The sequence below is a fragment of the Phyllostomus hastatus genome, unplaced genomic scaffold, assembly GCF_019186645.2.
Source record: "Phyllostomus hastatus isolate PE091 unplaced genomic scaffold, TTU_PhHast_1.1 phas_contig_86, whole genome shotgun sequence".
Lineage (NCBI taxonomy): Eukaryota > Metazoa > Chordata > Mammalia > Chiroptera > Phyllostomidae > Phyllostomus > Phyllostomus hastatus.
The window spans coordinates 29,676,618-29,820,796 of NW_025333977.1; the positions used below are offsets into that span (position 1 = coordinate 29,676,618).

The following is a 144,179-nucleotide window of genomic DNA, read 5'->3' on the forward strand; positions in this document are numbered from 1 at the left end:
ACACACAGAGCGAGGGATTAATTTATTAATTTATTATAACAAAGCACTGGCTCAGGTAATTTTGGAGGCTAAAGTCTCATAATCTATATCATCTGCAAGCTGGAGATGTAGCTAGAGAGTTAATGTGGTTCAGTCCAAGTCGAAAGGCCTAAGAACCAGGGGAGCCTATGATGGAAGACTCAGTCTAAGGGCAGGAGAAGACCGATGCCCTAAGTGGTCAGAACAAAGACAAATCCTTTCTCTGCCTTATTGTTCTACTCAAGCCCTTAGTGCCCATCCAAAATGGGGAGTACAATCTGATTTATTCAGTCTACTAATTCATATGCTAATCTCATCCAGAAACATCCTCAGACACACCCAGCAATAATGTTTAGTCAAATGCCTAGGCATCACATGATCCAGTCAAGTTGACACATAAAATTAACCATCACAAAGAGTTTTAGTCATTATTATGGGGGTCTTATTTCTTCTAAGACCTTTGAAGAAAAGTTGTAACATTGACAACTGGTGATGCTGTAAAACAGAGTCATTTAAATTGTTGTAGTCTAGGCCAGGAGTCAACAAATTTTTTCTGTAAAAGTCCAGATAGTAATATTTTAGGCTTTGCAGGTCATAATGTCTCTGTCACAACTACTCAATTCTGCCTTTGTGGCACAAAAACAGCCATAGACAATAGAAAAATTGTGGCTGTACCCCAATTATCCTTTATTCATGGATGCTGAAACTTGAATTTTACATAATTCACCTCTCACAAGAAATTATTTATCTTCGTATTTATTTTTCAACCATTTAAAAATGTAAAATCCATCCTTAGCTCACTGACCATGCAAAAACAGGTTGCAGTCAACTAATCCTTGTTCTAGGCTGATAATTCTGAAACTGTGGTCTTTGATACAATGGGAGCAGCAAAGTTCCCTACTGCCAGTATCTGATTCAGAATTGTGAGTTTCTTCCTTGGTTGTACGGGCTGGAAAAATGACATGAAATGCTGTAGACTTACTGTTATGTATATGTGAGTGTACTTTCTAATAACCCACTAAAAGATCTGTTAAGCATTACTTAATATAAAAACTAAAACTGATCCAATACTAGAATTTTTCCTCTCTTAGCCTTTTCAGCTTTTAAAAAGATTACATGTTGTACCTTCAAATTACTTCACAGACTTGATATACCATCATAACCATAACACAATGTACTATTATTCCATACCATTTTCCCTAATTGTAATTAATGCATTTAAGTCTGTCACTCTCACTCGATTATAAACTCTGTAAGGTCAGTGGTCATGCCTGATTTTTCACCGCTATATACCCAGCCCACAGCATATCTGGAACGTTGTAGGTGTTCAGTGTGTATTTGTGAGCTGAATAAATAAATTGCTTCTGGTTGTTAGTTGTTTCAATTCTTATTTTTAATCATAAAGACTGTTTTATTTTAGCATAAATATTATCAATCCAGTTTTTTGATGACAGTGTGATTACCCTACTACCTTTTTTTAAATAACAAAAATTTTATTTTCTCATAGTTCTGGAGATAGTAAGTTCAAGGTCACATGTCAGCATGTTGGTTCATTCTGATGCCTCTCTCCTAGGCTTTCAGATGGCTGCCTTGTGATCTCACACAGACTTTTCTCTGTGTACAGGTATCCCTGGTGTCCCATTATGTCTGATTGTTTTTATAAGGATACCAGTCAGACTGAATTAGGAGCCACCCTACCAGACTTGTATTAAATTAATTGAGTTTAATCAATGTTACCATCTAAGAAAATTTGTTTTCTTATTTTCTGTTTTTTACAAGTTTGATTTTTTACTATATAGCAAGATATTTCTTTTAATAAACATATAGAATGGAATGTTTTTCTCATTTCTTTATTATCTTCATGTAGACCTAATTCACACATCCAGATCTGAATTGGAAATTTATTATCTTTAATCCTATATTAACACTAATCAGCTTTGGACTTTCTTACTGGCTTCAGTTTATCTTGAAATAAGAATTCTGCATTTTGTTCAGCTGCTGTAAAGGTTTCTGCTTCATGCATGTATTATTTATTTAAACCACTACACTAACAATGAATAGTCTTCATTCTATTTTTATGTATTTATTGTATTCTTAGCACTATACATCTTCTCATCAGCCAAAAAATCAAAACATTTCTTATTTCTTTTCTGATCCAAGATTCTCTGATTTCTCTTTCCAAATAATAAAAGGAAAAGAAAAACTGTATGGATATTCTTTATTTGCACATTATAGTAAACCACCACCACTATTTATAATGATATTATGCTTGTCTTGCAGCATTTGGGGTATATAATTTTGCACTGACAGGTCTTTAAGACAGGCATGAAATGTGGTTCTAACATGAGTCAATCACACTTCTATCATTAAAACAGTTATATGAAATTCACTCCTGGGATGGGGGGGTAGAAGATAGAGGGGAAGGTAAAAAGGGATGCTTTTATTATTACCTCCAAGTTCTTATTCCACTGGAAAATGGTCACAGTTAAGAGCCATTGTATTTGTAAAAAACGTGCTTTGGTGATGATAGCAACATAGCACTTTCAGTTGACGTTCTCTGGTTATCAACATTTAATTTCTAGAAATTCTTGCTTCTTCTCAACTACAGGCTTGACTTTCAAAAAATTTCTGTGAAGCCTCACCTCAACTCCACTTGGCAGTACTAGCTGTTTCTAAAGCAAAATGAGAAGGAAGAAGTCCTCCCAAACTAAAATAATGCTTCCAAGTCCTTAGCCCTCTGGGTGTTTTGTCTTTACAAACATACAGGTACAAGATGGAGCTCCAGGGTAATGGTATGGCTCTCCTTGTCTTAAAATCCAGGCCTAATGTGAGCCTTGAAAAAGACTTCCTTAGAAATGTCAGGACCACTGATCTGTACTTAAGAGCTTCAAATATAGTTTCGGTTTAATTAACTTTAGTATTTCTAGCATTTAATCAAGAAAGATCCAACTCTAGGGACTTTTATTTTAAACTATTTCACTAAGGTCAGCAGTAAGGTAATTTAGGTAAAAACAAAATTTAAAGAAAACAAGAAAAAAAATGTTAATTACTTTAGGGAAATGTGTAAATTTCCTCTTCATTGAATGCTCAATGGTTATTTGTTCTAATTGCTCTTTAGTGAGTATTTATTGTGCACATTTGCAAGCTCGAGCCACTCTTTAGAACTGCTGATTCAAGATAAGAGGAAATCTGCAAAACCACCAATAAGTTCACTACATATAAAATGTCATGAAGTCTCTTATGTTCTTAACTAGTTTGGCAAACTTTTAACCTGTGAGTTTCACACAGACTGGCTCAATTTGCAGAGTTAAGAGGTGACTAAATTGTTTCTGACACTGTAACAAGTGTATTCAAGTCCTTGAATAGGTAGGTTATCTTATTAAACTGTGATGTCTAGTTATCTTTAAAAAACTTAAGAAAAGGAAGCTTTTTGCTTTTTTAATAAGTGTGGAAGTGTTTATAAAGGAGTGCTTGTATTAAAACTCTCAGCTTTTTTTTTTTTTGAAAAAGAACATTCTAGTACAGCCAAAAAAAAAAATCTGCCCAAGTTTTGCATTCCATCTTTGGACTAATGTATGCAAGATAACCTCTCTCAGAGAGCCCCTCCTTCTCTTCTCCACCCATCTAGATCCAATCTGTTCTTCAAATTCCAGCTAAACTCTTTCCCTTCCATATTCTGAGAAGCTTCCAAATGCTTCAGCGGTATAGATTCCCTTTTTCTCCAAAGCATCTTTATCTCTGCTGTTTATTATATCTCTTGTTTCTTGGTTGCTTGGTTTTTTATTGAATAGCCCTCTATAATCAGAGTATAAACTTCAGGAGGGTTAGGAAAGTGCTTTCTTTCCTTTTACACTCAGTAGGAAAGGGGTGTTATAAGGAGCTAGTCAGTCATAGGGTGCTATGAGAGTACCAACACAGACTGGGGGAGTCAGGAAACACTGCCCAGAGGTGATACCCCAAGGCAACATTCTGCCATTCCTTGTCCTCCACTTAACCAAATGATCCATGAAAGGCTCTGGTTCTCTTTGCTTTCCTTCTTCCTATACTTACCTTCTTTTGAAAGCACTTCTAACATACTCGACACTTTTGGTTCTGCATTACTGATAAGACTTCCTTCATTTCTTTCTTGTTAGGACAGAAAATGCTGAGCCAGAAACAAGTCTGCTAAAGGTTTAATGGGTACTCCAATGTATTTTTATTTTTTCTGATACTTCTGTATTACGTATGCTGTAGTGCTACTGCATATAAATTGGTTCCAGGTCACTGGTTGGCAAACCTGTACTACATTTCCGGAGCAGCATTTCAATTGCAGACTTTACTGTCTGTTGAGCAAGTACATTATTTGTGTCAGAACAGAACATAAATAAATAATAATGCAGCAAACCTTCCACCATGGGATTTTTGTGTTCGGCAAGTAGGTACTACAGCAGTATTATACCCACTTTATGAGTTGGATGGCTCAGGATGGAAAAACTATATGCATCTAAAAAGCATGGCAATTAACTTCTAGTAATTTTTTCCCCTAAATTAGAAAAGAGGCTTCTAATTTTAACAGATATTTACCCGTGTTCATAGTAGCATTATTTACAAAAGTCAAAATTGGATACAATCCAATGAATGGATAAACAAAATGTGACATTTGCATACAATGGGATATTATTCAGCCTTAACAAAGAAGGGAAATTCTGACACATGTTACAATATGGATGAACTTTGAAGATACTATAGTAAGTGAAATAAGCCAGTCACAAAAGTACAAATATTGTATGAGTCCATTTATATGAGACACCTAGAATATCAAATTCACAGAGACAAAAAGAAGAATATTTGTTGTCAGGACCTGGAGGAAGAGAAGAACAGGGAGTTAGTGTTTAATAAGTACTGAGTTTCAGTTGGGGAAGATGAAAAGTTCTGAAGATGGATGGTGGTGGTGGTTATACAACATGTATATGTAACTAATACCACAGAACTATACACTTAAAATGGTTAAAAGAGTAAATTTTATGTTATGCATATTTTACCACAATAAAAGGAGAAGATTTCTTGACCAATCTCAATGATATTTCTTTTTTCCTCAAAAGTAACAAAAAGATGAGAGACTAAAAATAGGATCCTATCCATCTCTTCACTTGGCTAACTACAGCCTAGCTGTTCCACTGATGAGTCATGCAAATAAGATTGACCCCTGACTGTTTTCTACTTAAGGTGTTAAGAAAAAGAAAAAAAAAAGTAAGTTGCCTAGAGGAATTACATATTTTAATACCATTTTAAAGCTTTTCTTTAAATCACTATGACCTTCACATACCTGGTAGATTTTCATTTGCTCTGCCTCTAAATATTTCTCATACATTCTGATATCTGAAACATACAACTGTATTCTGAAATAGAAAACAGAAATTAATACGCACACATAACTTAAGAAACATGTTTTCTTAAATTCACTAAGCCAGCATTGTTCACAATATGATCTTACAGCATCCTGCATCTCAACAACTAGTGAACCTATTAAAATTCTTTCCTAGTTCTGCTAAATCAACATCTTTGGGGCTGGTGACTTGCAACCTGCAATTTAAGTTAGCTCCTCTGTTACATTTAAACACACTAAAGTTTGAGAATCAGTAAACTAAAGCAAAAGTAAATGACACCAGTATCAGGAATACCTCTCCTAAGAAAAGCATGAATATACGATCAGATGGGAATCTGATCAGAGGAAAGAACATGAGACTGGGTACACCAAAATCAAAATTATAACATATCTTTGCTATGCTTATCCCCTGTACTTGCTGATCCTTTACTAAGATAGACAACATTGGAATAATGTCACAGATTTTAATAACGAAATGACAAGCAAAAGCTTTCAGGAGAAGATACACTGAAGGGAACAATTTGTCTTTATTAAGTGTTTTGTAGAACTTGAAGGAGAAACATAGTGTGTCATTTGTCAATAGGAGGAATGGGAATAGGGTACAGTCTCTTGGTATTCTTATCTTTGACCAGCCTGTCCAAACTCAGACATAACTTTGTATTACGTAGAGTTTATGTTTTATTTGAATTGCCTGGGTAACTTCTATACAGAGCCACCCAAACATCTCTGTGCTTTGCTTCCTTGTAGTTTTCTGTCTTTCATCTTTGCGAATTGTGGAATGTCTTCCTATGGCCAAAATACCATATAGAAGGTGTCAGAGCAATTAAAAGAAAGCAAAAGGTGATTTTGTCTCTCTATGAATGACCATATTTTGCTTTGTATAATGCACACCCACATTTTTGACCCAAATTTTCAGGAAAAAAAATCTTTTATTTTAATTTTTTAATTCAATTTTTATGTATTTATATTTAGATATCTGTTTTTTGTATTATCAAGGAATCTTAGCATTTTTCATTAAATACTTTTGGTTTTTATTGTTCAGTTATTTATTTTTGAACATTCTGATGTCATTACTGCTTTCTAGAGTTACATGTTTAATGCACAAGCATAAATAAGAGAATTAAAAACATTTATGCAGATACAAAATTAGTACTACCTGTGTATAATGCACATCCTTATTTTTCCCTCAAAAGTTTGGGGAAAAAAGTGTGCATTATACACAGCAAAATATGGTACTTTTCTATCCAAAAAGATAAAAGAAAAGCAAGGATGCTACTTAAAATCCAAAACAACAAAATATTAACTAGTCTAAAATATTGCCAGTTATACAAAAGCCTTAGTGTTCACACAGCCTTTTTCAAAGCCCCAGTATGGGAACTGCCGGTCAAGATGGTGACATAGGCAGACATGGCTTGCCTCTACACACAACCACATCAAAATTACAAAATATAAAACAACCATCACTCAGAACTGTCAGAAATTGAGTTGAATGAAAGTCTGATAACTATGGAATTAAAGAAACCACATCCATCCAGACTGGTAGGAGGGGACCAGCGTGTTCCACATCTGGTCCCACACCCATGTGTGGTGGATGAAAATTCAAGAGGGATATCTCAGGAGCAAGGAGTCCCAGCCACATACCAGGCTTCCCAGCCCAGCATTCCATATCCAGGAAGATAAGGCCCTACGACTACTGGCTGCAAAAACTAACAGGGAATGAGTTGGTAGAAGAAACTTCCAGACACCCAAGCGGTTCCTCTTAAAGAACCCACACGTGGACTCACCTACACAGACTCACTCCCTCTGAGCTCCAGCACCAGGATAACAGCTTAAAGAGCACCAGTGGCATTTTTAAAAGGAGAAACTGAAGTGTCTGACATCAAGGTAAGCAAGGCCATTGTCCCTTTTCTAATTCTACCCCACAGAGCCAGCAAGCTGGTGTCATATATGAGACTCCTTCAACCTGGCTAAAACTATTTGATCTGCTTAGAGATTCCCAGAGACTCTGCCCCACTCAACTTATTGGTCTACCCAAACTGCATTTCCAATTGAATGGCTGGTCTTGGCTCAAGCTTTGCAAATTCCTCAATCCTTTCAAAAAAGCAATGGCTGGCCTCAGTGAGTCCCAGACCCAGCACTAGCAGCAGCCAGTCTAGATTCACAGCTTGACTTCACCTGTGAAACTCCAAGCCCAGAACAAGTAGCAGCCATTTCAGATTGCTTTATGGCTCAGGCAAGGTAGCTCCAGCAAAACACAGGCGAGGGCTTACCTTGGCCTACACCACCTGGGAACCCCAGGGCCAATGACCCAGTGGACAGCTACAGACCACATCAGAGCACCACCGCCACACCCCTGCACAGCTGATACTACACGGAGGGCAGAGGTTGGTGGTCAGTGGTCACAGCCAATCCTTGAAGCTGACTGGCCTTAGTAAATCTCTCCCATTAATCTGCCAATAGCAGCCAACCCTCAAATACAAGAGGAGGGTATACTTAGACCACATGAAGGGCATACCTCCAGTACCCAGTTTGGATGATAGGGGAAGCTTTGCCATTGGACCCTACAGAACACCTACTATATTAGGTCACACAACCAAGACATGGAGTCAAAGTTGCTTTACCTAATACATAGAAACAAACACAGGGAGGCTGCCAAAATAAGGAGGCAAAAAAACATGGCCCTAATGAAAGAACAGATCAAAACTCCAGAAAAAGGGCTAAATGAAATGGAGATAAGAAATCTATCAGATGCTGAGTTCAAAACACTGGTTACAAGGATGATCAAGGAACTTAGTGAGGACCTCAACAGCATTAAAGAGATCCAGTCAGAAACATAGGATACACTAATTGAAATAAAGAACAATCTACAGGGAAACAATAATAGAGTGGATGAAGCCAAGAATCAAATCAATGATTTGGAACATAAGGAAGTGAAAAACAACCAATCAGAACAACAAGAAGAAAAAGAGAATCCAAAAAAATGAGGATAGTATAAGCAGCCTTGGGATAACTTCAAGAGGTTCAACATTCACATCATAGGGGTGCCAGAAGAAGAAAAGAGCAAGAAATTAGAAATTTATTTGAAAAAATAATGAAAGAAACATAATTTGGTGAAGGAAATAGACATGCAAGTCCAAGAAGCACAGAGAGTCACAAATAAGATGGGTACAAATGTTACAGGGTGCAGCCAAGAGGGGGGGACCCCAAATGGGCATTTGAAATGGGGTCCAGAACTTAAGGTGTCCAGGAGATTTTAAGATGTCTCCACACCCCCCCCCCGCCGCCCACAGTGTGGGTTGGGGGAAGGGACAAATGGAGCAGGGCCATTGAGAGCTGCTTTGCAAAGCAACAGCCTTGCAGCTACCCTCTGGTGTGGTCATTTAACATATCTATAGCCTTGGCTGGTTGCATGGATATGTTAAATAGCTGTGATCATCTCTGAGCCAGGGGAATGGAAGTAACTTCCCCCACCAACACGTGACTGGGGGCAGATATCCCAAGCTACAGCGCCTGCGTGGGAGCTCAGAGAAGATTGGCTCCAGGACATGGGGCCACACCTGCCCAGACTCATGATGGCAGCCCAGTAAAGCTGGAAGGATATGAATCCTGGCATGTGAAGCCGAGTGTGGGAGGAGTTGGAAATGGGGCTGCAGAGGAAGATTGGCCGCGGGGATTTAAAACCCAGACTTGGTGGCCATTTAGGAGAGAGAACCATGCTGCTTTAGGAAGGAGAACCATGTGCAGCCCTGAGGAGGTGAGCCATGCACAGCCCTGAGGAGGTGAACCATGTGCAGCCCTGAGAGGGAGAGAACCATGTGGCTGTGGAGGAGCACAGCCATTGTAGAGAGAGCCACACAGCTTTAGCAGAGTGAAGACTGCCGCATCCCGGAGGGGGAGAACCACGCGGCTTTGGCAGAGTGAGGACTCTCCCTTCCCGCAGCCCTGAGGAGAGAACCATGTGGCTTTAACAGAATGGGGAGGACCTCGGCCATTGAGAGGGAGAACCATGCTGCTTTAGGAAAGAGAACCACGCGGCTTTGGCAGAGTGGAGACTCCCGTGGCCCTGGGAGAGAGGACCACGTGCCTGTGACAGAGTGGAGACTCCCGCAGCTTTAGAAGGGGAACCACCACCTAGTTTTAGCAGATATCCCGGCGACTCAGCTGAGGGTGCTGGGAACCCAGGGAGGTCTCCCAGTCGAGATGGAGTATTAACTGGGAAGAACCAGAGGACTGCCTGAGCCATGGACTTCTATTTCCTTTCCTGAGATACGGTACTCTGGACTGGGCAAAGGGGGAAGGAAGGCAGGACTGTGTCTGTTTGTGGGTGTTTTAAGGGACCTTAGGATTTTTGATGAAGACATTAGGTCACTACTTGAAGTCTGTATAGCATTAAATAAACATTTCCTTTCCTTTTCACGAATCTCTGGCATTGAGAGACGTCTTTCCTAGGGCGGCGGACATAACGGACCCGGGGCCTTCTTTCAATAATCGTATACCATCCCAGGCCCCCCTTGTTTGTTCTGTAACACAAAGAGGCCCACTCCAAGACACATCATAATTAAAATGCCAAAGGTTAAAGATAGAGAATCTTAAAAGCAGCAGGAGAAAAAGAGCTAGTTCCCATGAAGGACAGTTACCATAAGTCTGTGAGTTGATTTCTCAAAAGAAACTTTGCAGGCTGGAAGGGACTGGCAAGAAATATTCAAAGTCATGAAAAGCAGGGACCTACAGCCAAGATTGCTCTACCCAGCAAAGCTATCATTTAGAATCCAAGGGAAGATAAAGAGCTTCTCAAACATGAAAAAAACTAAAGGAATTCATCATCACCAAACCATTATTATGTGAAAGGTTAAAGGGACTTATTTAAAAATAAGCATATCAAAACTATGAACAATAAAATGGCAAAAGAAAAAAGAGACAAATCTGTCAACAATTTAATCTAAAAACAAATTAAGCCAACAAAAAGAACAGAGAGAGAATCATGGATACAGAGCATTTTGATGGTTGCCAGATGGCAGGAGGGTGTGGGAGCATGGGTGAGAAGGTGAGGGGATTATGAAATACAAATTGGTAGTTACAGAATAGGCAGGTGATGAAAAGTACAGTATAGGAAATGCAGTAGCCAAAGAACTTACATAAATGACCCATATACATAAACAATGGTATGGGGATTTCCTGAGGGAGTGGAGGTGGGGAGTACTGGGTGGAGGGGGGCCAAGGGAGAAAATCAAGACAACTGCAATAGCATAATCAATAAAATGTAAATTTAAAAAAACAAAGTCTCAATATGTATTTTACAAAGAGAATTTCAGAACATTGTGACTACAATATATTTCATAGTCAATGGGGTTTGAGTAAGTCTCACTTCTCAACTCTTCTAATGTCCATACTGTGCTTTCATTGTCTTTTCTGCCTGTATGTCTACATTTAACTCTTTGTTTCAAAAGAAAGAATGCTGTCTGTGAGTTTATAAGAAACATTCCTCATTTTTAATCATAGATTCATTCATAAAATAAAAATGTTTCCTGTTAGCCTTTTTAAATTTTTTAAAAGATTTTATTCATTTATTTTTAGACAGAGGGGAAAGGAGAGAGAAAGAGAGGGAAACATCAATGTGTGGTTGCCTCTTGCACACCCTCTACTGGGAACCTAGACTGCAACCCACACATGTGCCCTGACTGGGAATCAAACCGGCAACACTTTGGTTCACAGGCTGGTGTTCAATCCACTGAGCAACACCAGTCAGGCAGCCAGGGCTATTAGCCTTTTTTTTTTTTTAAGTAATGTGAATAAGTCTTGGAGAAATTATCTATGAAAAGGCCATGATCAATCCCCATCCCATCCTTTGGTATTTCATATCCATGTCATAGTCCCAAGTACTCTGGGTTCATAAAGAAGCCTTTGTTTGAGCATTATGTGAGGACATCCATCTCTGGCAACAGAGAGACAAAATGGAAACAGTGGACATTAAGAATCTTAAGGTCTTCCTAAATGAAAGGATGAGAGAAAGAGTCCAGGTTAATTAAGAGGTTTCCAGCTGGGTAATAAAGAGAATCACAACCCCTCCAGCAGAAATAGAAAAGAGAAGAACTGCTGTTGAAAGTAAAATAATGTGTTTCACTTTGATATGGGATTTTTAAACTAATGACAGGATGTTCAAATAGAAACCTCTGACATATAACTGCAGATACAATAGTGCAGCTAGCAAGAGGGGGCAAGCCTGGAGATGCTGATTTATTCATTTTCTGTTATTCAGTGGTTATGTTACTATAATGGATGAAATATCTGAAAGGAAAGAGTGAAAAAAGCATGTAACAGGACTTTTAAAGTGTGACCAGGAAGAGAAGCCAGTGAAAGGGACAGGGGAACAGTAATCAGAGAAACTGGATAAGAACTAGAGTGGCTCAAAGGTACAGAAACCAAGAGAGACAGACAACCAAGAAAGTCGGGATTTCAGATACATGAAGCATACAAAAAAAATAGTGAATATGGGGACCAAAAAATTAGGTTTAGAAATTAGAAGGCAAATAATATATTTTAGGAGAGCAAGATTTTAGGATAATGAGGAAATATGAAAGATGGGTGGTACCAACACTGTCCAAGAGGAATAGAATGTGTACCACATATGTAATTTCAAATTTTCTTGTAGACACACTAAAGAAGATAAATATGAAATTAATTTTAAAAACATACTGTTTAACCCAAATTTTTAATTTGTAATTAATATAAAAATTGAGAATTTTACCTTCTTTTTATCTTTTGTCATCTTCAAAATTTAGTCTGTATTTTATACTTAGAGCACATCTCATTTTGGTTGGTACATTTCAAGTGCTTAATAGCCATATATGAATAGTGACTTCCTTATTGGACAACTCAGAGTCAGAGAATATAAACATGAAACATGATGAAGACAGGAATTATGGGGGGCTCTGCCTGCAGGGCCCTCCACTCCCATCCCGTCGGCCACCATGGATGAGAATAAATCTACCAAGATATGATCTGCATGGGGAGGAAAGGTGGTCAGTCTCTCAAAGGAGAAGAAAGGGCCAAGAGCCTTTTCCTCAATGGGTTTTTATTGGGTTCGTTTGCACAAGAATACAAGTAAAGCTCATTAATCATTGTCAGGCAGTAAGGATCAAACAATAGATAACAAAGAACTCTGAGGGCCTATTTTGAGTCAGGATCAGATAGCTAAAGAACTATAAAACTTTGAGGAACAAACTCACTTCTTGCTTGGAGCCTTGCCATTTCAATGAGAGCAGTCTAAACAAAGCAGTTTTCACAGGATTTTACATATTCTTTCTTAGGCCTGATCACCCAGGGAACCTGCCCTTTCCAGCACAGGGCTGCACCACCCTCTGTCATTGTTTCAGGCTTAAGTCTGGCAGGGGAAGTAAGGCAGCCAAGAGATTAGGAGACTTCTTGCAGACAGAATGAGGACTCAGGCTTTGTCAAAGCCGAGGGGAGAAGGTCCATCACCCCCTTTTGCTGTACCCCCTAAAGTCCTTCCTTGGGGGCCTCCCACATAATTGTGCCTGTCTTATGTCATTCCCCTCTTGGGGAATCTTACTCATCATTGGCTAACCGACCAAGCATTGGGGGGCCAGTTATGGATGAAGTAAAAGGAGCAGAAGTGGTGCTCCCACCAGGAAGATAAGCTTTTGTCTCCTTAGTGGCTTTCGATGCAGGAGCACTCCCTCAGCCTTAGCCTTGGTGGGGGTTACAGTGTCTGAAACCAGGCAGGGCAGTTCCCAACAAGAAATGAGTCATGAAAGCCTACAACCAACACTGCAAGCAGGAATAAGCTAGCCTAATGGATTATCTGAACCTCAGATGAGAAGTGGAATAACAGCAGCACAAAAAGGCTCTAAAAATGACATTGGAGAACATGGAGCAGACATCTGTGGCACTTCAATGTACTAGGAGAAGAATGAGAAATGAAGATGAGGCCACAGTAACAGGGTTAAAGGGGAGGTTGTCCTATCTGTAAAGAGTCATGTTTTAGTTACATTGAAAGAAATATTTGATTATGAGTAAGAACAGTGGGGACAATAAATGAAGACCAACCAAATTAAAACAAGCAAAGGCCATATATTCAGAGCTTGCTGTAGCAAAGGCGTTAGCTACTGTTACAGGGTGCAGCCAAGAGGGGGGACCCCAAATGGGCATTTGAAATGGGGTCCAGAACTTAAGGTGTCCAGGAGATTTTAAGATGTCTCCATCCCCCCACCCAGGGTGTGGGTTGGGGGAAGGGACAAATGGAGCAAGGCCATTGAGAGCTGTTTTGCACAGCAACAGCCTTGCAGCTACCCTCTGGTGTGGTCATTTAACATATCTATAGCCTTGGCTGGTTGCATGGATATGTTAAATAGCTGTGATCATCTCTGAGCCAGGGGAATGGAAGTAACTTCCCCACCAACACGTGACTGGGGGCAGATATCCCAAGCTACAGCGCCTGCGTGGGAGCTCAGAGAAGATTGGCTCCAGGACATGGGGCCACACCTGCCCAGACTCATGATGGCAGCCCAGTAAAGCTGGAAGGATATGAATCCTGGCATGTGAAGCCGAGTGTGGGAGGAGTTGGAAATGAGGCTGCAGAGGAAGATTGGCCGCGGGGATTTAAAACCCAGACTTGGCGGCCATTAGGAGAGAGAACCACGCGGCTTTGACGGAGTGGAGACTCCTGCATCTGAGAGAGAACCGTGGTGCTTAAGGAAGGAGAACCATGTGCAGCCCTGAGAAGGAGAGCCATGCACAGCCCTGAGGAGGAGAACTGTGCTGCTTTAGGAGAGAGAGAACCATGTGGCTGTGGAGGTGCAGAGAGGATCACGGCCATTGAAAAAAGAACCATGCGTAGCCCTGAGAAGGAGAGCCATGCACAGCCCTGAGAAGGAGAACCGTGCTGCTTTAGGAGAGAGAACCACGCGGCTTTAGCAGAGTGGAGACTCCCGTGGCCCTGGGAGAGAGGACCACGTGCCTGTGCCAGAGTGGGGACCCCCGCAGCTTTAGAAGGGGGAACCACCACCTGGTTTTAGCAGAGATCCTGGTGACTCAGCCGAGGGTGCCGGGAACCCAGGGAGGTCTCCAAGTCGAGATGGAGGACTAACTAAGAACCAGAGGACTGCCTGAGCCATGGACTTCTATTTCCTTTCCTGAGATACGGTACTCTGGACTGGGCAAAGGGGGAAGGAAGGAAGGACTGTGACTGTGTTTGTGGGTGTTTTAAGGGACTTTGGGATTTTTGATAAAGACATTAGGTCCCTACTTTAAGTTTGTATAGCATTAAATAAACATTTCCTTTCCTTTTCATGAATCTCTGGCATTGAGAGATGTCTTTCCTCTGGCAGCGGACATAACGGACCCGGGGCCTTCTTTCAATAATAGTATATTGTCTCAGGCCCCCCTTGTTGTGTTCTGTAACACTACTATCATTTACATTTTGGCAGAGACTCAAAGAAGGCAGAGAGGATAGGAGAGCTTTGTAGTGGGAAAAAGGGAAGGCTTCAAGTTTGCCTTGAATAAAGGTTATTGGCATGGGGAAGATGAAGGCTGGCTAACTAGAAGCAGGACATGCTGTGACTGGTTACGGGGTTCTTATTTGGCCTTCTCTGGCTAGTCCTAAGCTGGAAGCACAGACAAAAAATTAGGGAAGTTGTTAGTTATTAATAAGTCCTGGACATTTGGGGCAGATTGTTCATTGTTGTTTCATTGATTGTTACTAGAGATAGCAGTCTGACTTCCTACAAGTCTGATTTATAGCAAGTTGGCTTCCTCAGCTGTTTATTGCAAATAACGGGTTGGTTTCCTGGGAAAGTTGCTGCAGATGATGGTTAAGAGTCCCATTGATATATATGGTCTGGTCTTTGTCCATTTATATATTCAGTCTCTCAGTAGCCTTGTTTTTATCATTCATTGGAAGACATTCCTTTTAAATTTAGTGTAGCTCACAATGGTCCCATGTTGGAAGTCAAAAGACCTGAGTCATAATCTCCATTCTTTCATTAATTAGTAGTATGAACTCAAACTCATAATTAAACTTCTCTGTAACTCAAATTTTCACATCCAAAAATAAAGAAAAATCAAAAGTTTTCAGCTGCATAGAAAAACAGAAAGCAGAGAAAACTATCAACATTTCAATATAAATTAAATATAATTTAAAGAGAAATTATGCATATAAAAGATTTTAAAACTCAGTCTAGAAATGAATAAGATGTGACTATGTAGTTAACCAAACAATGGGAGAAATTGAAAAAAAAATTATATCAAAAAGTAAAACTGAATTACAAGCCATCTGTGTATCTACCAACACAAGCATTAGGTGAGAATCAAAGGATATTATCTGAAACTCATAACCTAAACAGACACCTAAGTAAGAAACAGAGGCACTAAGGGCATTATATTTTAAAAAATTGGTAGAATTAGTATAAAGGTAACCACTAGGACAAAAAATACCTTCCTACATGCAAAAAATATACACATGTTGAAAAAAGGACAAAGGAAACATAATACATATATACAGCTGACAGAGATCAAAACTATCAAGAATACTGATGAATTCAAAGGGACTTATTTTATATCAGTCCATTTATATTAAATGAAAAAGATATTTTCATATATCTTTTATTAATATATTAAAAGAAAAAGATACTTTAACTTACAGAGCAAAACCCAACTCTGTGCTATATAAGAGAACCCCCAAAACAAAATAATTCAGAAAGTTTAAATAGAAAGAGATGGGCAAAGGTATACCAAAAATAAATGCAAACAAAAAGAAGGTAGGAGTTGTGATTGTAATATCTAACAAGCCAGAATTTAATACCTGAAGCATTAAATAAGGTAATAAATCACATGATATTATGCAAAAGACCATGAATCACAATGGAAATAAAACAATGTTGAATATGTATGCACCATTTTTCATAACAATCAATTTACAAGGCAGAAACTATAAGGTATGCAAGGAGAAATAACTTGAATCATAAAATAATCATATGCAATTTTAATATGCCACTGGCAGTCCAAGACAGGTCAAGTATATAAAAAATAAAGATATAGAGGACCTAAACAACATAACCAAAAAAATAAATTTGTAAATATATTTCAATTTTGCATCCAAAAATAGAAAATATATCTTCTTTCTAATAGCACATAAATGTTCATGAAGATAGACCATATGTTATGGTCCCAAGACTATCAATGAGCTTTATAAAGTAGAAATGATAAGAAAATTATTCTCTCATATTAAAACATAAATTAATAATGAAATCAAAACATAAATAGGCCTGTCTAAAGTTAAATAATTCTATTAAAGAACTCAAAACAAAGTGGAACTGAAATTTCATATTTCTAAAAGTAATGGTAATAAGAAATATATATATCAGAATCAATGAGATACAATTAAAGCAAAGATAAAAGAAGCAGCCATAGCCTTACACAATTACAAATAATTAAAGAATGAGAATAAATATATATCCACTTGAATTAATAAATATATCCCATGTTCTTGAATATGATTTATTTAATATAACAAAGATATCAATTCATCATGACTAATATAACATTTAAATTGAGAGCAGTTAAAAAAGAATGCAATACAGAAAGAAGGAAATATTAAAATAATGGCAAAAACAGTGAGTTATAAACAGAAAAAAAGTAGAATTAATAAATAAATAAAATGTAATTCTTTGGAAAAAATTAACAAAGTAGAGAATCCACTAGGTAATCAAGCAAAAAAAAGAAAGAAGCACAGAAGTGCTACACAAACTTCTTCCCAGGACCAATCTGGAACTACATCTAAATTGTAGAGAAATCATACTGGACAACTAACTTAACACTAGCTGGAGAGAAGCCTCAAAACCAAGGACAAACAGAAGAAACCACTTCACCACAACAAGACTGGTAGGGAGTTCAGAGGAGGTGAGAAAGAGCTGGCTGGTCTCCCATGGATGGAAGCTGAGGTTTTAGAGAGATATTTCAGTGTTTGGGAGGGTTCCCCCTGAGATGTATGGAGTCAAAACCCCAAGCTGGGCTCCCCAGCCTTCAGCACCAGGGCCCAAAAAGAACCCAGATAACATCCAGCTGTGAAAAGCAGCCAGGTTTCTATCTGCCAAGGAGTGAGAGCTGGAGACTCAGAGAGCCTCTTACAGGGCCAAACCACAAAATTTCATTTTCAGCCACTTGCCATGGGCTCCAGCAGAAGAAGGGCAATGTAGACTAGAGATGCTTGAGGATAGTCTGGGGTTGGTGGCTCTGGGGAGAGAACTGGAGGAACAGCTGGCAGGATCCCTGTGCGGAGTCAGTACTAATATTATGGAAGTCACCTTTCTCAGGCAGAGCACCCCTTACTGAAAGGCATCAGCCTGAAAAGGAGCAGTAGCCCCACCTGCGGGAATTACTCTGACTCACCCTATGTAGCTTAAGCCAGGCTGCTGATTACAGCTGGACGTTATATCATTCATTAGCTTAAAAACTAAGGTGGATCTCTGAGACTGCAGCTGACCCTTCTTAGGGCCTGGTGCTTATAAAGGCTGGCCTTGGTGCACAGCCTGGCTCTTTCTACACACAAACAGGCCTAGCAGAGGGAGTCACAAGCTTTGGATTGCTGGTAGCTCCAAATAGGTTGACCGGGGCCAGTCATGAGCACCACATGACAAAGGCCACACAAGAATCTTTGCAGATCTATTTAATACATAGAAACAAATACAAAGAAGCAGCCAAAATGGGAAGACAAAGAAGCATACCTGAAATGAAAGAACAAGATAATTCTCCAGAAGAAGAGCTAGATGAAATGGAGGCAAGGAATTTATCAGATAGAGTTTAGAGTAATGCTTATAAGGACACTCAGCAGCATGAAAAAAGACATAGAAATCATAAAAAGGGGCCAGTCAGAAATAAAGACAATATCTGAAATAAATACTACATGGGAGAGAATAAACAGTAGGTTAGGTGAAGCAGAGGATTGCACCAGTGAGTTTTAAAACAAGGTAGAAAAAAAAAACAGAAAAAGAAAAAAAGCACAACAGAAAAAGAAAAAAGAATTTAAAAAAATGAGGAGATCTTAAGAAATCTTTGGATTCTATGCAGCAGAAAGAAAGAAGAAGCTCCTACCCTTTACGACAGCATGGATGGAACTGGAAAGCATTATACTAAGCAAAATAAGCCAGGCAGTGAAAGACAAATACCATATAATCTCACCTTTAACAGGAACCTAAACAACAAAACAAACAAACAAGCAAAATATAACCAAACACACTGAAATAGAAAACAGGCTGACAATGACCAGAGTGGAGAAGGGAGGGAATTTCAGGGAAAAGGGGAAGGGTTTACAGGAACAAGTATAAAGGACACATGGACAAAAACAAGGGGGGTGAAAATAGGAGGGAGGTGGGGAGGGCTGGGGAGTGGGCTGGGATGGGAGTAAAAGGCAGAAAACTATACTTGAACAAGAATTAAATTTTTTTAAATGTTAAGAAAAAAATCTTTGGGACAACATGAAGCATAACAACATTCACATCATGAGAATACCAAAAAGAGAAGAGAGAGAGAAAGAGAAGGAGAATCTATTTGAAGAAATAAAGACCCAAAACTCCCCTGATCTGGTGTAGGAAAAAGACACACAAGTTCAGAAAGCTCAGAGAGTCCAAAACAAATTGGACCCAAAGAGGCCTACACTGACACATATCAATTAAAATGATAAGGCTTTAAGACAATGAGAGAATCCTAAAATCCATAAGAGAAAAGAATGTAGTTACCTACAAGGGAGCACCAATTAGACTGTCATCTGATTACTCAACAGAAACATTTCAGGCCAGAAGGGAGTGGCATGAAATATTCAAGGTGATGAAAAGCAGGGACCTACAACCAAGGCTACTTTACCCTGAAAGGTGATCATTTAAAAACAAATTAGAAATAAGGAGCTCCCAGACAAGAAAGTAGGCTAAAGGAGTTTGTTAACACCAAACCAGTACTACAACAAATGTTGAAGGGTTTGTTTTAAAGAAGAATAAAAAGAAAAAGATAAAACAGAAAAATAGTCTAACAATAAAATGATACTACATATGTATCTATCAATAATCACCTTAAATGTAAATAGCTTAAATGCTCCAACTGAAAGACATAGGGTGGCTAAATAGATAAGAAAACAAGACCCATATATAGGCTACCTTCAAGAGACCCGTTTCAGATTGAAAGATACAGACAGACTAAAAGTAAAGGTATGGAAAAGATATTTAATGCAAATAGAAAAGAAAAAAAAGCTGGAGTAGCAGTACTTATAACCCATAAAATAGACATCAAAACAAAGATATAGTAAGAGACTAAAAAGGACACTATATAATGATAAAGAAAACAATCCAACAAGAAGATATAATCCTTGTAAAATGTATCCACCCAACATAGGAGCACCTGAGTAAGTAAAGCAAATATTGATGTACATAAAGGGAGAGATCAACAGAAATACAATCATAGTCGGAGATTTTAACACATCATTGACTTCAATGGATAGATTTTCCAGACAGAAAATCAACAAGGAGTCAGAGGCTTTAATTGACACACTAGATCAAATGGATTTAATTGATATTTTCAGAGCAATTCACCCCAAAGAAGCAGAACATATAACTTCTCAAGTACACATGGAACATTTGCTAGGATAGACCACATTTTAGGACACAAAACAAGTCTCAATAAATTTAAGAAGACTGAAATCATACCAAGCATCTTCTCTGACCACAGTACTATGAAACTAGGAATAAATCACAAGAATAACACTGGAAAATATGCAAACACATGGAAGCTAAATAACATGTTATTAAACAATGAATGAGTCAAAAACAAGATCAAGGAAGAAATCAAAAGATAATTTGAAATAAATGAAAATGAGTACACAACAATCCAAAATCTGTTGCAGACTGGGAAAGCAATCCTATAAGAGAAATTCATAGCATTATAGGCCTATCTCAAAAAAAAAAAAACAAGAAAAAGCTCAAATAAACAATTGAACTCACACTTAAAGGAACTTCAAAAAAAAAAAACAAAAAATAAAACCCAAAGTGAGTAGAAGGAAATAATAAATATCAAAGCAGAAATAAACAAAATAGAGTCTGAAAAAATGATACAAACGATCAATGAATCCAAGAGCTGGTTCTTTGAAAAGATAAACAAGGTTAACAAAACTTTAATCAGACTCATCAGGAAAAACAGAGTGGACCCAAATAAATAAAATCAGAAATGAAAGAGGAGAAATAACGACTGACACCAAAGGATAGTAAGAAAATATTACCAACGACTATATGCCAACAAACTAGACAATGTGGATGAAATAGATAAATTCTTAGAAACATACAATCTTCCAGAACTAAATCAGGAAGAATCAGAGAACCTGAATAGACAGATTACTCCTAGTAAAACTGAAGCAGTAATCAAAAACTCCCTACAAACAAAAGCTCTGGCCCAGATGGCTTCAGAGGAGAATTTTGCCAAACATTCAGGAAAGAACTAACATCTCTCTTTCTCAAGCTATTTCACAAAATTCAAGAGGAGGGAAGTCTCCCAAACTCATTTTACAAGGCCAGCATTGTCCTAATTCCAAAACAAAATAAAGAGACTACAAAGAAAGAAAATTACAGGCCAATATCCCTGATGAACATAGACACTATAATCCTCAACAAAATAGCCACAAACCAAATACAGCAATGCATCAAAAAGATCACACACCACGATCAAGTGGGATTTATTCTGGGAATGCAATGTTGGTACAACATTCACAAATCAATAAATGTGATTCACCACATAAACAAAATGAAGGATAAAAACCACATAATTCAGTCAATAGATGCTGAAAAAATTTTTGATAAAATCCAGCATCCATTTATGATCAAATCTCTCAGCAAAATAGGGTTACAGGGAATATACCTAAACATAATAAAGGCCTTATATGATAAACCCACTGCCAGCATCATGCTCAACAGGTAAAAACTACAAGCGTTCCCCTTAAGATCAGAAACAAGACAGGGATGTTCACTTTCACCTCTCTTATTCATCATAGTACAGCTGTCCTAGCCACATAGATCAGAGAAGAAGAAATAAAAGGCATCCAAATTGGAAAGGAAGAATTAAACTGTCATTATTTGCAGATGGCGTGATACTGTACATAGAAAATCCCAAAGATTCCACCAAGAAACTACTAGAAATGATAAATGAATTTAGCAAAGTAGCATGATACAAAATTAATATGCAGAAATCAGTTGCATTTTTAAATACTTTTTAAAGATTTTATGTATTTATTTTTAGAGAGAAGGCAAGGGAAGGAGAAAGAGGGAGAAAAACATCGATATGCAAGAGAAACATCCATCAGTTGCCTCTCACATGCCCCCAAATGGGGACCTGGCTCTCAACCAAGGCACATACCCTGACTAGGAATTGAACTGGTGACCTTTCAGTTTGCAAGCCAGCACTCAATCAACTGAGCCACACCAGCCAGGGCTATCAGTTGCATTTATATACGTCAATAATGAACTCACAGGAAGAATAATTAAGAAAAGAATCCTATTCACAATTGCTCAAAAAGAATGAAATACCTAGGAATAAACCTAACCAAGGATGTAAAAGACTTGTACTCAGAAAATTATAAGACACTGAAGAAAGAAATAAAAGAAGGTACAAATAAGTGGAAGCACATACCATGCCATGGATATGAAGAATTAACATCATTAAAATGTTCATACTACCCAAAGCAATCTATAGATTAAACACAATTCTTATCAAGAGTCCAATGATGTATTTCATAGAACTAAAACAAATATTTCAAAAATTCATACATAACTTCAAAAGCCCCTACATAGCAATAGCAATCCTGAGAAAGAAAAACAAAGTTGGAAGAATCATCCTACCTAATATCAAACTGTACCATAAGACCATAGTAATCAAAACAGCATGGTCCTAACATAAAAACAGACATAAATTAATGGAACAGAATAGATACCCCAGAAATAAACCCACACCTTTATAGTCAATTAATATGGGCCAGAGGAAACAAGCATATACAATGGACTAAAGATAGGCTACTCAATAAATGATGTTGGGGAAATTGGACAGATAGATGCAGAAAAATGAAATTAGACCAGCTTCTTACACCACACACAAGAATAAATTCAAAATGGATCAAAGACTTAAATGTTAGACCCAAAACCATAAAAATCCTAGAAGAAACATAGACAGCAAAGTCTCAGACATTGCTCATAGTATTATTTTACTGGATATATCTCCTTGGGCAAGGAAAACAAAAGAAAAAATAAATAAATGGGACTACATCAAACTAAAATGTTTTTGCAGAACAAAGGACATCAACAAGATAAAACAATAACTCACAGAATGGGGGAACATATTCACTGATGCATTTGATAAGGGGTTAATATACAAAATTTATAATATACTTACAAAATTCAACACCAAAAAAAACCAACCAAACAACCCAAATAAAAAATGGGCAAAGGATATGAATAGACACTTCTCTAAAGAAGACATACAAATGGACAATAGACATGAAAAGATGCTCAACATCACTAATTATCAGAGGAATGCAAATTAAAACCACAATTAGATATCTATCATGTCACGCTTGTCAGAATGGCTATCATCAATACATCAACAAACAAGTGTTGGAGAGGATGTGAAGGAAGGGGAACCTTTTTGCACTGCTGCTGGGAATGCAGACTGGTGGAGATACCATGGGAAGCAGTTGGCATGGAAACTTCAAAAAATTAAAAATGGATCTGCCTTTTGACCCAGTGATCCCATTTCTAGGAATATAAGTGAAGAAACCCCAAACTCTAATTTGAAAGAACATAAGCACCCCTATGCTTATTGCTGCATTATTTACAATTGCCAATATATGGAAGCAACCCAAGTGTCCATCAGTAGATGAATGGATAAACAATTATGGGACATTTACACAACTGAATACTACTCAGCCATAAAAAAGAAGAAAAGAAAGTGGCCTTTCTTTACCCCTTGCAACAGTATGGATGGACCTACAGAACATTATGCTAAGTGAAATAAGCTGATCAAAGAAAGACAAATACCATATGATTTCATTCACATGTGGAATCTAATGAACAAACTAAACTAACAAGCAAAATGGAGACAGACTTAGAAATTGAAGGCAAGATAATGGCTAGTGGAAGAGGGGAGGGGAGGGGTAGAGGGATTAAGCAAAAAAAAAAAAAAAAAAAGAACCCACAGACATGGCCAATAGTGTGATAATCGCTGGGGAGAGGAGCATATAAGGGGACTAAATGGTAATGAAAAAAATACAATAAAGATTAAATAAAAAGAGGAAGGAAGGAAGGGAGGGAGGGAGGGAGGAGCACAAATATACATAATAAGAAATGATAATGATAACCATAAAAATACAATTTAAAAAAAAATAATGAGATTGCCAGGCACAACTCAGTGAGAATAAAATGTAAAGCGTAGATAAAATATATTTATTCTGAAAACTGATATAATAAATATAAAATGTTGAACTAAACTAACAAATTTCCGTAGAATAGAGACAGTTTACCAAAACACAAGCTCACAAAAAGCACAAGGCAAATATCTTGTTACCATTATTACCATCAATACACATTATGGTTCAAAAAATATGCAACCATATCTTTAATATTATTTTGAACTGTTTTTCAATGTGTAAATTATGCCATCAGTGAAAACACAGGTGAGGAAATAACGATTAATTTAGTAATGTATTCTCAACTTAAAGTAAAATAATATTTTGCTTCATCTTGAATATTAAATATATTCCATATTCTCAGGTTAATACTGAATACCCACATATTGTTAATCTATTACATAGGTTCATTATAGTTAATTTTCAAAATATTATATAATTTAAAAAACTTATTAGTGCTCAACATTCAGACTACTTGAAGGAAAGGTTAACGTGGTAAAAAAATTTGAATGACAAATTATAGTAATCTTATAACAAAATATTCAGAGTAATGATATGATACTAGTTTAGTTCTTCAGAAATTGATTCAATGAATAAATTTGAAATTAGAGCATTTGCAGCTATGTCCCCAAGAAGTATATAAAAACCTATGGAAAGTGTATTCCCTTAAGTATTTTTAACATAAATCTACAATTATATTAATATTGTTAGTTTGCATAGAGAAACCTTTTAACATAAATGGTGCAAAAGAAGGTTTTGAGCAAGTCATCATGGAAGGTAAATTCACTGAATAAATGAATGCTTTACTTGAATATAGGTTGCTCTTATTTAATTTACACACATTTCTAGATTATTTCTTTATGAACTTATCCGCAGAAATCCAAGTAGCTCTCTTTCTAGTACCTGAAGAAGTAAAAATGTAAATTTGTGAGAATATTGTGATGCTTACATAGAGCTACTATGGATAGCAAGAAAGGATTCTACCATGGTTTCATTAAAGGTTAGTTTCTGGGAAGAATACACTAAACAAGGATCCAAAATCTTGAAATAAGTACCAGTTTATATAGATGGCAACAGCCCCCCAATTACCTTCACCAATGACCTATTAAAATTCCATGCATTTCAAATTTTTCAGGTAGCGGGGTTGCTGGGTCATATGGTAGCTCTATTCTTAATTTTTTGGAGGAATCTTCACACTATGAAGGAAGATAGGAGGAATTTTGGAGGAATTCCATAGTGGCTATACCAGTTTACATTCCCACCAGCAGTGAACGAAAGTTCCCTTTTTTCTCCACAACCTTTCCAACACAGTTATTACTTGTTTTATTGATAATGGCCATTCTAACAGGTGTGAGGTGGTATCTCATTGTAGTTTAGATTTGCATTTCCCTAATAGACAGTGAAGTTGAGCATCTTTACATATATCTGTTGGCCATTTGTATGTTTTCTTTGGAGAAGTTATGTTCAGGTCCTATAACCATTTTTAATTGGATTGTTTGTGTTTTTTTTTGGTGTAGAGTTGTATGAGTTTTTTAGTACATTTTGGATATTAACCTCTTGTGAGAGCTTTTGTTTGCAAATATCTTCTCCCATTTGGTTCATTGCCTTTTTGTTTTCTTGGTAATTTCTTTTACTGTGCAGAAACTTTTCAGTTTGACATAGTCCCATTCATTTATTTTTGCCTTTACTTCCTTTGCCTTTGGGGTCAAATTCATAAAATCCTTTGTAATACGAAGATCCATAAGTTTAGTAGCGATGTTTCCTTCTATGTAATTTATTGTTTCAGGTCTTATTTAGGTCTTTGATCCATTTTTAGTTAATTTTTGTATATGGGGCCAAACATTATTCTAATTTCATTCTTTGTCATGTAACTTTCCAATTTTCCCAGCACCATTTATTGGAGAGGTTTTCTTTTCTCCATTGTGTGTTTTTAGCTCCTTTTTCAAAAATTATTTGCCCATATATGTGTGAGTTTGTTTCTGGGCCCTCAATTCTGCTCCACTGTTCTATGAGTCTCCTTTTCTGCCACTACCATACTGTGTTTGATTATTGCCATTCTGTAGTATGATTTGAAGTGAGAGAGTATGGTATCTCCAGCTTGATGCTCTTTTTCTCAGAATTGCTTTGACTATTTTGGGTCTTTTGTGGCTCTATAAAAACCTGATGATTATTTTTTGTTCTATTTCTGTTTTAAAAATGCCATTGGGATTTTGATGGGGATTGCATTATATTTTTATATTTATTTGGGTACTACGGCCATTTTAGCTATGTTGATTCTTCCAATCCATGAACATAGAATATCTTTCCATTTCTTTGTGGGTTTTTTTCAGTCTCTTTTAATAATGCTTTATAGCTTTCAGTGTAAAGATCCTTCACATCCTTTGTTAAGTTTATTCCTAGGTATTTTATTCTTTTTGTTGCAATTGCAAAAGAAATAGTTTTTCCATTGCTTTTTCTGAAATTTCATTGTTAATATATAGGAATGCAATAGATGTTTGTACATTGATTTTGTATTTGTTTACTTTTTCTAATAGTTTTTTTTTGTAGAGTCTTTAGGTGGTTCCTCAAAAAATTAAGAATAGAGTAACCAAATAACTCAGCAACCCCTCTTATGGTATCTACCTGAAAATTTTTAGAACATTTATTTACAAAAATATATGCACCCCTATGGACATTGCAGCAACACTCACAGTGGCTAAGACATGGAAACAACTGAAGTGTCCTTCAGTAGATAACTGATAAAGAAAATATTCTGCATATATTCAATGGAATACTACTCAGCCACAAGAGAAGATTAAATACTGCTATTTGCAATAATATGGACGGATCTTGAAAATATTACGCTAGGCAAAATAAGTGAGACAGAAAAAGTAAAGAACCATATGATTTAACTCATATGTGGGATATCAAACTGAAAGCAACAAATGAACAAAGAAAAATAAACAATAACTCATAACTCATAGACACAGGCAATAGTATGGTAGTTATCAGAGGGAAGGGGGATGGTAAAGGAGGTATATGAGATCTTTCCAGAAAGTATCCAGCCATGTAATATGAAAAATTGAGACATTTATTGAAGAAGATACAAGACACATTGTAATAGGACAATGACACCTCAGTCCCCTTCAAAGCAGGCACCTTGGGACCTCACACAGTTCTCCCAATCACCATCAGCTGCCCTACTGTATTTTCCTGAATCTCATCCATGGTCTGAAATCTGTTTCTTTTCAAAGGTGATTTTGGTTTTAGGAAAAAACAGAAGTTGAAGGGTGCCAAATCTGGGTGGTAGGGGGACTGAGTCACCTGGGTAATTTGATGTTTCACCAAAAAACTCTGTACAAGAAGTGATGCAAGAGCAGGCATGTTGTCATGATGAAGCTGCCAATCACCAGTTGCCCATAGCTGTGGCCTTCTGAATCATCCAAATAGTTTCTGTGGAGCAATGTTCAAGCTTAACAAAAAATTTGATGCAGATTCATTGCTCTACTTGCTCAGTCATTTTGAATTCAAGGGTCACACAGGACACATGCTCACTCAATGGTGTCTACCGCCCCCACTGACTAGTACAGTGAAGTCATCATTGTTCACACATGCACATTCCAGTCCACTCTCCAGGGTTGCCAGGTTACATCAATGTCATGCAAACCATTCTTGCTATATTAATAATGGTTGGACTTTTTCCAGACAGACCTTATATATGGTTTGACTTTGGGTGGTGGGCACACAATGCAATATACAGATGATATATCATAGATTTATACAGTCAAAGCCTATATAACTTTATTAAACAATGTCACCCCAATGAATGTAATTTAAAAAAATTTAATCCATATAATGTAAAAAATATGAAGTCCTGTGTTGATACTAATTGAGCATTCAGTATCAAGCAATTAATTATTAAATTGGTAAATGTGATTATGTCTTTTAAAACTACTGCATTTTCATTTTGGTCTTCAAAATGAATGAAGTATGTGTTATTCAGGTCCTGGCAGGAAGGATGGCTCACTCAAACTAGATAATTGAGAATTTAATAGAGAGACTAAAAATGGGTGGAAAGGATTACAGAAAATCAGTTAGGAATAATGCTATATCCTAGGGTTAGCACTGTGGGAGGTATTACTCCCCTACATATGATGGCATACACCCACTGAGAAATGGCTGCTCACACCTGGAGAGAGAAGGGCACTTGACAGGAACTAAAGCCTCTGGGTAGGGCTGGGAACGGCCACCCTAATATTACCTACCAGGGAGAATGCCTAGGAAATAAATGCCCTGACTTCACTCTGGGAACAGATTTCCAACTGCTGAACACAACCAAAAGAGCCAGAGGGAAAAAAATCTCTATGATGCAGTCCAGATAGGTCAGTCCCCTGGGATACAGCGTGGTTAGAGAACAGTAAAGAGTGACTCTGAGAGCAAATGGAAAATACCCAATATAGTGTTCTTTTTCTGCAGGTGACAGAAAATCTAACTTAAACTTGTCTAATCAGATAAGGGAATTTATTGACATATATATCTGAAAACTATAGGGGTACTTCTATCTTCAGGTCCGGCTTCACCCCCACCCCCGCATCATTTCAAAGGATGTCATTGGGACTCAGTATCTTTCCATCTCTCAGCTCTAGTGTCTTTCATTTAGACTTCATTCAAAGTGGCAGGGCATCTGATAGCAGTTTCAGGTTGGAGTCCAGAAAAAAATAGTAAAAGAACAATAAAACAAACTGAAAAGTAAAGTAAAAAATACAAAGTCCTTTCAATAGTTTATTCAGTTACTGCGTTTGACTCTCCCTGGACAAAAACAAGTCATCTATTCATTCCTAAACCAATCAATTTAATTAGAGGAATAAAATGTGATAATTGGCCTGTACTAAATCATATGCCTATCCTTAGACTCAGTAGTTTAGACCAGAAAAAGCCAAATGACAGAGAAAGGGAAAAAGGTAGATACAGTTACAAAAATTAGGAAAAATAAATGCTAGGCAGTGAAAATACAACAAATGACTACTAGGGCCTATTTGATAATTCAATTTACTTCTCAGCTCCAATTATCAGGATATTCAGGAATTTATGAAATCTACCAGTGTGGGCTGACCAAGTAATGTTGAAAAATAATGGTAACAACTTCCGCCTTTGTTTTAATTTCCAAATTTTATACAAAAAGGCCATGATACATTTATTTATGTGTACATATTGATATCTATGTAAGTATGTACATAAAACTTATATAAAACTTCCCAATATGAATAGTTTGATTTGTTGTGTTATTTTAGCATTTATATTAGCTTCACAGAAATATAAGCACTAAGCACAACATAAGAGCTCCTTTTCAGATTGCTAATTCCTAAAAAATGAGAAGCCATTTCTGCTACAGTTGTTAGTTTAATTTTCTTTCCAAACTATTGTCACAGGAGGATGTGCTCACATTAATGAGTCAATTTGATATTAATGAGAAAATTAGGCTTTGGGGTATTTTTCTCTGAAAAGAAAATATTCTTCCCAACATAAAGGGCTTTGAAACCCAAAATAACACATTGTCACAGAACTTTAAAGCTGAAAAGGCCCAGATTATTTTAGGAACTGAGAACCAACAAAGTTCAAGTGACCTAAAACAAGATGGCATTTTAAAACCAAATCTTGAAGAACTGAAAGTCTATGTACCAGAGAAATTATAGTGTGATGAGTATGATAAGGTAATAGTGAATTTTACCATGTGAATAGCAAGGGACTAACCATTAAGGCTGAGTCTAAATGTGTATTCCCCTTACACCATCCTGTTTAGGCTGGACATAGGATTCAGTTCTCTCAGCTCACATTGATAGGGTAAATGGAGTTTTGGGTTTTTTATTGCAGCTGTGTATTTGCTGATAAGGCAAAATAAAGAATACAAGTACTTATTCATCACATCTTTTCTAAAATGATACAGAAAAACCCTTATTTTTAGTTGTCTACTGTGCTTCTTTACCTTTCCTCTCAATTATGTACCTTCTTACTAGTTATTAAATTGCTTACCTACACAAAACACATTAGCTTTCCATAGATTTGTAGTCTGGCTTCATGTTTAGTCCTCCAGAGAAATGAACACACCTCCAACATTATCCAGTAATAAATGTAAAGCTAGGTGCTTAGTATAGCAATTGGAGAGCAGTAAATCACTTTCTTTTAGCTTGTTTAACTAGAAACAAACAGAGATGTACCAAAATGAAAACTCTGTACCATTTGATTGCTTTTCCTTTGTCCTCTTCCCTGGTTGTTGTTGAGCTGGGGCGCTTAGCCAATGACATGACCTCCAAACAGAAGGGTTGTCCACTTTGAGTTTTAAATGGTTTCATTTTTAGAAACTGGTATCCTTGGAGACCATGTTTCCCCACCACATTGACAATCTACTGAGATGTGGCAGCATCCTGTTCTGATCTTCCCCCCATCTTACTCAGTGGTCTTCTGACCCTGCTGAAAGACATAAACTTCCTGCAAGTCTGCTTAATCTTTCTTTCTCACCTATATTCTGGGCCCTTTTGTTCTTGTGGACACAGGGAAATAAATGTTCACTAATTTTTTTTATGTACCTGTTGGACCACAAATGTCCTAGGGATGTTAGCAGGCATTTGCTATGCCGTACCAGCCCTCCACATTCCCTGCCCCTTTGCTCCCCAGTTGCTATGGTGTGGGGAACCTCAGAAAGCCCACCCAAGTCCCAGAGACAAAGGGTGATTCCCAGAGAGTAACCCACAGAAAAAGAGAAGGAAAAGGGATTTACCACCACTCTCTCCTCTCCCCATTCTTGCTGCAGAATTAATTCCAAGGGAGAAATCTACATAGAAAATGCTGAAGTTCTCTTTACTTGCCTATATTTCCATTCTCACTCTAAATCTTTATACATATTTATAATAGCTGCTTTAAAAGTCTTTGTCTGTTAATCCCATCATCTCTATAATTTTTAGGCCTGTTTCTATTCACAGATTTTTCACCTCACTATGGGTCACATATCCATACTTCTTTGCATGTCTAGTAATTTTTGATGGATATTACATAGTGAATTTTATTGTTGAGTGATTGTCATGTTTCATTAAAAGAAATTAAGATTTGTTCTGGCAGGCAATTAATTTACTTGGAGATTAACTTGATCATTTTGAGGCTTCTTTTTCAACTTTGTTAAGGTGAGTCTACAATAGACTTCACTCAAGGGCTAGTTTTAGCCTTCTTTTTAAGGACTAAAACTATAAATATAGACTTTGGGGGAGCCTCTTTGAATTCCCTCAATATCAATAGGCCTTTACACCCTAGTTGGTCATAATTCAAACATTTCCCAACCATGTACAGCTGAGTAGTCCGTCAAATACCCAAAGGGCGTCTATTCAAATTATGTAGTTGTTTTTCTGCTTAGCTCCTTCTTCTTTGGTCTTCTGCTCCATAAATTCCAGTTGCTTAACCCTCCCTGAACTCTCGTATCTGTCTTCTTGGCTTAGTGAGGCAGCCATGCTCTGTCTGGGTTCCAGCTCTGTGAACCATTGCTCAGCCAAAAAACGAGGCAATTGTAGGACATCCCTAGCTTAATTCCCTTCTCTCAGGCACTCCAGCCCTCTATCACCTGGTGTAAAATGTCTGAAAATATTTGTTTCATATATTTTTCCCATTTTTTGGTGGAAGCCAGGAGTATTTATTATGGAAGGGTTAGTAAAACACCGGTTTAATCAGTCATAGCTGCAAGAGTCAAGGCTTTTGATTTTCTCCATTCCTACCATTATTGACAACCCCTAAAATAATGAGTATCCTTCTCATGTGCCCAACTGAGAAGTTCACCATTTAATCATTTGGGCCAGAAAAAAATGAATAATTCATAAGTCATATTGTCATACCTTATCCCCAATTGCCATAGATATATAAGCTAGATTGTAGAGTCAAATTTTATTATTACTATAATGACCATAATCTAGATATGCAATGTAGAGAGAGAGAGCTAGAAGACTGATTCACAAAATAAGACTAAAGAGAACTTACTGGAAGAGAGGAAGAAGATGGGATCTAAAAATGATTTACTAGAGAATAAAAGAAAAGCAACTTTCTGGAGGACAAGGAAGAGATTAACTTCTCCTTTCTAATAAAATTGAAGAGTTTCAGACTTTAATAACATAGGAAACCACAATCAAAGACAAAATAGAGGTTTGCACACTGAATGGCCTTAAAAAAAAAACCCCAACATAATGCACTACAAGAGGGCAAAGAGAGGCTCAATTGAGGAAGACCTAATAGAATTTTCATGGTTTCCTCCAAGACTTGAGATGGGATGTGGTAACACTAGACTTAGAAAAAAAGTATGTCACATGCCCCAGGTGAACATGGGGTCTTTCATGGAACTTAGGAGAAACTAAAATAAACATTTATGAGAGCATTTCAGGAAAATTTCAAGGGCATACAACACATGCCTATCCATCCTAGATGGATAGGCATGCCAAAAAGCCTCATGTATGAGTTCTAAAACAAGATCAGGCATCAATGTTTGAAAAAATATATATAGGTAAATAGTAAATACCATGATTGCCTAGAAAATTTCAGCGGCAATATGCTATCAATCCACTTAATATTTCTTGTGTAAAACATATTATTGTTTGATATCCTTATCTATTATATGAACACTTACAATTCAATTCTGTCCATGAACACTGGGAAAGGGGATTACGTCAATTCAAAATATTCCATAAAGCAAATTTCCAAGGAAATGATGTAAACATTTCATTGATTCAGTTCTATGCCACTAATCCCAAGGGTCCTACAGGGAGGGACTCTTTTGTTCAGAAAAATGAGTTATTCTTAATTTGGCCAGAAAGAAGAGACAATGGCAAAGGCTTGAAAAATTTTAATTGTACAGAGATAATCGATGAGAAGTTATTTGATTGTGAAATTATATTATACTATGGTGAATTTAATTCTTCTCTAAATCTTTACATTTTAACAAGGGTAGTAGTTTTTGTCTGTGGAACTGATAAAACCTATAAAAACAATCCACTTTTCTTTCATATCTAAGTCCATGGGTATAGATTTAAGGAAGATTCATCATGATGAAAACAAAACATCAGCAATAATCATTCATGCTACCTTTTTTCAGCTAGGGTGTTCATATGGCTTGTTCATCACTGGACTCCCTGCACCTACAGGTGCTTGGCACAAATAGATATTCAATAAGCAAGCAAATGAATTAATTACAATTTTCATATTCATCTAGTCACCATCATCCCACTGAAAATGAACACAACAAATTCTGGATCATCAGCCAATGAAAAGTCTAATTGTTACAGAAAAATAGCAACAAAAACACAAATAAAAAAATCTTTTCTAACATGATGATGTTTGGTTTAGTTGTTGTTACTGGAAAAGAAATTGAAATATGACCACAGAAATGGACATGGAATGGCTAACAGCAAAGCCCCAGGCTGCTAGAGTTTTAGAGTGTGGTTTTAAAGCTCAAAAAGGAAAGTTATCTGGAATCAATGACTCATGAAAAATGGGAGATAACATTTACACAGTGTCCAACATGGAATTTGTTTTGTAGAAGTCGCCATATCTCTTTAAGGTCTACATCTTGAAGATAGCAAAGTAAAAGCATTACAAGCTTAGAAATTCCATTGATAATGGAAATTAAGGTAATTTCAAACCAAAAGACAATGAAATATCTATAATTACATTACAACTCTGACATAAATAGTGATGATTCAACTCAGAAAGACAGTAGGTATGGACAAGTGTGGAACCCAGTAGATTGAATGATGCAGAATTTCTAAAGCCCCAGTGCCTTCAGTTGTTCTTCATATAGCATGGTTTCTAGCTGCTTTTCCATCATGGGTTGCACTGCTCCAAATAAGCTTCACGGTCTTAAAATGTGGCATTAAAGTACAACATAATTGTGATGGTTAATTTTATGTGTCAACTTGGCTGGGCTGTGGTGCCCAGCTATGCAGTCAAACATTATTCTGGATGTTTTCATAAGGATGTTTTCAGGTGAGATTCACATTTAAATTGGTGGATATTGAGTAAAGCAAAATGCCCGCCACAATGTGGGTGGGCCTCATTCAATCAGGTGAAGGCCTGAATGGAACAACAGACCAACCTCCATGGAGCAAGAGGGAATTCTGCCAGCAAATGGCCTTCAAATTTGAACTGCAAAATCAGCTCTCCCTAGGTTTCCAGCCTGATGGCCTTCAGACCTGAAGTAGGGTATCAACTCTTCCAAGGTTAACAGCTGGCCAGCCCACCCTGCAGATTTTGGACTTGCCAGCCTCCATAACCACATGAGCCAATTTCTTAATATAAACCTCTTTTGTGTGTGTGTGTGTGTGTGTGTGTGTGTGTGTGTGTGTGTGTGCTGGCAATAGTATAGTGGTCATCAGAGGGAAGGGGGATAGTAAAAGGTAAAGGAGGTCATATGAGGTCTGTCCAGAAAGTATCCAGCCACATGCTATGAAAAATGGAGACATTTATTGAAGAAGATACAAGACACATTGTAAAAGGACAATGATGCCTCAGTCCACTTCAAAGTAGGCATCTTGGGACCTCACAGAGTTCCCCCAATTGCCATTAGCTGCCCTTTTATATTTTCTTGAATTTTATCAACACTCTGAAATCTCTTCCCTTTCAAAGGTGATTTCAGTTTTTGGAAAAGTCAGAAGTTGCAGGGGGCCAAATATGGGCTACAGGGGAACTGAGTCACCTGGGTAACTTGATGTTTCACCAAAAATTTGCAACGTGACATGACAGCCACGTTGTCATGATGAAGCTGCCAATCACCAGTTGCCCATAGCTGTGGCCTTCTGAATCATCCAAATAGTTTCTGTGGAGCAATATTCAAGCTTAATGAAAAAATTGATGCAGATTCATTGCTCTACTCGCTCAGTCATTTTGAATTTGAGGGCCACACAGGACACATGCTCACTCAATGGTGTCTACCGTCCCCACTGACTAGTACAGTGATGTCATCACTGTTCACACATGCACATTCCAGTGCACTCTCCTTGACTGCCAGGTTACACTGATGTCACACAAACCATTCTCATTATACTAACAATGGCTGGACTTTTTCCAGACAGACCTTTATATATATAAAATACTGAAGTGACTCCTGTTTAACTGAGAGTAAAAGCCAAGTTCTAACTGATGCACAGAATTCTGGCCAAGATGGAGTCATAGGTAGAAATGCTTTGCTTTGCTTCCTCACACAACCAAAGGAAGGGTAACAAGCAATTTAAAAACAGTAAACTAGGAGTGCCAGAAAATCAAACTGCATGGAAGTCCAGCAACCAAGGAGTTAAAGAAACATTCACCCAGACCAGTAGGAGGGGTGGAGATCAGAGACGGGAGATGGGAGATAGGAAATGGGAGATGGGCAGCCAAGCACAGAGGACCCAGTGAGGTGGGGACAACACAGGCAAGGTGGGGCTGGCTGAATGGGAAAGTAAAGGCTCAAAACTAACTGTACAATACTGCAGGGGTTGTGACAGTGGGGGAAACCCCCATTCTCACAGGAGAGTTCATTGGAAAGTGGGGCTAGAGTGGAGCAAGCAAGCAAGCAGCATTGTTCCCTATCTGACTTCTCACCCACAGACAGTGCCACAACACAGCAAAGAGGGTTGCCCCACCCCAGCGAATTCCTAAGGCTCTGCCCCCTTACAGCATAACAGATGCACCAACACAAAATATGGCTCAAATGAAAGAACAGACCAAAACTCCAGAAAAAGAGCAAAGCAATGAGGAGATAGACAACCTATGTGAGCAGAGTTCAACACTGGTAATCAGGATGGTCAAAGAACTGATTGAGCTCAGTTGCAAAATGAAGGAAGAAATGAAGGCTACCCAAAGTGAAATAAAGTAAAATATACAATGAACCAACAGTGAAGGGAAGGAAACCAGGACTCAAATCAACAATTTGGAGCAGAAGGAAGAAATAAACATCCAATTGGAACAGAATGAAGAAACAAGAATTCAAAAAAATAAGGAGAGGCTTAGGAACCTATGGGAAAACTTTAAGTGCTCTAATATCTGAATCATAAGGGTACCAGGAGAAGAACAAGAGCAAGAAATTGAAAATTTATTTGAAGAAATAATGAAGGAGAACTTCCCCAATCTGTTGGAGAAAATAGACTTTCAGGAAGTCCAGGAAGCCCAGGGAATCCCCAAAAAATGGGACCCAAGGAGGAACACACCAAGGCACATCATAGTTAGCTTATCCAAGATTAAAGATAAACAGGGAATCTTAAAAGCAGCAAGAGGAAAGGAGACAGTTACTTACAAAGCAATTCCCATAAGACTATCAGCAGATTTTGCAAAAGAAATCTTATAGGCAAGAAGGGGCTGGAAAGAAGTATTCAAAGTCATGAAAAGCAAGGACCTACATCCAAGATTATTCTATCCCGCAAAGCTATCAGTTAGAATGGAATGGCAGATAAAGTGCTTCCCAGATAAGGTAAAGTTAAAGAAGTTCATCATTACCAAGCCCTTATTATATGAAATGTTAAAGGAATTTATCTAAGAAAAAGAAGATAAAAAATATGAACAGTAAAATGACAATAATCTCATAACTATCAACAACTGCACCTAAAAAAACAAAAACAAAAACTAAGCAATCAACTAGAACAGGAATAAGATCACAGAAATGGAGATCAAATGGACAGCTATTAGTGGGGATGGGGAGGGGAAGAATGGGGGGAGGTATAGGGAATAAGAAGCATAATTGGTAGGAATAAAATTGATGGGGTGGGGAGGTTAAGAATAGTATAGGAAACAGAGAAGCCAAAGAACTTATATATACAACCCATGGATATGAACTAAGGTTTGGGGATGTGGGGGAATAGGGAAGGGAAAAGAGGGGTGCAAAAAAAAAAAGAGTAAAAGCCAAGTTCCAATAGCCTACAAACCCTGCACTTCTGTGCTTACTCTGTTCTTGCCACAGTCTTCCTTGCTGTTCCTCAATACATCAAGTACCTTTCTGCCTTAGGACCTCTGTACTGACTTTTCCCTCTGCCAGGAACCCTTTTCTCCAAAATAGGATGAATGATTAATTCCTTCATCTCCTTCAAGTTTTTGCTCACTTCTCAATGAGATGGTCCCTGAGCATTCTATTTTAAAACTACTACACCCAACTTCTGTCCTTCCAATAGCCCTTACCCAGATTTACCTCTTTTCCTATAGGATTTATCACCTTCTAATATACTATGTCTTTCACTTATTATTTTTATTGCTTGAGTCTGTCTCCCTCCACCAGAACATAAGGTTCCTGAAGGCAATAATCTTGGTGAATTTTTTTTTCTATTTTATCCCTAACATCTGAAACAATGCCTAACCCTCAACAAATATTTGCTGAATAAATTAATTCATTAAATCAATTGCATTTGGAAACTTGACAACTTTGTGTCTACCATTAATAAAATGTCATACCTAAAGTGAATAGGATCAAAGTTCAATCTTTACCCAGATTTGCTGGATTTTCCAGCAAATGGAGAAGGACTATATACTAAACAAATAATAAGTTTCCGGTCTCTGAAATTCTCCTCTGGTTCTGTCATCAATAAAATTAAAAAGTTACTGTTTAATAATAAAAAGATAATCAATCACTCTTTTTTTTAAGGAATGTCCAAATTGGATTAAAAATGAGTATCAGACTAATCTAGAATGTAGTGACAAGAAATACGATTTATTTAGCATCAATTAAAGTGTCAATTTTTCCTGGTTATAATGTTGACATGTTCCCTGACAATAGTATTCTGGGACATGGCCACAAAATAGGAATCTAAGAAACATGTATGTTTAAATCTTTCTAAGCAGTCATGACAAAGTACTTGAAATAAGTACTCTGACCTATTCCATGTCAGCATCACACATGTCTTTAACTTGTATTTTTCAACAATCATAATGGATTTGTTCTAAAATATCCTCCTTCTATATGCAAGTCCTTTATTGAAACAAAGAAAAACATGGGGAAAATGGCTGGCTGAGAATAGCACTGCAGGTGGCCAGAGTGTATAGTCAAGCATCGCACATCTCTGGGAGTGCCGGGTACATTGTATATGGATTATGATGTAAACGCACCAACAACCCCACACATGCTCTGCCCTAAGATTTTACAGTGTTCACCTCTGGGTCTGTTCAGCACTAACTGCCCTCAATTAGAACTGAAGTCAGTGATCTTTCCTCTTGGAAAAATTAATTCAAAATTACTGAGCTAATCAATCCTAAACAATGAAAATGAACTGATTTATATTAAAATAATATCCTCAAAACATTTTACAGGTAACTAAAAACAATAGAGGTGTAAGAGAGAAACAATTATCTTAATATGACTCTATATGACAGATTTAGTTGAACCCTTGAATCCTTGTTTAGTTGGCAGTAGGTTTTCTGGTAAACAGTAGAAAATTTGATACCCACATGATCTTATAGCACCCTCAAGTGGATAAATATTAAATTGATGATGTTTTTCTCTTGAGGTTTTGGTCTATGATATGAAAAATAAAAAGAGAAGCTGGTGGAATCCCTTAAAACAAAGACTGTTGAATGAATATACACCAATCCTTATCAGAAGAGCTCACAGTTCAAATTATTTCTTTAATAATGAGGATGGATTTTTGGCTGACCTAGCCATCCTTTCCATTCGGTATTCTTCATTTTTCTTCGAGTCAACTCAGGGGACTCTGAATAGAGCTTTGAACAGAACAAAACTTAGATGGTAGCAAATCCGTAATCTAAACCTCTTGCACCATGTGCTTATGAATGAAATCAAGAGTACCCACTTTCAGAAAATGGTTCAAGGATATCTTTAGATGTTAACATAATAATAGATATTTTTAAAATAAGTTGCATATATATTTACAAACTACATCTTAAAGAACATGGTTTCAGCCTACCCTCTTTAAACCATATGGCATGGAGGAAGAGTACTAGATACATAGGAAAATTATGTGGTTTCTAAAGTTAGTTTTTGAACAAATTATAAACCTCCCCATATCTATTTGTTCACCTTTTAAACTGAAGGAGCAGAGGCACTAGTTGGTGACTTGTTAATGTACTAGTTAAGATGTTTTTGGTTCCAAACCATAAATTTACTCAATCTGACTTAAAAACAAAAGAGGATTTTTTCAAGATAAAAAAAAGAGGGGGGGTATGAATATATCCCTAGGGTCTTAACCAGTTCTATTCACACTTTCCTGATACACACAACCCACCCTTCACCCTAGGTACAGAGAGGAGGTGGGGTTTTGTTGAAATTGCTTATATCAAGGTCAAGAACCAAGAAAACTCTGTCTATAAATATTTCTTATATAGTCATAGATTATCTGTGGAAGTCCTTCCCGAATGATAATATGCAAGTTTCTGAGATCCAGATAGACTTTATCTTTTGCATATGATGTCATTGGCAGCTGTATGTGTTATTTTGGGAAACCTGGGGGATCCAAGAAAAGCTACTTTGAGACATGTTCTGCCCCTGCTTTATGTGGCTACCTTGCTTCAGCTAAGTTTTTGTGGCCTTTACTAAATAAATCAGACATTTAATCTCTCTCTCTGTGTATACTCTCACAGAGGAGACAGAGGGGTCTCTTCTAACCAATCTATAACCTACCTGAAATGACATGCTTATATAATTCATACACCCATAACCAAAATGCTCCTGTCTACCTCCCTCTCACACTTGCAGTCTCTAAAATACAGCTTGTTTTTCATATCTCTACTTCTTTAATGACATTGCTCCATTTTCCTGAAGTGCACATACTTGCCTCCTCTTCTCCTCTCTTATCCACATCAACTTCCACTATACCTCACCTCTCATTTTTCCTTCAAAAAGGAATCTAGGCAGGGCTTAGTAGGTGTCTACAATAATTGTCTTACCACTGTGCCCTATGTGTTTCTTCTTATATCTGCTTCTCTATTGGAGTCTTGTTGCTCAAGAATCAGCTGGGGTTTTCTTCATCTTTATATGTCCAGGTCCTGGAAAGTATTTTAAAAAGATGTATATGTGTTTATTTAGAAGTGAAATTTGACATCATAATAAAAATAGTCCCAAGTCCCAGACACCAAAGATCTGACTTCTTGAGTGCCCTGACCTTTCTTCCCTCACAGATATTCACTTAATTATTAATGCTGCTTAATCTAACAAAGTTATTTAGAAAAGTTTTTTAAAGGTCAAACTAGTAAACAAAAATTACAGCAAGAAGGTAAAGAAAGTGTTTTCTTTCTATCTTCACTTCAGGAAGCCCCATAGGTAGGACTGGTTTCTCTGAGAAGCAAAACTAGTCCCCTCACTTTCTCTCCTCACTCCCTGTGGTTCTCCCTCAAAGATCCAAAACTCTGTCCTCTTCAAAGCCAACGGGTATCTTTCCCAGCAGAAAATGAACTCTTAATCACCTGTAGGTGTAAAAGGTGTAATCCACTCACATGGAATTTGTATTTGGGAAATGAAGAAAAAGGTTGCCTCTGGTACTTAAGTACTATGACTACTTCTGTTTAAGGAAAGCAATAACCAGAGTTTTTTTTTTTTTTTAACAGCTCGTGTTTTTATTACACCTGCTTGAAGGTTTTGTATTGTTTTGTTTTATTTTTTGGTCATTACTATGTATACAGAAAATGTTCAACAAATGTCACTCCTGCTGAATGCTGCTTACCCCTCTTGGAGCAGCTACTTTCTCCTTCTTTCATGGCCATATCACAACAATTTTAGATGGTCAAGATACAGGCCATGGTTGAATGTTACTCTGGTGTTGGAATTAGGAAAAAAGTAGACATATCCCATAGTGGTGAAGGCATGAACTACTTAAGAATGGCCTCACAAGGTAGCATTCTCAGGGCAGGTGAATGCCACCATCTGCCATCCGGTTCTGAGATACTGAGATTCTGAGTTCCTCCAGAGATAATTAGATCCTTAGTAAAAGATCAACTCTAACTAAAATTACATATCTCATTTACCAGAATGGGTATACAGTTCCTTCTTAGTAACTGACCTTCCCTTTCAATGACAGCACCTTCCTTCCTAAGAACAGCCATTCTCCGTAGCTACAGTCTAACACAAATCAGTCTGTACCACTGATTAAACTTTTCTGATGAACCCATAACAGCTTATTTATTATCTTCTAAACTTGCATTCTTCTTTGTTGTATTTTCTCGTCTTATTCATGTTTACCTATTTGCCAGGATTTTTCACAAAGTGGTGTGACAGCATACACTAGATTCCGGGATGGGTCTTCTATCCAGGTGCTGAAACAGTGAAAGGATGATTGATCTCCCCACAGACATGTAGCTGGAGAGGGGGCAGATTAATTGCTACCATTTATTTTTGTTCAAGAGTACTATACTAAATTACACATAGTTAGTGGTACAGATTTTAATATATTAAAATAAAACAAATTTATACTGAAATGAAACTTGTTCTCAAAATTAAAGTTGGTCCTTCTTTATGATAAATATACTCTCTCCAGCAACTCTGCCTGTCAGGAGTCTAAGGCCAAGATAGAATCCTAACTCTGCCTTTTACCAGCATGACATTGATCAATTTACCAAGATTCTCTGGGCCTGTTTCCTCAGTCTCTTACATGAGAGTATATGAAATACAGTGGTTAGGTTCTCCAGTCAATACTAACAGAGAAAAAAAGCCTAAGTGGCAACTACCTTTGGAAAATGACTTGAATTACCCATATGTACGGTATATTGACTTTAGTGTATGCAACATCATACAGTAGATCTCATGGGCACTGAATTTTCAGAACCCACTTAGATAAAAGAAAAAATAAAGCATATATCCAGGCATTAAAGCTATCATAGTTTTAAGTTAACGCCAAAATAACTAACAGTGAATAGGGTTACGGATGGAGAACACAATTCCAGTGCATAAGGGATGTTCTTGTTCTTCTTTACTTCTGACATCTAGCCTACCAAGCAGTCGTTCTGGTGTGCTCAGGCCTGAGACGTAGCCAGTGATTTATCCAATCAGTACTTTGAGGGGAAAGCCTTTGTAACTCGTACGGAGTTCTCACCAGTTTGGGGCACTGATACTTACATGCGTCTCACTAAATTAAAGGATGAGTTACTATTTTTCCTAGATTAAAGCTCGGGCCATTGCAATGTAAGAATAACACCAGGGAAATTTTTTAAAAGTCAACTTACACACACTACTATCTGGATGCCATAACCAGCCCCTAACTCAGGAAATGCTTGGCTCAAACATTCAGGCTTCCGTAGTCTCACTCCGTTTCGCGAGACTGACTCTCGGGCGCCGACGCACAAGCGGCACAAGAATACTTCCGGAAGGCCACCCTACGTGTCCGAGTTGTGTGCTTCCGGCGGCTTTCTCGCTGATTGCTCAGTCTCTGGGACCTCGGAGCTAAAGTAGTGGGCACTCACCTGGGTGGGTTACGGACCCAGGGAGCTAGAAGTCCACATATTTGAGCCCTGTAATCTCTAACCATGGACCGGGACCTTCTGCGGCAGTCACTGAATTACCACGGGCCGTCTTTGCTGTCCCTGCTCCGTAGCGAACAGCTGGATAATCCGCACTTCCGGAGCCTCCTGGGGTCGGCTGCCGAGTCAGCCCGGGGACTGCCGCTGCAGCAGCCGTTGCAGGCCAGGTAATGGGACGGCAGCGTGGCTGCCAGACGGGGGAGGGGACCCAACTCGGCGCTTCACTACTGCAGCCAGGCGGATGAGTCCTGAAGCGGCGGAGCTGTCGGGTTGAGCACGTTAAGACGCGCTAGTGCAGAGGGCTGGATGGAGGAGGGTACGCGCTTCTTGTTTGGGGGCAATGATGGGTTTGGGCTGAACTTTTTCTCTAATAATTGGATGGCAAAGGCAACTCTTTAGCCAAAACTCTCTTGGGCTTTCGCATGTGGTGCTGCGGGCGTCCCTTTTTAACAACTACAGACTGGTGAATGAGGGAATCCCTGGTTAAACTTTTTCTTGGAGAATGTATGGGCTCGAGCTTAGGATGGACCCGATTGGACGATGAAAGCAGAAGCTTGGATGTGCTAAAAGGTTTTGCAAGTAAACCAGTTTTCGTAAATTTTTTTTTTAAGAAAAGAGAAGAGAGTCGACAACGTTGAAATACAAAAATTCATTTCCAAAAAAGCGGATCTTCTCTTTGCACTTTCATGGAAATCAGATGCGCCTGCAGCATCTGAAGTTAATGAAGACAATGAAGGTGAGTTGAGTCTTGAAATATTTTCATTGCGGTTAGTTTAACAGCACTTAAGATAAAGCAGAACACAAAACCATGGTTAGTAATTTTGTTAATTATTTTTCCAGATTCTTATGCAGTCATGCCACCTTTAGAGCAGTTCATGGAAATACCTAGTATGGATCGGAGAGAGCTGTTTTTTCGAGATATAGAGCGTGGAGATATAGTGATTGGAAGAATAAGTTCCATTCGGGAATTTGGGTTTTTCATGGTGTTGATTTGTTTAGGCAGTGGCATCATGAGAGACATATCTCACTTAGAAATCACAGTAAGTTACTTTTCTGTTATTTGATTGCTTCTGTTTTTTGATAGTCACTTCAGTACAAGAGTTAGTCTTTGCATCCAGTTGTGCTTAAGTATACCATACTGACAGTTTGGAGAATTAAATATTTTAATTGAAGAAAAATAGGGTAACTTTTTCTTTTTTACAAAAATCATTAGTGGTGATAGAGTTATTTATCCATTTCTGGTTTGGTTTTTTTTGTCCCCTTGTTTGGCAGGGGTGGGGTCCTTTTTCAAATGTTAAAGAGATCTCAGTTGGTATGGTGAGATTGATTGGTATTTGGGGCTTATTTTTTCCTAGCTGAACCTGTTTTTAATTATTTAGTATTTGGCATTAGATACTTGCATATGGGTAATTTAGAAATAAATTTATAGCCTACTTATACAGTGATCAAATGTGATTTGTACATTATAAGATACTTTGCTTGAGATGACTAGTCCTGATTTTGAACTGTGTCACTTTAAAGGATTTGATATTTGCTGTCTATCAAGGCAGATGAAAAGGAAGAAAAGCAGAAGGTAACACAGACTGGATAACAGACATACAATTTGGAGAATTCACATTTCATTGTCATTGGAATTCTCATACTTGAAAAATTTGTTTCATTTTTAACAAATGCAAAATATCTTTTTTCCCCATCCATACTTACAGTGTATTTGATTTCTAAAATTAATTGCAAGTTTCATGAGATTTTGGTTTTTGAACTAAATAAAAAAACTTGTTCAATTGTGTTTGAGCACAGAAATCTTTTACAATTAAAATCCTTACTTAAATTTAGACTTTAGGGTGCTTGTTGATTTTTTAAGATTATGTCAACTATTAGCTGTTTATGCTGAACAACTAGGATAAAAGAAGACCCTTATCACCAAAGAATGAAATGCCCTATGTTTTAAAATGCTTCTCATTGCAGGCTCTTTGTCCGTTAAGAGATGTGCCTTCTCACAGTAACCATGGGGACCCTTTATCGTATTACCAGACTGGTGATATCATTCGAGGTGATCAGTTTCATCATATTAATAAAAAAGTAACGGTTGTTACAATTTTTGTTTTTATTTTGAAAATGTAGTTTAATAAGAATAGTGTTTGAAACAAGGATGGGGGGGTACATTGTCTTTGTAATCAGCTTGGTTTTATTTTTTTTTAAGCTGGAATCAAGGATATTGACAGATACCATGAAAAGCTTGCAGTATCTCTCTATAACTCATCTCTTCCACCACACCTATCGGGTATTAAATTAGGTGTAATTAGTTCTGAAGAACTTCCTTTGTATTACAGGTAATTTATCCACATTATTTCAACAACAATTAATTGCAAAACAGTTTCTTGACTAAAAAATAGCAAATTTTGTCCACCTTCTAACAGCAAAGTAGAATTTTAATTTCTCTTATTTCACAGTATGCTCAGTGTATTTTTATAACCCTTAAATTTCTTCCAACTTGATAAAAGGAACCAAGGCATGATGTTGCCACACCTACGTGTATAAAAATAATACGAATATTTAAATCTCTTGTGATATTATTTCGTTAACAGAAATGGGATATGCTAATTATGATAATCATTTTTATATTTTGTGTGTCTGTTTTGTTTGTTCATTTGTTTTTTAGGAGGAGTGTTGAACTAAATAGCAATTCTTTGGAATCCTACGATAATATCATGCAAAGTTCCTTGGGATTTGTTAATCCAGGAGTAGTTGAATTCCTTCTAGGAAAACTAGGAATAGATGAATCTAATCCACCATCTTTAATGAGAGGCCTACAAAGGTATAGTAAATCAGTGTTACTCTGTTAACAAAGTGGTAAGGTGAATGGTGTGAGCTCAGAAGTTACATAACTGAGGGACATACTTGACTGTACTATGCCTAGTGGCAGCAGTGTGACAAAGGTTGAATGAACTAGGTGATCTGTCTCCTGAAATTAAGTCTCTTTTCAGTGATAGATGTGTACCATGTGAACAGAGAAATATTTAGAAAATTTATAGGAATTTTATGTATATGCTAAAGAAAAATAATGTTTAAGAATAATATTTACTCCTCCCCTGGCTAGTGTGGCTCAGTAGATTGAATGCTGGCCTGCAAACCAAAGGGTTGCCAGTTAGCTTCCCAGCCATGGCACATGCCTGAGCCACACATTGATGTTTCTCTCCCTCTTTCTCCCTCCCTTCCCTCTCTAAAAATAAAGAAAATCTTTTTTTAAAAAAGTGTAAGTCGAAGTATATAAGACAAAAATAGCAGTGCAGAGGACTTAAACAATATGACATATATGGAAAATGATTAGTGGTTGGGTACTACTGAAGTATTTTTTAAAAAAAGGATAATAATTATTCCTGAGAGTTCAAAAGTTGTGTGTGTATGTACATGGTATACAAATTTCTTACTTTCTGGGGATTCACTTTTTCAGTGTTGAGTTTTTATTATCTGTCAGAGTGAACTGTAGTTACACAAATGTATTTACACAAACATACAGTTTGACTTTTGTTTTCTTTAATAGCAAAAATTTCTCTGAAGATGACTTTGCTTCTGCATTAAGAAAGAAACAGTCTGCATCTTGGGCTTTAAAATGGTATGAAGATTTTTTCTTTTAACAATTGCATTATGTAACTTAAAAGGTTAGGGTAAGACAAGAATTTTCATGTCATCAAGACCAAATTTGTTTATAAATGAATTAAAGTGAGTTTTTTACATTAACTTTCTTATAGGTATAAATGCTGTTATGTTGTAAACTTAACGCACTTAAGTTTTAGCCAACATTAAATTTTTTTTCAAAAGGAATTAGTATATTGATATGTGGATTTCATAAAATTTGTTACAATATTATCCAAAGGCAGAGTGCTTCTTAGATATATGGAGAGTATGGAAGATTAAATATTAGCCAAATTCTATTTGCTTTAAAATTTTATCCATGCTAACATTTTGTTTGATTATTCTCTGAAATGTTTGTGATGCTTTACAAATACCTTTTTAGTGTGAAGATTGGAGTTGATTATTTTAAGGTTGGGCGCCATGTGGATGCTATGAATGAATACAATAAGGCTTTGGAAATAGACAAACAAAATGTGGAAGCTTTGGTAGCCCGAGGAGCATTGTAAGTGGATCATGGATTTTAATGAATAATTTACAAGGTGAATGTACAAGATTTATGAATGGCCTACAAGATAAACTCCTAATTGTTTCATATCTCTAGATATGCAACAAAAGGAAGTCTGAACAAAGCAATAGAAGATTTTGAGCTTGCATTGGAAAACTGTCCAACTCATAGGAATGCAAGAAAATACCTCTGCCAGACACTTGTAGAAAGAGGAGGGCAGTAAGTGTCAAATTTTGTTTGATAGCAGAGATCTAATGTCCAACCAACTACTGTAAAATCTTGAACTTAACATAAGGAAAGAACATTTTTAACTCACTTAATTCAGAACAGTCTTAGTTTCACTCTTAGTTGAAAATGTTTTTTAAATGTGGTCCTCTTAATTTTCTGGGGGTTTTTGCTTATTACTAAGGTTCTTTCTAATTGGAGATATTTTAGTGACTTGAGTTTATTGTTCTGAATATCTGTTCTCATTACATAGAAATATAAATATAAAAGTACAAAAAATTAGGTAAATATCCTTTTCCAGGACACACACTAGAAGTTTTAATAGAGAGGAATTTAATTTCTAATTCATTTCATCATTTTGGTGGAAGAATGGCAGAAATATGAATTGAGACTTCCTGTTGATTATGAGTGAAATTTCACTGTTATATTCAGTTTATTGCTGTACTCTGTCCAGAAGAATCCACAAACTCGTTAAATGGAAGATCAAATCATTGAGAACAATGTAACTTTTGTTACTGTCCTGAGATGCTGGCATAATACCTTGCCTAGTAGTTGTACCATAAATACTTAATGACTAATTGACTAATTTATAAAATATTTTTGAGGAAATATACTTATAAAGAATTTGCTGACAGCCTGGTTAATAATTAAAAACCAGTTCATAATTAATACCATCATTTTACTATAAATTTTTAAAAATAGAATTATCTTTTTCATGAATTTGATCATTCCAGTTTGTATGACCATACCAGAATCAAACCTATGTATTGATGTCTTTTAATAAGTGAATGCCACCACCACCTACCCAGGCCTTAAATGTTGATCGTCTTTGACAAGTCCTTTACTCCCCACCCCATCTGACACAGAAGTTACCCTGCTGAAGCCATTGGGGTTTTCTTAATTTGTTTTACAGTAATTGCTTTTTCCTACTTTTTAAAAACTGAAAATATTTTGCAAAATCCTCTCCCTACCCTATATTCTAATTTTCTAATTCTGATTTTTCATAGCATGGACTTTTAAGCATCAACTGATAAGGATCTTATCTGCAGACTAGTTGTGATGTACCTGTTATATGTTGATATTTGCAACTTTAACAGTAAATAAGCTGGGAAAATATTTCTATTGAAAGGAAAATTCTTCATAAACTACTAGGAAAAGTCAGCCTATTCAATTCTGTGCTAAAGCTCAAGATCATACTATAATTATTAGAGGATATTAGTTGATGTGTGTTGAAATGCATTATACTAAAATGCCAGTGCTGGACCTGCAGCATGGCTTTAATTACCAGTAATGGAGTCCTGTTTGATTTTTTATTTTGGAGTTTATTTTGTTCAAATTGATATGTAATTGACATATAACATTATATTACTTTCAGGTGTACAACACAATGGTTTAAAATCCTATGTATGTATTGCAAAGTGATCACCACAAGTATAGGTAACATCCATCACCACACATAGTTGCAGATTATTTTCTTTATTGTGGTGAGAACTGTTAAGATTATTTTAGCAGCTTTTAAGTATACAGTACAGTATTATCAACTAAGTCACCATGCTGTACATTACATCCCCAAGACTTATTTATTCTTGTAACTGAAAGTTTTTACTTTTTGACCATTTTCACCCCTTTCATTTACCCCCTATCCCTGCCTCTGGGAACCACCAATTTGTTCCCTATATCTGTGAGTTGGGTTTTATTTTGTTATATTTTATGTGGTTTTACATGGCTTTTTAATCAAAGAAATAGTAGTTAAAAGCTTATGGTTAAGTACTGTTCAATTTGGAAAATAATTAGCTAAACACAGTCTTTTCCTATTAAGTTTTCTCATAAAGCCTCTGATTTGTATGTATGTTGGAATACTTCCGTTTTTGCAAAAAAAGCTAAATCTTCCTCTCAAATTTAGGTTAGAAGAAGAAGAAAAGTTTTTAAATGCAGAAAGTTACTATAAGAAAGCTTTGGATTTGGATGGCACTTTTAAAGATGCAGAGGATGCTTTACAAAAGCTTCATAAATATATGCAGGTGATTCTTTATTTCCTCTTAGAAATTTAGTAATACTTGAAATTAATGCCAAAACTTAACTTTCTTCTGTGGAAAACTGTCTTAGATTACTTAAGGCATTATGAAAGGTTTCTTTTTAGGTACAGATTTTCCTAATTAGTTTTCACATTGCTTCATAATGCCTCTTTTTATTTGTTAGTACTCAAAAGTAAAAATAACTCTATGAGAAAATTCTGATTACCTAGATTTGGTATGTGAGCTTTCCTGGTGGTTAAAAAATTCAGTGATGTTACTGTAATTGAACTAATTCTAAAAATCTTTTTGAGAGATATTTTAAACTGTCTTTTCCTGTAATACTGATGATGATGTTTTCTCATGCATTTTCTTCTGAATTGGACCGTTGCTGCTGTGTCTGTGACATCTGGTGCTGCTCATCCCCATCCTCACACTGGAAAATGATATCTTACGTAATCATGCGTTCAACTGGGCTGTGCTATTTTTTAAATGGTTTGTATTTGAACGTGGTGATTTCCCCTCAATTCACCTTAATGGAAATTATTGAAATTTTATTTATAAAAATCTGTATACTGTTTAAATTTTTCAATTTTAAAAAATAATTTTTACTTATTTTTTCCCCTTTCTTGCACTCTGGGTTATGGGTACCAATGCAATGGCTTCTTCCCCTTTTTTATGGAATACCAACTGCAATATGGTCCTCAAAACTGTTCTGGCTATTCCAATGATTAATGCCAAACACCTGTATGATTAATTTTTCTATGTTAAAAATACTTGTTTAATGCTGGATATATGGTTATTTGGGCATGCCACATTTGGTTTCTGGTCGGGGGATGGTTTTTTGAAAAATTGGGTTTTATATATTCTGCTATTTTTAACGTGTGGTTTTTTCCGATATCTGGGTTCTAAAAGAAATCTTTGGAATTAAGAGAAAAACAAGCTGAAAAGGAAGAAAAGCAGAAAACAAAGAAAATAGAAACAAGTGCAGAAAAGTTGCGTAAGCTTTTAAAAGAAGAGAAAAGGTAAACTATAATATTTAGTATTTTTTAATTTAAAGCAACTACTGAGTTGAAACACAGTGCCATACGGAGGTAAAGTAAGTAAAAATATACAAAAGTATTTCAAATTATAACCAGTTACTCTGAAAATTACAAGTACCATAAACTTTTTTATGAGCGATTAAGGAAAGTGGAATTCTAAGGCTGAAAATCTTGGGTTGGGGGAGAATTAGCTTTAAATTTAAAATATGTAATGTTACTTTCATTATCTATTTTAGGGCGAAAAGTTTTCGACATAGAGCAGTGGGTCTCAACTGGGGGCAATTTTGTCCCCTGGGGGACGTTGCTGGTTTTCGTACTAGTGGAGTACTGTCTAGGGGGCAGAGGTCAGGGGTGCTGCTAGATACCCTACAGTGATTTCGTAGGACCTCCTCCCACCACACTGCCACCCTGGACTCCAACAAATGTTAGTAGTGCTGAGGTGGAGAGACAGTCTATGCTTTAGAGTACCCAGGTGTAAAATTTTAATTCTCTTTTGTGGGTGAAGGTGGTCTTGTTTTTATGGTAATGTTGGAAATGTCACTGTGTCTTGTAGAAGTGGATTTACTTAGAGTGACAATTGTCTACACAAGTATTTCCCTCCAAAAGTAGTGCTTGATGGTAAAATTGGATCTTATAATAACTAAGATTATTACAATTGCCTATCTAAGCCACAGCTTTTATGAAATCTTTAAGAGAAACAAAACAGAACTAAAATACATATGGATAATTAGGAAACATTTGTGTGCTTAACTTTTGATGAATTAACTACTTTTTTAGGCTAAAGAAGAAAAGAAGAAAATCAACTTCTTCTTCAAGTGTTTCTTCTGGTGATGAATCCGTTTCTTCTTCATCATCTTCTTCCTCTTCTGGTCACAAACGGCATAAGAAACATAAGAGGAACCGTTCAGAGTCTTCTCGAAGTTCCAAAAGGCATTCAGCTAAGGCATCCTCAAATCAGATAGATGAGACTAGGAAAGATGAGTACTTCCCAGTTCCAGCCAATACATCAGCATCTTTTCTTAACCAAAGACAAGAAATGGAAAAACTACTGGAAAAGCAAGATAGGGTACCATCTGAAAAGAAGCAGGCAAAAGAGAAAGATAGATGTCCTTTCTCTTCGTCATCAGTTGAGATTCCGGATGATTTTGGAGGTAGGTCTGAAGATCCAAGAGGTTTTTATAATACCGATAAAACTCAAGCAAGTAGTAGCAAAACAGAAAAACCATATAAATATGAAAGACATTTTTCCAGTAGAAGAGATTCTTCAGATTCCTTCTCTAAGAATCCAGAAGACAAGTTAAAAAATTATGGTTACAGAAAAAGTGAAAAAGATATAGAGGGAAGAAAAGAGCACCATAGAAAATGGGAGCCAGGTTCTGTGAGGTATTCCACTTCACCAGCAAGCTCAGACTACTCTTCCAAGTCTGTTGAAAAATATAAAAAATACTCTGGATCACGTGATTTCAGTAGACATGAGCAAAGATACCAGTTAAGTAAAAATCATAGAGAATATGGAAGAGAGGATAATTATGAGGAGGATATTAAAACAGAGGTTCCAGAAAAAGATGAGGTACATAGCAAAGAGCATTCAGAAAGTGGAGTTAAAAAAAATTTACCTCAGAATTTACTTAATATATTTAATCAGATAGCTGCATTTGAGAAAGAAAAAGGAAATAAGCAAAAAAATTAATATGCCAAGGGAATCAGCACTATTATCTAAAGGCTGTTAATAAGTTTTGGGTCTTTTAGTTAAAATAGTCCAGTGCAGAAATCTGTTGTTCTAAAATTATTTGTAGAGATTGAAGAAAGCAAATGATTTTTAGTTATTGTCATATATTTGTTTTAGTTGGTCTTCTTTCACAGCTTGATTTGTAGGCTTTCATATATATGTTTAAGTATAGTATTTCTTTGATGACTTAAATTTCAAGATAATTCTCTAAGTGTTTCTTAATTGTATTATGGTATGTGAGAATTCCTTGAATCTACCTTATCCTGCTGTTTGAGAAAATTAAATTTGTGAACTGAACATTTGGGTTGTTGTCATCAAAAATGATTTAATTCTCCTCTCTGTTAAAGTAAAAGCCCTCAGCTTTGAAAGATACATTTAAATATTCTTTAAATAATACTCTATTAATTTTTTACTAACTTTTAAAATGGTACACAGATTATCTTGTCTAATTGGCCTCTAAAGCCAGATTCAATTAAAAAAAGACTGTACCAGCTTAACAAATACCTTAGGAATAAAGCATGAAAATTGAATAGGGGTCCATTTCCTCTTTTCTTTTTTCCTTTCTTTTTGTTTCTCCCTCTCCCCCTCCCTATTCCCTTCCTTCTCCCCCCCCCCCTTACTCCATCCACTACCTCCCACTCTCCCCCTCCCTTTCTATTTATCTACCTACCTGCCTTATTGCTTAGCAGTGTAGCCCTAAGAAATTTTTTAAAATATTGGCAAGACTTTAGAGACTACATTCTAGGCAAGAATGGATCATAATAGAAAACAATACTTTAGCAAAAGCAGATAGTGGCAAGAAAAGCATACTATAAATCTGACTTTTCTCTAGCAAGAAAGAAAACTAGGAACTCCTAGTATTGTACATGTCCCATTTGGAACACACTGGTCATGTTTTTAAATAGCCTAGAGCTGGCCTGCACTTTGACTTTTCTTCCTTGACACCTCCTCCCCCCGATGCTTCCTCAATGCCTCTTTTCTCAGAGTTCAAATAAATGACTAGGCCAACAAAGCGTGGATTTATTAGAAGAAATTTTCAGCAACTGGAGCTGAAGACAGAACTTGGGTTGTATGGATACTCTCCAGATTATTGAAAGCAGTAGAGTTTATTATTTGGGAGATACAGATAGGAGTGATAGGTATTGTGTTTATGATGGCCTTTAGAATCTTTCCAATTAATGGGCCTTTAAGATTATCATTCATGATGACACTGGATGGATAGGTTGGGGGATAGGTGAGTATCCATCTACAAAGGTCTGAGTATGATGGAGGAGGAAGGCACTTTCAGTCCTTGTTCTGTCTCACTATTCTTGCCAATAGTAAAATACCAAAACTTTCTAGTATAACTGGGTATGTGCTGTTTGTGACCTTCTGACTTCAGTGATGGAGCCTAATGATTCAGCTAAAGCTTTTGGCAATGCAACAGAAAGAAACTGCTCAAAGATCGTCGGTAGTAGCAAGAGGAATTAGTCACTCAGACATCAGTCTTTGCACTAAGAAACTCAACATTTTAAAAAAAATGTTTATTGTATTTTTTCCCATTACCATTTAGTGCCCTTATACCAACTTTCCGCTCCCCACAAATCACCACACTGTTGTCCATGTCCATGAGTCCTTTTTCCTTTTTGCTTCATCCTTCCACCCTCTCACCTCTCCCAACCCCTTTTAGCTGTCATCCCGCTGTCCATCTATGGGTCAGTCTCTATTTTGCTCGTTAGCTCAGTTCATTAGATTCCACATATGAGTGAAATCATACAGTATTTGTCTTTTCTTTGGCTGGGTTATTTCACTTAGTATAATGTTCTGCAGGTCTCTCCACACTGTTGCAAAGGGTAAAATTTTTTTTAGTCAAGAAGTATTCCATTGTGTAAATGTCCCATAGTTTTATCTATTCATCTACTAATGGACACTTGGGCTGCTTCCATATCTTGGTGATTGTAAATAATACTGCAGTGTACATATACGTGCTTACATTCTTTCAAATTGGTGTTTTGGGTTCCTTCGTATATATACTCTCAGAAGTGGGATTGCCTGGTCAAAAGGAAGATCCATTTTTAATTTTTTGAGGCATCTCTATACTGGTTTTCACAGTGGCTGTACCAGTCTGCATTCCCATTAAAGGTGCAAGAGGATTTTCCTTTCTCCTCATCCTTGCCAGCACTGGTTTGTTGATTTATTGATGATAGCCATTCTGACCGGTGTGAGATGGTATCTCCTTGTGGTTTTAATTTGCATTTCTCTGATGATTAGTGATGTTGATCATTTTTTCATATGTCTATTGTCCGTCTGTACATCCTCTTTGGAGAATTGTCTACTCAGGTCCTTTGCTCATTTTTTTAATTGGGTTGTTTGGTTTTTGGTATTGAGTTTTATAAGTCCTTTATAAATTTTGTATATTAACCTTTTATCAGATGTATCAGAGAATATGTTTTCCTATTCTTTGTGTTGTCTTTTTATTTTGTTGTTTTCCTTTGTTGTGCAAAAACATTTTTAGTTTGATGTAGTCCTATTTATTTTTTCCTTTGTTTCTTTTGCCTGAAGAGATATATCAGAAAACATATTGCTACAAGCAGTATCCAAGATTTTGCTTGCCTATGTTTTCTGTGATTTTTATGGTTTCAGGTCTAACATTGAAGTCTTTGATCCATTTTGAATTTATTCATGTGTGTGGTATAGGAAGGTCATCTAATTTCATTTTTCTGCACATATTTGCCCAACTTCCCCAATACCATTTATTGAATAAACTATTTTTAACCCATTGTATGTGCTTGCTTCCTCTGTGGAATAGTAATTGACTATAAACAGAAAGAAACTGGTCAAAAACAATAGGTAGTATCAGGTGAGGTAGTCACTTGGACATTTATCTTTGCACCAAGAAATTCATCTTAAAAGAGTCCCTGGTTTCTGTGTATTAAGAGCTCTGGTATCACTACATAGTGGTGTTTGTAAAGAGGGAAATTCTCTTGACAGAGCCCTTGACCCTTAAGAATTCCTAGTACAACTTCAGAATTTTATATACATCATTTTTATTTAATAAAATTTATTCAAGCATCACTATCAGCCAGCACTGTAATTTCCCAGAGCATCTTTGTGGCTTACTGTTATATTTGGGTACCAAAAACATCAGCATAAGTACCTTATACAATAGCTTGTGTGAATTCCATCTAGCCCAGGGCTCCTTTCCTGGGACATACAAACTTAAGCAGAGTACACACACCACCTCAGCAAAAAAAAATAATTTGGGATGTATACTTGTCAAGAATACCTCATGATACCTTCAATTTTTTTCCTTACCATCATTATGTCTCTAGTTTTTATGTACCCAGGCTGTGTCCTGGTTTCCATAGTAGGTGACTTTCTGACACAACAGGTGGATGTTAAGACAACTCCGGATTTGGTGATGGGCCTTGCCTTACTATTTAGCACTGTTACATTGAAGTTGGAATTGTTATTCCGTTTAACAGTTAAATGTAGACTTCTGTGTTGGCCGGAGAGCCTAAACATGCCACAAATATTGTGCTACGCTTTGGGTGGTAACTCAATAATTGGTAGATTTTATTGTGCAGTTCCTATGTGTCAGGCCATGTGCATTTTGTATCTATTATCTGATTATTTCAGTAAACCTTTGATGTAACTGTTACTCTCCCTGTAACAAATGAAAGAAGCACAGAGAACTGACTTTCCCAAGGTCAGAGCTAGTAAGATACAATCCCTGTCTTCAGCAGTATGTAATATTATTTTAGGTGTGAAGTAATTTACAAAGAAATACAGGCAGAAAATAAGAACTTCCAACGTGACTATAAGATTACTCTTTTTAGATCTTATAAAATCCCATGCATTAGAATAATATTTCAGCCAAAAACTTGTTAACCAGCTTTTTTACCCATCTTATTCATGGGGCGTGGAAATGCCATTTCTAGTTATTTCTGGAAGTAGTAATATTTTCCAATAATGATCAGATTTAATTCCACTATTGCCTTTCAGAAGAGACTGCAAATGACAGTTCTAAACAGTGACAATTATAAATACTTTTTCCCCACGATTTGAAGGAGACAGTACTCACTTAAGCATTTAGATTCTAATACATTTATTTGAAAACTAGTTACATTGTATTCATACTCCACAGTATTCTAAGAGTTCACTGTTGGGGACATGTTACAAAGTATTAACTAGAATAAATAATTCCATATCCATTGGTCTACCTCTCTAAATTTATAGGATTCCTATTGCAAATCAAATCATACTAGTTTTCTTTGTATTAAATCAAAATTTTGAAAATACATTCTTTATTCTTTATGGTCCTTTGTATTTTGATAGCAAAATCTTTAATGTTTTTGATTTCTAAAAACTTCAGCTTCATTTTTATTGATGCACATCATGTCTCTTTCCTGTCACTTGTTTTCTTGGTGGAGAGGTGAGAGGTAATGCTATTTTTTGGTTAAAAAATTTTAAATTATACCAAAGAAGAAACTAACAGATTTCTCCCCCGAAAGTCTGTGAAGTATATTTCTTTGAATAAAGAAAACTTAATTTCAGGATCTTCTAGGGTAAATGAGAATTTTAGTAGTGGTATAAACTCTTTATGAATCTTTAAAAGTGTCTTCCTGAAAGATTGTAAGTGAATGTAGTTGCATGGCTAGCCTGAAATAATGAAGAAGTGAACTATTTTCTAGCATAACAGAAATAACGGGAAAACATCATTTTCCCTGTGCTTATATGACACATAGTCTTATTAAAATCAGCTATTACTGCTTTCCTTCCATGTGAAAAAGGTAGTAGGAAAAAGGACAAAAAAATTAAACATTTCTTTGGCTAAATATTAATTCTTCAACTACTAGTTTCTACTGGTAAAACTTGTCTGGTCAAAATTTTCTAACACTACTTCAGCAGGACTCAATGTTATTATACCACACCCAAAAGCATAGAATGGAATTTTCTATTTTAAAAGTGAAATGGTTGTTTTTGTGTTTATAGTTTGTTCAAAGAAAGATTAAAACGTTTACTTGCTGCTCTTTTTGTTTTTACCATTACTGGAGCTACTGCTAGCACTAGTTGGCCTCAAAGGGCTGCCAGTTAGTGAAGGTGAGGCTGGGAAGCTTAGCTCTAATACTTTCATCGAAGTCTGAGAAGCAGAAGTACTTGTACTCCTAGACGAACTAGAAGAAAAAAAATATAAATTTAATTCAAAAATTTGTATTTTAATAGAGACCCCCCTCATTAATAGTGAAAGATAACATAATCCCACAATTAAAGAGAGCAAAAAGTACCTAATAGGAGTGCTAATAAAAAATTTTTAAAGCATGCCCATTAATACAACAAATTAATTCTTTTTTTAAAAAAGGAAAAGGGTAATAATGAACATGGGTTTTAAACCAGTAAAAAGTTGTTTAACAAATGTGTCTATAAGGAAAATGTTTTCAACTGTAATTAATTTAGAGATGGAATCATTAAGCATTACAGGTTTGCAAAATTCTTTAAGCATAAAAGGTAACAAAAAGAGGGCATGGGAATTTGGGTACTGGGAAAAGTAATTAAAATTATAGGTTATATAAGAGAAGAAAGTAATTACTGACATTGAGCATCTTTTCATATGTCTGTTGGCCATCTCTATGTCCTCTTTGGAGAAGTCTGTTCAGGTCCTTTGCCCGTTTTTAAATTGGCTTGTGGGGGGGTTGGTGTTGACTTTAAGTTCTTTATAAATTTTGGGTGTCAACTCTTGTCAGGTATGTCTTTGGGGAACGTGTTTCCCATTCAGTGGACTGTCTTTTCATTTTGTTGGTCTACTTTGCTGTGCAAAAACTTTAGTTTGATGTAGTCCTATTTGTTTATTTTTTCTTTTGTTTCCTTTGCCCAGAGATATATCAGAAAAAAGTATTGCTATGAGAAATATCTGAGATTTTTTTGCCCATGTTCTAGGATTTTTATAGTTTCAAGTCTTAACATTTAAGTCTTTAATCCATTTTGAGTTTATTCTTGTGTGTGGTGTAAGAAGGTAGTCTTGTTTCATTTTTCTGTCCAACTTCCCCACCACCATTTATTGAATAGACTATCTTTAACCCATTGTATATTTTTGTCTCCTCTGTCAAATATTGACTACAAAAGGATGGGTTTATTTCTGGGTGCTCTGTTCTGTTGATGTATACATCTGTTTTTCTGCCAGTACCATGCTGTTTTGATTACTATGGCCTTGTAGCATAGTTTGATACTAGGTAGTATGATGGACCTAGAGAACATTATGCTGAGTGAAATAAGCCAGTCAGAGAAAAAAAGTACCGTATGATCTCACTCATACGTAGAATCTAATGAACAACCTGATCTAACAAGTAAAATAGAGACAGACTCATAGAAAGCAGGCTGACAGCTCCAGATGGGGAAGCTGTTGGGTAGAGACTGAGCAAAAGAGAAAAAGAAAAGAACTCATGGACATGGACAACAGTGTTTTGATTGCAGGTGCGGGGGGAGGGAGTGGAGATAGAAGAGTGTATAGGGGTGATAAGTGGTGATGGAACAAAATAAACAGAAGAAAGTGAGACACCTGTTTACAGAAGAAAAACGGGGGTCATTTGAAAATACTAGCTATGCAATTCTGAAATGCTAAGTTTAAAAACTGTTTTCTGACAGTATAGGGATGCCCATACTTGGATGCCCAAGTGACTGCCCACCATGTTTATGTAGCAACAGTTCTTTTTACCTAAAACCTGTCTTTCAGAATATCCCTTTGTCTTTGTGAAATCCCTACATGGAGTAATTACAAGTAACTGACCACTGAATGTAAGACATGGGGTCCTTTTATTCTATCACCAAAGCACAAGAGTGTTGATTTAACATCCCTGATGACAGAATTCTGAATTAACACTAAACTGCAAAAATAAAGAATAATTTCCTTTTTTGTACATTAAAGTTGCATAAATAAAATCAAATGCTGACTGTTTACATGTTTCTACATCTGAGTTGCCCTCTTACAGTTAAAAATTTCCCCCTTGCCCTCCACTCAGGGTTGATCATGCCAGATGTAACCTCCAAAAGTTCCTGCTTTACCCTACTGGTCGTAACAGAACATTCTGTGCCACAATGAAAATGGTGCGCCAGACAGTTTGGAAAGAAAGTTGCTCTGCTGACTGCTTCTATGTCTGTGACACTGACATAGGCAGGTGGATAAGGATGAGGAGAGCACAGGCAGATCGAACCACTGTGGCAATATGGAAGTGGCTGGCTTGACTAAGGGTAGCAGTTAAGGAGACGGTTTTTGAACCTTCCACTTACCTTGCTGATGACAGTGAAGTCTGCGAAGATGATCTAGAACTCTGACGACTGCCTCTAGTACTAGCTGTAGGTAGTTCTAAACCATTCTGGAAGAATATTCAATAGTAATCATTAGTACCACTGCATTTTAGAAGGAGAATATTTTTTATTAGATTTCACTTTGATGAATGCCATAAATTATTTTCATGAAGTGTTTAAGAAATTCCAGAAGGTACAGTTACTACCTGTCGAAAGTATGTTTGAAGGATAACATAGATCTCAGCATTTTCTGTGACATTAACCAACATTCCATCAATGGTCTTGTGAAACTCTTTCAGTTCGCGAAGGTTGATGTCTTCTTCTTCTAGTGTTTTATCTTTTGTGTCTCTCAAAATACGGATTTCCTTGGTGAGTTTTGCACACTGTTGGTCGACAGTAGTTAGTTACATAACCTGTTTTTCAGAACTTAATATTAAATGGACAAAGGAGGATTCGGGCTTACCATTTGGAACTTCAAAAAATGTAAATATGACAGGTCAGTGTTTTTTACAATATCAATACCTGTTTAGTTACTCTCTCTAATTTTGGCTTCTGCTCCTCAATTTCTTTACTCAGTTGAAGTGAATAAGCCTGCTTCTCTGATAATTTTTCTTTGACATTATCTGTTAAATGTCCTACAACTTCTGAAGTATTTTCCATGGTCTGCAGAAAATAAAGTATTAAAATACCAGAATCAAAATAAGTTTTATAACTTGCCATTTGTCAAGTATCCATTTAATTTTAATATATTTACTTTTGTATATACTATATGTAATATACATAATGGTTTTGTGGATTAAGTTTTGTAATTCTGGAGAGTCTTGTTATGGTACTTGGAAAAATAACTCGAAAACTATTGACTGCATACAGCTTTCAGAAGTTCACAATTTATCTGTTCCTTCAACTTTATTGGCAAAAAAGAATCTAAATTTTATGTAGTCTGCTACCAGGCACCTTGTTTTCTCTTTCATTGATGTGCTTTAGTAACTTCTTTGTACTAGATTATTTTTATCTTTCAGTTTCTTTTTGTTTTATGGAGCAATCTTTAAGGTGATTTTTAAGGAATTAAGTGAAAAGTACATTAAATAAAAGAGGAATACATTATAATTAACTAGCAGCGATTCATCAACTAACAGGTGATGATCAGGAGTCCATCTTGTGCTCTCCACTGGGATTTTAACTAATGCTTTAATTGCTTATTTTTTCTCATTTAAATGAGATATCTCTTACTATTTTCTAAAAAATTATCTTTGTACAAGATAACAAGAAAGTAGATGTAATAATAATAACAGGTGACTTATATAGGGCTTACTACTAAGGCTTATAGAATTTACCTGGATATCTTCCTGTAGCTCTCTGATTTGTCTTTGTTTGTATCTGTATTTTTCATCAGCAGCTCTTTTCTGTTCTTCTAGTTGGGTTTTTAGTTCATACTCATCACCTAGAATTTACAGAATTTTAAAATGTTTACTGTGTAGAAAGTGGTCAAAGTCTTACACGTACTAATTAAAGTTCTAATACTTTTTTCTAATGAAACGTTAAATTCCTTATGTCTACTTATTGAAAAGCAGTATGGCAATATGTAGTAGAGCCACTCTTGTTTAGTCAACACAAAGCAGCTAATGTGCTGCTCTCTTCTGCATATTGGAAGTGAATCCCTTAGAGAAGTGATATGCTGTATCATTAGAACTAATAATGGAAATTACACCTGAGCACTTATTTTTGGGGAGAGGGGTTCCGACTCACTCAAACATAACTCTACACCTTTAATTGCATATATTCATTTAAAAATGTTAATTCCTACATACTAGATGGAGTCACTTTTTTAAAAGATTGTTTGTAGTTGTTGTTGCAACTGTTCAGCACTTGCAAGGTGTTTTCTAGAGCATAGATTTCTTTTTCAGCCTTGTTGATCTTAGCATCCAAACTGTCACCTTCCCTTTGAAGTTCTTCTTTTTCTTGAGCGGCCTATAAAATACAGAATGATTAAATAAAAGTATTTCTCATGGGGGAAAATGTCTGTTTTCAGGGAGGAAATAGTTAGCTCACAACAATACCAGTTTGCCTTGAGGTCCACATAAAGCACCATTTATTTCTTTCACTTGATTTACAGTAGAAGATCAAATCCTCAAGGCCATCAAAATACATACAGCACATAGGATACAAAACCAATGGAAATGTAGCAACTAACCAAAGCTTACATAAAACTCTCCAACACAAATTACCAAAAAGTTAAGCAGGTATAAACTTCACTGAGAAAGAAAATAGAGTTAACTAGATGGAGGCTTCAGAGGGGATATCAAATAGAATGTATTATTTCTGGCCTAAAAGAGGCTTGGGAACACTTTCTCATTTTATATCTTAGAAAGGAGTAAAAGAGATTAGGCAAGGTGCACCTAGGAAAGTAAAGCTTATTTCCAACCAAGTGTGTGTGTGTGTGTGTGTGTGTGTGTGTGTGTGAGAGAGAGAGAGAGAGAAGTAGTATTTCAACATTTTTGAGCAATTAGTAATGCTAAAATTAGAGAACTTACTACAGTAGCACATACTAAAGCAAACAATACAGAGAAGGTTAGCATGGCACTTACGCAAGAATGACATACAAATTTGAGAAGTGTTTCATATTTTTCAAAGGAAAAATACTTAACAATTCAACTTAAATGAAGTACCTCAAGTAGTCAAAATCATGGAAACAGTAGAGTGCCAGAGGGATGTGGGGAGCTATTGTCAAATGGGTTCACTTTCAGTTTTACAAGGTGAAACAGTCCTGGAGATTGGTGGTGGTGATATGCCACAACAACATGAATATACTTAATACTGTTGAATTGCACACTTAAAATTGTTAAAAGACAAACTTTATATTTTATCACACTTTAAATTTTTTTAAATTAGAGAAAGATGAATGTGGCTAGGGAAAAAAATGAAGTTTTATAAATTGCCAAAAACCAGGAATCCCCCAGTGAGTGGACATACTCGGTGACTTTTCCCATCTTACTGTTGTCACCGGGCTGGGCTCTTGTAGGGTTGTACCCAAACAACCCCAGAGAACTTCTCCAAGTAAGGGCTAATGGGGATAGCATGTATATGTATTTAAAAGTACCCCAAACTCATGGTTAGTTAAAATCAGCTAATAATTTCATTTGTTAATATATTCAAATCCTAGTTGTATGTATTTAAACCAGCATATAGTCATTGGGAAAAAAATATTGGTAATGTTTCAATTTTAAAGTTTTCACCATTTGAACTGTTTCCTTACAAAGACTAAGAGGAAACTGAAAATGGAATTTGCGAAAGACGCCAGTCCTTCATTGGGTACTCATCATATTTTTCAGTCAGGCTCTTACGAGTCAAACACCAAAAGGTACAAGGGTGGGTAAAAGGGAAAACAAAGCCACGTGTGCCCCAATAGACATAAACCTATTGTAGGACCAAAAGTGAGGGCTTTTGAAATCCTAACCCCCAATACTTCAATAGTGACCTTATTTGAAAATAGGGTCTTTGCAAATGTAAAGTTATCACGAGGTTGTTAGGGTGGGCCCTAATTCCATATGACTGCTGTCCTAATAAAAATGGGGTATTTAGACAGACATTAACAGGGAAGACTGAAGAGATGGGAAAGTGCCATGTGAAAATGAAGGCAGAGATCATGGTAAGGCTTCCAGAAGCCAGTGAACACCAAACATCAGCAAACCACTGAAAGCATAAAACAGCCTCCAGAGCCCTCAGGAGGAACCAACCCTGCTGACACTTTCATCTCTGACTTCTAGCCTCCAGGACTGTAAGACAATGAACTCCTGCAGTTTAAACTGCCTGGTTTGTAATTTGTTTTGGCAGCTCTAGCAAAGCAATACAAGGGATCAGCAAACTGTATGTAAAGGATGAGATGATACATATTTTAGGCTTTATGGACCGTTCCATCTTTGTCAAAATTATTCATACCAAATACACTGCTGCTATAGCATAAATACAGCCATAGATAATATATTAACTGAATGAGGCAATATATTGGATGTCTGAAAAAAGTGGGCAGCATTTGGCCCAGAATCTATAGTTGGTGTATACACTGAAATACAACATGAGGACACAGAACAGTGGTTAGCACTGTGACTAAATTTCTCTTCCTCAGTGATTTTATATTATATATTTATTTATATATATTTATAAATATGTAGATAAAAATCCATCTTTCCTGATAGAGATATATACATATATATCTGATCATGTATATAATATATATATCATATATATATGATATATATATATCGCCATCAGGAAAGATCAACTTGGGGGGAATGTAAAGGATATAACGAAGGGAAGGAATCTTGATCTAACTAAATTTACAACAAATGTACACCACATTCAAAAACAAAAATGACAGTTAACTTCTAATGGCAAGTTTAAGTTTTTTCCCAGTGGTGAACTGCTGAACAAACTATTTTCAAAGAGTCAAAAATTATGCTTGTACTAATATAAAATCAGCATGTGTCAAAGATTTTATTCAACTCAAGGAACCAGTAAGATGTTCAGGCAAGTTCAAAAGGAGAATTGAACAGATTTAATATAGAGTCAGAAATGCTGAAATAAATTTGCTTATAGATGTAAACATACATTCTTATGGCAATAAAATATAATGCTTGTGTTACCTTTCCTACAGAGTATAAGTCAGTTGTACTTCTACTAGCCAAAATTCATTTGCATTGTGGACAAGAATTATGCTTTAATAATTAGTTTTCTACAAGTTAACATCTATCCCTACAGAGTTATCACATAGATCCGTAGAGACCCTGTTGAAGATGTACCTTCCTACAGAATCAGATAATCCTTGGAGGGCCCACAGAAAAGGCCAAGTCTGCAGTCACCATGCAGTGGCATCACTGCACACCCACTGAGTGCTTTTCCCAATTTTCAGGCCATGGATAATTTTTCTCAACATAAGATACAGTGAGTTCAGTTATAAAGAAAGCTTTATTTTTACATATCTGGCACATGTGAACTGTTAAGCACAAAATGTGTAAGTATACTATACAATGAAAAATGTGAATAACCGGTAAGCTGTAGACCCTGGAGAAGGTGAAGTGTGAAGTGTGGTGTCAGGAAATGGAAAAGTGTAGGATAGCCTTGATTCATTTAACATGCTGACATTTATTCAGCACCTTCACTGTGAGCAAAAGGAATATTCTTCCTCATAAAATGTGCCTGTTTTCCTGAGAATTGGATTATTATTACTAATCATAACTATGATAGCTAACATTTATTGAGGGCTCATTTTGTCTCAAGCACTGTCTTCAGAGCTTATATACTTTTTCTCACTCTTACAACAAAAGTAATTATTACCCTCATTTTGCAAGTGAGGAAACTAAGGCTCCAAGTGGTTAAATGACTTACTCAAGGTCACCTACATAGTGATAGAATCAAAATATGGACAAAGATTACTCTAACACTAGTGCTGTTAGGTAACTCATCACAGTCCTTGGTATCTCGAGAACCTTAGGACCTGCAACATCTAACTTCCCAATGCTTTACAAACTAGAGCCTACCTCTCACTCCTGGGGAACCCTCAGACCCTGAAAAGAGGAAAGTCCTGTTAATATTGGGCAGAACCCTGAGGTACTACAGCCTGATGAGTTATAAAAAGGGTTTGACAGCTGGGACTCATTTCTCATACAGATCAGGTAGAATTTCCTGAGGCAAAGTGGCAGGGTGTCTCACTTAGCATATGATAGGAGCACCCTCAAGTACTACAGTAAGAAACTTGGCAGATTATGTAAGACAAGTCAAAAGGGAGGGAACATCCCCAAGGGCCAGTCTCTAAAGGTGAGAATTGGGAGATCTGCCTGCTCCTATGCACGTATGAGACAGGAAGAATGAGTTAAAGTCACCATTTTCATTCCTCCTTCATGGTGTTTTGAATATCTTCCTCGACTTCTCTGTAAAGGAAAGCACACCTGTTCAGGGTATTTTTTACATGAGGAGATAAATAGGAAGGGAATTACATCCAATTCCTAATCACTTCTAAATTTTCCATATGGGTTCCTTGGTGAAGACAACCATGAGATGGCAGACAGCTCCCAAATACCAGAAAGAACGTGACAGATTCACCTGCTTAGTTGTCTCCCACCTAATATGAAGGTAAAGGGACAGCCTCTTCTCCTCTGTCAATATCTGCCACACCAGGACTGCAATGGAGTATAAGGTTTCAGAAGTGGTGTGACTGAAAGTGGTGATAAGGTCGAGGGGGTGTGGCCATGTGAGTCAGTGTCTATAGTGAAATAAAAGCTTTGAGCCTGAGGTGTTGAAGAGATGTGACATACACCCTGAGTGATAGTATGTCTCAGGGTAAAAGAGATTATAAATCTTGAATAAATGAGAGTAAATGACAGGACACAAAGATGGTCAAAAAACAGTGTCAATGGGTAATCCAGACCTCTCTTTGACCTCACAGACTGGAGGTATATAAAACTAACACTGCTTTACTATTTCCATTAGCAACTCATGTTTTTTGGCCCTCGTTGAGTGCAATAGCTATGAAAGTGCTATAAAGTTTGAAATTTCATGGCAAAAAAAAAATGCTGCTTTGGTTGTTAATGAAGAAAGGATACTTCATTCTATCAATTAAGAGTACCTTTATTACATAATAGGTCTGTGTGTTCTCCTCTTCTCCTTCAGGGGGCAGCATAACAACAGTAAGAATTTCATATCTATTCTTCAGTTTATCAATTTTACTTAGCCGCTCATGAAACTCAGCACTAATATGGGAAGAAAAAAAAATTAAACACTGGAAAACAAACACTTTTTTAAAGGAGTATAACGTTCTTATAGGAGACATTTGTGTTTGTGTTACTACTGTTTTGAGATTAAATATGTTCTCACTTTTCAGTTTTGTAATTCAGTGTGAAAGGCCTCAGATTTCACCCTGTCTGAAAGGTAACTAGTTAGCCTGCCACACTTTTGTGGGTGCTGGCCCTCAGAAGATTCCTGGGTCAGAGGAAAAGAGCTTCCTGTTTACATTGGTTCCCCTTGCTCCCAAGTTACCATGCTGGTGAGGAGGAGCTCAAAGGAATGCTGCACAACTGAGCAACCTCAAGCTTAGGTAATCTAAATATTTTATTATAGAAAATAAGCAAGCATACCTAACTTTTGCTCCAGAGGGAGATAATCATTACCTCTGGATTCTGAGGCTGTTCTCTGTCCAAACTTCTTTTAAATAGTAATCTAATTTTAATGCAAATCAAAACCACAATGAGATATCACCTCAACCCATTAGGAAAGTTACTATCAAGGAAACAAGAAATAAAGTATTAGCAAAAATGTGAAAAAAATGAAACCCCTAAGCACTGCTGGTGGGACTGTAAAATGGTGAAACCACTATGGAAAACAAAAAATTAAAAATAGAACTACTATGTGATCCAGCAATCACACTTCTGTGTATACACCCTAGAGAACTGAAAGAGGTTCTTGAAGAGATGTCTGCACAGCAGTGTTCACAGCAGCATTATTTACAATAGTCAGGTGAAGGCAACCCAAATGTCCATAGACAGATGAACGGATAAACCAAATGTATATACATACAGTGAAATATTAGCCTTAAAAAGTAAATGTCACATGTTACATGAATGAACCTTGAGGACATTATGCTAAGTAAAATAAGCCAGTCACAAAAACACAAATATTGTATAATTCCACTTATATAAGGTATCTAAAGTAGTCCAATTCATACAAACAGAAACAGTGGTGATTACCAAGGGCTGCAGGGAGGGGTAAAGGGCGAGTTATTTAATATTATGTGTTTTTCTGCAATTTAAAAAAAAAGTCTAGTATGGGAGTAAAAGATAGAAAATTGTACTGCAACAACAATTAAAATAAAAAATATTTTTAAAAAAGTCTAGAACAGGACAGTGTCTCTCCTTGGCAGGCATGCAGAAACATGAGAAACTCATAGTTTACATTCTTAAATCTGCTGGTTAAGTTTTTCTCTTTATTCCAGTAAATTTATATTTTATGAGCTATTTTCTAACTTATTTTATAACAATACTAATAATGCCAATATATGCATGGCAACATAGAGGGTGATGCATTTGCCTGCTACACTGCATGAGAGTGAGCCATCCAACCATGGTGAAAGGGAATCTTCCACCTACCAGTTTTCCCACTGCTAAAGAAAGTTGATGCTAAAACATACTAATATCAAAAGTTAAGTTTTGCTTGTTTTTAAGTATCACTGTTGTTTCATCAGAAAATATTTATACATCCTTTATGTGATTATAAAAGACAATGTTTGTTGGCCCTCCAGCTTAAGACTGTTCTCTGAGCAAAATATATTTCTCCTCCTTCCTAAAATGAAAAAGAGCAAAAAGAGCACAAATATATTTCTCCTCCTTCCTAAGATTGAAAAGACTAAAAGAAAAAAAAATCACAGCTTTGGGAATAAGAAAGATAAAATTTTTTCATAAATTCATGAAAAAAATGGAAAACAAATTGGATACTAGATTCTATTGACAGGAAGAACAGAGATACACACAGATTAATGCAGAAATAACAGCCATTTTTCAGCAAAGAAGTCTGGAGAAAATCAAAACTCAGAAATAAATAAAAAGAGAAAAAGTGATCTCTGAAGCTATTATCAAGGTAATTAAGAAAAGAATTGCCCAGAGAATATTTGGGCCACTCCTCTCAAAGTATACAGAAATGTTGTCAGGAATTATCTGTGATCTAATAACCCCCCTCCCTCGGACTACCAGAGTGCTAGCATTGTATGTTGGAGCTGGGCGGGGGAGGGGGGGGGAAGCATGTCATTCTAGGCCTCCATAAGAGTGGAAGTTAATTAAGAAAGAAAGGCAGCTCTACACAGGAATGAAACAATGTGTTCATTGCCCAGAATGAGCCTCTTTAGGGGCAGACTAGCCCAGAGCCTACAAGCAGCCTCCCATTTAGAGTAGAAACCTGCTGGTGGAAGAGATCTTCCTAAATGCAGAAGAAACCGATAGCAGATCACTAACTCCATCACCGTGATTATCATCTAAGAAATTTTAAGTAAATATAACAGAAAGCCTAGGACCACCAGACATTTATGGAAAGTAAACAGCATGAATAAAAAGAACAAAATGAACAATGATAGAAAGACACTATGAGAAACAAAGATAATGCACTGGACAGAAGAGAACTTGCAGAATATTCTAATTAGTATCCTCTGAAAGATGAGAGGATATTGCATCCAAAAATACCCATTAAATAAGAATGGACTGCCATGAAAAGGACCAATGAAGGAACACATTTGCAAATAATTTGCTCTTTTAAATTTCACTTATTTATTTTTAATTACAAATATATTAGGTTCAGGTGTGCAACATAGTGATTAGACATTTATATAACTAGTGAAGAAAAAGATGAAATTAGAGATATGGAAGAAGAAAGGGAGGGAACAGGGGGGAAACAGAAAAGGGGATAGGGGAAGAGAAAATGAAGATACCTTAAAAAGTGGAATAAAGAGAACAGAAAACTTAAAATGAGAGAAAAATGGAGGAATCTGGAAGTGAAGGCTGATCTAAGAAAACCAATATCCACTAAAAACAAGCAACAAATAGTTGAATAGAGTAAGATGTGAGGAAAAAAATTAAAGAAGTAATAGCAAAGGCCCTGGCTGGTGTGGCTCAGTGGATTGGGCACTGGCCTGTGAACCAAACAAAGGGTTGCTGGGACGATTCCCAGTCAGGGCACATGCCTGGGTTGCAGGCCAGGTCCCCACTGGGGGCATGGAAGAGGCAACCACACACTGATGTTTCTCTCCCTCTCTTTCTCCCTCCCTTCCCCTCTCTCTAAAAATAAATATAATAATAAAAAAAAAGTAATAGCAAAGTATTTCCCTGACCCAAAGAAAGACTTCAATGAAGTAATTGAAAGAGCTCATAAAGGGTCAAACAAGAAAAATGAAAAAAGATGGAACGCCCAGACATGTAAGGAAAACTCAAAAACCCGAAGACAAAAAGATTGTCCCATGCTTCCAGAAAGAAAACAAAAACCAGGTTCCCTACAAAATAAAATAAATTAGCCTGAAATCAGACCTCTTGTAAACAACACTATAATCTAGAAGAATATGAAACAATGCTTTCCAAGTTCAACTAATTCAAATAAGGAGTAGAACATATTTATTCTACTGTATGTTTTAAACATGCAAGGACTCAAATTTCAGAAAACATCAATACTGAAAAACAAATTCAGAACATATTCCAGAGAAATTAAATGGAAATCTAAGAAAATAGGATGACAAAGGATACACGAAAGAATATTCAACCAAGAAACAAAGTAAAATATATAGCTAGATTGAAATCATGGGGGGACAATTGGCTGAACAGTTCAAAGCAAGTTATAAAAAAGCACCTCTTTTAAAAATAGAGACATAACATGAAGAACAGTCCCTGAAGTGATAATCAGTGATTTCAACAATGCATGAAAGATAGAGATAGGAAAGGCAGCAATAAAAAATGCTAAAACTCTTAACCTATTTTTGGGAAGGGAAAAATAATAGAACTGAATTAATCTTTAAGCATTCACAGGAATATAGGAAGATTAAAGTTTTTTTAATTGAAGAATAACCAACAAAATAATTAAAATTAGAATATTTATGCTCCAAACAATAAAAGAGAAATACAAAACTGAGTGAAATCAATGAAAATAATGGAAAGACAAAAATACCTACCATATGACCCATATATTCCACTTCTAGATATTTACCCAAGAGAAAAGAAAGCAGATGCTGATACCAACAACACAAATGTTCATAGCAGCTTTATCTGTAATAGCTAAAAACTGGAAACAATTCAAATGTTTGTCACAGGTGAATGTACAAATCAGTCAGGACTGATGTACACAGTGGAATATTATTGCTCTGCAATAAGGAGCTGGGTGTCTGCCTGCCTCCTGTTTGTGTACAGCTTATGCACAAAGAATGGCTTGTGCATTTTTAAATGCAAAGTGGTTCGAAAAGATGAAAAAAATTATAGTTTATGAAAAATGAAAATTCTATGAAATTAAAATTCCAGTGTCCATAAAGTTGTTTTTGGAACACAGCCATAGTGCTCATTTATTTGCATATTGTCTATGCCTGCTTTTCCTCTACAATGGAAGAATTAAGTTGTTGCAACAGGGACCATATGGCCTGCAAAACCTACAATATTTAGTATCTGGTCCTTATAGAAAATTGTGTGGGATGCAGCCATGTAATAAAGGGGATTGTTTTAGCCTTCAAATTGAAAAATTAATTAGCATCTATCTTAAGAAGTTAGAAAAAGGAAATCAAAATAAGCCCATAAAAGCAGAAGAAAAATAATAAAATAAATGTGAGAGCAACAACTGATAAAATAGAAAATAAATTCAAAATAGGAAAAAATCAAGATTTGATTTTTTTAAGAAAATTAATAAGCATCTATCTTAAGTTAGAAAAAGGAAATCAAAATAAGCTCATAAAAGCAGAAGAAAAAATAAACGTGAGAGCAACAATTGATAAAATAGAAAATAAATTCAAAATAGGAAAAAAATCAAGATTTGATTTTTTTAAAGAGCAATAAAATTCATTATTTGCAAGACTCATCCCACCCAACAAAGATGTAATTCGAATTAGGAATGAAACACTAGAAATAGTGCAGCTATGAAATAAAATACCATGAACAATTTTATGGCAGTCACTTTGAAAAGTAGAGGAAATGGAAAATTTTTCCTAGGGAAATATATAATTTACCAAAACTGATTCAAGAAGAAGTACAAAATCAGCAACAACAAATAAAATAAACCAACAGTTGAAAATCCTCCTCACAAGGCTCCAAGCCTCCAGTGGCTTTATCAATGAGGTCTTTGAAAAAATCCTATTTACAAACTTATCCAGTACAGAAAAATAAGAAATACAGAAAAAATAATTTTACAGAAGTAGACATAACTGTAATAGCCTTATAACTTGGAAGGGCTGTAGAGAGAGAATTGTGAACATAGATGAAAAATTATAAAAACTATTACCCCCCAAAACCAGATATATACAAAATACAATATGTGATAGACAAACTACATTTATTCCAGAAACATAAGGTTGTTTAACTTTGAAAAATCAATCAGTACATTTAATTATATTAACCTATTGATGGAGATATATATCAATGAATGCAGAAAAAGCGTATAATAAAATTCAACATCGACTTCAGATAAAACAATCTCTAGACAAAGAATGAAAATATGTAGGAGTGCCCTTACTATTATAAAGAGCAGCTCAAAACCGTTCACCACAGTAAACTTTATACCTAATGATAAAGCAATGAAAACTTTCCCGCTGACTTCAGGAACAAGACAAGGGTGCCTGTGATCACCACTGCTGGTCAGCAGTGAGCTGAAGGCTGGATAACAAGGGCAACGGTGCAAAGGAAAGAAAAGTTATACAGATCGAAAAGGAAGACAAAAAATTGTTATTTGCAAATGATTGAGTAAAACACATGAAAATTACAATCTAGATCAATTACTAGAATTAATAAGAGTTTAAGCAAGGTTGCTGGATACTTATTATACAGGAATCAACTGTATTTTTACATACCAGCAAGATAACACTGACAGTATTATTAAAAAATTTAACATGTAAACAGAGTAAATCGTATAAAAGATATGCAAAATCTCTAGGGAAAATTTACTGAAGTAAACAGTTATTCAGTATCCATAAGGGAAAACACGTTAATGAACCCTTACACAAACCATAGAAAAAAAGTCAATTCCAAGGGAATTAATGGTCTTAATGTAAAAGGGAGAATCTAAAGAATGAGGAGTTAACCAAAGGAAAGAAGAAAAAGCATAGATTTATGGCTAAAATACATCCCATGTATTATAGGAAAAGGCTTTTCAGATGATTAAGGAAAAGATGGACATTGAAAGTGGTAGAGTAGAGGGAGGAGTCAGTTATTCTGACATCACCCTTTTCTTTTCAAAATTCATTAGCAATATGTGAAAATTCTACTTATACCTTATGTTTTGCCGTTCTTGATCAGCAAATCTTATTTGTGATGCAAGCATTGTTTTGTGAACCTTAATTTCTTCAGTTCGTTCTTCCATTGCTGTGTGCAATTGCTGTGTTCTTTTTTCCAGAGAAAGAACTTCTTCTGCTTTACTGTGAAGCATTTCACGAGTACGTTTAACTTGAAGTTTTAAAAGATTATCTTCTATCATCAAATCCTGTCAACATAACAACATTGTTAAATGTTGAAATAATTATTTTTATACCTAAACAAAATATTTTTTATTATTGATACATAAGTCGTACTTGAAAATATAACAATTTCTAATTTGACTGTTGACCAAGATATATCAATAGGGTTAAATTTAGATTGCTGAGCCATGACTCTGGTTTTCCTTTTTCTTTTCCATTCTTTCCTTTTCATTTATTTAAAAACATAAAAACAAATTGTGGCTATTCTAAGTCTTTTATTATAATTCAATCTTAAATTCAAGTTTTGCTTTAAAAAAATGAAAACTTAAAATATCCCGAAAATGTACTTAAAAAGTCCTTATAAATGAGCACTTTTATACTCTAGCTAATTCTCATAAAACACTGTGTATATAAATTGTCATTTTAAAGCTATTCTATCATGAGTAGAAAACTGGTAAAGATTACACAGATAATTTTCAGAATAAAAATCCCAGAAACAAATGCTCCAGAATACAAGATTTTACTATTTCAAAAATACAGTTTTTCACACAGTTGCAGAAAAGATTGTATCCCTACATTTCATATGCATCAAAAATAAATTCTGGATAAATGAAAAAAAATAATCAAAGAGAAAAAAACAATGTAGCTACTAGAAAGAGTAAACATTTGTTTGACTTTTAGTGTGACAAAGAACTTTTAAGTACTGAAATTATACAGGGAAAAGCACTTAAATGTTTGATGTTTTAAAGGTTTTTATTGTCAACTATTTCAAAAAATTCAAGAGGAGGGAAGGCTCCCAAGTTCATTTTATGAGGCCAGCATTATCCTAATTCCCAAACCAGATAAAGACACTATAAAAAATGAAAATTGTAGGCCATTATCCCTGATGGGCACAGATATTAAAATCCTCAACAAAATATTAGTAAACCAAATATAGCAATACATCAGAAAGATCATACATCATGATCAGTAGGATTTATTCTGGGAATGCAAGGTTGGTACAATACTCACAAATCAATAAATGTGATACACCACATAAACAAAATGAAAGATAAGAACCATACAATCCTATCAATAGATGTATAAAAAGCATTTGATAAAATCCAGCATCCATTTATGATAAAAGTGGGGGAACACACCTAAATATTATAAGGCCGTATATGATGAACCCACTGTCAGCATCATACTCAATGGGCAAACACTATGAGTGTTCCCCTTAAGACTGGGAATAAGACCAGGATGTCCGCTTTCACCTCTCTTATTTAAATAGTACTAGAAGTCCAAACCATAGCAATCAGATAAGAAGAAGAAATAAAACACATCCAAATTGGAAAGAAAGAAGTAAAACTGTCTTTATTTGCAGATGACATGATATTGTACATAGAGAACCTTAAAGATTTCACCAATAAACTACTAAAACTGAGAAATTCAGTAAAGTATCAGGATACAAAAGTAATATCCAGAAATCTGTTGCATTTTTATATGCAAATAATGAACTATCAGAAAGGGAAATTAAGGAAAAAAATCCCATTCACAATTACTTCAAAAAGAATAAAATACCACTCTGGCTGATGTGACTCAGTGGATTGAGAACTGAACCTGTGAACCAAAGAGTCACCGGTTCAATACCCGGTGAGGGCACATGCCTGGGTTGCAGGCCAGATCCCCAGTGCACACAAGAGGCAACCACACATTGATGTATCTCTCCCTCCCTTTCTCTCTTCTCCTCTCTCTAAAAATAAGTAAAATCTTTTAAAAAATGATAAAATACTTAGGAATAAACCTAACCAAGGATGTAAAAGACCTGCACTTGGAAAATTGTAAGACACTGAAGAAAGAAATTGAGGAAGATACAAATAAGTGGAAGCACATATCATGTTCATGAATAAGACTAATTAACATCATTAAAATGTTCATGCTACCCAAAGCAATCTATAGATTCAACACACTTCCTAGCAAGATACCAATAATGTATTTCACAGAACTAGAACAAATTTTTCAAAAAATTATATGGAACTACAAAAGGCCCCACAAAGCAATAGCCATCCTGAGAAAGAAGAACAAAGTTGGAGGAATCACACTACCTAACATCAAACTGTACTATAAGGCCACAGTAATTAAATAGCATGGTCCTGGCATAAGCAGACACCTATATCAATGGAACAGAACAGAGAGTTCAGAAATAAACTCACACCATCATAGTCAATTAATATTGGACAGACAAAGCAAGCACATACAATGGGCTAAAGATAATTTATTCAATAAATGGTTTTGGGAAAATTGGATAGATATGTGCAGAAAAATGAAACCAGACTATCTTCTTACACCACACACAAGAATAAATTCAAAATGAATCAAAGACTTAAATGTTAGACCCAGAACCATGAAATTTCTAGAAGAAAATATAGGCAATAAAGTCTCAGACATTGTAACAATATTTTTTCTGCTATATCTTCTCAGGCAAGGGAAACAAAAGAAAAAATTAACAAATGTGACTGTATCAAACTAAAAAGTTGTTGCACAGCAAAGGAAACCATCAACAAAACAAAAACACAACCCACTGAATGTGAGAACATATTCTCCTATACATCTGATAAGGGGTTAATATACACATTCATAATGAACTTATAAAATCAAGACCAAAAAAGAAGCAATCCATATAAAAAATTGGCAAAGGATCTGAATAGACACTTCTCCAAAGAGGACATACAAATGGCCAGTAGACATATGAAAAGATGCTCAATGTCACTAATCATCAGAGAAATGCAAATTAAAACCACAATGACATATCACCTCACACCTGTCAGAATGGCTATCATCAATACATCAAAAAACAACAAGTGACAATGAGGATGTGGAGAAAGGGGAACTCCTTTACACTTTTGTTGGGAATGCAGGTTGATGCACCACTGTGGAAAGCACTATAGAGATACCTCAAGGAATTAAAAATGTGACTGCCTTATGATCCAGTGATTCCACTTCTGGGAATACATTTTAAAAAAAACACTAATTTGAAAGTACATAAGCACCCCTATGTTCACTCCAGTGTTATTTACCATCACCAAGATATGGAAGCAGCCCAACTGTCCATCAGTAGATGAGTAGATAAAACAACTATGGAACCTTTACACAATGGAATACTACTTGGCCATAAAAAAGAAGAAAATTTTACCCTTTGCAACAGCATGAATGAACCTGGAGAACATTATGCTAAGTGAAATAAGCCAGTCTGAGAAAGAGAAATACCATATGATTTCACTCAGATATGGAATCTAATGAACAAACTGAACTAACAAGCAAAACAGAGACAGACTCATAGAGAACAAGATTATAGCTATGGGGATGGGGGATTAAGGAGTGGAGGGATGGAGGAAAAAGGACTCATGGACACAAACAACAGTGTGCTAGTTGAAGGGTTGAGGAAGGAATAAAGGGGATAAATAGTAGTGGAAAAAACACATTAAAATTGAAATTTTATATACAGGATCTGGCAGAAGAAAGGCTTGCTTCAGTATGGTTGGTAGGGTATGTGAATATCTCACACCAGATGGACAGAAATTTGAACATTTCACTAAAATTGTTATATGGTATGCTTGAGTGCAATATTGTTATGTTATAAAATTACATGCTTATGATTTTGTAAAAAAAGATTTTGGCCCCGGCTGGTGTTGCTTAGTGAATTGAGTGCCTGCCTATGAACCAAAGAGTCACCATTCGCAGTCAGGGTACCCTGGGTTGCAGGCCAGGGTCCCAGTGGGAGGCACACAAGAGGCAAGCACACATTGATGTTTCTGTCCCTCTCTTTCTCCCTTACCCTCTGTCTAAAAATAAATAAATAGAATCTTTTAAAAAAGATTTTGTAATAAAATGGGCTGTTATTTGTGTCAGACCCTATATTAAAAAACTGAATAAAAATTTAAAGACAAATGGAAAAATATTGGCACTATTTATGACACAGTTAATATTTTTACACATGAAAATCTTTTGCAAAGCAATTTAAAAATATAAACTTAAATGGAAATATGGGCCAAGAACATAAACTAGAAATTCAAAAAGAAAAATTATGGAACATAGTATAATAAAAAATGTTTTAAACATTTTTATTTAAACATAAATATTTTAAATTTTATGTAATATTTAAACATAAGATGTTTCAAAATGTCACCAATTTCTAAAATGCAGACTGACACAGCGAGATACCATGTTGGACCATAAAACTGACAACAGTGTTATGAACTGTAATATCTAGCTTTGGGGTGGTGAGTAAAAGAGAATGCCTACACACTGTTACTGGAAGCTTTGATTTAACCCTCTCGAAGACAATTTGGCTTAAAAATAGTTTCAAGACACTGAAAATATTCATTTTTTTGAACTTTAATTATAGAGTTAGAGATTTATCTTAAGGAACTAATTGAACAACTGTGTGAAGATGTATGTGCATAGAACATAATACTATTGGAGTTGCCAAACATTGGAAACAAACACAAATCTAAAAAATAGGAGGTGACTAAATAAATTACAGTGACTTCATGCAATAGACTGTAGGAAGACTCCAAAAATATTTTAAGGATATGTAATATCTTGAAAATGTACAATATGTTAATCAATTTTAAATATGATATATAGCCAATATTCTTTAAGACTCAGAAGAAATAATATACTTTTACACTGTTTATCTTGTACATAATAACTTCAGTGACTTACTGTGCTCTTTGTAATTTGCTAATTTTAAATTTTTCTATAATTAGCATGAAAACATGAGGTTTTTAATATTGTATACAGTAGGATTTTACTGCACCTGTTTAAAAGCTTTAACTTTATTGAGTTCTTTCTCAGATCTATCATTGAAAAGGTTTAGTTCATTCATTTTGTTCATGAGGGACTCTTTTTCATCACCGTTTTTACTGTTTGATTTCTTGACAAAGTAAAGATCATTCTGTAAAAAGGAAAAAAGGTATATAAATATAATTTTAAATAACAATATTAAACATCTTACATTAAGTTACTTGCTCCATTAAATATAATAATCAGATTTTTAAAAACCTTATTCTTCATGCTCTAACATCCCTAATATAATACACATGGATATTCACATAATTTTTTTCATTTTTATCATCAACTGATGATAGCTTAAGTATATATGGTTATTGTTCAACCTGAATTTTTAGGTGATCACCAAATGAGAGGAGGGAGCCCAAGCTTTGGTTCAATACATGGTTCACCTTCTAGAGTTCATTTTTTGATTCAACCCAAGTCCCAGAAAGTAAAAACATTAACTGTATGAAAAAGAATATGGTCTTGGCTAACAGTACAAGCTCTGGAATCAGACGATAACAAAAACTGCTTCCTTAGGGTGTTGTGAGGATCAAAGAAGCTACTGGCAAAAAGTATGCACAAAAGCATTTGAAAGCTCATGTATCATTCATTATTATTAAATCATATATTGCTGGACAGAAAAATGCAAGATCTAACTCCATAGGATGCATAAATGGGTTGTACATATATAGATACCAGTTTTCCAGCTTTATAGCAGTTTGTATCCACCCTGAACCCAGAACAAGGTTTGTGCTCTTAGCTCCTCTGGGTACCTAAAGCAACAACTTTCTAGTTTTAAGATGTGGCGCTCTTGCACGCGCTTTCTCTCTCTCTCTCTCTCTCTCTCTTCTCCCCACCTCTCTCTCTTTTTCTTTCTCACTTCCTCTCTACCTTCTTCCTTCCCTCCTGTCTTTCTCATTGCCTGCATGTCTCTGAAGTATCAAGACTCAGGACTGCAGCAAGACAGTAAGAAGAGGAATTTTGCATAAATATATTATTTTATAAAACTTTAAGAAAAAAATAAATTTAAGGTGAATTTCAACCAGAAGAAATTAATTTCTGTTATGCAAAATAGGACATGGAGTGGCATGGGAGAGGGAATGAAGAATGACTTTATAATCTGATGCTGCTATTGAGAGCAACCTTCATTAGAAGGGTGATTGGCTTCAATATCTTTTAAAAATTCACTTGTATTTCTGTTTATCTCTCTATTAAACTCAGAGTTAGGATAGGTATAGTACTAACCCACTATATAATGAACAGAGCCCCAGGAGAGATAAAGGGGGACCAGCAGATGGTCCCACAGCAATGCAGACATAAGGGTCAAGAAACACGTCCAGGTACCGGCTCACCTTCTTATGTTTCTGTAGCATTAGTATTTTCATACTCTATATAATTAAAACAATACCATTTACTGGGTACCTGCCAAAAAGCACTGTATTAAGAAATAAATTGTTTCTAATTCTCCCAAACTCCCTAAAATAATATTCACTTTTTTTCCATTTAATAGATGAATAAACTACAGCTCAGAAAAGTTAAAACAGGAGTGATATAACCTTCACATTCAAAACTAATCCAGTTCTGTTTCCAAAACACGTGGTCTTTTCTACTAAACCAAGGAAACCATTAAAAATATATTTCATCAGGCTACTACAAACCAAAGTTTTGTCATCATAAAATAAAATGTGTTTGATGTAAAAAAGATTAACAACTCCCTTTCTACTTTGTTAGCCCTAAAGGAGTTCAGGGCAATTCTTCTCACAGCCACTAGAGGACACTCATCACTAGTCCTTCCCAGCTGTTTAAGAAAACATTTAAACCATGCTGAGTTCTCATCCATTCAAGCCCATGCTCTCACTCCTTCACTCTTACTCTTCAATTAAATTTTAACATAGGTATTCTATAGGTTCCACTAACATACGTTTTTATATTGCCATAAATATTTAATATACCTAGTTTCACCTTGAGAATAATGTTTGAGACTTCTGGCCAAAATGGAGGCATAGGTAGACACACTGTGCCTCCTCCCACAACCAAAAGAAGGACAACAAATTTAAAGACAAAAAACAACCAGAACTGCCAGAGAATTGAACTGTATGGAAGTCCAACAACCAAGGAGTTAAAGAAACATCCATTCAGACCTGTAGGAGGGCGGAGACAGGCAGCTGGGCAGAGAGGACTTGCCACAAGGTGGCGCCTGGCAAACCCAGCGAGGTGGCAGATCGTGAAGCGGGCAGTCCCACATTCATGTGCACATAAACCCGGAAGAACAACTGGGGAGTGGGACAGACTACGCAACCCAGGGTCCCAGCACAGGGAAATAAAGTCTCAAACCACCAATTGAACACAATTGTGGGGGCTGAGGCAGCAGCAGGAGGAGAAACTCCCAGCCTCACAGGAGAGTCCATTGGAGAGACCCACAGGGTCCTAGAACGTACACAAACCCACCCACCCGGGAATCTCACCAGAAGGGCCCAGTTTGTGTGTGGGAAGTGGGGGAAGTGACTGAAATCTGGCAGAGAGCTGAGCAAGCACCATTGTTCCGTCTCAGACCCCTCCCTCACATACAGGGTCACAACGCAGAGACTGAGTTGCCCCCCTGCAGGTGAACACCTAAGGCTCCGCCCCTTACTATGTAACAGGTACGTCCACACCCCTCCAAAAAATGGCCCAAATGAAAGAACAGATCAAAGCTCCAGAAAAAAAAATACAGAAAAAGCTCCAGAAAAAACTAAGTGATAAAGAGATAGCCAACCTATCAGATGCACAGTTCAGAACACTGGTAATCAGGATGCTCACAGAATTGGTTGAATTTGGTCACAAATTAGATAAAAAAAAATGAAGGCTACACTAAGTGAAATAAAGGAAAAGGTACAGGATAGCAATAGTGATGGGAAGGAAACTGGGACTCTGATCAACGGTGTGGACCAGAAGGAAGACAGAAACATTCAACCAGAACAGAATAAAGAAACAAGAATTCAAAAAAATGAGAAGAGGCTTAGGAACCTCCAGGACATCTTGAAATATTTCAACACCCGAATTATAGGGGTACCAGAAGGAGAAGAGGAAAAGCAACAAGTGGAAAAGTTATTTGAACAAATAATAAAGGAGAACTTCCCCAATCTGGCAAAGGAAATAGACTTCTAGGAAGTCCAGGAAGCTCAGAGAGTCCCAAAGAAGTTGGACCCAAGGAGGAACACACCAAGGCATATCATAATTACACTAGCCAAGATTATAGATAAGGAGAGAAGCTTAAAAGCAGCAAGAGAAAAGAAGACAGTTACCTACAAAGGAGTTCTCATCAGACTGTCAGCTGATTTCTCAAAGGAGACATTATAGGCAAGAAGGGGCTAGAAAGAAGTATTCCAGGTCATGAAAGGCAAGGACCTACATCCAAGATTATTCTATCCAGAAAAGCTATCATTTAGAATGGAAGGACAGATAAAGTGCCTCTCAGATAAGGTTAAGTTAAAGGAGTTCATCATCACTAAGTCCTTATTATATGAAATGTTAAAGGGATTTAGCTAAGTAAAAGAAGATAAAAAATATAAACAGTAAAATGATAGCAAACTCACAGTTATTAACAACCACACCTAAAACAAAAACAAAAGCAAACTAAGCAAACAACTAGAACAGGAACAGAACCACAAAAATGGAGATCACATGCAGGGTTATCAACAGGAGAATGAAAGCGGGGAAAAGATACAGAGAATAAGTAGCATAGATGGTAGACAGAAAATAGATGGGGGGTGGGTAATAATAGTATAGGAAATGTAGAAGCCAAAGAACCTATATGTATGACCCATGGACATGAACTGAAGTGGGGCAATGTGGATGGGAGGGGGTGTACAGGGCGGAGGAAAATAAAGGGGGAAAAATGGGACAACTGTAATAGCATAATCAATAAAATATATTTTAAAAAAGAATACCTTTACCTTATTAACAAAATCAAGTTATTTGAAATTTGTTACTAAGTAAATATTTGAATAACAATAGATGTCCCATAAAAGAGCATCTTCTTTTAGAGATTATTTCATACATAAAGGGTAATCAAGTTATCATGGCAGATGCATAACAGAAAACTGGGATTTATTAATGTTTTAAATCACTAACAGTATTTTGAAGTTGCTTGAACCAGGGATCAAATCCTAGCTCCCCATGTATTACACTAGCTATGTAACCATGGCAAGTTACTTAACCTGTAAAACAAGTAATAATATCTTCCTCACAAAATATTTATAGGAATTAAATAAAATAAAATACTGAAGGCATATGATATATATAGCACATCGTAAATGCATAATCAATGGTAATGTTACATTTTCAGTCAGGATAGAAATATATATATATAGGTTCATACATTTGTTATACATGTGGGCAGCCTGGCAAGCAGCTATCCAAAGTCAAGTCTTAGGAACATGTTCTCTTAAAATAGAATGACCAATGACTAGCATATCTTAAGCATAAGAATGTTTTGGATAAGTTACATGAAGCTTCTTGATCTGTGTTTCCAAAAGGCCAAATGTAGATTTTTTCTCTTCCAACATCTTTTTAAGTTCAACAATTTTTGCTTCAAGGGCTTGTTTTTCTTCTGAATTAATTTCTCCCTTTAACCGTGACATTCGGCGTTCTACTTGTTGAATGTGAAAATCCTGTTACAGTTTTTAAAAATAAGTTAGTAAGGAGAAACAAATGGTGCAAACCATTTCTATAAATATAAAGACACAGTAAAGAGTTTCTCATGAGTTGGCCTCAGTGTTACCACACACTAAAGTCGCTTTAAATCTTCAATAATTTAGGATAAAATTCCTTCTTACCCTAAAGGGAGAGAGCGCAACATATTCTTCAACAACCATGGTACATGATAGTGACATATACGCAATTTGAAAATATAACAAAATCATACAGGGAGCTATTTATCGTACTACCATGATGGAGCCTCAGCAAATCCACTGGATATATGTGGACATAAATTTTTGAGGATACATTTTTAAGGGATGCAAAAAAAAATGATATAGTCCTAAATTTTTAGCCAAAAAGGTTTCAAAACTTCTAATGAGTTATTTTTTCAATTATACTGTAGCATCTGTAATTTTGAGAAACTAAAATTATAATAGATGAGAAGATTAAGATGTAGAGAGGGAGAACATTATGAAATTAATGAGACAGATCATATAAATAGAAGAAATAAGGAAAAACTGAAAAAATACTTTTTAACCTATTAGTCTAAGGATGGGGGAGGGAAAGCCTAAGTCTGCACTCAGAACTAAGAACCAACACTCAGATTTTCTAAGCTTCAGATGTCCAACTTGTTTTGTTTTACTCTGCATTCTGTGTTCAGCCAGCCCAGGTTCCTTTAAGGCATGGTTCTCCCTCACTAGAGTTGTCTATCCTCTTACTTGTTTATTTCAGATCAAGAAAAGATAGTATTTAAGGCTTCCTCGCCCTACTATTGACATAATGTGATATCTCATCTTCAATATCTGTCTATCCTGCCAAAGGTGCTTAGAAATCTTTGTTTTCTCAGAACACTGCAGTATCTTATGTCACAACTATAACAAATCAGGATGAAAGATATTCATAAAGGTAACATCTACCTGACTGTACATAATTTCTTGCTGCTTCAAGGTTTCAAAATCCAGTTTATGTAACTGACGGTTGAGGTTCTTCAGAGAGGAACGGGTTCCTTCAATTTCTGATATGACAGCTCTTTCTTTTGTGGTCTCAGTCTGTAATTCCTGAACTTTCTTAAACAGCACGTCTTTCACTAAGTTCAATTGAACTTCCACTTCCTGACGATGAAGATAATAGTGATTAATGAAATTATAATTCCTTAAAATATTTTATTTTATAAACAATATAATTTAGGGGCTCATAATGAACCTCCAACATTTTAGCCCTTGAGATATAAAGGCCTCCCCACAATTTCAACAAATTGCCAACACTTCCTTGTAGTCTATTCTAGTAGACTGAAATAGTTTTCTATTCCTGTATCATGTTCCTTAATCTGTCATCTTATTTCTACCCCACCTTGGACTTAGAGCTTGGCCATTCCACTGGTTTCCTTAGAAAAGAAAATACACTGGAGATACACAGCCTATAGGCTCACAAAGTTTACTGAAGTCTTAAGGGTGTTACAGGGAAGAAATCACATCACCAATCTCTACCTTCTTTAGGTCGCTATCCAGTGGTGAGCAGGTAAGTGTTTAACCACCAGCTTTCCAGCGTATGAGAGATTGGGGGAAGAGGTTGATTTTAATAGTGTAAATACTCCCACTATACCTAATTTCAAGCTACTAAAATGATTCCACTAAAGGCAGAGTTAGGAAGAGAAACATGGTAGTAGACCATTATGCAGAATTTCCAATTTACAACATAATCTTAAGTAACATTAAAAGCATAGGTAGTAGTAAAATAATTTGGAAGTGATGAGTGCTGAGCATTTATCACTTTTGTTTTTAATATAATTTATTGAATTGTAAGTCTATATAATTTAATTTTTAATAGTAGCTATGTTTAGCAGCTAACTTGCAAAATTCTGGAAAACCTGTCAGTTCTTGTGAGCTGGTAGGGCTGGCCCGGACACACCACTGGCACCAAGTCTTACCCACACAGGCTCCCAGCTGGCCTCGTGCCTCGTGCAGCCCTACAGGACGTAGAAACCAACGCCCACTCCCACTGCTCCTTTCTTAGGAGGCATCTCTGTCTTGACCCCAAAGCTTCACAACAAATGAATTCTAGGCTTCAGATAGATCTACCATGACAAGATGGATTGAAAGTTATAATTTTAAAATGTTGGAATAATTTCCCTCTGTGCTCTTATACCCACATTAGCATATTTTCCTTTAGCAACCAGTGAACCTCAATATAAAGCAAGAGATATCTGTGACTGGCACATTTAAAAGTTCACAAATCAAGAAATATAATCTGACATAATCAAATAAATGCATTGTTTTCATATAATAGACAATTTGCATTGAGTTTAATACCTCCTCAGTGAGTGCTTAGCAGAGTTTTCAAGTCAGTGCATAGTGGTGAATAACTCAGTACATCTCAAAATATATAGGGTTGGGTTTTTTCCAAACAAATAAGTAAAATCCAGCAGCTACAAAAATCAAGATTATGAATACAATCCTGATAGAGCACATTTAATACAAATACTGCAATCTTATTTTTTTCAAATTCTGCTAATTTCTTCAGAAATGTTATTAGTTCTTCATTCTGTCACCAAAAAGTCAATTTCACATGAATTTTACAGTTTTTACAGATTTCTCATAAGTTATAAAACTGTCCCATCTCATGTGCTATAGAAACTTATGCTCTTAGGGAAAAAAAATAACTTAAAAAAATAATGTTGGACTCAAACACCACCGAAGTCAAGACTGCAGCATGAGTTCATTACTCAGGAATTTTAAACATACAACAAGACACTGTGGAAGCTGATTCTATCCAAATAAAAGTGAAACCATCGTCAAAATAAACCTCAGCAAATGGGGGACTTTGCCACCATCTTCAGCTGCCCCTCTACTTCCTCCCACAACAATAACAGCAAAAAGGTTAAAAGCAAGAAGTAGTGTCAACAGTGCCAGGTCACACAAGTTACTTTGAAGTGTTCAAAGAAGAAATGGTGACCCAGTCTTTTCCAGTTTCTCAACATTGGCTTCAATGCTACCAATATGCCAAAGAGATTAAGGTAGAAGGGAGGGGGGCGCTTGCAGAGTTAGGAAAGTGATAGCGTTTAGGAGCCCAATTACTGATAAATGATGCCAAACTTTAAGAGATAGTAGTAGCAGATGATGAAAAAATACAGGTAGTGAATGTAGACCATTAGCGGGAATTTGGTCACAAAAAAATGATAATTATATAGAACTCAGTTGTAAAACAAGGGCACCTTTTCAAGGTACATTTCCAACATAAGAATGTACATATATGGATGACAAGCAGGGACATGGACACAGCAGGCATTGAGAGGGCATGGAATCTAAGGTACAGGGGCTACCTTGAAAAGACAACATCAAAATTGATGCTGAAAGTGGAGCAAATGGAGAATTAGGAGCTTGAGAGAGCAGGTCACCAAGAGTCTCAGAGGCAATAAAAAGAGGACCAAGGATGCTGGTTACAAATGTGATCACACCAAAAAGCAGAGCCTCTTAAAAGACTGTCTGCTCCTCTGATCTCAAGAGTCTAACTAACTCACTCCTGCTAAATTTGCTGTGATTTTTTTTAACTGAAACTAAATTTTACCTTCACACTTTTGTCTTCCTCCTTTAGCATATCTTCCAAACTGGTAGCTTTCTCTTCTGCTGACATAGTTTTCTCAGTTATCTCCTTTAATTTTTTCTTGGCAATCTCATTATAATGTTTGATTTTGCATAACCTAGAGAGGGTTTATGAGGAAAAAACAGAAAACATGTCTAAAGGTATTTAATGCAAACAAATAAGAAATAGTTTGTCCAATGTTTTCTTCATATAACTTGAAGGTTTCTTTTACCATAAACCTTTTTATTACTAATACATATTTAATAAGCCATAAAAATATTGCACCTAAGCTTGTGTGATGAAAAGCCTGGGATATTTTTTAATTTAATAACTATAATTTTATAGTTATTTTATAGTTGTTTAATAACTATAATTTTATAGTTATTTAACAAAATATTCATTTTTCTAGATGTAGTAAAAACTATAAACATATTTAAATATCTTGTTCTTACCTTGTTGTTTCTTCATGAATATCCTTCTTTAGTTGGGAAGTAATTTTCCTCAGAGCTTCTAAATCACTGGAACTTCTATTCACAGTGGCTTTTAAAGAATCCAGCTATTTATTAGTTAACAGACAGAAATTATATATTTATTCTATACTTTATAAATTAAATTCACTTCTAAAAAGTTTTACTTGGAATACTTTATTTTCTAACCTTCATCATTCCCATAAACATAGTAACCATACTGCTATTAAAACATATTAACAGTTTTTCTTTTTGACCTACTATTGTTTTAAATGACTTGTATAATACTGGCAAATTATAGAGACCTACATATATGTATTTAAAAGACATTAGAGCAAAACTTTACAACACTGGATTTGACAATGATTTCTTGGATGTGGCACCAAAGGCACAGGGAACAATAAAAACTAGACAAACTGTACTCCATCAAAATTGAAAACACTTATGGATCAAAAGATAGTATCAACACAGTGAAAAGGCAACCCACAGAATGGGAGAAAATTTGCAAATCACTATGTGGTAAAGGATTAATATGCAGAATGTATGGAGATCTCCTAAAACTCAATGACAACAACAACAACAAAAAGATTCAAAACTGGGCAAAGGGTCTCTCTCAATAGGCATTTCTGCAAAGAAGACATACAAATGACCAATAAGCACAAAAGATGTTCCACATCATTAATCACGGGGAAAGCACAAATCAAAACTACAATAAAATTCCACCTCACACACACCCGGGTGGCTACTATTGAAGTTGAAGGAAGGAAGGAAGAAAAGAAAGAAGGAAGGAAGGAAGGAGTAGGAAAGGGAAAGGGGAAAGGAAAGGAAAGGAAAAGAAAAGTAGAAGGGAAAGGAAGGGAAGGGAAGGGAAGGGAAGGGAAGGGAAGGGAAGGGAAGGGAAGGGAAGGGAAGGGAAGGGAAGGGAAGGGAAGGGAAGGGAAGGGAAGGGAAGGGAAGGGAAGGGAAGGGAAGGGAAGGGAAGGGCAAGTATTGGTGAGGATGTGGAGAAATTAACTCTGTTGGTATAGCCACTGTGGAAAACAGTATGGCAGTTCCTCAAAATTAAAAATAAAATACCACATGATCCAGCAATTCTGAGGTACTGTATATCCATGTTCATAGTAGCATTTATTAACAACAGCTAAAACATGGAAGCAACCCAAATGTCTACAGGTAGATGAACAGATAAACAAAATGTGGTATACACATAAAATAGAATAGTATCCAGCCTTAGAAAAGGAAGTAGATTTTGACATATGCTGCAACATGGATGAATCTTGAGGATATTATACTAAGTGAAATAAGTGTAATAAGCCAGTCACAAAATACTGTGTGATTCTGCCTACATAAGGTACTTAGGATAGTCAAAACCATAGACAAAGTACACTGGTAGTTACCAGAGGCTGGCAGGAGGGAAGAATGTGGAATTATTGTTTAATGGATACAGAGTTTCACTTTTACAAGAAAAAAAAGAGTTATGGAGATGGATGGTGGTGATGGTAGCCCAACATTGGGAATGTATTTAATACCAATGAACCTAAAATGATTAGAATGGTAATTTGTATGTTATGTATATTTTACCAGAATAAAAAAATTAGAGAAAAGAATGTGTTACAACACAGATGAACCTTGAAAATGTTATGTAAGTAAATGAATCCAGATATAAATCCTATATTATATAACTTCATTTATATGAAATATCTAAAATAGGCAAATCCACATGCTATAGAGTAGATTAGCAGTTGCCAGGGACTGGATGGAGAGGGGAAAGGACAGTGATTGCTAATGGGTGTGGGGTTCTTTATAGAGAGACAAAAATATTCTAAAATTAGATGGTGGTTCTGTTTGCACAATTCTGTGAACACACTAAAAACCATTGAATTGTATACTTTAAAGAGGTGAATCATAATATGTGGATTATTTCTCAATAAATAAAACGAATGAATGCATTCATAAATGAATGAATAAAGAAATCCATGTACTCTTTTCTGCAATTTGCTTAAACTTTTAAATGTTTAAAAATGAGTTATTAGCAGTGGCATTTAACCTAAGCAAGAAATTCATTTATTTTACTTTTTTAGGATCTTCTGTAATTGTTCTCTTTGGGCAGAAGAAAAATCTTTCCTTCTTTATCAGAAATAAAAAGCATAACAACTTATAGAATAAAATGCCTTACAATATTTCAATGTCCCACCTAAACAATGTTAATTTCAGATAAGACACAAATTTCATAAAGATTTCTTTATTGCTAACCAAGGGGATTGCAACCTCTCCCTATGGAATAATCTAGTCAGCATGAATGCCACAAAAGAAGAAAAGAACAAAACAGAAGTTTTCCTTTCTCATAATCTGTTTCTTCTCTCTTTGTTTGACCACTACATTGACCTACCAGCAGACTGAAATTTATTCCTTAACAAGATGAGAAACTGAACTTAAACAGGTAGCTCCACCTAGAATTTCATAGTTAAAACAACCATACATTACTCACTGGAAAGACACTTCAAGTTATCAGTGATGTCAATATTGACCTTCACATTTTCCCATTTGTCAGTTATCTTATAATTATGATTTCCAGTCTAGACACTTTGGGAGCCTTTTGCCTTAGCTTACTAACAAAACATGTGACAGGCAAGCTGGGCACTGTACCAGTGCAGGGGGCCCTTCACACCGCCTGTGATGTGAATGGCACCCCTCTGATGCCTTCAATCAGAGGCTCCATCAGAGTATCCTAAAATTTCCACAACATGAAGAAGCGAAACAAAAAGAACTAAAAGGCAGTTCTTTAAAGGAAAGGCTTTGTGCTTATTTTTAGTTGACATACCTCATCCTTCAGCTGATTTCTATTAGCTTCATGATGCTGATATTCCATTCTACATTTCAAAACTTTACGATCAGCAACAGAAATTTTTTTCTCATACTCTGCGTTATTTCCAATCTCACTTTCCAAAAACTTGATCTTTTCCTTAACCAAACTTTCTTTTTCTCTTATTTCCTGCTTTACCTTCGATAATGCCTAGGATTTTTTAAAAAAGTTAAATATATGTTTAATATTATGAACAGAACAAAAATTAAACAGAACGTAGTTTTATCTTTATATTATCATATTTAATATTTTATCAAAACTTCTTAAGAGAATGTTTTTGAGAGAGATTCTATTTATATTAATTAAAACAAAATATTAATATATTACACACCAAAAATAGTAAGCTCATATTTTTAAAGGTCTCTATATTTCCTTTCATCTACTTGGTACTTTACCAAAGAGATGAGAAAATATGAACCTTTTATAAATGAAAGGTGACATCCAAAAAGTATAACAGTGTTAAATATTTTTTCACATAGCAAGCAGAATTTCAGTGAACGTTTTCAAATGCTTCACAAGACCAGTTTTTTCTTTCTTCATCTTTTGGGAGTAGCATTTTAGCTATTGGCTTCAGTAGGAATGCCTTCACTCGGGCTTTTTGCTGGTCTTGATTACACAAAATTAATAGAATATGCAAAGTAGTAAATGAGATGTAAACAAAGTACTATAGAAACAAAGAATAAAGTCTACCCAAGAGCTACTATTAAAAGACATTATCTAAGAAGTTTAAGTGAGGTCAGGCCTAAAAAGATAAATGGAGATGCATAAAAACTCCAGCATGGTTGGAGCACAGGGTGGGAGGGCAGGGGTGGAATGGAGATGCATTAAGAGAGGGTGGGTGTGCTGATGAAAGGGATGAGGCTGGAAAGGTAGAAATTGGAGCCAAACAGTGAAGAAATTCAATTTTTTAATTGTCACATTAAAGAGGATCGACTTTTGAGCAATGTGGAACAAAGATGATTGTAGAGCTGGGGAATAAAAAGATCAATGCAATATTTTAGAGAAGAAAAATTTATCCTAAAATACATTTCTTTCAAGTTTTCCAAAATGGGGTCCCACCAAACAACTTATCCCAGGAGATGGGGCTGGGGGAGGTCTGTGATCTGAAATCAGTAAGTTTTAGAAATGTTCCATATAATAGTGTACATATTAGCATATTCCATGGATATACATTTGAGATGCACTGCATTGAAAAAAAATTGTTTTATCTAGTATTCCTGTATGTTCTCTATAACAATTAACATTCTATAATTGTAGCATTCTATATATCTGCTGTGTTCATTCAACCAAATGACAGGTCAAAAGTTATATATAAAATTCTATAATTTCCTGCCTTATATTGATTTTTCTACTACTTAATCAGATACTTTAATATCTATGTTGATGTTCACATTATTTAACAGTGTTGCCTTCACAGTTAAATTTTCATATAGGTAATGCTTATAAGTAATATCTCAAAATTTTTACACTGGAATAAAAACATAATAGAAAAAATATTCCTAAATAATGCAACAATTTCTTTTGAGAAGCCAATTTCAGGATCTGTGGTCAGATTCCTGCCAAGAAGACACTGAGAAGGCAGGTACTGTTCTGGAGGAAAAGGAAAAAAAGGATCCAATCTCTGATTTATCCTCCAGTGATGTGGGCTGGTCTCCCTGGCTCACCACTGCTGACTTGCGCGTCTCTCCTCAGTGCTGTGTTCAGTGGAGTCATGTTGGTATGGAAGCTGATTCATCACAGAAATCAGAAATGTTACAGATCAAGAGCCAGTTGATCAACACTAAGAAGCATACTTCTACCTAAGGAGCTGCTTCTTAGCACCCTCCCTATTCTCCTACAGTAGACAGCCAGGAGATATCAACCTGTGAGTAGGACAAGTTGTGTATGCTCGCAAATCAGCAGGCTGTGTCAATTCAGCTGTGGGGTTGTATGAGAATTCAATTGTGGATGTGCAGTCTTAGATTGGACACATTTTATTAATGCAGAGGAAGTAGTGAGGAACTGCTGTTTGAAAGCAGTAAGAAGTCAAGAAAGAGTAACCAACATCAGCGTTAAGAATTAAGAGGAACTTATAGTTAAGATTGGTTCTCCCTTGTCTCTGTTAGGGAAATATATGCCATTTTGTTGATAAAATGTTAGTCACTTACAGAAATTTAGAACAGCAGAATAACACACTTGCAAATAACAGTGGCATATAACAAGTAAACTGCACCCAGGTATCAAATTTCTGAGCTCAGTGGTCTGAGCTGCTTGCCAAATGCCTTTCCATGGACTAGATGCAGAATGGTAATACATCTTCTCGTCTGTCTTCCTTCCTTCTCAATCCCTTCTCCTTCCCAACTTTCCCAAATTTTCCCATTTTTACTCATCACTATTTGACCTCTTAATGAATTCTGAAAAATAGTTCCAAATTTTTCGAAAGTAGCAAAAGATAACACTAGCTTTGCATTTAATCAGCATGGTATTCCCCCCCTTCCGAGCTTCTACCCCATCATTGGTGCCTCAGCCTCAAAAGTGAAATTTGATTGCCATCCCAGTTTCTTGCCTGACTCTCCCCTCTTTCTCTTGGCTCTCCATAAATCCCATTCCCCTGCACCTGTGTGCACCAACAGCACTCATGTTAGATCCAGGGCACCTTAAACAGCCATGTGTAAGTAGGGCATTGATTTTACCTCAGTAACATTATCCACTAGCTTTTTCTTGTTCCACATTTCAGAGACAGCAAGATTTAGACTTTGTCATAATGTCATAAATAATATATATAAAATCACATTTCTAAATGGATATAGAGTTAGCTCTGAACAACATTTACCAAAACTACTAAATCTCCTACAAAAGTGACTTCAAATAACAATGTGATTTATGTTTGAAATGAGTTAGTTAAATACAAAAGAGATAAATACAGCTGAACTTTGCAAGGACAGAATAACTACTTTACCAAGGCACAGTTATCAATGTCTTGATCTCTCTTCTGCATCTGTTCTATTGTGTTTTCCCATTGTTTAATGAGTTCTTGTCTTTCATTATGAATCTTACGAAAATCTTGCGCTGCTTTCTCCAATTCTAACTGTCAAATAGAGAGCAAATAACATTTCTGTGAATGTGAGTGCTTTTGCAAACACCACTTTGACAATTACAAAATAAAAATCTTCACTATACCAACCTGTGCACTTAGAGTCTCTGTAAGTTCGTTGTCAAGTAATTTTTTTTTCCGATTACCTTCCAAAGTCAGTCTCTCTAACTGCAGAGTCAGTGCCTATGAGCGATATGCAAAAATAAGTCATGATTATCACTGATTAACTCAAAAGCTGTTAGCACATCTCATGTTGAGTATTATATTATATAGATGTATTTGATATCTAAAACACCTTCAAAATATATGTACTTTATCTTTTAACATCAAAGTGCTGCAGTCAAAACTGAGTTGTTTTTTAAAAGACTTATAATATATATTTAAGTATGTTAGGAAAAAAAGGTTAAATAATTTTCCAGTTAAAATAATGCATTTGGTATTAAGTCTATTAGAAAGTAGCATGTTTCATAATACTAAAGTATTACCAGATTTCACTACAAGTAGATTTTAAATAATGATTATAATAACATATTAAATAATTAATAGCACTAAGGTCTCAAATTAGCAAAATGTATACATAACTGTCAAGTTATGATTTAGACAAAACAAGTTAAAACACCTAAACATAGTTCAAGCATAAAACTTTTCTGAAATGCTTTTGAGAATCCTTCTCAGTCAGGATTCTTAACCTGGAGTCCAGGGATCCTTAAATGGTCAATGGACTTCAAAGCATCTAAACAACTTTTAGCAAAAGTTTGTATTTGTATATAATCATTTTTATAGAGAGGATACTTGGCTTTATTAGATTCTGAAAGGAAACTCTGACCCCCCAAAAGTTTAAGAACTACTTCTTTGAAATTCTTAGTCTGACTTACATACAAAGGTTAACACACTACAAATTCAGAGCAAACCTAACATAATAATTTCTAATTTCTCACCCTAATTTTATTATCATCTCGTTGTGCATACTTCTGAAGAGTGAGGGCATCGCTGTCTTTGTGAGCGGATTCTTCTAACCAGGCCTCCAGTGCTTGCTGGTCCCAGTTCATTTGACATTTCAAATCATCCAATTTATGAGTCAATTTAAATATGTTACTCTAATACCCAAAGAGAGGGGATGAGGAGATTACAAAACATTATTTACTACATGAACTAAAATAAAACATAATATTTCATACTGTACAGAACATATAAAAAAGGAAAGAAATCCTGTCCCTGTATCTGACCTCCAGATGAATATACCGTATTTAATTATATAACTATCACACTTTTATTTTACTTCTTTAGTTGTAAAGTAAAGGAGAAATAATTATACAAGATGAGAACAGTAGTTGAGCCAAAGTTTGCTTGAAAAGGCTTTATGGTAGTTCCCCCAAAGCAATCCCATTTTCATTCCACCACTGCCACTCCAGGTGAATATGCAATCTTAGTAAAAATAATACACTTGATATGCTAACTAAGGCCCCTTCCACTCCATTTCCAACCAGATTATTGCCTCAAGAGCCCTCTTATACAGAAATATGGAAGCACTTTTTTTAAAAGATTTATTTTTATTTTTAGAGAGGGAAGGGAGGGAGAAAGAGAGAGAGAGAAACATCAATGTGCGGTTGCTGTGGGCCATGGCCTGCAACCCAGACATGTGCCCAGAAGCACTTTTAATTGAAATAATATAGCAGTTAAGATAAAAATATTTCTGTACCTGTATTCATTTAACAAATCAGGGTTCATAAAAGAAAACTGATGAATATACAAACAAATACAAATTAATAAAATATATATGTGTACCCTCTCTTTCCCTTCCTTTCTCCCTAAAATCAATAAGCATATTTTTGGTTAAGGATTAAAAAAATATATATGTATATACGTATACATATACATATATGTGTGCATTTCATATTCATATGCATATGCAAAGAGAAGAATCAAATTTGGGAAGAGTGCCCAAATCACATAACTAAAAACTAAGGAAAAAAATAGGTACAGTAGTTTAATACTATTCACAAGCTGATAAGTTAATATGAAAGGTAAAATTTTTGAATAAAGAATGAAATTCAAAATTAAGTGATTTTTTTAAATGAAGCTTTTAAAATCACTTATGCATAAATTATGGCTAATATTGTATAACAGGCAACCAACGTGGCACTTTGCATATAGTAAGGCTCAGTGAGTACTTGGTAAATGAATGCTGGAAAAATAAGTGTAACATTCTGTCATTGTTCCATTCAGATCACAGCTCCCTGTACTTTTTATTGTCCAAGAAAAAACTCTAAGTAAATGTCAGGAAACTAACGAATGCTTTTCCCATACAGAAAAAGTCTATGTTTGTTTGGTGAGGGAAGAAGGAACAATGGCCCAGAATTTTAAGTGACATTTCAACACATACTTCCTTATCACTTTTCTTCTCCTGTACTGAAGCCATCTCACTTTGCAGCCGCTGGATTTCAGTCTTCATTCTACTCAGTTCTCTTTCAGCAATGATCTTAAAATGCTCTTCACTTTCAATCTCATGTTCTCTTGCTTTGCAAAGAGACTGCAGAAAGATATTAAAAGTAGAAAGACTGTTTAAATTTTAATATTAAAATTATTTATAATAATCCATTAGGCAAAAACATAACAAAGTTACCACAAAATGCTTAAATTAAGTATTATTAATCCCACTTCTCTTAAACATGCCACAATATTAGACTCTGTGATTCGGTGTAGTCAGTATTGCCTACTACTTTTAAGAAAGTTAGTTCTTGGACATGCTGAGAGAAAATATTATTGTTAGTAGTTTCCAGATACTATGTTGGTCTAGAAAAATTGCAGAAGACCAATGTTTAGCCCTGGCTGGTGTGGCTCAGTAGATTGAGTGCTAGCCTGTGAACCAAGGGCTTGCTGGTTCGATTCCCAGTCTGGGCACATGCCTGGGTTGTGGGCTAGATCCCCGGTATGGGGCTTGTGAGTATGGACATATGAAACACACATTGATGTTTCTCTCCCTCTCTATCTAAAAATAAATAAATAAAATCTTTTTAAAAAAGAAAATAAAACCACAGTTTATATTGTGGCTACTATCCTAGTTAATTGAGGTTTGACTATAATAAAATATTCCTACAAAGAGTTTCTCTCATATCCCCAACTCAGTGGTTTAATAACTTGAGGAAAAGATATTGTTTCTAATAATTTATTAATTACTCAATCATATCAGGATTCAAAAATCTTGAATATTATTTTAAAAGTACATTAAATGTTTAACTTTCTAATAAGACTTGTTAAACCATAAAATTGTTACTTATCTATACCAATTACAAATTGGCATTAAAAATGACTTTGTTCATATTTAAGAATTATATAATTTTTCAAAGAAAGGTAGATGCACTTAAAAAGATAGTCTGAAATGGAAGTTAGTAAACTCTCCAATGCTGATGTGCTGAGCTGACTAATTTGCTGGGCATCATTAGGGAATGAGAGTCTACACATGAGTAGATTATCCATAAAACAGATGCTTTAATTAGTTACCCTAAGTTTTAACTTGTATTATTTGTGTTAATTTTTCTAAAATGCATTATACTTTCCCCAGTTATCCTAAATTGTCTCCTAAATATAACTTAACTTTTCTTTTATCTCAGCGTTGTCATTATAAATTTCAGTTCTTAAATGATGCTAAAAGACTGTGGTGCCCTAAGGCCTATGGAAGTATGTGGTCTGTTTGCTTCCACTCCACATGGTCCCAGTGGGTTGGTTGTGCTGAATAATTAAAAGTAGATAGAAACTATTATGTGTTATATTAGGTCTGTTTCTGCTTCAAGTCATCATTTCTCACTGCATTACTATACCCTTTCTCAGATAATCTGCTGCCTAACATTGTATTAGACTGTTTGAATGATGATTTCTCCTTTCAAATGAATTAATTATTCTTTGAACTTGTGGGCTGTAGTGAGTTCCTCAAAGACTTTCTTCTACCTACTTTCAAATTCAAGGTTATGTTCACAATAGTTTAGTTATGCTAAATTTTCCTATTATATCTGTAGAATAACATCACAGATGTAAATGCAATGGGATATATCCCATGAGAACATGTGATATAATTAACATGAATGTCAACATTATATACCTGTGTAAATGAGAACTCTTGCTTAACATTTTTGAGGTGAGAAGTCAGAGCATTAATTCGCTCTTCATAGTCACATAGCTGATCTTGCAAGCACGACTTTTCATCCTGCAGCTTTGACAACTGTAAATAACAAACACAATGATTATCCAAAGTCTACTAAATGTTTACCATGTTAAAGGATGTAAACTCAAAAGAAAATTAAGTATTCATTTACTCTGCTTTTTAAGATATCCATTTGAACTTCAAAAATCTATTGCCCTTTCCATTATAAAATAGTGCTGTGAATTGGAGATTACTGTGGAAAAGTTAGCACCATATTAAAACAGAATACAAATCTCTCTCAGATCTGCAACATTAGCAGCTTCCGTAGCTAAAATGCATTTTAAAGAGAAAAGATGAGATTATGTTCCATAATTAAATGGCAAGATCTCTAAATCAAACAAGAGCATAGTAACAATGCCCAACAACAACAAAAAAACAGACCATAAACCATAAATTTGAAAAGTAGCTGGACACCAGGCACACTATCTCCTGCCTGAATGGCTATTCAAAACCAGTAGATTTAAGGGTAAGCCTAACAGAACAGAATTAACTCTCACGTGTTTAGAACCTGTTTCTTGATATATTTTATGTCTTTGAATTATAACAAAGTAAATATAAAACAATGTAAATGCAAAAAAATCTTTAGAAAATACAAGATAGATTCTCAGGATTATTAGAATATGTCATCCCTCAAAGTAACATAAAAGCTCAACAAAACAAATGTATGCTGCTTTATAGTCTTGAGCTATGGTCCCCAGGATGGGGCTACAAACTAGGAGATGCACAACACAATTCACTGAAGCACATAAGAAAAATATTTGAATTTTAAACTAAGGAAGAAAGAAAAAAATACTGATGTACCCAATTGTTATGCCCTATATTTTATTAAACTTACTAAGTAATATTAAATATGTATTTTGCTTGATATTTCATTAATTTCAATATTTAATCCCCTCTTTTGTTTACTTTGTTGTCCTTTTCTTTTTAATCTATTAAAAGTTCTTTGTTTCTTATTTTTCATCTTACTGATGGTTATGAGCTGAATGTGTCACCCCCAAACTCATATGTTGAAGCCAAAATCTTCAGTGTGGTAGTATCAGGAAGGGGTGCCTTTGGGAGGTAAGGAGGTTTAAATTAGGACATGAGGATAGTGCACTCACAATGAGACTGGTGTCCTTATAATAAGAGAAACCAGTGGGCTCTCTCTCTGCCGTGTGAAAACACAGCAAGAAGGCAGACATCTACAAGCCAGGAAGCCTGCTCTCACCACAACCCACCCATGCTGACACCCTGATCTCAACTTCTACCCTCCAGAACTGTGAGAAATAAACGTCTGTTTTTTAAATCTCTCAGTCTACGGAATTGTATTAAGCAACCCAGGCCAACTAAGTCACTAATTCAAAATGAAGGCATTTAAGGCTATGTTTTCTTGAAGTACAGGTTTTGCTATTTCCTGTGGATGTGGGTATAAGCAGTCTCCTTTTATAGTTTTCTAACTGGTGACTTTTCCTTTTCAATTTTTCTTTGATATGAGAGTGATTCAGGAACATATTTCTGAGAAACTTGCCTAAGGATTTATTAGTCAGCTCAGACAGCCAAAACAAAATACCATAGACCCATGGCTTAAACAACAGACATTTATTTCTGTTGTTTTAAACCATATGTCACAGTTCTGGAAGCTGGAAAGTTCAAGATCAAGATGCCAGTCAGTTTAGCTCTGGTGAAATTTCTCTTCCTGATTTGCAGCCTGCCACCCAGTCCTCATACCCAGTAAAGAGTTCTGCTCTCTCTTTATCTCCTTATAAGGACATTAACCTTCATCATGAGGACCCCACCCTCATGACCTCCTCTAAACCTAATTACCTCCCAAAGGCCCCATCTGCAAATACCATCACATTAAGGTTTAGGGCTTCGACATATGTAAGGTTTGGTGGGGAGATGGTCACAAACATTCAGTCTCTAACAACAGAGGATCATTTTTTAAATTAACACAAATTCTATTGGCTTATAATCAGAGAATGTGACCTATAAAATTTCTATCACTAATTTTTAAACCATATGTCAAATGGTTTAAGCATTTTAACCATTTTGCAAAGTACATTAAGTAGTGGCATTAAGTGCATCGCATTGTTGTACAACTATCACCACCATCTATCTCCAGAAATTTTTTATCTTCCCAAATGGGAACTGTGTACCATTAAACACTAACTCTCCATTCTCCTTCCTCCCTGGATATCACCATTCTGTTTTGTGTCTCTATAAATCTGACTACTCTTAACTATCTCATATAAGTGGAATGGTACGCTAGTTGTTCTTTTGTGTCCAGTTTATTTTACTTAGCATAGTGTCTTTAAGGTTTATCATTCACTTTTAATGCACTAAAGTTTTCATTCATCATGGCCAAGCACATGATCTACCTTTGTAAATGTCTTACAGACATATTTTTTAACATGTATATTCTCTATTTAAAGGATATATGCTTTCTCTGTTTTTATTTTTATTGCATTATTTATACCCTTTATATTCTATTTTTGTCTATTAGAATTATCCAATTCTGAGGCATTCAATATTGCATTTTCTCACTATAACAGTATTTTTGTCAAATCTACTTGTGTTTATGTACTTGGCTGCTGTGTCGTTTGGTGCATACAGCTTTATAAATTTTATTTTCTTCATCAATTAAGACTTTTATCATTGCATAATGAACCCCCCAAAAGCATCTCTTTTTTAATGAAAGCATGATTAACACCTCCTATTGGTAACTTCTTCCCCATAGAGTTCTATAACCTCTTTCTTACACAAAAAAGTACATGCAAGACCACCAGATGTTTATTGAAAACTTACATCATCTGAGAAATATCTAGATAAGCAAACAAAAAGATCCCAGAGGAAACAGATAATTAAAGACACAAAAGAAAAGAACTAAACACACACAAACACAGACACTCAGAGAGATTGGAAGTGATATTGTACTTCTAAAACAGGACCATGTAGTACAATAAAGCAACAAGAAAATAACTTGAAAATTAAAAAGGGCTTGATGTAGTTGCCAAAATAAAAACTACTTGTAAAGATGGAAAAAACTCTAAACATTTCCAGAGGTTAAAAAAAGTAACTTAAAAAGAAATGAAATTCACTACAGGGACTTCCAGCCAAGATGGAGGCACAGGTGGATACATTGTGCCTCCTCCCATAACCAAAAGAGGGACAACAAATTTAAAGACAGAAAATAACCAGAACTGTCAGAAAATTGAACTGTATGGAAGTTGCACAACCAAGGAGTTAAAGAAGAAACATTCATCCAGACTGGTAGGAGGGGCGGTGACAGGCAGCTGGGGTGCAGATGGGCAGCCAGGACAGAGAGGACTTGTGGCAAGGCAGTGGCTGGAGGACCAGGGTGGGCAGGGCGGCAGTTCATGGACCGGGCGAGGTGGCAGCTGGCAGAGCAGGCAGTCCCATATTTCCATGAGGATAAACCAGGAGGAACAACTGGGGAGTGAGACAGACCATGCAACCCAGGGTTCCCACATGGGAAAATAAAGCCTCAAAATCTCAGACTGAAAAATCCTGTAGGGGTTGAGGTGGCAGCAGGAGAAACTCCCAGCCTCACAGGACAGCTCATTGCAGAGACCCACAGGGTCCTAGAACATACACAAACTCACCCACCCTGGAATCAACACCAGAAGGGCCCAATTTGCTTGTGGGTAGCAGAGGAAGTGACTGACAGCCTGCTGAGAGCTGAGCAAGCACCATTGTTCCCTTTTGGACCCCTCCCCCACATACAGCATCACAACGCAGTGATGTGTTGTCCTGCCCTGGTGAAAACCTAACGCTCCACCCCTCACTACATAACAGGTATGGGGAGACACACACACACACACACACACACACACACACACACAGACAAAATGGCCCCAATGAAAGAACAGATCAAAGCTCCAGAAAAAATACAACTAAGAAACAAAGAGATAGTCAGCCTATCAGATGCACAATTCAAAACACTGATAATCAGGATGCTCACAGAATTGGTTGAATTTGGTCGCAAAATAGAGAAAAGAGTGAAGGCTATGAAAAGTGAATTAAAGGAAAATGCACAGGAAACCAACAGTGAAGGGAAGGTAACTGGGACTCAAATCAATGGTGTGGACAAGAAGGAAGAAAGAAACATTCAAAACAGAATGAAGAAACAAAAATTAAAAAATATGAGGAGAGGCTCAAGAACCTCCAGAACAGAATGAAGAAACAAGAATTCAAAAATATGAGGAGAGACTTAGGAACCTCCAGGACATCTTTAAATGTTCCAACATCTGAATTATAAGGGTGCCAGAAGGAGAAGAGGAAGAGCAAGAAATTGAACACTTATTTGAAAAAATAATGGACAACTTCCCCAACCTGGCAAAGGAAATAGGATTCCAGGAAGTCCAGGAAGCTCAGAGAGTCCCAAAGAAGTTGGACCCAAAGAAGGACACCCCAAGGCACATCATAATTACATTAGCCAAGATTAAAGATTAGGAGAGAATGTTAAAAGCAGCAAGAGGAAAGGAGACAGTTACCTACAAAGGAGTTCTCATAAGACTATCAGCTCATTTCTCAAAAGAAACCCTGCAGGCAAGAAGGGGCTGGAAGAAGTATTCAAAGTCATGAGAGGCAAGAACCTACATGCAAGATTACTCTATCCAGCAAAGGTATCATTTAGAATGGAAGGGCAGATAAACTGCTTCCCAGATAAGGTCAAGTTAAAGGCATTCATCATTACCAAGCCCTTATTATATGAAATGTTAAAGGGACCTAAGGAAAAGAAGAAGATCAAACACTAGGAACAGTTTGAAATGACAAAAAACCCACAACTATCAACAACCAAACCTAAAAAAAAACAAAAACAAACTAAGGAAACAACTGGAACAGGAACAGAATCACAGAAATGGAGATCACATGGAGGGTTATCAGAGAGGAGAAGGAGGGGAGAGAATAGGGGGAAATGTACAGGGAAAAAGCAGCATAAATAGGAGGTACAAAATAGGGGGAAGTTAAGAATAGTATGGGAAATGTATAAGCCAAAGAATTTATATGTACCCATGGACATGAACTAGGGGTGGGGGAATGTGGGTGAGGGGGAGGGCAGGGCAGAGGGGAATAAAGGGGGGGAAATGGGACAACTGTAACAGCATAATCAATAAAATATATTTAAAAAAGAAATGAAAAGCATTCAAATATTAAATTATGCATTGCTGAAAGATAATAGGGCAATACTTTCCAAATTCTACTAAGAAATTACTTTTAATCTAGAATTTTCTACCCAGTCATATAACCATCAAATGTTAGAGCAAATAAAAATATTTTAATTAGATTGTTTACCTCCCATACACCCTTCTTAGGGAGACACAAGAAAGTATTCCATTAAAAAAAAGAGAATAATCCCCAAAAGAAGAAGATATGTGATCTGGGAAATAGAGTAACAAGCCAGTTAGGGGAGAAAAAAGAGAACTCACATGTTAACAGGCTGGAAATAGGTCTGCAGGAAAATTGTCCATATTGGACAATAGGACTGCAAAAGGAAGGAGCAGGAGAGAAAGTGTCTTGAAGATCTGATATAAACTTAAAGCAAGGAATGCAAGCAATCAAACTGGTGACTGAGGATGCAAGGAATTGAAAACATAGTACAATGGCCCCTTCCTTTGAGGGTAGAACACAACCAGTCAAAAGATGAGTTAAAAAAAATAGTCAAGAAAAGATAAATCGAGTAAAACTGGTTACATTAAAGTCAATGAAATCATTTTAAATATAAAACTAATACTAAACACTTGCAGTAAATTAAGGGCATTGATAGAATGAAAATAAAATAATCCTTGATAATAAAAAATAAATAAAACCCATATTTTAAAGGGATAAAAGAATGTGGAAAGAAATATGAGATAAGAGAGTTAATATCTTCATTTAAAAGATGAAAGAACAAACAGTCAACCCATACTGCCTAAAATTGGAACAAAAATTTTTTTAAAACAATTTAACCATTTCATTTTTCTCTTGTGTAGTTTTTCTTAATGTTAAACAAATTTTTTAGCAATCACTATCTCTTGTAATCAAGGAATACCTGAAATTCAACAATTCCTTTCTTTTTTTCTCTCTTAAATGTAACTAAGCTTAAATTTAAATTTTTGTGTTAAAAATAGTATATATAGCTCTGGTCAGTGTGGCTCAATTGGTTGGAGCATCATCTAGTAAACCAGATAGTCGCAGGTTTGATTCCTGGTCAGGGCACATGCCTAGGTTGTGGGTTTGGTCCCCAGTCTAGCGGCACACAAGAGGCAACCCCATCAGTGCTTCTCTCCTTCTTTTTCCCTCCCTTCCCTTCTCTCTAAAAGCAACAAGCTTGTTTGTTTTGTTGATTAGGTTCCACTTATAGGTGAGCTCATATGGTATTTGTCTTTTACCACCTGGTTTATTTCACTTAGCATAATACTCTCCAGTTCCATCCATGCTGTTGCCAAGGGTAGGTGCTCCTTCTTTCTTTCTGCTGCATAGTATTCCATCATGTAAATGTACCAGTTTTTTTATCCACTCATTTACTGATGGGCATTTAGGTTGCTTGCAACACTTGGGCATTGCAAATTGTGCTGCTTTGAACATTGGTGTGCACAGGTTCTTTTGAATTGGTGTTTCAGGATTCTTAGGGTATAATCCCAGCAGTGGTATTGCTGGGTCAAAAGGCAGACAAACAAGCAAGCAACATATAACCAAAAACATTGAAATAAAGGACAAACTGAGAGTAACCAGAGGGGAGGGAGGACAGGGTTTATGGGGGAAAACAGGGGAAGGTCCATCAAAGAACATGTATAAAGGACACATGGACAAAGCCAAAAGGGGTAGGTTCAAGGGCAGGAGGCAGGGATGGATGGGGCAGGGGGCCATGGTGGGGTGAAAATGGAGATAACTGTACTTGAACAGCAATAATAAATTTTTTAAGTAATTAAAATTAAAACAATAAGCATGTCCTTGAGTGAGGATAAGGAAAAAACAGCATGCATAGTAGTATTACATTTTTTAAATATTCCTGATTGACTTTCAAGCTATGTATTATAGACCATGATGTCTGGAATATTTGTTTATACCAGGATAGTCACTTCTATGGTCAACAGTACATACTTTTGGGAGGCAACATTTTATTTTATTTTTTTTACTTTATACACTTCTATCTGAATATTTCAATGTATAGGAGTTGCTTTTTCAATATCAGACTTTATTCAGGTGAAGTAATTATGGCTCCTCATGCTGCTTCTTTTTCATTGCTCTGTGATATTTTTTAAATAGCTAATGCAAGTAATATGTATATAATATCCTGTGAGGCAATTATGGCACTAATACCAAAAACTAACATTTGAATGGAACTTGAACCTATTAATACATTAATGTCTTTAGAGCTGTATAACAGCCCTATGAGATATTTATTTTACTTATCTTCGTTTTACAGAAGATGATACTGGCTCAGTGCTGGTGAGTAGGATCTAAACCCAGGGCTGGATACTTCTTAATCTCACTATGCCTCAGTACTTAGTGCTAGATCTCTTACATTCCCTAATGTTGCCCTCCATTGAAAACAAAAACTGCAGCCATCTGAATTAAGCATGAGTAAACAGGTCAGAATATTTTGAAAAAAGAAAGAGCAAAGGATTTTTATTTTCATTTTTATTGTATCTTTTCCATTACCATTTATCCCCCCATACCCTCTTCCACCTCCACTCACCAGTCCCCCACCCCCAATCACCACATCATTTTCATTTTTCAGAGGATAGAAAACCTTTTTCATTCTCTAAGTAAACACCATCTGTTCTTGGATCCTCTTCCACACAACACGTTGTCATGTGATGGAACTTTAGACTGGTTGCTGAAGGTTTTTTCAAGTTTCCTGAGCTGGGTGCAATTTTATTTTGACCAACTACTATGCACTGCTTACAAACTGATGTAAAATATTCCCTACGGCTAAAATATTTTACAAAATTCTGTGACAGCTTAATCCCCCATTTGAAAAGCTGCACATTCTACATTCTTACGGGAATGTCCCTCTTAAAAACATTTCTTCGAGTCACTTTCAACTTGAAACATCATAGGCAGAACTCAAAGAGAAATGTCACCAGAAGAGTTTTGTTTATACACATCCGCAAGTAACTGTTGCTACGCAAACCTTAGAAGCCCCACTGCAAAACGCGCTTAATTCTAAGGAAGGAGAAAGTGCGCGCGGGAACCAGACTTTCTTCTGTCCCAGAGTCTGGAAATGAGTACACGAAGGGGTAGAGGAGGAGGGAGTAAAGATTCGGCTTTTATAATCCTGAATATCAGTTATCGTTTCAATACATTTGTAATGCTTAGCAAGTACGGAAAGGGGCAGACAGGTGAGGGAGAAAGTAGAGGTGGTGCCGAAGAGCGTTAGACAGAGAAGAGGTGGGACTAGGGAAGGAAAGAAGAGACATAAAGGGATGGGGGTATTCCTGCCAACCAGAAAACTCACCCTTGCTCTCCCCCAAAAAGACCCCCTTCTTCCCCAATCTTCTTCACCTGATCCTCACCTGATCTTCCAGTAACTTGTTCTCCTTGTTCGCAACTGGGATGGCGAACCCATCCTCCCAGTGCAGCTCTGCCAGAAATTCGCTACTCATGACGGCAAATGGTACAGGTGCAGCGAAAAGATTCTCCTTTTTGTGAGGCCCATTAGCAGCGCCAGAAGCAACATGACACACCCTCAAAGCTTCCTAGTGGTTGCTAAGGGCTTCCTTCGCGCCCTTAGTTACCACACAGGAAGCGCTCCGACCCGGAGGCGAAACTTCCGGTTGAGAATTCCCTCGCCGACGTCTAGCAACTTTTTTCTAAAACCCAGGGAAGCAAAGCAATTTACTCCTCCAGGGGTTTGTTGGGGTGGGTAGCCCAGCGCCAGCATAACCTCCCCTGAAAGTGCAGCTCCGGATAGTTCCCCCGGTGCAGTCGCCGGAGGTCCACAGGAACCAGAACCGCATTGAGCTACGCGACTGCCGGATCGACGGCGGAAAATGAGAGTTACCGAAAATAATAACCCGGGCTTTCTTTGCAAGTGGTGTCTGTTGAGTTTCATCTATAGATGGAATTTCGTAGGCTGAAATAGACTTGTGTTTTGAAGCAGAATTTTCAATTCCCAGAATCATTGCTGGGCGTTGTGATCTGTTTTAATCTAACGCTCTTCCGCACCTGCCTCACTGTAGTGTCCTCGCTGACCATAGAGATGGCAAACTTACAGCGAAGAGTTTGGTGGTTTTCCTGCGCCACTCTATACCTTTGGTTGTTTTTTTTTTTTTTTTTTTACAGTTTCGTTTGTTAACATTTACAGATCTTTAATTTTGAATAAAAACCTGTATTTCTTCCTAATCTCAAAAAAGGCTAGGAAACACTGAGCCCACAATATCTGCTGAAGAGGTGCCCCCTTTAGACTGCAAGCGCGTTTTAAATTACCTGCTTGGTTGGCACTCAGGCATTTGAGTTTATAGCCTCTGTTGTGTGTAACATCTCAAAACTGGAAAGGACAACACAGTCAACTAATGTAATACTTCCGTTTTTTAAAATAAGTTGAGTGTCCCCGAGGGAAAGCCCTTAAGGTAGATGTTCTCTGCTGGAATACCCTCTACCACCGCAATGTGAGCATAAATTAATTTTGCTTATTCAGGACACTGTGTGTGTGTGGGGGGGGTGCCCTTTTAAATCTTATTTCACTTGTATTTTGTTCATCATCTTGATTTAACATTCACGTTTTGCCATATTACCTTCCTCTATATCTTTTGGTGAAGCATTTAAAGTAAATCACAAATATCACATTTCACCCCTAATAACTTGAGCATGCATCACTATTTAATGTTTTCTAACATATCACATCTAGCACATTACTAACAATATTAAAATTCGTCAATATCATCTAATAACCATTTCATATTTGTATTTCCTCAATTATCCTGAGAATATCTTTTTACCATTGATTTGTTACTGTACTTTTGAAACTCTTGTAGTAGCTTTGTCTTTGTGCTTACAGGTTTTCCATGTGTTTAATGTGTTTAATCTTATGGACTTAGAAATGCCTTCAAAGACTAGAATTAGCAAGGCATTTTATTGCTCACCTCTACAATACCTAAATTCCCAAGGTGATGGGGGAGAAAGACTCAGCTTGTAGAGGGAATTTTGACCTGTCTGGAATAATGGCATTTTAGAGCTTCAATAACCTTATAGAAGATCATCTTTTATTTTATAACAGCTTAGTCATTCCTTCTAATGAAAATGTTAGTATTCAGTTCCTAATGTGAGCACTGAGGCAGCTGGCTTGGCCTGTGCAGATCTTAGTGTCAGCTCTAGCTATCAAAGGCATGACTGCAGCTGTTTTTGGATACCCCCTAGGCCCCAAAGACATAAGAAGTCTGGCAGCCAACTCCCCACAAAAAGTCCTATCTCCCATACCTCAAGGATTCTAGTTCCTGAGTTTCAGGAACAGAAACACAGTTATACAATGTTGAATTTTAGACAAAATTTCTATGCATTCTTCAAATTCTACATTTCTTTCTTAAAACAATATTCCTGCTTGTCCACTTTATCACCACAGCTTTCTATATCATCAATTTCCCACTTATAATTTTACAACTTCTAGATCCTACTTCTATTTGAATTTATTCTTATCTAGATTTGGAAACTAAACCCAAAGTTTTACAACTTTGTCGCTAACCATGAAATATTCAATTTAATCCCAAAATGCTCCGGTAGATGTTAGCCTTCCACTAGCTTATTCTCAAGTAGATAACCTTATCCAAATCAGGTTGTTCAGGCTAAAACATAAAGAGATCTTTGTTCTGCAAAAACAATGTGATTTTTAATTGAAAAATGGATATATATATATATGTATAAAGAAAAAAGAAAAGGTAGCCTTCACTTCCATGCCAATCTCATTCCCAAGAAGGTGTCACCGTTTTGTGTTTATGGTACCAGAATTTTTTAAATGAAGCTATAACTATATATATATTAATTTTCCTATAGAAATTGAATCATATTACAAATATTCTTTTGCAAATTTATTTTTCACTTAACAATAGTGGCCATGTTTCCATGTCAGTACATTAGATCTTTGGCCTTTGAATAGCAGCTTAAAATCCAGTATTATTAACTTTTTAAACAATACTGCAAAGAACATATTTATAGTATTGTATTCATCATTTCTAGTGTATACTTATCTTCACATTTTAATATCTCTGAATATCATCTTTCAACCTGTGGTGTCTCAGGTTGAATAAGCAATAAGATATCATCGAATCACACTTATAAGATAAGTGTGGTGAATAAGATGAATAAGATATCATCTTGCACACTTATATATGCATTTCTGCTGAACATATTCTTAGAAGTCAAATTAATGGAAAATATGTCTAAAGAATTTTATACATATCACTAAGTTATCCTTCAATACATCTTTACCAACAGATTACAGTATCTTTGCATATTCTGGAGGTTATGAAGCATTAAATATTTTACAACCCAAAAAGAAAAATATGATATCTCTTTGTTGTTTATTGACAATTTTATAATTATGAGTGAGATGTAGCATCATGTTTATTCTGCTAAGAATTCCTTTATCATATCCTTTGTTCATGTTTTCCCCATTAGGTTGTTTCTTCTTATTGAATTATTATAGTACTTTATATGTTATAGATAGTATTCATTCTGTGTGCATGTGTATGAGTAATAGTTTCACCCCAGTGTGGGTTGTTTTTTGTTGCGCGGGGGTCACCGGCCAGCAGTGACCACGGAACGCTGTGGATGGCTCGACGATAAACACGCGAGAAAAAACACACATGCACAGAGACAGACTAGTTTCTGTGGGGAAGTAGGGACGAAATGGCCACCCCCCCTAGTGGGGAGCACGCCGATTTACAGTCCATACCTGCTTTTATTGGGCTCATTTTGCATAATAATTCAGGTAAAGTACAGTACTCATTAGGGGGAAGTAAGGAACCATAGAAAACAAAGAACTCTGCCGGTCTATTGAGTTGGGGGGGTCAAAGAGCTGTAAGACTGAGGAACAAAATAACTTCCTCCTGAGACCCTTCTCATTCAACTGAGAGCATTCTAAATAAAGAAAGTTTCACAGTAATTTACATGTTCTTTCTTAGGCCTGATCACCCCGGGGAATCCGCACTTCTCAGTACCGAGCTGCACCACCCTGTCATTGTTTCAGGCTTAGGTGGGAGCAAGGGAACTAAGGCAACTGGGAGACAAGGAGGTTTTTTTCCCAGACGCTGAGAACTCAGGCTATGTCAAAGCCAAGGAGCGAGGGTCCATCACCCCCCTTTTGCTGCAGCCCCCCAAGTCCTTCTTTGGGGGGCCTCCCAAAGTGATCGTGCCTGTCTTAGGGTCGTTTCCCCCGTGGGGAATCTTACCCATCTTTGGCCAACCAACCAAGCTTTTTGGGGTTCAGTCATGAATAAAGCAGCAGAAGCAGCATTCCTGCCAGGGAGATAAGCTTTTGTCTCCTTGCTGGCTTACAGTTCCAAGGGCGTTCCCTTAGCCTTAGCCTAGGCGGGGGTTTCAGCTCCTGATACCAGTCAGGGCGGTTCCCAACAGTTTTTTGGTTTCTTCAACTTGGTTTTTAGTACATTGTGCCATCCACACCTGGTAAACTGCTCTTGTTGTCCTTGGTGTACTTCATAGTCTGATGAATATATTCATCACCAATTAACTCACCCAATCCATGGGCTGCATTCAGTTCAGCTCTTCCTTCCCTATTAAAACATGTCATTCTCTTGGCTTTTATGACTCTTTCTCTGTCAGTTTCCCATTAAATTTCTCTGTCTCCTTTGCTGCTTTATTTTATCCTGGTTGGCCTTCTAATATTGCTGTTCCTCAAGACCCAGAGCTGGTCCCTCTCTCTCTACTCTTCTTTTTGCAGTTGCTTCCTCGGTATCATATTTGTTTTCACTGCTTTAAATCTCATGGCTGTTATTTTTTAAATGGCCCCTATTAATATTTCTCTAGCCTAAGTGTCTCCTCTGCACACCAACCTTGTATCCAACTGCCTACCTGACGGTGAGACAATTCCATTTAAAAAGCTTCTAGATATCTCTTCCCTGGCACTCTCTCAGCTTTAAGGATAGTGACTGCTCCTTTTATCTGCTATTTCTACATTCTTTAGAGTTTTCTTTATTTCTTAACAGCCAATCCCTTATTACTCTAACCCTCTGTTACAGTTAACAATTATTTATATTAAACTTTCCCTTTTAAATTATTGCAGGGTTTCTCTCTCCTGTTTGGACCCAGACTCATCCAAGTCTATACTTTTTTATGTCATGCTGTTTTTCACTCAGCTTAATGTTTTTGATATTCATTCATATTATGGTATGTATCAAGGGTTTATGTATTTTTATTGATGAATAATATTCCCTTACATAGATAGAACACACTTTGTTTACTCATTCCCTTAATGCTGAACACCTAGGTTATTTTAGGTTTTTGGAAATATGAATAAAGCTATTATAAACATGTTTGTACTAGTCTTTTTAAAAATATATTTTATTTAAAGTAATTTTTGATTTGCAAAAAAATTGCAAAGATAATTATGGGTCCCCATATATCCGTCATCCAATTCAGTTTCCTCTAATATTATCATTATATACTACCAAAGTACATTTAGCAAATCAAAGATGCCAACAGTGGTGCATTACTTTAAACTAAACTCCAGATTATTCAGTCCTTCCATTTACATGCTTTTCTTGTTCCAGGATGCAATCCAGCACACCACATTGTGTTTTGTTGTACCTCCTCCGCTTTCCCTGTTTTGTGACAAGGTATCAGTTTTTTTCTTTTTCCTTCTTGGTTTTTCTTCTCCCATGATCTGGACAGTGTTGAGAAGTACCAGTCAGGTATTTTGTAGACTGGCTCTTGATTTGGTTTATCTGATGGTTTTCTAATAATTAGGCTGGAGTTACAGTTTTGGGGAAGAAAACTGCAGAGGTAAAGTGCACTTCTTATCCCATCATATTGAGGGCACATGATGTCCTCATGACATTACTAGTGATTTTAATATTGATCATTTGGTTAAGGGAGCAGGTTTCCTTATTATAAAGTTACTATTTCCCTCTCATACTCTATAAATAATTCACTAAATTCAACCTGACCTCAAGGAAGGATATTATACTCTATCTCCTAGAAGGAAAGTATCTTCATGTATTATTTGAAATGTTTCAGTAAGTAAGAGTATCTCTTTTTCACTTATTTATTTGTTTGATTATTTATTTAATCACTATAGATTCATATATATATATATATATTTTATACTTGGGATTATAATCAAAACTACACTATTTTCTTGCTAAATTTATTACAGCTTTGTACATCGGCCCTTATGTCTTTCTGACATGCCTTCATCCTTTGGATTTTTGAGCACCTCCTTGCTTTCTGGCACTGCAGAATGCCTCGGGCTCATCTTGTTATGTTCTCCTACCCAGTCTGAGAATTAACCAATTCTTCCAGGAGTCCTGGTTCCTTTTACTGTAGAATGGTATTTAGAAATGGAGATCTGGGCTCTACGTATGTTGGCTGTTAACTAGGTTATTATTTCTGAGCCCTCTCAGCAGACAGAACTAGATAATATATGTATGCATATAACCCAAGAATTCATACATATCTGTGATTGTCTGTGTATCTATCTATCTATCTGTATAAGCTAAACATTAATACATACTGATGTCTCTGACTCCAATCTAGTACCATTGATTTGTTCTAGTCTTCCTTTTTTACACTGAGAAACTTTGCTCCCACCATCCATCGTTCATTTACTTATTTGTTCAACTCCAAAATGCATTTAAAGTAGTTTTAAAATTATTAACATGTACACTCAGTACAAGCCTTTTAAAATGGCACATGTTTTTGTTTCTTTTATATAAATGCCAAGGAGTATAACTGTTGACTATAGAGGGTTTGAGTATGGTTAGTTTTATAAAAACATGTCAGACCTTTCTCAAAATAGCTGTACAATTCTAAGACTATCTTTTTAGAAATGTCTTTAGAATCAGATTCGTTCAGGTTAAAACTCTTCAGTGGATTCCCAGTTTAATTAGAATTAAATCCAAACTCCTTAACCCAGTCTACAAAGTCCCATGTAGTTTGATCCCTGTGTATTTTTCTAACCTCATCTCTTGCCATCTTTCCCCTCATTCACTGTTTCAGCCACCTTGGCTTTCAAACATTATTATGTGAGAGCCTCAGAAAACCAAAGAGTGTTTCAGCCTTGAGGTCTTCACGTATGCTGATCCTTCTACCTGGAATATTTCCCTTCTGTATAGCTAGTTCTAGAGTATTCATCAGACTTCTATATTCTTTAGTGTATATGTAACATCCCTAGAAAGGCCTTTCTTGCCCATTTAATCCAATATAGCATTTTCCTGTTATTTACTTTTATAACAAATTATTCATATTTAGTAGTTACCTTCAGAGAATTTGCCACAATTAGTACTTACATTTTTACTTGCTTGTGCATTTATTTATTTTCTATCTTTCCCACTAGCCTACAATATGCATGGCAATAGAAGTCATATGCATTTTGTCCGCCTTAGATTCAGAAACTAGAACAATACCTGTACATGGTAATGTTCAATAAAAATATGCTGAGAGAATAAATATATAAATGAAAAGAAGAGTTTTAAATTTTTATGTAGTTAACTCTGTCAGTCTTTCGCTTGGTAACTTTTATATGGTGCCACACTAACGAAAACCTTTACCAGAAAACTGTTAAAATGATCCTCAACATGTTTTCTAGTACTTTTATAACTACATATTCTCCATTAACATTTTAATTTACATAAATTTTACACTAGCATTTGAAAGTAGATTCATAGTTCTTTTTCAAAACAAATAGCAATTTTCCCAGCACCATTTATTAAGTAGTATATCTTGCTGCTTTGACTTGAAATGTGTCCTTTTTGTATACTACATTCTCATATATACAAACATGTTTCTGGATATCTGATATTTCATTTATTTTTTATCTGTCTCTACAAAAGTACCACACAGTTTTGAGCAGCATAGCTTCTTAGTATGGCAGGGCCAAACACACTGTCTGTCACCACCATCACAACTATTCTTGTCTGTTCTCAAACACTTCCTTGGAATCAGGTTGTCCAGTTCAAAAAAAATCCCCCAAACCCTAAGGATTTTCACTGAATTTCCTTGAATATGCATACTAATTTAAGAAGACCTGGATCTTTCATTGCACTGTCTTCCTACCCAGAAATATGGTAAATGTCTCCATTCTCAGATTTTATTGTATGCAATTCATTCTTTTTCTTTTAAGGTTTTATTTATTTTTAGAGAGGTCAGGGAGGGAGATAGAGAGAGGGAGAGAAACATCAATGTGCGGTTGCTGGGGGTCATGGCCTGCAACCCAGGCATGTACCCTGACTGGGAATTGAACCTGCAACACTTTGGTTTGCAGCCCAAGCTCAATCCACTGAGCTACGCCAGCCAGGACAATTCATTCCTAATACAGTTGTATATGACTAGATTCAGAGCATTTATCTAACTTCAGAATTAGAAGAAACTTCCAAGATTTCCCCTGGCCATAACAGGCACTGCAACAACATGCAATGCTTTCACACTTCTACTGCTTAGGTGCTCACTTCCTCCTAAGAAAATGCATTTCAATATGAAAAAGATAATGACTTGGATAATGATCTAAGAATTTCATTGGAAGACCATCAAAGGAGTCTCATAAGTGTCCTGTTCCGCAATGCCCCTACCTGTACAAAACCTGTTTTTACTGGTGAGTGTCTTGACCAGTGTCTGTAACATTTTGCAGACTTGTACATTTCACAAGGCTGTATCAGATATTTGGCTGCTCTGTTGTGGTCTGTTAGTGAAAAAACGGATATGCCTTTACAAAGGAACATTTTCCTCACAACCAAATATTGTGCAATATTTCTGAAATCACTGTTTCTTTGGGGTTTTTATTATTGGTGCTGAAGCATAGCAATCCCTTGATTAATACTTGCTGGATTAATGAGTGGATAATGCATAAGGATTTATTTGTCCTGGTAACTGGGGGCATAAATAAATTTAAATAAAACATTTTTTACTGTAGAAAAACAGTAAAAAAAATACCTCCCTAATTACAGACTGTCTAATATCAATTTCTGGGAAATACACATTCACAAAAGTTGTTTGTCCATGGCAATCACTGCCTTGTAAAAAAACTGAGTTTGATACAATGGAATGGGTTTGTGTGTATACGTGTAAAATCAATGACTGTAGATGGCTGCATTTAGATAACAGCTAACAGTTTTCTGTGACTATTTTCTGGATGCAAGGACAAAGAGGAAAAGAATACCACTTTTATCAAAGTATTCTTATCTATCAGTAGAACAATCCTCAAAATCAGAAGAATTGGCTAAGCCAATACTATAAGTTTTGCTACTCATAGTTTCATGTTTTGGCAAATGGAATGCTTAGTTTACAGATTTTATTCATTGACTGTAATCCAGTAGGTGGTGCTACATGTCTGTATATGTAAAACACCACAAATGCCTTTTTTCCCTTTTTTTTTTTAGTCTTTTCTTTCTTTTTTAGCCATAACTCCCATCAAGGTCTACTATTATAATGAAGCTCATTATTCCTGACATCTGAGCCAAATCTCTGGGTGCGGCATTAAAAACGTGCTTAAGGAGAAAAACCACCAGAAATAATTGTGGACCAAACACCAACCTAACAATCTATTAACAGTTTTTTCTCCTTAGCTCATGCGCTCTCTAAAATGATAAAATCTTTAGTGTCACACAGAACTCTATTAGTCCATTAAAAACATCCAGAAGCAGAAATCATAGCCCCTCTTGTTCTTCTAAGCACTGCTAGTTGCTATTATTGGGAAGCAACCATAACAATAATGATAATTAACAATAAAAGTTTAAATTTAGCCTGTAATGGATAGGTAGGTCAACCTGTAAATCAACCACTTAAGAAGATAACATATGCTAGAAATCTTGAGCATGTGCAATTTTATAAACAAAGTTGGTTGTTGAATCATTGACTAAGATAACCATACAAATTAATATTTCTTTGTGAATCCGAAAGCTTTAGGAAAGTAGGGACTCTAGGTATCAGCACAAATAATCCGTATCACCCAGGAACCTATGAACAGTTAATTTATATTATTTATTTATTATAAACACCACTAAACTTGACATATAATCTGAATCAGAAGTTATCCATTTTTTGTCTCCTTTTACCTTGCAGACTTGTAATATGTTATTAGCTCATAAATGCAGAATGCTTTGAAAGTGTCATTGAATTATAAATCAAAGATAAGGAGATATCAACTACTAATAAAACATTAGAACATTTTTATTACTATACTAGTTTATTGTATTAAATTTTGATTTAGTGAACTCCAATGCAATTTCATAGAGTCCTTTCACATACTTCAAAAATTCTTTCACTCTTTTTATCATATCAGAAGAAAAATGAGAGCTGCAGTCACTAATTTTAGATGAGTTCTATACGTGATATAGGTGTTAATAATCTGCTGAGCAAAGGCTTAATAAAATCGTTTTATTCAGTGAATAATATCTCTCTAAGGACTAGGTTCTAATACAAATACAGGGAAGTCAGAAGTAATCTTTTAGATTACTATTTTGTCATGTATGTTTTTCTTCATTGACATCTTCATTAACTCTTTCCCAGTCCTCGAACAAACTCAAAAAAGCAGGACTGATTTAGTTATTCCTCAGTAGGTCACACAACATGGAAAAGTCACGATCTTAATTCAGGAATGACATCTTTATGAAAAAGACTAAAAAGAAAAATACAGTTCAAAGATCAGTTATAATAGAGGCAAGGTAAGAAAACACAAATCAGTTTATTGATCTGTTGTGAGCAAAGCCAGGGTGGGATGTCACTAAATCTCCTTTATGTGACCAGCTTACCCGGAGGCAGTGGCACTGGCCCATAACTCGATGAGCCACAGGGAATACAACTTCTTAAAGGAAGCAACTTTTTGTTTTTCTGAGGTATGATAACTGATTATGTAGAGTTCTTCATTCATAAAAGAAACATTGCATTTGACCTAAGCCCTTACGTAACAAAATTTAAAGTGATTAGTTCTTCTCTCGAAGAGTTTGCTGTCAAGTGGAGAAACTGTCCACAGAAGCTGCCTCTTGATGGGTAACTTCCTCCAAAATTGACCTGTCTAATATCACCCCCACATGTCAGCCAAAACGGTCTTTCTAAACCTCAAATCTCAACACATCATTCTTCCCCATAAAAACCTCTCACTGGCTCTCAGAGGCATTTCTGACGTGGCTTATCAAGTCCTCATGAATTGGAGCTGCTTCCTCCTTAGTCTCATCTCTCACTGTCCTTCACCTTGAATGAATTTCTTTTTTTCAAGTTCTCTCTCACTTAAAGCCTTAGTACATCTCTGTTCCCTCTGCCTGGGCACTTTTTGCCATATTTGCTCAATATTCCCTGACCCTATGTGTGCTACCCTTAGCATCATATTTTCACTTTCATGGCACTTACACATTTTACTTCTCCAAGTTCCCTATTACACTGTAAGCAATGTAAGTCAGAGAGTGCCTAGCTTATTTAACACATGCTCCCGGCCCTGGGCACACAGTAAACATTGATTCATTCACTCATTCATTCATTTATTCATTCATTCATTATTAGTCATTGAGCACCTAATGTGTCACATGCTCTCTGTAGTAAGTGATAGGAACATATATCAGTGAATAAACAGACTAGGATGCTGCCTTTGAGAACTTTTGTTAAATTAACTCAAATGGACAGTGCACACGGTATGGTAAAACTACCAGAAACTCATCAGGGAAAGCCTGCCTGTCTCCAGGTGGGAGGGAATGAGGGCCAGAGGATTCTCCCCATCAAACTAGGGTCTTAACTGAAAATTCAGAGATGAGGATACAAAAGCTCCTGGTAAAAAGTTGAGGTGAAAGTGTACTCTAGGGAGAGAAAATAACAATAAAAAGTCAATAATGTGGAAAATCTTGAGCCTGGTGGGTGAAGGGAAGTGAGAATTACAAATGGTTTAATACTGCTGAATGGGGAATGGGGTGACCTTGTAGGGTAGCATTTGCGTGGGAGAGTAACACAAGATATGGCAGGGAAAGTCAACAGGTACCAGGTCACAAAGATATTTCCTTGTAGATGATAAGAATGCACTGAATAATTTGTAAATGGGGAAGATGAGTAGAACAAAGATTAGTAATAAGGGTCTGGAATAGGGGAAGAGAAAAGAAGCAGAAGGTAAGACTTTGTAACTGTTTAGAAGTGGGACCAACAAAGAGTACGGTCTTCTCCTTCTGTGGGAAATACTGGGGATAAGTGTGAGCTTGGGGTGACAGAAGCCAGCTCCAACACCTGCCAGACAGATTGTGCCACAAAGAGTAAAGTTTTCAAAATCTCTTTAGGATTATCTTGTCAACATGTGTGTTTTTGCCTAACTTTCCAAACCTTCTCTATTTTGTCATGTGCTTGAAGTCATCAGAGTGTGCAGTAACACCTGCCAGTGCCCGAATGTTTCTGTCTGTCCTCAGAGTGACCTTATTCTCCAAGGTCCTTGGTAAACACAGAAGGATAGAGAAAGAAAAAGGCAAGAAATACATATTTTATCTTACTTTGTCCTAGCAGAAATATAGGTAATGGCTTTCAGTATTACTCTTTAAAATATTACAAAAATTCTTTCATTTCCTTTTTTGTTCTTTTCTAAACTTTTCTTGTTTTCTTCATGAATTATTTTTAACAATAATTATAACCCCATAAAATCTGGGGGAACTAATGGGGAGCAATGAAAACAGCAAACAAAAACATACCCAGCATACAACTACTACATAGAAAAATGTAGGGTAAAGATACAAGAAAATGTGTGTTTGTCGTGATAATGCACACACCATCCATGCAAGCCTAGCATAGAAACAAAGCTAGTAAGGGGCTGCAGCTTGAACCTTCCATGCTGCTATACAGAAAAAAAAACCACTCCCCTGTGCTAAGTAACTTGGCTTTTTTTTTAAAATAATTAAGGCTTTAAGAGACACTGCAGAGAGGTGGCCTGCTTTTATTCAATGAGCTACAGCTCTCCACATAATATAAGGGTAAGGTTACTCAAAGCACTTTTATCAACTGTCAATCTGTTTCTTAGCCTGTATTTGGCTGCATTTCAGGTAGCAAAGGAGAGAGCAGGGATTATTCTATGTTTTTTTGCCCTAGCGAGACTAATTGTTACCTATTACTTCGGTGAATTGTGTCTGGAACTAATTGTTCTTCTGCTATGTTCTGTGGTGTTAATTCACATAACTCCTATATAAAGCTAGAGCTGTATACAGTCTGTTCAGTTTAGTTTAAAGTAGATGATGTCTGTACAGATGTACCTAGATAGTCTGAAGTGGTTGTTTACAAAACTGTCAGATGTTACCCTATATTGACATCCATGAAGGTATATTGGGTTTTTTCTTTTGGAATCTGTTCATTGCGTCTGCCCACATTCTACTGTGGACTAAGAATTTCATGCTTTCCACTGTTTTTCTTCTCTATACATTGAATGTTGGTTTCTTATTATTCCTGTGTCATTATCTTACTTGAAACTCCTTTGTGAATGAGTTTCTTAAGTTTCAGTGAGGATTTCTGAAAAAACAGATGACTCTACCTTCTTTCTTACTTTCTTTTAACTCTGTCACTGAGGTTCATGTAAGGGTGGCCCATAATGGAGAGAGAGAGAGAGAGAGAGAGAGAGAGAGAGACAGAGAGAGAGAGAGAGAGAGAGAGAGAGAAGGAGAGAATAGGAGAGGAGAGGAGAGGAGACATTAACCAACAGTTTTCTTTTATGAACAAGAAAATTGGCCGTTTTCCTATTAGCATATGAGGGACCTAAGAATGTCCCTTGTTGTCAAGGCAACAGCTGTTCCTTGGGTAGCTGCAATAGAAAAGAAGCCAGAGCAATCTTTATAGGATCAAGTCTTTTTTATCATCAAATCAGAAAGGAAACTTGAGAGTCTACCCAGCCTATTCTCCTGCCTTTAGTTAAGACCCACTAAAATAATTTGAAACTGATACCAAAATATCCTATTTTAAATAATTCTGAAGAAATTACATAGCTTTTCTTAGTAATCAGTTGCAATGTTTCACAGTTCATACTAATAACACATTTTTTCAATCATTCTAACTTAAATCTTTCCTGCTGCAGTATGAAATTCACTATAGCTCTATTTTCAGTGGAAATAAAGAACTGTATACTTTCCTCTCTAAAAGAGTCTTGCTTGAAAAAAACAGCAAAATTGTCTGACTTAAATTTCTCAGAGTGAACAATGCTAGGTCCTTTTATCTTTCCAGCCATTGGTATTGTAGGTCTCCTCTGATGACATCCTACATTCCGTAAGACCATCTCTAATTTGGGGACTCAGCCCTGACTTGTTACTTCTATAGAAAGCTGACCAATGGTGTTTGAAAAGAGCAGGACACCACCCACTTGTCAGTCTATCTACTCAAGTCTCCTAAATTAATTTAATCTGTAGAGTTAGAGCCACCCTGCTGTTTCACACAGACTGGCTAACATATACTTTTGCTGCCTGGTTCAAGCATAATCACTCATTCCCCACCTGGTACTTGGGCAACTAATTTTTCTCTGCAAATAGACAACTATCTCTTTTCCTTGTACAATTGTAAATTCTTGTTTTTTTTCTTTCAAGATGTTCACTCCCTCCTTCACACTGGCGGGTGTAATGAGCATGTTTTCTGTCCCACTGTTCATGGCATTAATTAATATATGCTGAGCACTAGCCACACAGGAAGGCATCCTGAAAATATTTTTTAAAAAATATATCCATATTGATCCACCAGGCACAAAAATGGATCACCTAGAACCAGATATTCCCCTGTTCTCACTGGATTCCTGTGCTTCAACCATGGGTGCCACACTTTCTGGTTCTACTTTTTTTTTTATCTTTAAAATGGAGGGACTGCAAACACTGACTAATAGTTAGCATTTAATTGATCCATTTCTCTGTGCTAGACACTGTACTAAGCACTTAATTTACATCATTTCAGTTCAGCTTCATAACAGTTCTATAAAGTGTATATATTTATTGTCATTTTTATTTTACAGAAAAGGAAAGTGGAGCTTGGCATGGTCAGTAACTTTCCCAAGATGACATGGCTACTGGATAATGGAGCCCGATGAGGTGGCTGTTCTTTCACACCCTTAACCACTGTACCATGGGGGCAGAAAAATGGGTGTCCCACATTCACGCTGCTAGAAGGAGCATAAACAGGTATGATCTTTCTGGAAGATAATTTGGTAATATGTATCAGAATCCTTAAAAAGATACAAATCCTTTGCTCCAGTACTTTTTTTTTTCATTGAACAAACATCTATGTAGTATTTACTATGTGCCAGGCACTGCTCTAAACATTTTTCAGATATTGAAAATGAACCTTTACAAAACCACCATGAGGTACTAATATCTCTATTTTTCAGAAAAGCAAACTGATGTCTTTAGAAACTAAGCAACTTTCCCAAAGTTTCACAATCCATAAGATGTGATGTTTGGTTGTGGCTGCACTTAAGTATATTGGTACACTTATAAGAAGAGGCCATGATTAAATAATAGTACATGTATCTAATTTTTATTTTACAAATAGAAATTTAAAGATGAGCCCAAAAAACAGACTAGAAGAATGCAAGAACAATGTAAATAATGTCCCTGAGCGATAAGATTATGGATGAGTGATTGTTTTTTCTTGAATATATCTCTATTTTCCTTTCTTTTTAAATTAAGGCATACTTATTTTCTAAATAGTAATTTTTAATTTAAAAGAAACCTAAAGAGATGAGGACTGTCATGTACCCTCACCCCCATCAGACATTCATGCTATTTTGTTGGACTACCGACAGTTTCTGTGGGAAAGGGATGTTGGGTTGGATTCTATGTCTGATGGACAAGAAAAATATCAATGAGTCACTTACTCTCATAACACTCTATTGTTATTTTCAAGACAGATTTCTTCCATGTTTTCATGCCAGTGCAGGGAGTAATGTGATAGGGTATCTTGGGGGTCTTTTTCACAGTGGGATGGTATGTACATTATATGTTCCTATGAACACCTATGATTGGTGCAAACTTCAACTGGAAATCTGGTCTCTTTGGTGCAAACTTCAACTGGAAATCTGGTCTCTTCTTTACTGATATCAGGTGAGCATGTAAGGATTTGCTTTAATGAAGATTTTGTGTGATCTAGTAAACAACTCCCAATTTATGATTTTGGAAAACTTCACCCTAAATTTGTCAGCATGACAAGCCATTTAACTCCTCTTGCTACACCTCTGGGTTATGTTGAAGGTGTTTGTGAGTCTAGGTTAGAGTCTAGGTTGGTAAAGAGACAACTTCCAGGATTCAGGGCTCTATAGATTCCATTCCTAAATCCACCACTTATTTTAGCTGTGTGACCTTAAAAACTCTAGGCTTTATTTTCCTCATCAGTAAAATGAGGATACTACTAACACTAAGTATATAGGGGGTTTGAGAGAATTTGTTGAGGTAATGTGTGTAAAAAACACCACGATGTCAGATAGCTAGTAGTTACTCAGTATGTGGTAGCTGTTTTTATTATTACTATTTATTGTTGTTTAATGTCCATTTAAAAAGCATATTTGAGGTTCACTAGCAAAAATTACTATGTACTTTCTAAATGGTATTCTCACCTGAAGAATTTAAAACTTTGTTTAATTAGGGACATAAGAAAAAGCAAAAGAAAAAGCAAAAGAAAAAGCAGAACATCATCTAAGATCAGATCTATTTAAACTTGTTAAACTGTCAATATTTTAAATGAACCCTGTGGTTTTCTAAGGCCAGATTTCATAAAGAAAATGATTACTACACCTATATTAATTAATAATAATTTTAACTATATTCCATAACTAGGATCCATAGTCAATCTATATACTGATTGTTTTGACTATGCCATAGACTGTTTGCTTTTGCATATACATACAGTTTCAAATCAAGATGTGGACCTTTAAACACCATAATCCTCATCAGACACCCATGCTATAGTATTTGACCACTGCCAGTTTCCGTGGGAAAAGGATATCAGATTAAATTCTGTGTGTTGTAGACATGAAAAATGTCAATGAGATCACTTTATCCCATAGCACTCTGTGGATATTTTCAACAGCAACTTCATCTGTTTCCATGCCAGTGTAGGAAGTAATGAGTGAGTGAACATACACCATGCATACACACACTCTTAAAACTTTTTCCAGAAAAGAACTTAACAGAATAGTATTACATATTTTAACACTGTTTCCTCTGAATTCAAAAGAAACAACTTTGAGAAAACCTTTGCAGTCTTTTCCAATAGAGCTGTTACACCAAAATCGGAACTGGCTTTTCAACTAGATTTGGTTGTGTGAGTCAAAGCAGAGCTTGTGTTATCATATGTCTCCCTGCCTCTCCACACTCCCACATGAGTTGAACCTCATTGCTCTTCACCATAATCCTCCTAGGCCCACTCTGCATGTTGACTGAGCCTCACTGCTCCAACCAGTAATGCACTTCTGACACAATGGAGGACAGCAGGGGCAGTGTGGGGAGAATCGGACAATGCGTACACAAGCCGGACAGACTTGCTTCCTCTCAAGTGCCACCTTATGAACTGGCCGAGTCAAACAGAAGGCATTATCCTGTCTTATCCAGTGGTGGAAAGGGGTGCAGCCTCCTTAAGGATAAGGTTTTTGGCTTGTTGCCAAAAGATTCTCACTTTAGCTGTTTCACATATTTACCCAGAGTGCTGTCTCCTTACCTCTGTTAGCTGTTCCGACTAGAACATGCTCCAAGATGAGAGACCAGAACCTATCAGGACCAGGTGACATCTCTGCCAAATGGGTTCCATGAAGAGCAGGTTAATTCTGAAGACAATTTATAAATGTCTGCTATCGGAGAGTGAGTTTAGGGACACCACATTACCTTAAAGGGAACCTAGATTTTGCAGGGTTTCCCACACTCATGCATCTGCACAAGACTGGCTTTAGTCTTTCCCTGGGAAATTTGCCATTCTTAGATCATTGACTTCCCATCTCCAAGAGGAGAGTGTAAACACACCCACACACATTCTTCAGATACAGAGTCTACATGAAATGGGTCCAAGGTGGTTGTTTTCAACGAGCCTCACAAATGAATCTGATGCCTAATCTATAGTTTGAGAATGACTTCCCACAGATGTCCTACCTATAGTCTAAAGGGCTAGAAAAAACTCAAGGGCTAACTTTTTAGATTTATGAGCCACTCTGATAGAACAAAAACACTTGAAGTTTAAAGTTCCCCTTATTGCTGATAATAATTAACAATAAAACATATAGTACTACTTTTGAAAAGATACCCAAAATGGGTGCCTAGTTTTTATTAAATGTTGTAAGTAAATGGCTTAGTATGCTGGAACCAAAAACATAGCCCTTTTACATCATAGTTGATTCTATAGACACCAGCACACAGACTATATTCCAATTGTTGTTTGTGTGACCCCTGAAGAACATTACTTGAAGAAGATATGTGAGTTTAAGTTTCATCGTAAGTAAAATGTATTCTGTCTATATCATAAAATTTTTCTAAGGATTAAAGAGAGGTAAAGAGCCTGGCCCAACACCCAGCTGATGTAGAATAGGCACCCAATTCAGGTCAGCCTTCTTCCTTTTCCTATTTCTGTGCCTCCTTTACAAACCACTAGACTTTGCTTTCCCCTGAACAAGAGACCTTGATTTACCTTTTCACTCATGATGCTAAATAGCCACTATATTTAGAGGCTCCAGAGAGTAATGCATACCATCCTAGGAATTCAAAGGTGTTTATAGTTTATATTTAATTAAACCACATAAAAGTCTCATGTTGAAGAAAGCAAAGATTCTCATCTTCATTTCACAGGCACTTGAATTTTTTGAGGCTGTGTGCTTCCAAGAAAACAACCAATCTGTGACCATGATGTAATTAAGACCCATGATTTCTAATTCCCAGGCTTTGACTCCAACCTCTGAAAATGCTTCAATTCAGTGAAACTAATGGCACTTTGGTCTCTGGGATTAGATCCTGTTATCAATGACTTCCACATGGAAAGATCATTCCAAAATGTGTAATTAACCAAGAAAATGCAAATAAACCAATTTGTACCTGCTATTTAGAGGTAAGACATAGAAATGGCTTGAGTTAATTATTTGAAAATGTAACCATTTTCTTCCCCAAATGTAGCTCATGTTCTCCTGTTGTTCACATATTTTTTCAAAAATTACTTTTTCAGTGAATTACGTTAGATTATTTGTGGTTCTATTACCAGTGCAGAGCTGGGAAAGAGAGAAAATTATATATCACAGGCACAATGGATAGAAAACCCTTTTTCAATGACCTTTGGAAATTCAACTTAATAAACACTTTTTTAAAAAGATTTTATTTATTTATAGAGAGAGGGAGAAGAAGAGGGAGAGAAACATCAATGTGTGGTTGCCTCTCACATACCCCTAACCAGGGACCTGGCCTGCAACCCAGGCATGTGCCCTGACTGGGAATCAAACCAGCAATCTTTTGGTTTGCAGGCTGACACTCATTCCACTGAGCTACACCAGCCAGGGCTAATAAACACTTTTTGAAACTCTACTGTGTGCCAGGCCTTGTGCTGAATGGGGCAGGAGTCAAGCTCACAGTCTATCAGAATCAGAAACCCAGTAAAACTTGGCCACTGTTACTAAATGAATGAACCTAAAGGAGTAGGTAAATACTTAACTATACCTTCCATAAAGCAGACAGTATTTGTGTGATAAAATAAATCTATACGGATACAGGGTAGAAAGGCTGCCAGGGGAAGAAATATTTAAGGTGGAGCTTAGTTCAAAGTAGTTTAAGGAAGAAGAGATTGTGGCTTATCACTATCAGAACAAGGAATGGAACACTTCGACTCTCCTGGTCTCTCCACCTTTCTTATCTAATTCTTTCTGCATGTTGACCTCATTGTCTCCTACTGCATGTGGGCTTTCCCCTTGTATTAGGAAACATGGTCCCTGGCAGCTTTGGGCCAAACATCATTCCAAATTAATGACTCAGAAGGAAAGAGTATTTCTTGCCCACCTTCAGTCTAGGTAGGACTCCAATTGGCTTCATTTGGGTTGTTTGCTCATTCTTGAACCAGTCATTGTGGCCACAGGCATGATGGTTTGTCTGGCCTCGGTCACGTAGTGAGAATTGGGGCACTACTGTGATTAGCAAGGCTTTTAGAAACACATCATTGCAGTGGGAAAGAAGCAGATTCTTCTAGGAAGAGAATTTCTGGGTAGACCAAAAGAGAGAATTCTATTGCAGTCTAAAAGGACAGATGGGACACCCTGAAACTAATATGGAAAAGAGTATCATCCCAAGCAGGAGAGTCTGAGCAAAGGCAAGAAGAGGGAAAAATCAATGTGTGTTGAGGAAGTAGATTGTATTGGTGGTACACAGAGATAAAAAAATGGAAGATGGGTTGGGGTCAGACAGTGTGCATATTTAAAGCCCTGTAAAGAAGTTTATGCTATATTCTCTAGGAAGACACAGTTTTGTAAGGTTTTGAGAGTTAAGTAATACATTCAACATTTTAGAAAAATAATTATCTTATGTCATGGAAGCTATACAGAAGAGAAATCCTGGAAACACGGAGATTGGGTAGGAACAGTGGGGTGGTGAGCAAGTTGCCTGAAAGCATTCATTTCTTGATGAGAACTTCCTCTCCATTCTGTGGGGTCTTGGTGTGATGGTCAATCACAGTGTCTTACAGAACCACCAGGTTGGGTCAATGTTAATGCTGCATTTTCTGGGGTACACGATTGCCTCATGGGTAAACACAGTGCTCAAGCAGAGCCAATCTGAGTTCTTTCCTTGGGCTTAACCCATGTGTCCTTTTTGACAATATACTCTAAGGATGTAGGCTGAGAGTTCCCAGCAGTCACCTTGCTAGTACATAGAATCTGTGTAAAACAGAAGCCAGCACATGAGAAAAATAGAGGTAAAAGGAAAAAGTTCAATGGAGGTTGTATCCGCCCTGAATTGACAATATCAATATCATTCTTTTTTGCTTATCTTTTAATTGCATTTATTTTACCATACAATTGAATATGAAAGGCACCTGACATTTAAGATTTTATTTATTTATTTTCAGAGAAAGGGAAAAGAATGAAGAAAGAGAGGGCTACATTGATGTGCAAGAGATACATTGTCCCACAACCCAAGTATGTGCCCTGACCAGGAATCGAACCAGCAACCCATTGGTTCACAGGCCAGCACTCAATCCACTGAGCAATACCAGCCAGGAAAGTACCTGGCATTTACTGGAAACCTATTTATTGAATACCAGGCCTGGTGCTGGGTTCTTGGTGCACAATACCATATTAAACCTGTACAATAACCTTGAAAAATAGGTATCATGATTTTCCATTTTACAGAAGAAAAATCACAACTCAAATAATTCAAATAACTTCTAAACGTTTATTTAGCTATTAAGAGTTGGAAATGACATTTTAAAGGTTTGATCAAGTCTAAAAGCAGATCTTCCTTTCACTTGACCATGTCTGTGCTGCAGTGCTTCTGTACCTTTAGAAAGCACTAATTTCTGTGAAAAATAAAGCCTGAACTGAGGCTGTGGCAGTGAGCACAGACGGAAAAGCCACACTCAAGAGATGTTTAAGAGAGAGAAACAATTGTTCCCAATGATTTTTTTCAAAACATTTTAAATTTTGAGGGACAGTTAGAAATCTAAGATGATTCTGAAATCAAGTTAACCTAAGTATATATAGGAAGAAAACTTGGCTGGAGAAGGAAAATCGTGTTTTATTTAAAGTGCTTGTTGACTTGCAACTAATATGGTAAAGTATTATATTAGTTGCAGGTCAACTTGATTGAAAAATAAAATAAAAATAAATAAAAGGTTTGTTGAATATTCAAGTGGAGCTGTCCAGTGAGTTAAGAGTGTCGTGCTGGTGGTCCAGAGGAAGGTCACAATAGATACACAGGCTTGAGGCTCCTATAGCTATCCCAGTGTTTACAGCCTCTGGAGTGAGTGAAATTGTTCAGACAACCAATAAAGTGAGAAATTTAAAAAATGGCAGAAAATTAACCTAGATTTGAAAACATTGTCATTTAAAAAGCAGAGCTTTCTTCATGTTTCCTCTCTCTGGAGTGCTTTTTCCCTTTTGTCTACTTTATGAATGAATATTCATCTGTAAAACAACACAGCCATGCTATCTCTTCAAGGTTTTGTTGGATCTTCCATACTTTAACCTCTAATGGAGCTGAATGCTTCAACATTTGGGCCAGGTCCCTGCAACTTTATTTGATAATATTTTTATTATAGTTCTTATAATACTTGCCCTCTGTAGCATTGGAAACAAAAGCACAGCCTTTAGATTTAGACAGACCTGGGCTGAATTTCCACTTTATGATTCAACATTTGTTGTTTTCTTCTTCTTTTTTCTTTTTCTTTTTTAAGTCTTTTTTTATTGTTGTTCAAGGGCAGTTGTCTCATTTTTCTCCCCTCCACTACCCCCTACCCCAGCCATCCCCACCTCCCACCCTCAAGCCTACCCAATTTGGCTTTGTCCATTTGTTTGGCCTTTGGCAAATCATCTAACCATTTTTCAGTCATGATTTATTCCTATGTGAAAAGGAAAGGAAGAAAAATATCTCCCTCACAAGGTTTTTTTGAGAATAAGGGAGAGATTTGTAAAGCTCTGGTACAGTGGTTGGCACATAGAAAACACTAAACTAATCATAGATATTATTTGTTTATAGATCTATTTCTACTTTCCAGACTTCTTACTCAGTTTTGCACCTCCGCTCTCTGAAAAAGTATCTGGCACCTGACAGCCACTCAGGAAATGTATGTTGAATTCACACATGAGTAGATAAGAAGTCAGAGAAGTGAAAAGGTAATCAGGAGAGAACAGGGACATGGAGAGAAGGGAGAAGAGCATTTCAGAAGATGTGGAGTGGTGAATAGTGCCAAATGCTCTAGAGAGTTCTAGTAAGACAAGGCTTGCAAATATGGTATGAGATTGGGCAGATAAGACTTTGCTTATTTTTGTAATAACAATTCTAGTGAAATGTTGGTACTCAGAGAAGATCGCAGTGATTGTTGCATGAATGAGATGGCAGAATATGAAGGCAGAAGGAACAGACAACATTTGCAAGAAGCTGACTGATAAAAGGAAACAGAAAAAGGTGGAGATAACTTGAAAGTGAAAGAAAGAAAAGGACAGTTTTTTTACAACAGGAAAAAAGTGAAAAATTTATATAACCAAAAGGAGGACATGGTTGTGTCAGGAAGAACATCTGAAACTTGGAAATGAACAAAACCATTACTGAATGTCCTATTGGGACCTTCCAGGATGTATCCGATTTTTTAGGGATGTGTATCTCTGATTGATTTTCTGTTGACCAAGCTATTTTACAGCTCTGTAGAGGTGGAAGTTTACTTGTTAAAAAACAAAAACTTGATAGTAATGCAAATTATTCTTGGCAATAGCAATACAAAGAAATTTTGTCCAGTAGAGATATAATGGCTTTGCCCTATAGAAAAGATAACCCCAAGCATACCATTTTATTACCCTTAAGGATATTAATTATCTACTACAAAGTTTATTTCAGCATTCTTGACTACTTGTACATACCTCTCCTTTTGAAATTCTCCTTCGATATAATTATTTCAATAGCAGTTCTTCACTGATTAATGAGCTGAATATACTTTTGCCATGTACTCATTTTATATTTATATGAGAATCATTTTATGAAAGTATGAAATTCATGTTTTTAACATTTTGAAAATTATAAGTTAGCAGTGGAAAGGTGCTATTGAAGGAAGAGCAGAGAAGAGAGCTAGCTGTCTGCTTAAGACCCTGGAAAAGAATTCAGTTAAGGAGTGGGTCTCGATGAAGCATTGCTTCTCTGGGAAGAAGACAGGTAGGCAAAAACCTCTCTTGTTTTTCTTGATGGACGTATATAGGTGTAACATTTGACTATGTATTGGGTTATTCTCCACTGACTATACAATGAAATGATGAGCTCATTTCATACGAGATCCCTGTCATCGTCCCCACCTTCATTGGGCCATGATAAAGGCTGTGTATGTAGTTAGTGTGAAGAGACACCAAGCACTTGTTTATTATGGCAGGCATATCCACTGCCTCTTTTCAAATGAATAAAAAAGCAAAGGGTCACATTTGCCCTTAACTCTAATATCTGTTATGTATTTCTGATTTAAAGACATTATCTGAAACATTTCTGTTGTCTGGGAACACTTAACCAATTTTCTGGGAACACAGGAAACACTCAAAATATTGATATAAAGAAACACTCAAAACGAAATAAAGTGTTGGTATAAAGTCAATTTAACATTATTTATTAAGAAACTTCAAGATGTAACTTTTGGTTTAGCAATTTCACTTCTAGGAATTTATCCTAAGAAAACAATCAAAATTTAATATCATATTTTGAAATGTTTGTTGCCACAATGTTTATTGTGATGAAAAATAAAAATAATCTTAATGTTCCTCAAGAGGGAAATGGCTCGGTAATTTGCAGGACAGTGGGCGTGTCCTCTCCATGCAATCATGTTTTCAGAGTTTATATGATAACGTAGGGCAATGTATAAAACAGACGTTAAATTAAAAATCAGGGCACAGTTGCACATGCAATATGAAGACAATTTTTTTTAAAGATTTTTTATTTATTTATTTTTAGAGAGGGAAGGGAGGGGGAGAGAGAGAGAGAGAGAAAGAGAGAGAGAAACATCAATATGCGGTTGCTGGGGGTTATGGCCTGCAACCCAGGAATGTACCTTGGCTGGGAATTGAACCTGGAACACTTTGGTTCCCAGCCTGCGCTCAATCCACTGAGCTATGCCAGCCAGGATTATGAAGACAATTTTATGAAATGTATGCATAAAAAGATTGGAAGAAAATACAAATATTCCGTGCTATGAAAATTCAGTTCCTGAATGCAAACAATATCCGTTCAGACAGAAATATCTACATATTAAAATAGGAAAAGTAGCTATCTGTAAGTAAGAGATGACATTATTTTCTTCTATTTTTGCCAGTTACACACATTTGCTAAACAAAAATGCTTCATTTATAGTTTAAAAGTTAGTCAGGTACTTACTTTTATTGTAAAAGTATTTTTTATAATTAAATGAATTTTCCTTATAATCTCAGCTCTATATCATTTCAGATGTCTGCTAAGGAACTTTTTCTGCTCTGCTGTCAGATGGTTAGAGAAATAAACTAAACTAAATATAACTAAGTAAAGTAATCTACCAATGCCCCAACCCTGGGAGTCATCTAGAGTCTTCTCTCTTCTCAGTCCACACAAGTCATCCATCACTAAGAACTGTGTATGTTGCTTCCTTGATATTCTTCAAACTGTCCACTTCTTTTCATCACCACCTCTACTATCTTCAGTTACCACCATCTTTCTCTTGGGTTATGTTACAGCCTTTTAACTCAGCTATGTACTTTCAGCCTTGCTCCCTCCCCTGAAGTCTATATAGCAAGTCTAAAGTACAAATCTGACAAGGTAAAATTCTTCAGAGGCATCTGATACCCACTGTTCAATGGATAAAGTCTCAACTCCATAGCACAGTTCATGTGCCTCATCTTTTGGTACCTACTCACTTCTCCAGCCCTTTTTCTTCTAACCTGTCCTACTCTATGCCCCAGCAAGTGAAAACACCAGAACCAGAGCCCCCAGAGCATGCCATGTTCTCACTCACCTTTTGTTCTTTGTACACTCTAGTCCCTATGTCCACAGTGCTTTTCCTTCTAAAAAAAATATTTTATTGCTTATGCTAATACAGTTGTCCCAATTTTCCCCATTTGTCTCCCTCCACCTGGTACCCCCTTCCCTCCTCTTAGTTCATGCAATCCCACCCTTAGTTCATGTCGATGGGTCATGCATATAAGTTCTTTGGCTCCTCCATTTCCTATTCTATTCTTAACATCCCCCTATCTATTCTGTACCTACCAATTATGCTTCTTAATCCCTGCCATTCTCTCCCTTCCCCCTGCCAGCTGATAACCCTCCAAATAAAGGAGTTCATCGTCACCAAGCCATTATTATATGAAATGTTAAAGGGACTTATTTAAAAAATAGAAGATCAAAACTATGAACATTAAAATGGGAACAAATTCACAGCTATCAACAACTGAATCTAAAAAAAAACAAACTAAGCAAACAACCAGAACAGGAACAGAATCATAGACAGAATGCTTTTTCTATCTCCCTTTCCCATTGTGCCAAACAATAGTTGATATTCTGTTATCCTTCAGGTCTTAGTTGAGATAGCTCTTTTTGCAGAAGCCTTTTCTTGACCTCTTGTCATTGTAATATACCCTTTTACTTGCTTCTATGGCATCCTATCATACATATTTGTTGTATATTATGGCATCAGAAAGTATGATGTGATAAGATATGGTATGAAAAATAGTGTAATGTGTTTTATTGTAACTACTTATTTTTTCTTATGTTTGTTTACTTGTTTAGATTTATTTGTTGGTTGGTTCTCCTTAACTAGACTGTAAGCTCCTTGAAGAGAAGTACACTATCTTATTTCCTTCTGTAATCTCAATGCTTAGTGTAGTGTCTGATGTGTAGTAGGTGCTCAATCCTATCATAGAATGATCAAGTGGACAAATGAGTGAAAGCATTCCAAAGCCAGATGAAAGTGCCTCTTGGGTTACCCACTAGACCCTGGGTTAGCATAGGTGCAGAACAGCTACCATTCCACTATCAACATAGAGGGATGAGCACACTATTTTACATAAAACTACTTAAGGAAAGAAATGAATGAATGTTAACTAATAAAATCATGTCTAGCTATCTTTAAAAATATCACTCATTGTTTTGAATTAAACTGAATACCTTTAAGATTTTATCTTTACCAAATTTGAAGTCTTTCATGTGGTTTTTCCCTGTGATTTCTTTAACCTTTTTCATTGTCTTCTCATTGTAGAGGCAATGCAGCACTCCTCTGCTGCAATGCTTTAATGGGCATCTACACAACCAGGGTCACTGGTACAGACTGTGGACAGAGAGGGTCTGGGCCAAGTAGCTTGGGGAAATGCTGCTCATTAGTTCCTTCCCTTGGAAAGGTACAACACAGATGGCACATCCTAAAGGCTGAAAAAATTTCTTAGTTTAACTTTTTGGGATCTTGAATTATCAAATCTGTTTGAGCTTGTAGCCCAAGTAAACCATTTTAGAAAATATTGCTATATGGATAGAGGATTGGATTCAAGATTAGGAGACTGGACTCCTGTCTGTATCACTCCCTGTAAGTCATTTTTGTTTCAGAGCCTCGGGTTCCTGATTTGTAAAGTGCAGAGTTTGGACTAGAGAGTGTTAGAGATCCCTTTCAGACCTAAAATTCTATTTTAATCATGCCAAATAATTTGTCGATCTACTTTGCATGGGAGATACTTTAAAAATATATGTCAGAGTATTTAATGTAATCACAGAGAACTGAATTTTATTACACTTACATTCTGCTTTTTAATTTTTCATCATCATCTAGACCTCTTGATGGACATTCAGATAACTAAAACCTATTTGATCCTTATTCATGAAAATAAAAAATAGTTAATTTGTTCCTCTATGCAATGGTCCTCTTAAATACCTAGTGCCATTTTCTTCTTTTCCTCTCTGATAAGTAACTGAAATAAAACTAATGGATATACAAGTACAAAGATATCATAAGGTTGGGACCTCTGAGTCTAACAAACAAAAAGCCGATTCTGCGTCTGCAGCTTGCTGTAGACACATCTGGCTTACTTTAGCTCACAATGGAGTAATATGAATTGTGCTAAAAAGCACTATTTGTGCAAATGCAAATAATATTCCATCTGCTCAGGATTTTTTTTTCTTATATAGCTTTTGTTCCAGTGTGGTAAAAGCCTACTTCTTTACCCTGAAGTGCTCCTGCTGATGAAGAGTGAAGTACATGACAATGAACTAAAATCCATTATCAAACAAATACAGTGAGCTTTTCAGCAAGTCATCACAGGGAATGTTGTCTTTTTTTTTTGGCATTGAGTTGAAAGCAGTTTGTGCTCATGCAAATAAGACAAAGTAGTGGGGTTTTAAAATCATATATATGAGACACACATATACATACACATATATATAATACACCATAGTTTGCTTTGTACATCTTCCATTTTTTATCTCTCTCTGCATGGGGGAGGGCAGCAGAGAAGCATTTTGGCAGCCTTCGTTAGATTTCCTTATGGGTTGAGTCGTGATAAGTTCTTAACAGAAAAATTTGAGCTCTGCCTTATGCTGTCTTCAATAACTTACTTGGGAATTGGGAGAAATGCCTTCCCAACTCCTAAGAAGAGGTCAAGTTGGAAGGAGACTTAACCCTGTGCTGCTGACACCAAACAAAGTAAATTTCAAGAGATCCAACTTCAGGATTCGCTGATGATGACAATCCAAGGTAAATCATCCAAGTTCAATCTTAAACATTCTTGAGTGCTCCTACATTCCTTTCAGTGCCTTCAGTCTTAATCTGGGGGCTTTATAAAAAGCATACTCTTCCTAAAATTAATAGCCCATTTCTTTATTTCCAGGGAGAATATAGATAGGAGTGACAATTATACTACTACTACTAGACATTGATAAACCAATCCAGAGAACAGTTGGATTTGAGAAAATGTATTCAGCCTTTTTATAGTGCACTTCACCCTCAGCTTTGCCTTTTGTTTCATCTCCTCGTCTCCCACTTGTAAGATCTATGATTTCTTTTTCAACAAAACACAGAAAAAAGCAAAAGAACTTGATCCTTTCTTCCTAAGATCAGAGAAGTGAGGCAGAAGATTATAAGCTTGTATAAGCCTGAAAGCACTTTTATTTTACACAAAAGTTGAACACTTATTTTGTAATATTTCTGGCTGTTTTGTTTATGCCTGATGATTTTATCCAGTATTGTTGTCTTTCTGAAATTTGAAGAATATTTTTTTATGGAAAGACCATTTTGGGAGGCTTGTCTTTTTTTAAATTTTTATAATTTATAGTTTCATACTATGAAAATCTCTTTTAGAATTAAGTTTTATAATGCTGTTCTCAATTAACATTTATTTGTGAGTTTAAAATATAATGAAACATATAGGGATGTTAAGATACAATGAAATAATAGATATAAAAGTACTTGAATTATTAGAGAAAAAGTGTTATAGTTATCTGAAATGTTAATGTTGTTAATGCATATAATTTATAATTCTGAAGGAAAAAAATGATTGCCAGGAAATAAAGTGTTTTCTTTCTTGAGTACATTGTAAACATTAACAGATGATTATTTTCTCACAGCTTACTTTCTAGGATATATACTACCGGAATCATTTCTATAGTTTGTAACTAAACTACTTTTCACGGGCCAACTGAAACCTGAAATTAAGTATTTGGAAACATAATTGTGTTATAACAACAGTTCTCCTACAGTTAAGTTACCTGCAAATATTAACATTATTCCTCAAAGAGTTCAAGTTAACAGCTAAATATGCTATCTAAAATGAATTAGTAAAAGCTACAGAACTATAGCAGTTATCTTCGTATAGTATCTATAATTATATTTACAATCTTGTGGTATATATTAGAGCTACTGAGAATTATAAAGTGATAAAAATAATATTTGCCCCAATAAGGCTGCTTTTATCAAAGGTGATTTCCTTTCATGTTAAGGCAAGATAACTTTTCACTCTTTCTGACTTCAAAGGACAAAGCATTATCCCAAATATGTTTTAAACTTTTAACATAAAATCCTTACACATTAAACCATTAATATACGGTTGGTCAGGAAAATGTCTCATTCCACTCACAATAATGTCTTAGTTTAATTAGATCCTGAGAAGTAAAGGATTTAAATTCAAATCCTGGCCAACATTAATTATAGAATTCTTAATATTGTAGTATGCCCTTTACTAGTTCCTAGGGTATGTCCCGTGCTACACATAAAAAAGGAAATTAGCTTCTGAGGATCAAGCACTGGTATTATAAAATACTGTATGTATTGATATGTGGTACATCATCATCCTACAGTCCTCTCCCAAGACTCAGAGAAACAACAGAACTTCTAAGTCCTGAAACTTGGGACTTTGTTTCAGTTCTCTTTCCCCACGTGGGTAGGGGGCCAAAGACCAGCTGTTTCTAATAGCCTTGCATCTTGAACATTTCTTCAGCCTGTTTAGCAGGGAGATGACTCCCTTTGTCACTCTTCTATGGTCCCTCCCCAATCTTTGTTAAATGCAGAGCTCATCCACATAGCACAGCTACAGCCAAGACCAGGGCAGGAGTATTCCTGAGCTGTTTCCTGGACAGCAGCAATAGGACCTAGCAGTGACAGAGAAGAAAAATGTGTGGGCACCACAGCAGGTCCTCTCCAAGCCTGTTCTGAGAGCCTTGGCAACCTCTTCTCACTTCAGTTAGAGCTGAATTGCTTTCTTATCAATCAATCCATCAATGAGTTTTTATGAAGCAATTATTTTTGTATCAGGAGATCTATGAACTGTACCCTCACCCAGCATGCTGAAGGGCAAAATGTGCTGATGAGATTCAGCACTCATGTCCCAGTTCTTCCAATTATAAGCGAACTATGTGACTTTGGAGGGTCTCTCAGTTGAATTCTTAATGTGGCTCAGTTTTCTCATCTGTAAAATAGTTATCACACCTGCCCACTCTGTCTGACACCTGTGTGTCAGACAAAGTTAAAAGAGATTTAACTCTTGTCATTGAGAACTTAAAAAAAATAGGTCAAGGAGAGCATGCTGTGCAAATTATAATATACAAAGTGTGCAGAAAGTAGCAGTATTATTGGATCTCATTCTGTGTGATTGATAAATTTCTGTAACTTCTCAAAGTCTTAAATAACTTAAAAATTATTTTAAAAATCTATTATGAGTGCACTTCAAACATCAAGAGAACACTACCAACTCCAATTTGTGTAAATGGTCAAATAATTTAAAAGTTACTGTAGATCAAACAATAGGGTAAAAGTTATTGCAGGACAAACAATAAATACATTTATTTTATTTATTTAATATTTCATTCAGTTATTTCTTATTTTATTTCAGCCAAAAATTAAGGTAATGACTCTGAGTTTCTAGGAGTCAAAAGAAACAATTCATGGTGAATTAATACATTGTTCTCAAAGGAATCAGAAAAATTCAGGTGGCTATCACTAGTGTTCAGTGCAGGAATCTTTCCTGGCATTTCTTAAGATGGTTTTCCAAATTTCATATTCTGAGGGAAAAAGCTATTTAGGTTAGGATAACAGAAAATGCATTATAATTATCCTTCATGATTTAAGGCTTAACAAACAACACAGAGATGTGACAGGTTTGAAAGAATCCTAATGCCATTGAGTCACAGCAGCAAATGCTATGTGCCTGGGTAGCAGTTTAACCATTCTGCAGTATAGGTCTGTAGTCTGCCCACCAATCCCAAAGCCAAATCAGTAACCAAAATGTATGTTGTAACACCCAGACAGAAAAATATACACACACCACTCATAAGAAAGACCTTATGTCAGTAATCAAAACCAATCTAGTCTTTAACGGACATTTCTAACTTATTTCAAAGCAGAAACTGAAGGAGAAAATTAGGAAGGGAGAGAAGGGCTATAGAATATGTCCTATCTTAGTACATTAACAAATGGAGATATAGAAGAAAAAGAAAAAATAGAAACATATAAAACAAAGCAAGAATTCAAAAAGGGGAGCAGTGTGGAGCTATTTAAGGATGTGGCAAATGGCTTATGTACTTCAGAGAAGCTTCCTGTAACAATCTACAAAAGACTTTTAGAAATGTTTGCTTAGTTAGTACATAAATGATTGAAACTCACACTAGCAAAATTAAAATATAATAGAAAAGAGGTTGATTATTGAGAGTGTAATCCTCAGAAAGCAGTACAGTTTTGCTTCATAGCACAGCTCACTTGCAAGAGTCCAGAATACCCAGATGTAACCATATTTTTACCTTATATGAAAACCAGGTGAATATTACTACAAATAAATGATATTATTGACTTGCTATTAATATGAAAAGCATTTAAGATAATACTTCATATGGTTTTGTTACACCATGCATTAAGATGGCTGAGTTTTATCTGGATAAAATTGTTTCATGAGTGCTAGAAGGTGAATAATACAATATTTCCAAGCAATAACCCTCCACTAATAGAGATGTGAGGCTGAGTCCTAACAGCAACTTGAAGAGAGGTGGTCATTTGCCTGATGGCTTTGGGTAGAGGCTAGAGGGAAGACTCAGGATTTATAGCAGAACCTTATCATCCAAAGTATAGTCCATAGCTGAGCTGAGGCAACATTCCTGGTTCTACCCCTTAAATAGCAAAAAATGGTCTCATTGATGTAACATTGCTTTTCCTCAATTTCCATGTTAACACCAGCTACTCTCGTTTTGTGCTTATAGCTATGATTACAAAGTTTGTAATCAGTACAGTAGCCAGAATAACAAGAGCCACTGAGTTCATGACAGTTTATCAACTAGAAAAGGCCATTCTTAGGATTTGTTTTATAATTGTTTTGACGTGTTATTTCATGATGATCATTTTTGGGAAATAATGAATTTGTATATAGGCTTTGTTAATTTTTTTTTAGCAGCTCACAATGTTATCTAACCAGTGAATTCCAGTTAGGGCACTCGCAAGCCAAGAAGAGATAAGACAATCCACTGACATATGGGAAGAAATAATGAATTTGTATTTATCTATGTCTTTAAAAGAAATAAAATAAACCCTGTCAGTATTTAATAGACAGTTGACAATGACACCATAAGTTGGTCAACCTGTCATAAAAGGTTTGTCACTGTGAGTGAAAGAAGTGTGTGATTTTAGCAATGCAGTGTGACAAGTGGAAAGCTCTTCACCCATCAACAAGCTTTCATCATAGTATGGCTTACTGCAGTCTCTGTGTGAGGCTCCCTACACATACAGATAGTACTTTAAAGAATAGAATCTTTACAATATCAAAAGTTAGGCTAGGAGTGAACATGAGAAGCATGCTATATTAAAGATGTTTGCTGGTGTTTTTTTCAAAAAGTACTTAAAAGAGTAGTTGAAGTTAAAGGAGAGTTGTAATATTTTTTTAAAGACAACTTTTCAAGGTTTGTTGACCTATTCTGAGATAATAAATCTTTAGCAATGGGGTGTTATCCTACAGATTTTTTTTAAATAAATAAATTTAATAATGATGCTATTAATGGAGAAAAGGGGTTCTCTGTAACAAATGAGTGGAAAAATAATTATTTTTAAATTAGTTATTTCATCTTTATCTTTTCCTAGTTCCTTTGCAAGTTTGTGAATTTTTATAATGTATACATTATAGTAATATACAATGTTACACATGGTGTATCTAATATGCATTTTATCTATATATCCCATTTATATGTCCAATAATACATCTAATACATAAGCATATTGAAGCTACATGCTCAAACACTTCTTACTAATAGAGATGTGTGAGTGACTAACTCATGCATAACGACAATAATTTCATGTCTAATGACATCTTAATGATGACAGCCACATTTTGCCACATTTCTGGTGATATTTTAAAGCAGCGATTTTCAACCAGTCCACTGCAGGAATTTTTAAAACATGCAATACCTGACTATTTAGTCAGAAGCACTGGCCTCTTTTCCCTTAGATTGTCAAATTAAAAAAAATGGCAAGTAACAGTAACATGCTAGAAGTAGTATGGGTTTCAAAGGGAGACAAGGGCGCCAGGCTCCACTTCACATTATTGTCTCTGCTTTTCCCTTCTCTTTGAGTCAGCTTTAGTCCCCAGGCTGGTTTACCCCAGGACCTCAACAGGACTGCTAGTAGTAGACAGAGAGACATAATTCCATATTCATGTTTAGGAGAAGTGTGTGTGTGTGTGTGTGTGTGTGTGTGTGTGTGTGTGTGTGTCAGACAGAGAAAGAGACAGAAAGAAACTACTCCTACTCCTGCCCATCCCTAAGAAGCAGGAAGCTACTTTCCCAGACACCCTGAATAAGACTTTTCTGAAGTTTTATTATGGCCCAACTTGGCTTAGAAAAAGGAGTCCTTATGTTAACCAACCTCTGTTAAGCATGGTAAAACCATCATAAGTAGCCACTAAAGAGTTGTCGTGGATGCCTGCTGAGGAGTCAACCATAATGATCTCTAGGTGCTATTCTACCATGTTATAGATCCTGTCCACTTTACTGCCACCTATGGTGTCAGTGCTAACCCAAGGTTACCTAGCTTATAAGTCCTTTACTTGACTGAAGTGATAATTCTTACCTTCGTCATAGTTATCATTTATTGTAATTATTATTCCATTATTGTCAAAACAGTGATAAAATAACTAAGATTTGTATTGCACAAAATAGTGCAATATAAGAGGAAAAGTACCTATAGATAAGTAGATCTGATAAATAAGTGGGAAGTCAGAAAGTGTCATAAATCCATGAGACTTATCCAGTACAAGAGGCTGGGAAAAGTAGCCTTCTATATGGAAAAAGTAAAGCTAATACTTTGTTTCTTAATCAATAGAAAAATAAATTTCAGGTGGTTTGTGTAAGATGAAAAATAAAACTATAAAAATAAAATTAATTTTAAGTAATATTTTTCCTACTCTCTAGGAGTGAAATATTTAGAAGTAATATTTATAAAAGTATTGAATTTATAACATTATAAACAAAGGATTTATTTTTAGTATGAAAACATAAAACTATATAAATTTTAAACATCATAATATTAAAAGACCAAAAATTAATGCAATAGCTCTTATAAGTCAATAAGAAAAAGATTAACACACCAATAGATACATGATAAAAGGGTGATAAAAATGATCTGCCAAAAAAGACAACTAAAACTCCAATAAACATAGAAAAAATGTTTAAACAACTATCAATAAAAAATTTCTAGTAAAAACAACATACCTTTCATTTAAAAAAATTAGTCAAAACAAATAAAATGACTTGTTGTCAGTGTTGATGAGATCTTCAGGAAACTGGTACTTACACATTTTTGGTAGAAATTAAAACTTTCAATTATTAAATTCACAAAAGTTTTATAAATGTCATGCTTCAACTTATGTGAAGGGGATTTGAGAAGGATATTCTTGCATTTTACCTGTTGGAGTATAAAGTCCTACAGGAGTGCTTCTGGAGTTTGGCATTAAATCTCAAATACCTCCAAAATGTTTATATTTGTTGACAACTGTCTCACCTAAGAAAATAACAAGAAATGCAGGCAAGAATTTATGTTAATTTAAAAATTTATATCGTATCCCTAAATTAGAAACAACTGAAGCATCCAAAATAGTAAATTGTTAGATAAATTATTGTAAGATCACTTAATTAAATGTTTTGAAGTAATTTAATTAAAATTATGCTTATAAAAATATTTAAGTTATGAGGAAACACTCATGTTAATAAAGGAAATGTATCAAATCTTAGCAAATATAATATCTTCATTTTAAAAAATATTGATATATGTGTAGAAGTAAGCTGAAAAGACAATGCACTCAAATGCCTTTGGAATATAGAAATAGATTTTCATTTTTCCATTTCTATTGTTCTATAATTCCCAAATATTCTACAATGAGCATCTCAAGTATTTTCTTGTTTAAGAATGTGTTGTAACTCTTTGTATTTTCTAAATCCTTGCCCTTTTTGGGGGGATTTTTACCCTTAAAAATATTAACAGTTTATTGAGGTAAAATTTACATATGATAAAAGGCACCCATTTTAAATATACAGTCCAATAAGTTTTCATAAATGCATAAATTAAGGTACAGACTTTTTTCTTTTTTAAAAATTTAATTTTTTTCCCATCATCATTTGTGCCCCCCCGTACACTCCTCTACCTCTACCGACCCCCTCACAAAACAAGTCCTTCTCCACTTCATTCGTGGTTGTGCCTATTGAGGTGTTATCGTCATATATGGATATCAAAACAGTATAGTCCAAAACATATATCAGATCTAAAGTAAAACTGAACATCTTTACACACCTACAACTGACTAAAGGGAAATAAAGAACAGATGTGCATAACTCATAAACACAGACAGTAGTGTGGTAACAGCCAGAAGGAAGGGGTCAGGGGGTGGGTAGAGGTGGGCAAAGGGTGGTGGGAAACGGAGACACCTGTAATACTGTCAACAATAAAGATAAAGAAAAAAAGAAGTTATGTATGTAAGTCATACCTATAACACTACAAAAAATGTATGAGATCTGAAGCACATTTTTAAAAGTCTTTCATACGTATAGCTGATTAAATGCATTAAAGAAAGCCTAATGTTTATTGAGCGCACACACACCCATAGTCAATCATTTCAAACATAATCTGATTCAATCCTCCCAACAATCTATGAGTAAGGTATTATCTCATTTTTATAAATTAAGAAATTAAATTTAAAGTAGCCAGAATAATATAGTAAGGTAATGCTGTAGCCACGTTTCAATTCTAAATCAGTTAGATTCAGAAATTCCTAGTTTTCTGCAATCCCATGCATGCTTTCTTTCAAGCAATTTGTGGAAACAAAAACTGATCAATTAAATGAAAAATTAATTTAAAGCAAAGAGTCTGGCAGGAAAAGCAAACTACTATTTTTGAGGGATAGCATATAATTGGTTTATTTGCAAAACTTTATTTTGGCTTTGGCCTGAATTATCCTGATAATTTAATTTATTTTCTATTTTCAGTTTAAATTTCTTCCGAGGCTACAACTCTTAGAACTGACAGGAAGCTGTGTTTACACAATGCCAACCACGCTGATACCTTTAAACTCTCTGAAGGAATAGATGTTTTTCTTTTCATGCAGGTGCTAGTCTGTATGCAGATGCCTGGGGAGTAATGACACTTTGATTATTTGTCTTTCCTGGGATTTCTTGGCTGAACCACCATTGCCAAGGTAAAAACAAGACATCTGAGAAACTTCAGCTAGTTAAGTATTTTATAAACAGGATTAACTTCTCATGGTTCAAGTAGTTGACTGATCTCAAACTCTGTATGCTGTTTTTTTGAGACATTTGATGAAACTCTATTGCTAGGGAATTTCACTGCAAATTTCAGAATAGATTTATTTCGAAGCCATCATAAGACCATAAAATTACACACTGAATTTTAGAATGAATAATGCTTAGTACAGAAACAGTATTTTTCATCCAGTTCTCTCAAGGAACAAACACTGTCACTAAACTTTGCCCGGAGGAGAGATGACCAACACTATTTGGAAATTGCTGTGGACAGATCTGAAAATGATATTTTCCTCTGGTATCTCACAGCAGCAGGTTTCCAAAGTCATTTGTATGCCTTTTAGTTGTGTTGCTAGGTTTTGTTTGTTTAGTATTCTGTTTGAAGATCAGTATTTTTGTTACATTGGTTTGAAAGATTTCTCCCAAAGAGGAAGAAAAATACCTGGTTTGTGTTCAGGGCAGAGATGAGGGGAAAAAAATAAAACAAACAAAAAAATGAGGTATGTATCTCCTGTCCCCATTCCACCATGGAATGAGTCTGTCCTAAGGCTGCTCCACCCTCAGGCCCACACACACCACACATTCTCATTTGTAATTCTTTTGTATTGATGATTTATACCATCAATTTTTTAAAAACTTCATTTAGTTATGTACAAAACTTATATCAAAACATTGTGAAAATCTTAAAAACAGAAACCAATGAGCATGTTTTCTAGAATTAGGTTAAAATGCTGTTGGAATAAAGTAACCATCCTCCCACATACAGAATGCAATTGTCTTAAAAATTGACCTGTTTGTATTGTAATTTTATGAAATGGCTTGAAGTGTTCTTTTTATTTTATCTATTTCCAATATGAACTGGAGTTGAAGTTGCTTTTCAAAATAGTGCTTTGATAACTCTTTTAATGCCATGGCATTGAAAAACTAGAGCCTCATCAGTGTTTATTCAGCTTCCAAAGACATGGTCACCTGATACTTTCTATGGCACTTGTGATCATAATTGAACAAAACAAAATAATTAACAAAAATTAGTCTTAAGTGCTTGGGAATTCTGGACTTGAAAATCCTCTAGCCATATAAACTTTTCACCTGTCCTTAAAACCAGGAGGTCAAGTATTCATTGACCAATAAAAACCCTCCTCATCAGCTAGAAAACTCCCTTTGAAATCCAATTAACTCTTTCGGAAGCCCTCATTTTCTATTTTATCAGAAAGTTAAATTTGCCATTCTATGCTCCAATAAAAGTTAAGTTGTTTTGATCTGATAATTGTAAGATGTACTGTATGTATCTTAATTTGTAACTTTTTAATGCTAAAGCTCAAAGCTGTTCAGATATAGCAGGAGTGCTGGAAATGAGGTACAAAATGCTGGAATTCAAATTAACCAATAAATATATTTTAATATATATCAGCAGGACTCTAGAGGATTCCATTAATGTTGAAAAATAGAAAGGATTTAGGTTAATTTGGTAAGAAGGCAGGTCAGAACGTTTACAACAGTGGTATAGAATTGTATAGAGATGCAAAATTTTTCAAGAGAGCAGAATTTTTTCAAAAACGCTGACTCTAGCTGTCACAGCCCTGCCTTGGCTAAATCCAGTGGAGAGATAGGAGGACTTTCTAATTTGCTTTCCCTCTATTTTAATAATAGCTGTGCATAAGTAATTTATGAAAGGCCAACCAGGCAGTGGGCAACAGAAAATTAAACTCATTTTATCTGAAAGCAGGTGGATTTCTATATATCATTAGCATGCATAGAATTCTCACAATGTTATTTCTCATACTGATGGAATGTAACCAAATAATATATGAGTTTTTTGCTTATGCACGAGTGAAATTTTTAGATAAAAGTGCCAGCCCCAATGGCAATTTTCTACAAAACGAAAACTAATTCTGCGAAGCTTCTTATTACTGGAAAGACTCATTTGGCTTGCATTAGAGACTGACATAAGTGACTTTAGGATTTTACTAACAGATTAGATGAGATGTGCCACGTACTGTAATATCATTAGAGAATGTAACAGCCCTGGAACACTTTGGGGCACTTATTAAGGGTGCCGGCACAAGTAAATTGTTTTCCTTTATGACACAAGCTTTTGAATTTTTTCTCTGATTAGACTGCTTTATTTTTATGAATTTTTCTGACATTTAAAATAACTTTTATTTTACACTCCCCCAAATTGCACACAAATTATGTTCTGCATGATTCAGTTCAGTGTTACTAAATGCATTATCTATGCCTTATTTCAGAAATATCACCTCGGCAGAGGGTAGCTATGTATTAAGAAAACAGCTTACACAATACTAAAATCAGAACTCTTCTAACAGAATACTATCCAAACTTAAAGCAAAGACTAATCTTCATGGCTCTGAGGAATTTTTGCTATTAGTACCTTTCAATCACTCAGTGTTTTGCATGGGTTCTACTCTCAGCTGCTAACAAAATCTTAAAATTGGATCATTAAAAATGGTTATTATAATATGAATACTCTTATTGTTCTATTTAACTTCCATCCTAAAATTCATTCAAGTATTTGAAATATTATAGTTATTTATTCTGATGAATCTTCCCTTATCAAAAATTATGTATCAAGCAAATATTTTTTGCTAAGGTAGGCAAAAATGTAGGGTGAAAATGGAAATGCTTGTCACTCTGTAACAAAAGCTAAGGGAAAAGCAGTGAGGGTATTTGGGAATCATCTTATGCTCAATATTTTTTTCCTTTCTGAGTTTTCTTTCTCTGCTGTAGATTTTTACCCCTCCCTGGGTATAGAGAGGTTGTTTGTTTGTTTGTTTGTTTGTTTGTTTTAACCTTAAAATTCCTTTTGCACTTCATCATCATCATAGAGGGAAATTAATGAGAAAATGTACACACAAAGTTACCTAGAGAAGAACACCACAGCGGTGCACTTGGGAATGAGCTACTCAGTGTTCCAGTCTACAGAGAAGTGAGGTTAGGGGCTGTGGAGCTAGGTAGAAGGGAGACTGAATCCCAGGTCTGCCATTTTATTACCCACCCGACTTTAGGCAAATACCTTCCCTTCTCTGAGTTTTTATTTCCTCACCTGTATAATGGTATCATGACAGAACTGACCTCAGAGGCCAGCTGTGACGATCACACGGACTTTGCTGTTCATGTTCCCATCTTTACTGTGGGAAGGGAGGAGCCTGGAAACAGAACATGGCCTCATGGGTTGAAAATTATGTCAGACCAATTCTGGCAGATGCTCCAGATTTCTGTAAGAATAACTCAAAATTGTGTTAGTTTAGAGATAGAATGTGAAAATAATCAAAGAGACAATTCCCCATGAAGTATCCTGAGCCAGGGACTCTTCAACCTAGAAATTATCGATCAGTCATCAGCATGCTCATAGTCACCTCTTCACGAACTGGGCTGGGCCAAGTTAGTCACAGTCATCTGTATCTTCCTAATGGTATTTTTATTAGTGCACTAACACACTGCATAGGTATGATTCACTTAAATATCTTCCATACCTCTTGAATTCTTTGAGGGACTTGGTCTTTTCAACTTTGTAACTCCAGCTGCCAGCACTTTGCTTTATATGCCGAAGTCACCAATAAGAGTTTCCATGAGCTTTCTGTAAACACTTAAAAATATTCAAGACCTGAAAAAAATTTGTAAAAGATACAAA

General features: G+C 36.1%; 2 protein-coding genes, 1 long non-coding RNA gene and 1 pseudogene across 3 annotated transcripts; 2 read left to right on the top strand and 2 right to left on the bottom strand.

Moving 5' to 3' along the window:
- Positions 1 to 4,788: 4,788 nt before the first annotated feature.
- Positions 4,789 to 42,015, bottom strand: LOC123826806. Its single transcript, XR_006787134.1, has 4 exons — positions 41,961 to 42,015; positions 39,693 to 39,791; positions 5,324 to 5,396; positions 4,789 to 4,858 (listed from the first exon to the last, which is right to left on the bottom strand). It is a non-coding gene; the product is annotated as an uncharacterized LOC123826806 (long non-coding RNA).
- A 101-nt stretch (positions 42,016 to 42,116) lies between these two features.
- Positions 42,117 to 53,237, top strand: TTC14 (tetratricopeptide repeat domain 14). The gene is made up of 12 exons (XM_045850907.1): positions 42,117 to 42,421; positions 42,866 to 42,990; positions 43,095 to 43,294; positions 44,220 to 44,304; positions 44,455 to 44,584; positions 44,914 to 45,069; positions 45,796 to 45,867; positions 46,270 to 46,389; positions 46,489 to 46,611; positions 48,521 to 48,638; positions 49,545 to 49,654; positions 50,450 to 53,237. The coding sequence occupies exons 1-12, from the start codon at positions 42,261 to 42,263 to the stop codon at positions 51,360 to 51,362; spliced, it is 2,313 nt and encodes a 770-aa protein (XP_045706863.1). The 5' UTR covers positions 42,117 to 42,260; the 3' UTR covers positions 51,363 to 53,237.
- Positions 53,238 to 55,758: 2,521 nt separating this feature from the next.
- CCDC39 (coiled-coil domain containing 39) lies at positions 55,759 to 104,187 on the bottom strand. The gene is made up of 20 exons (XM_045850904.1): positions 104,027 to 104,187; positions 95,424 to 95,543; positions 93,711 to 93,857; positions 92,266 to 92,424; positions 91,418 to 91,510; positions 91,193 to 91,321; positions 88,213 to 88,404; positions 85,377 to 85,480; positions 84,910 to 85,042; positions 82,263 to 82,457; positions 81,153 to 81,317; positions 76,649 to 76,786; positions 71,668 to 71,876; positions 65,302 to 65,425; positions 60,491 to 60,650; positions 60,017 to 60,123; positions 59,205 to 59,345; positions 58,889 to 59,065; positions 58,665 to 58,750; positions 55,759 to 56,557 (listed from the first exon to the last, which is right to left on the bottom strand). The coding sequence occupies exons 1-20, from the start codon at positions 104,114 to 104,116 to the stop codon at positions 56,401 to 56,403; spliced, it is 2,826 nt and encodes a 941-aa protein (XP_045706860.1). The 5' UTR covers positions 104,117 to 104,187; the 3' UTR covers positions 55,759 to 56,400.
- On the top strand, positions 61,209 to 61,308 carry LOC123827593 (annotated as a pseudogene).
- Positions 104,188 to 144,179: the final 39,992 nt, after the last annotated feature.

What these genes read in the sequence shown, in the direction of transcription:
- TTC14 (XM_045850907.1), top strand. Translation starts at nt 42,261, where the DNA reads ATGGACCGGGACCTTCTGCGGCAGTCACTGAATTACCACGGGCCGTCT. An exon ending in GACTGGTGATATCATTCGAG is followed by an intron (nt 44,305 to 44,454) that starts GTGATCAGTTTC and finishes TTTTTTTTTAAG; the next exon opens with CTGGAATCAAGGATATTGAC. An exon ending in CTTGTAGAAAGAGGAGGGCA is followed by an intron (nt 46,612 to 48,520) that starts GTAAGTGTCAAA and finishes TCTCAAATTTAG; the next exon opens with GTTAGAAGAAGAAGAAAAGT.
- CCDC39 (XM_045850904.1), bottom strand. Translation starts at nt 104,116, where the DNA reads ATGAGTAGCGAATTTCTGGCAGAGCTGCACTGGGAGGATGGGTTCGCC. An exon ending in ACAAGTTACTGGAAGATCAG is followed by an intron (nt 95,544 to 104,026) that starts GTGAGGATCAGG and finishes TGTTATTTACAG; the next exon opens with TTGTCAAAGCTGCAGGATGA. An exon ending in TAAAAAAGTGACTCCATCTA is followed by an intron (nt 60,124 to 60,490) that starts GTATGTAGGAAT and finishes TGTAAATTCTAG; the next exon opens with GTGATGAGTATGAACTAAAA.